This window comes from Chenopodium quinoa, unplaced genomic scaffold, assembly GCF_001683475.1.
Source record: "Chenopodium quinoa cultivar QQ74 unplaced genomic scaffold, ASM168347v1, whole genome shotgun sequence".
Taxonomy (NCBI): Eukaryota; Viridiplantae; Streptophyta; class Magnoliopsida; order Caryophyllales; family Amaranthaceae; genus Chenopodium; species Chenopodium quinoa.
In genome coordinates, this window is record NW_018745540.1 from 180,112 (window position 1) to 324,290 (window position 144,179).

The following is a 144,179-nucleotide window of genomic DNA, read 5'->3' on the forward strand; positions in this document are numbered from 1 at the left end:
CACACCGGGGGCTGCTATTATTGGTGGCGGTAGATGGCTGGTGGGTGGCTGTGGTGGTGGTGGCCAGCCACCGTGTGGTGTGTGTGGGTGGCGTGTTAGGTGAGGGAGAAGGGAATTAAAGGGGGAAAATAAAGAGAGAGGGAGAGAGAGAATTTACCTCTTGGAATTAACACCTTGGGTAAAAATCAGAATTTTTACTTTAGGTGAATATTTATACTCCTCTCTAAAACCCTCATGTACTTGAATTTCCCTTTTTGCCCTTAATGATTCCCACTTCCACTCAAATTGGTATTTTGACTTTAATTAAAATCCCTTTTTACTTTAAAACTCCTTTAATTTTAAATATTCCCCAAAGTTTCCAAATATAAAAATAAAAAATTTCCAAACCATTTAAATAAATAATAAATGGGTTTTTAATTAAAATACGCCTTTTTAAATATTAAAATACCATAAATAATTCATTTCAAATTATTTATATACATCATAAAATAATGCTTTAAATTAATTATACGTATGAAATTACGGGGTATTACAGTCTCAAACTACAAATTAAGCTAAGAAGAATATAAAAGTGGCATTGGGATAAAAGGCATAGCAAATTAGATCTTAACCCAGCCAAGGACAACAGACTAGGGGTGTTAAAAAAAAACCCGACCCGATGACCCACAAACTACTCGACGGGTAATTCTAGAGTTTTATCCAAATTTTCGGGTCGGGTACCCGGCCCGTGAAAATCCTCGGGTCATGGGCCGAATTATGAACTACTCGGGTACCCGTTGACCCGCTAGTTTTTTTTTTTTTTTTTTTAAATTATTCTTTTTATTTTATAAACTAGGTTAAAGGAAGTTGGGCCTTTTAGTGTCCTTTCCAAACTTCAGTGGTTCAGCAAACCTTAGTCCTCTTTCTCTTATACAGCCTTCATATCCTCTTAGTACTCTCCCTCCTTTCCTTGCTTCACTTGGCCTACATGCTTCTCCTTCATCTTCTACGATGATTCCAACTCGATTTATCTCGCTCTCTACTAATTTATTTTCCTTGTGAAATTCGAAGGGTTTTCTTTTGGTTTAGGAAATGGGTATATTACCTTGCTAATCTTTCCATCTTTGTACCCCTCAAATCCATTTACAAACTCTCCTATTTCTCTTCTATTCAGTAGGCGACCATTACGATGTTGCAAGATCGAATTAGGTGGCTTCAAATTTGGGGAAAAGTTGCTTCAAGATATAATCTTGGTTGTATGGGGATTTTATTAATGTATTCTTCAATGATTTTGAAAAGAAGATTCATGGTTATATGTGTATTTGAATTTATTGTAATTAAGGTACTAGTTGTTTGAAGGTTGTGTGGGATTTTGATCGAAGCCTTCTTCAATGGTGTTGGGATTTTGATTAAGGTATAAGTGTTTTAAGGCCCTGTGTGCACTGCTTGCTGCTAATTGTTCTTGTTTTTTTTTTTTTGTTTGGTTGGTTAGTATTTCATTAATAAAGAGAATATTATAGTATAGAGTAATTTTAGTGTAATATGCGTACAACATACTAGTACAATGTTTCCGCTAGCTTTTCTAAATTGACATTTGGCTAATAATTTAACTTTAATCTTAGCATTGATGTATTTCATATTATATATAAACTAGTATCCTTGTTCAAACAAAAAAAAAAATAAAAAATATCGGGTACCCTGTGACCCAACCCGGTAAAAACCTGGTACCCGATTTTATCTGGTCGGGTCATGGGTCGGCTGATGCACTACCCGACAAACTAGGTACCAGCATTTTTGGGAACCCGAAAATCTGGATACACGGTTATGAACACCCGTACAACATACAACAAAGACACAACCACATCAAGGAGTAGGGATGAAGTTGGATGGGGAGGAGTCTCCCTCATCCCTCATCCCTCATCCTCCTTTTATGAAAATCAGAAGCAAGGGACCTCTACTAGATGAGAGGACACGATCATTTCAGCATCAAAACCAATGTCAAAATTGTGATGAATAACCTTCAAAGCTAAGAAAAATATTAGCATCATCCAGATCATCTCCAATATCATTTTCAGAAATATCAATAGAAGTGGAAGGTGGGGGCATCAAAGTAATGAGCTTCCCACTAGTAATTTGAAATTCACCAAGAGTGGCAAAGGCAATAGAGATAGGAACCATAGAATCAAAAGTAGAAGAAGTGTTGTTGCTGATAACATGGGTTGGAGACACATGAGCAGAGCTAGGAACACCAGAGAAGCCTCCTATAGTTGAGGGGTAGTTTTGTTGGGGCCAGAGTACGTAAGGGGAAAAATGAGAGCCACGCCTACCCCTACTCCTACCACCTCGACCAGCAAAGAAGGCTCTACCTCTCCTTTGAGGCTTGACATAAATCCAATCATTCGAATTGGAGGGAGAATGATTAACTGTAGAGTTTAAATTGTTAGCTTCAAATTGAGCAATCACTAAATCCAAGAAAGAAGAAGGTTTTTTAGGACAAGAGCCTAGAGAATGGACCTTCTTACCACACAAGGGACAGACCTCATGCGCTCCCTCATAAGATAAGAAAAGATCTATCTTTTCATCTTCACTATTTAGAGTAAGGGTGCAAGGAACGGGTTTAGAATTCGAAATATCGATGTTCAAATAGACAGGAAAATTGAGCTTTCTCATCATTTTTGGAAGTGAATTTATCAAGCTTAACAAGCCTACCAATACAACTAGTTAACTCAAAGAGATGATTCCAGGACCAATATTCGTTAGGCAAGAAAGGGATTTTAACCCAATGATCAATACGGGTAATATAAGTAAAGTAAGGTCTGAAATTTTGTATCCAGAGAAGCAAAACAAAATTTAACCCCTATACAAACCAAGGTCTGTTGTTCCATATTTCAACTTTATCAATAGGGTTAGTAAACTTTATAAGCTTTAATGAAGTTCCAATCCCTTAGAAAATGAAAGGTGATAGTAGCAAAAGGAACAGGAGAATAGTGGACTTGAGGTGAGCTTTCTCATCCTTGGGGAGGACAAGAGCATAGACCTCTATGCTAGCGTGAACTAATAATTTGGAATTGGCGGTGAAGGATGATGTGCACCATTTGTAGGAGCGGGATCGGGAGGAACATCAGAATTGTTACCTCCTACAGAGATATATTCACCACAAGAAAAATACCTTTTCATAGCGATTATTTTAACATTTCGTATCGATTGTAATTGTTACAAAATAAATCACAACGAATGGTTTTTTGATACAATAGCCGCCATTACCATAGCCTTTAGTAGTGTTTTTCGCTTTCACTGGGGTTGTCCTCATTAATCGATATGAAAAACTATATTCAATCATGGTGATTATATAATCGCTACAAATGTTGAACTCATTTTCTACCAAAAAAAAAAAAACAAAAAAATTCCCTACATATGATCTAGATTCGAACATACAACCTCAAACTCTAATTTTAATGTTTTTCCAATAAGCCATGACATCTTTATGTTCTCTTTGTCAAACAAAATTTAGAATCTAGTGTAAAAAAGGCTTTTCGTATCGATTTTGGGTTTTAGTGGCGATTGTAAACGATACACTTTTTCATAATTTTATAAATGTGCAGAAAAAGGTGAATAATTATTATTATGTTTTTCGTATTGCTTTCATATGGGTTTACTATGTCGATTGTAAAATGATTCATCTACTATTTCACAAGCATATATGCATATTGTAGCGAATGTACAATCGCTACGAAATAATTGCTACGAAAATACAATTTTCTTGTAGTGATTGAGAGGAACGGTTAGAGGCTTGACTATGATAGCTATCCATACCATCACTTCCATATTCATCAACCCCCAGTTGGGGAGGAGAAATGGCACTAGAAGAGTGTTGTTTAGTAAGAACATTGACATAGCTTGAGGAAGGAATTAAGTCCGACATGAAAAAGGAGGAAAGATGAGCCACAGGAAAAACAATAAGAGAAGAGAGGAAATTGTGAGAAATTGGAACAAAATTATACTGAAAAAAAGTAGGGTGAGTGAAGTTTAGGCATACAAAGACTAATATATAGAGTGTTGTAGATAAACTTGCCATGCAAGAGGTGTAAATAAAATAATTAAATCCAGGTAGAGGAAACGCCAATACAGATAAGGGAAGTTCTAAAAGGCAAAATTTAAACAGGATTTAAAAAACTAGTAGAAAGAACCCAATTAATACATACAAATACAACAGCAAAAAATAATTTTGAAACAATCAATTAAAGTACTAATAATGATAAGCCAAGGCAAGGAGTACTTCCCTGAAGCGTGTTGGAGAATTAATTGCTCAGGTGAGATATCGTCATTTCCCAAAGCAATTTGGTGACAAGGGCTTCTTGCCTTGGTTATGACGAAGAGAGCCATCATTACACCTAGGTTTAGCCCAAATCTAATTTAAGATACCAAAAAACCTCGCTTAATCCCTAGTAAGCGCATAGCAAAGTGGATCTGAAATGTTGTTATCTCATAATTAGGGGATCTTGAGCTTTTATTTGTAGGAAAGGAAATTAACTTTTAAAGCAAAAAGAAAACCATTCTTTAATTGACCATTGTGGGAAGGCGATGGAGTAAAATTACCATATGGGATCTCAATATTAGTGGGACACGGCCAGGGGCTGGTTAGGTGGAAGCTTGGTTTAAGCATCTTGGGGAGATTTAGATTTGACAGTAGAGGTATGCTTGGAGAAAAAAGGTGGCTTGGGGTTAGAGATGCAGGGTGTAGGGAATTTTTCAAACTCAACCTTGAGTTCCACTGTGATCATGTCTTTAAGTATGGTGGCGTCCAAAGGGAAAGAAGCTAGAAATAGAAGAATCGCCAACACATTTTAGGAACTTGTAAACCGTTACGGGTATGAAGGTTACACCCCATTCACGATCACGGATATCGCTAACTCCATAGTGGTCCGAAACCATGACTGGATATTCGGGGATGATGGTACAAATCCAACCTAAAAGAGATTAAACCCGCCCTAAATCGACCTCTATTTAATTCTTATGATATTCATAAGCGCTTTTCGATCAACATACATACATCAAATTAATCCTAAGCATATTTAATCTACGTCGGTTGATTATTAATGCACAATCAAATCTATTACTGGTGATCACTTGAATTAAAATCATATTTGCCTAAAACAAATTATCAATTATCTTATTAGGCGTGATTTCAAGTACAAATTCCCTTTAAACCTGCAAGAAGGGGCGTGATCAAGCAATAACAATAAATCATGAATAATCAAGCAATGTAATAATTGATACAACAATCATCATCATAATAATAACATCAAAAACGTTATTAGTAAGATCCTAGGCATGATACTAAACAGATTAATAACAAATCCTAGCATGTCACTAAATAAAAACCATAATCAAAGCATTAGCCTACTAGAAACATGATATTAGAAATATTAGTTAACACCCTAAAAATGATACTAGGAATTAAAATCAACATCCTAACATGATACTAGGAATTGACATAAGATCCTAAGCATGATTTCTATCAAAAGAACGATTAAGTAATCGAATTACTTACTTTGATGTCTCATATCTTTTTCTATCAAAACAATACACATGTTAGTAACTTCAAGAAAGATGAAATCAAATAAACCAAATAAATCAAATAAGAATTGAAATATAGATTTGGGACCAAACCCTCAGAACTATCAACCTTTCACGTCGAGGTCGAAGGAAACTTTGAGATTGGCTAAGAGTACTCGAAGCTCGTGAAGGAGGTATGGTGTTTGCTTAGGAAAAGTATCAAGGATGTGTATTAGAACGTATTTAGGCTAAGGCTGAGAAAAGAATCAAGAGAGAGAGAGAAAGTATTAGAGAGGGGATTAGATGATGATTGTTGGTGATGATCAAGCGTGTTGATGATTGAAAACAGGGTGATACGACCTCTAAATATAATGAAAAAAGGGGGTAGAAGGAACAGAAAAGAGTCAGAATCTGATTCAGAGTAAAACGTCTCCTATCGCGGCGCAACAGCCTTGTCACGGCGCGATAGTACTGTCGCTCGGCGATGGTTTTGGAAAGATAGGATTCGTACGGAATCCGATTTTCGATCGGATTGGGTTAATCAAATTTCCGTACATATTCTAATTTGACCGGGATTAGGATTATTGAAAAACGGATGTTTTATCCGATGTAAAATTCTTAAATCTTTATCTTTTCGAAAACAGGATAAGCTAGAACCTTCTAGAGGATTCTAGAAGCTCACAATAAATCCGAATGGAATTTAGGATCGAAAACAACCTTCTAGAAGATTCTAAAAGCTTGTAATAAATCCTAATTGGTTTAGGAATGGGATTAAGGTAAATGGACCCTCCCCACGGTCATTGGGTCGCAGGTAAGGTTTGGTTCAGGCTCGGTTAGTATTTTGGCCATAACTTCTTTGTTATAAGTCGGATTTGGGCTTATAATATATCGTAGAAAACCTCTTTTCAAACCCCATCCAACTACAAAATAATTGGACCAGGATTATGGACCAAAATAGACTGGTTTGGACGTTTTATATAGAGGACACAAAATGAATGATTTTCAAAGACACGAAATGAATGATTTTAGGTTTAAAACATTTAAGGAAATGTTATAAATGGCCAAGGCTAAAGGGAATTCACGAGATTCTTCAACTCTTCACCTAACTCGATAATCAAAGACATGAAAGGTACTAATCACTGGGTTTGGTTTTTAGGGAGACACAATTAGGTGTCTACAGAAGCCCCCACTTTGACTGAGTTTGGAGAAACGTAAGTTTTTAAAAACTAAAGTCACAGTTGATCGATAGGGGCGGAGAATAATTCAGAATGTTCTGCGATCCCAAATCATTCTTTTTAACACCGATACCTGCAGAAAACGTCAGTTCCACAAATAAAGGAGTTAAAGGAATGAAATGCGTATCTTGCACCGTCGGGTACATTCCTCCGGGTGATATCTTATCGGATCAAATTTGTTTTGTTTGATAACCTCTATAATCTTAGGGAAAGCTGTTGAAGATTGCCACATCTCATGCCATCTTCTCAAATCAAGTGACAACCTCCTCAATATTAGGGAGCGCTGTCAAAAACCGCCACATCTCGTGCCGTCTTCTCAAATCAGGTGACAACCTTCTCAATCTTAGGGAATGATGTCGAAGACCACCTCATCTTGAGTCGTCTTCAAAAATTGGGCAACAACCTCCGCAATCTTAGGGAATGTTATCGAAGACCAGCTCATCTCGAGTCGTCTTCAAAAATCAGGTGACAACCTCCGCAATCTTAGGGAATGCTGTCAAAGACCAGCTCATCTCAAGTCGTCTTCAAAATTCAGGTGACAACCTCCGCAATCTTAGGGAAAGCTGTCGAAGATCGTAGCGCTTAACCATCTTCAAATCAAAGTGACAACCTCCACATCTTAGGGAATGTTGTCGAAGATCGCACTGCTTAGCCATCTTCAAGTCAAAGAAAGACGACCTCCGCATCTTAGGGAATGTTGTCGAAGATCGCAGTGCTTAGCCATCTTCAGATTAAAGGGGGACAACCTCCACATCTTAGGGAATGTTGTCGAAGATTGCAATGCTTAGCCATCTTCAAATATTCTTGCCTTCACTCTTGGAAGTGGTATCTCCTCCATCTTTGGAAAATCTACCGTAAAAACCTCATCTGTCAAGGTCCTACCGAGCTTCAAATTGATTTCCGTAGAAATCTTCCAACTTAGGAATTCTTTGTGATTATGCTCAATCACTACTCAATCAATGTATTCCACCAATTCTTAGGCAGACTCAACCAATGCTTAGGTGTATTGAAATGTGCTCAACCAATGCTTAGGTGTTACTCAAATGTGCTCAGGCAATGCTTAGGCGTTCTCAAATATGCTTTGCTAATGCTTAGGCATTCTCAATCAATACTCAAATGTATTCAGCCAATGCTTAGGCGTACTCAATCAATTAATAAGATGTTCGTCATCATGCTGATTATCAATTAAAATTGTAATTAGGCCGATTACTAATCACAAGTGTGATTTCAAAGGTGTTCACTCAATGTGTAATAAAAATTCGACCGTCATCAGGTCGATCATCAATTAAGTTGTAATCAGGCTGGCTACTACTCAAATCAAATCATTTATTGCTCATCACGATGCTCAAAAGGCTCAAATGCTCATCAAGAGGCTCAAATGCATAATCATCTACTTTGGAAAGAACCGATTGCTCATCACAAGGCTTGAGTAGATAATTGTCATCCAGCAAATTGATCTGCAAGAATTCAAGTCCAACGTGCCATGTCAGGTTTCATCGCGCGGCGACAGTTCTGTCAAGCCGCGTTAGTGTGTATCGCGTCGCGTTGTTTCTGTCGTGCTGCATTGGAATCAAGGTCAGACTCATTCTGCCCGTTCGGCTTTGTTGCTGTTACTTGTGCCTTTTTGCTCAACAAAAGCGCCTCAAATCTCTTGTAAAGGTTACTCGTCCGTCAGGGACTTAATGTACCTGCATCTATATTTTGGACTATAGGACTTCGCTCGTATGTATAGCTTTCTTGAGGTTAACCCAAGGCTTGGTGTACTCAACTCATTGTGGTTGATTGGCTTAAGGTTGACTCAAGGCTTGGTGTGCTTGACTCATTATGTGACTTAATATACTGAACTTGACTCAATGGGTTATGACTTGATGTGTGCAAACTTAACTCAACGTGATGACAACCCAATGTGCATGACTCAACTCGATGTGATGTGACTCTATGTGTATAATCAACTCGATGTGGTGATTGTATAGTGATTGTGCTCGTGCAACTCGAAAATGCAAAAAAGCAAAAATTTTCCGTCATTTTTGTGGAGGGTACCTTTCTCCCGAAAAAGAAAGACGTGAAAAGGAAAAGAGGTAGAAGGTAGGTGAAAATCAAAAGGGGTGAAGTTTTCGAACTTCTGCAAGATGATTCAAGCAAGCGATGGTGCATGTTGAGTGAGATTAATCAAGTGTATGCGTTGATGTTGTATCTCATGGTGCAAGGATTGTAGCATCCTAAACTATTCCTGTTGATGACTCGATAATGAAAGTATTTGGGTAACTTAGGCACGGAGGCTAAGTACTTCATACTTTGTGATTCGATGATGATTATGATAATGAGTGATTCTCATATGACAAGGCATGCTTCAAGGTTGTATCAAGATTTTATGACAAAGGGTTCCTAAGGGAAGGATTATTTGGCTATGTATGTGTGATGTATGTGAAAGTGACACTAAAGTTAGGCTGCAAAGGCTAAGGGTGTGGAAAGAGTCAAATGATAGTGACTCTTAGGCTAGGAAGGCTAATGAAGTAGGGATCACGTATGAATGTGAATATGAGTGAATGCATGTTTATTACGGCCGCACCCCAATGTGAGGTTGTCTACGTATCCGTTAGGAATCAGGCCGAATGTAGCTCTAGCCAAACCTTGCACAAGTGTGTGTATACCTCAAGGAGGTCTTTCAAGGGTTGTAATGGGGTTAGGCTAAAGGTTTGATAAAGAAGGGATAAAGGCTCAAGACCCAAAATAAGCCCCTAAGGTGTGCAACCTTGCATTTGAATCTTGGTGTTTGTATGCTTGAGGTTTTCTCACTTTTGAACTTTCATTTGTTTTTGCATTTGAAATTTATATTTGAATTTTCTTTGGATAAGTGTGGGAAATCCCGATCATGTGGTCTATCACTTACTTGGCATTCATGTTTCTCAGGCACGGTGCCAAACACTCGATAAAAGACACAATCCAAGACATGTTCATATCAAAGACAATGGAACACTTTCCCTTTTGCACACTTTTATTGCTTTTTAAACTTTTTGAAATTTTGGTAAAAATCACTCAAGCTTTTTTACTTGGCTTTGAAAATTGCATAAGTTGCACACCGTCCCATCCCAAGGTTAGGCAGATGAGGGTTGAAAAAAGAAAGGTCAATCGTTAGACGAGGCTCAAAGTGTTTTATCAAGAAAGGATTGTATATTCGAAAGGGGTAAAGGTGATATGATGTGGCTACAAAGGGTGCCTTAAATCATTGGTATACCTTGTGCTTAGCTCGGCGTGGATTTTTTTTTTTTTTTTTGGGAAATGCAATGCAGTGATCATATGCAAAGAAATAAAATGCTTATTTTATTGAAAATGGAGAAGGAAAAAAAAATCAAACTTATGAAATAAATCTAAGGAAGATGAAGGGTGCATATTCTAGACTTATTGGGGAAGAGGAAATCAAAAATAAGAAAGGAATCATGAAATCTTGTCGTTGAAGCCCGCCTCGTGCTTTGTGCTTATCATCACTCGGTCTTCTTGCAGGGAAGCTTGTTATTATCAATCAAATATTGGATGGCCTCCTTTAGTTTCCAAAAACTCTCCGTAGTATGACCCCTACTTTGATGGTACTGACAATGGGCATTAGGATTCTAGTTGGATGATCTATTTTTAGGAGCTGAATCTTGAATAGGTCCAATGGGAGTGATTAGCCCCTTGGCATGGAGATGAGACGATCGAAGGCGGTGTCATTAGGGGTGAGCAAGACCAGGTACCTGGTCATTTTTGCAATACCCGGATCCGGAACCGGTTATGACCGGGTCCCAAGAATTGGAACTGGTTCCGGAATCGGTTAATACCGGATCCAAATTTCTTGGAACTGGTCCCGAAACCGGTAGGAACCGGTTCCAAAACCGGGTACCCGGTGTTATACAAAGTAGTAAAATACTTTTTTTTTTCTTAATAATTGTTATATAATATATATATATATAATGGAATTTTGCACATAATGTTTTTTTGTTTTTTTTTTTTTGGTAAATAGAACAATGTATTACCAAAAATGCTAGCAAAATACAAATATTATAAAATAAAAAAATTACAAACTAATAAGCCAAAAAGTACCAATTCAACAACCTAAAATATCAATACAACAATGCTGCAAACATAATCAAAACAACAAGTACTTAAATAGAAGTTCAGACAGAAAAGGGGAAGAAAAGGAAGGGCAGCAGCAGCAGTTGAGCACACCAGCAACCAGCAATAAGACCAGCAGCAACCATCTAAACAAGCGACCGTCGTCCGGTACCGGAGAAGACCGAGAGAATCAGGGAGTTGCGGAGAACGAAAGAGAGGATGAGATTTTGAGGACAACGAAAGACAGGATGAGATTTTGAGAGGAGAAAGAAAGAGGAGAACAGAGAAGATCGAGAGAATTCATAACACCCTAGAATGAATGGATGAAATGAGGAGGCTGAGCGGCTGACAGAAACCCTAGAAGAAATGAATTGGATGAAATGGGCCTAATGTTGTACTAGACTAGTGGATTGTTGGGTTTTTTTTAAAAAAAAATTAATGTTTTAGGTTCCGGGTACCCGGTTTGTCTGGATCCGGGACCGGGTACCCGAAACTGGAATTGGTTTAAACTGGGTACCTAGTGGGTACCGGGTCCGAAATTTTAATTAGGATCCGATCCCGAAACCGGTTACAACTGGGTCTGACATTTTGGACCCGGTCCCGGAACCGGTGAGACTAGTTCCGGGTCCGGACCCAGCAGATCCTAACCGGTTCCGGGTCCGGTATCGAGTACCCTGGGTCTTTGCTCACCCCTAGGTGTCATAGCTCATCCTAATAGTGGTGAATTCTCTCTTTTGTTATCTTCTTGGTCCTTGTTTGTCTATGGCTAAGACATCATTAAGATCGTAGGTGCCAACATTGTTACTAGAGTAGGTATTTTCGGAAGAAGAAGGATTATCGTTCTTCTTTCCTTTCCAGCCACTGTTGTTACTTTTGTTAGCAGCTTTCAATTTTGCAAGGTCATCTTCGATTTTAATGCCTATACTATAAACAGCTTTGAAAGTATTCAAGTTGCATTGATATTTCAAGTGTTTTTGATATTTCTCTTGGAGATTCTTAATGAACATCCTTACATATTCCTTTTCACTTGGAACTTCAATCATTCTAGCATAAGTTTCCTTCCATCTATTATAAAATGCAGTGAAACCTTCATTCTTTTTTTGTTTAAGAATTTCAAGTTCCCTATGATCGGTATCTATTTGAATATTACATTTGTATCTATCAATGAAAGCATGTGTAATAGCATCCCAAGTAGCAATTTTCTCAGTGCCTATGGAAAAGAGCCATTGTTGGCATACTGGTTCTAAGGAGAGAGAGAAGAGTGAAGGAAAAACCTTCTTGTCAATCCTTTTATCTCCATGATGGTCTCAAAATCCCTTAAGTGGAAGTAAGGGTTGTCAGTAGCTTTAAATTTAGGGATGTCATTGGCAGAGAACTTCTATGGAAGAAGATCTTTGTCCACTAAGACCCCTTTAGAGCTTATACCAAAGTACTTATAGTCATTGGAGATTTGACTCAAGCTATCCTCCATACGCTTGATTGTCTCAATTGGTATTTGCTTGTTAGGGTCTTCGACTCGGGTGGTGAGTCCCTTGAGCATTTCAGCAAGTCCATTCACAGTTTCTTGAAGTTTCTCAAAATCTTCTTGATTGGCTGCCATTCTTATCTTCCTTTTGGTTCGAGCTGGTCTATAAGAAAGGAGTACTTGTACGAAAGTATTATCTTTGATTAAGCGTCCTTCTTTCCTTGACCAAATGTTGTGGTAAGGGAAATCATGGACACTCATTGTTAATTACTTGATTCAACATGCATAGATCGATGGGAAAAGATCATAGTGTATGAGGGGAATGATATGTATGGGGGAAGCATGTAAGAGGAAAGTATGTGAATGTGGAAAGTGTGAGGTATGTAATGTATGGAAAGTATGTGGGAAGGTATATGTGAATGTGGAAGGATATGGAAACATCCGGAAACGTAATGGGCCCTCAACTTAAATGACGGAAAGGACGACTCATGCATAGACCTAAGACATGGTCATGGTGAGAAAAAAGTATGTACAAAGTGTGTGTGATGACTCGTGAGTGAAAGTGATATGTGCTAGACTTATGTGATTACCATGGGACTAAGTATGTGATTAGACTCAAGCAAAGACTAAGTTAAGACTTCGTTTGATTAAACTGGTTAATCACGGCATATTAGACTCGGAAAGGAAAAAACCGAACCATTGCATGGCAATGGAACTGTCGTCAAACGCTGGTTCCATCACGACGCGACAAAATTGCCGCGGCGCGATGGACCTGGCGTTCTGCGGCACAAACCAAATTTTCGCACCAATAAAGGAACGTCAATCTAGTTTGTTTTTCAGTGATCCTTTCGAAGGTTTAAGTCTATGGACTGCGAGGTCGAGTATGTTTAGACTTTATAGGTTGAATTAATTAAGCAAAGTCCTTTTTAGTCTTTGGTTAATTTGTTAAGACTTTGTTTACAAAAACAAGTCAACACAAAAAGTTAGTTTAATCACAAATAAAGTATGCACAAGTAAGAGATGCACAAGTAGTCAAGTAGTCACAACATGATGCAATGAGTTTGCAACCTAACCATGGCTTTAGTTCTCTAAAGGCAAGGATGATGGTGTCAAAGAGGGTCCATGGTTATGATTCCGGATGCACGAGCGGAAGCCTTACCTTAGAAGGGTTGGCACGATGGATGGGACCCCTCAAGTTAAACTTGCTTCCATGGTTTAGTGAATTCACAATCTTGAATGCACACATTATTGCACGGAGCGTTCATTAGGGTGGATGGAGCGTGAATTCTCCTGGGCTAAGACCATATGTAGAACACATATTGTTTCAAAAAAGTCAGAAAAACTCAATCAGGTAGTAAAATCGTCAAAACAATACTAAAACCGGTCAAAAAATGAAAGCAGAAAACTGGGGCAATGTCTCTAGAACTCGGCGCGGAAAACAGATACTGTCGCGCAACGACAGCTCTATCGCGCCGCAATAAAGTTGTCGTTTGGCGATAGTCGTTGTCGTCTCGCGACAGTTCCAGCGTGTCGTGGAAATTTTGGAATTCGACGTTTTTTCTAATTTTTCGCATTGTTTATTCAATTTTAGTTGTGAAAGATATTCAATTTTAGTTGTATAAGATTTTTCCAGCTTTTCCTATGTGTAAAAATCCTATGTTTTTGACGCATTACGGATGATCTTTCCAATACGAACCTTTTTATGCTTATGCCACAATGTTAATCAAAATTACGCACAATGAATATCTAGAATCTTTCAAGTCTCATCCATACATTCTAAATCAATTGCCAAAATAAATTTTAGGAATCAAAATTAGAAGTCTTCCCTAGTGGAGTTGCCTAAAATTGTAGGGAATTTTTCAAACTCAACCTTGATCCCCACTATGATCATGCCTTTAAGCATGGTGGCGTCCAAAGAGAAGGAAGCTAGAAATAGAAGAGTCGTCAACAAGTTTTAGGAACTTGTAAACCGTTCAAGGGTGTGAAGGTTACACCGATCACGAAGATCACTAACTCCATAGTGGTCCAGAACCATGACTGGGGATTATGGTACGAATCCAACCTAAAAGAGATTGAACCCGCCCTAAATCAGCCTCTACTTAATTCTTATGATATTCATGAGCGCTTTTCGATCAACATACATACATCAAATTAATCCTAAGCATATTTAATCTACGTCGGTTGATTATTAATGCACAATCAAATCTATTACTGGTGATCACTTGAATTAAAATCATATTTTCCTAAAACAAATTATCAATTATCTTATTAGGCATGATTTCAAGTACAAATTCCCTTTAAACCTACAAGAAGGGGCGTGATCAAGCAACAATCAATCATGAATAATCAAGCAATATAATAATTGACACAACAATCATCATCATAATAATATCAAAAACGTTATTAGTAAGATCCTAGGCATGATACAAAACAGATTAATAACAAATCCTAGCATGTCACTAAATAAAAACCATAATCAAAACATTATCCTAAACATGATATTGGAAACATGGTATTAGAAATATTAGTTAACACCCTAAACATGATACTAGAAATTAACATAAGATCCTAAGCATGATTTCTATCAAAAGAACAATCAAGTAATCGAATTTCTTACTTTGATGCCTCGGATATTTTTCTATCAAAACAATACACATGTTAGTAACTTCAAGAAAGATGAAATCAAATAAAGCAAATAAATCAAATAAGAATTGAAATATAGATTTGGGACCAAACCCTCAGAATTTTCAACCTTTCACGCCAAGGTATAAGGCAACTTCGAGATTGGCTAAGAGTATTCAAAGCTCGTGAAGAAGATATGGTGTTTGCTTAGGAAAAGTATCAAGGATGTGTATTAGGACGTATTTAGGCTAAGGCTGAGTAAAGAATCAAGAGAGAGAGACAAAGTATTAGAGAGGGGATTAGATGATGATTGTTGGTGATGATCAAGCGTGTTGATGATTGAAAACTGGGTGATACGACCTCTATTTATAAGGAAAAAAGAGGGTAGAAGGATTAGAAAAGAGTCAGAATTCGACTCAGAGTAAAACGTTTCCCATCGCGGCGCGATAGTACTGTCGCTCGGCGATGGTTTTGGAAAGATAGGATTCGTACGGAATCCGATTTTCAATCGGATTTGGTTAATCAAATTTCGGTACATATTCTAATTTGACCGGGATTAGGATTATTGAAAAAAAGATGTTTTATCCGATGTAAAATTCTTAAATCTTTATCTTTTCGAAAACAAGATAAGCTAGAACCTTCTAGAGGATTCTAGAAGCTCACAATAAATCCGAATGGATTTAAGATCGAAAACAACCTTCTAGAAGATTCTAAAAGCTTGTAATAAATCCTAATTGGTTTAGGAATGGGATTAAGGTAAATGGACCCTCCACATGGTCATTGGGTCACAGGTAAGGCTTTGTTCAGGCTCGATTTAGTATTTTGGCCATAACTTCTTCGTTATAAGTCGATGGGCTTATAATAAATTGTTGGAAAGATCTTTTCAAACCCCATCCAACTAAACAATAATTGGATCAGGATTATGGAACAAAATAGACTGTTTTGGACATTTTATAAAGAGGACATAAATTGAAAGACTTTCAAAGACACGAAATAAATGATTTTTGGTTTAAAGCATTTAAGGAAAGGTTATAAATGGTCAAGGCTAAAGGGAATTCACGAGACTCTTCAACTCTTTGCCTAACTCGATAATCAAATATGTGAAAGGTACTCATCACTTGGTTTGGGTTTTGGGGAGACACAATCAGGTGTCTACATAGGGGGTTAGATGTGTAGGGTGGGGCTTTTTTTTCTTCTTTCTCTCTCTAAGAAAGCTAGGAAATCTCATGTTTCCCATATATAAAAGGTAGTGATATGTCTTTCCTTTATTATCCAATATTCCAACGTACCCGTTTTTTTCCTATTTCTCTAATCATTGGCTATGTCTTTTTTTATTTTCATTTGTATTCGGTTTTATACTTGTAAAATTGGTAGTGAGAGCTAATATGGATCTTTTTTTCTTACTGATAAATTAGCATAGTAGATAACACAAAAGTAATAACGCATTTTCCTTCTTTTACAAGGCCCGTGGGGCCAGCCCTTGGACCAGCCCTCAAGGCCCATGGGCACTTGCCATGCTTAGGCCTACTTTTCAAATTTTTAGCCTCTCCTACCCCAGCCCATTAGTGGTGGGTTGGGTTGTGGGCTGGGCTTGGCCAACCCTAAGACTGTGGGCTTGGCCTAGCCTGTCCTAACGCCATGTTTACACATAGGGCATGTTTAGCTTTGTCAAGGTTTTAGATAATAGTTTTCGTTTCTCTGAAATAGTTTTTCAAAAATTATTTTTGGGAATTTTATAAGGGTGTTTGGTTGTGTCACACAGTTTTAATTAGAAGTAGAAATTTTTTTAGCCTATTTGGTTCATTACTTAAATTTTTTATATAACTAGGGTAGCGAACGTGCGAGATGCACGCACCAGACCTAGCTATGTCCGTGGAGTTCTTTCGTTTTGACCTTGCGTCACAAATATACCTGTTGATAGCATCAATTAGGGATAATACATAAACAAATACTTTTAGGGGTACAAATATCCACACACTATTCTTAAGCAAGAGTTCATAAAAGAGAGGCAAATAACATTAATGAGGGCTAATAAGTAAATAAATATAGGGTATAATTGTCCAAACACTGTTTATAAGAAATGATTTAATTTAGGAAACATTTGACTTAAGTTTAAATGATTTAAATTCATCACTTAAACAATTTAGAAAAGAGCTCTTGTCTACTCATATTTATATAACTTCAGTAGAAGTAATATTTTATGTAACAATAATACTGTAATACCCCGTATTTTTAAAACGTATTTTCTAGTTAATTAATTATTATTATTTTCTAAAAAGGGTATTTTAGTAATTTATATTACCATTTAAATTTTGGAGCCAAAATATTTTTGAATTTTGGCGCCAAAAATATTTTAAACTCAATTATTATTATAAATTTTTGGATAAGATTTATCATATATTTATTATTTTAAAAAATCCAAATTTCCCTATCTAATTAATGGAAATTTTTGGCCCTTTTAAATATAATTAAGAAATATAATTTTATTTAAATTAAAATATCCAAAATATATATATAATCCAATTTTTATAAGTGTAGAAAATCTAGTTAATTAAATTGGTTTCAAATTGATATTTTCCTAATTAATTATTTTCTACAAAATATATTATTTATACAATCATTTTTTATCCTTAAAATCTAGCAAGATAATTCCTAAAATCTATCCATGAGGTACGAAAATATGAGCTTAGGAAGGCTCAATATTTTCGGCCACCTTATGATAAATTTGGGACGATTATTTTGGTAGTTTTGTATTTTAATTATCTTTATTAAATTTCCTTTTTTCCTTAATTCCTTTTTCTTATCTCACAAAGATATGATCATACAATTTATTTGCCTAAAACCTTTCTTAATTATTCCTCAAGCAAGCTTACCTACCATTTTATGTTTCATGATCAAGCTACTTATCTTATTTCCTTATTTCTTAATCACTATAAACTAACTAAACTTTCCTTAATTCTTAAACTCTCTTTTCCAAGTAATTTCTTAAGCCAAATTTACAATAATTTTTCCTACAAAATCTTGACTTTATTCTTGCATGCTCAAACCTATAAATACTCCTTGCATCAAAGCTAAAACTCACACCAAAACTCTCTCTTTTCTCTCCTCTTCCCTCTTGGTTTTCTTGCGCCACCACCACCACAAACACCCAAATGCCACTGTCAGCCACCCCTGCCACTACCACCTGCTGGCTGCCACCGTCAACCACCACCTCGGCGCCACTTTCTCCTGCCGTACCTCTTCTCCCTCATTATTATTATTATTATTATTATTATTATTATTATTACTATTATTATTATTATTATTATTATTATTATTATTATTATTATTATTATTATTATTATTATTGTTTTACATTAAATAAAATTAGAAAATTATTCAAGTTTATGAAAAGAAATTTTATAAGGTTCATGTACATAGAATTGGGAGTTTTATTTTAGTTGTTGTGATTATTTGATGATCTTGTATTGATTAAGGTTATATTTAATTTTAGGGTGTTTTTTATTAGAGTGCTTGAGGTTCTTTGTGTTTTGCTAAAGTGAGGATCAATGTACGTTTAGGTGGCTAGATACCTTTGAAAGTGATTGGTTTGAATAGCATGATTCATATGATTTTATTGGTGATTAAATTAAATTGTTTTGAATTATTATTTATGAAATAATAATCTTGAGAATTTGTGTTTCAAAATGAATATATGGATGGTGGATTTTTAATATCAAGTTTTGAATGGTTGAGTTATATATCATGATTAAAAGGCTTGATTTTAAAAGCATGTTGAATTAAATAAAAAAGGACTTTTTGAGTTAACCTATTTTAAAGGTTGAATTATTGATTTATTGAGGAATTATTGAACTATTATTAAAGCTTTACAAGTATGATTATATTAACCCCACTATGCGGATTTGGTTGATAACACTTTGGACTTTGCACAACCGAGTCTTTCCTCAAGGATAGCCTTTCATCATAATGGTACTAACTTGGGGGTGTGCACACTTAGGAGAAGAATTGGTTTTAGAAGAGGAATTGATTTTATAAATCATTATTATTGAATTATTGGAATTGTTTTGAGAATCTTGAGAATTGGTTTTGAATTATGAGGTTTGAGTATTGAAATAAATATTGGAATTTCATGATTGGTTTTAGAAGCATCTTGGAGCTTATCAACTTCTTCTTTAAGATTTGTTGAGTTTCCTCGGTGGCATCTAAGAAAACTTCTTTTTCCTCTTCAATCATGGTCGCTTCCCCAATGGCAGTTATATAGACTTCTTCGATCATGGGCTCTCGATAGATGAAATGAGGAGAGAGGGGTCAAGGATTATTTGATCTTCTGCGACGGCTAGAACCTCAGAAAGTTTGTTATCATCAATCAAGTCTTGGATAGCTTCTTTGAGTTTCCAAAAATCCTCATCATCATGACCTCTTCCTTGGTGGTAATTACAGTTTTTTTTAGGATCCACTTAGGTGGTCTAGCCTCCGGGATTGGATCTTTGATAGGTCCTATGGGCATGACCAGTCGTTTATGGCGTAGCTTATCGAAGGTTGTCTCGTAGCTCATGACAAGAGGAAGAAACACCCTTTTCGACCTTTGTATTCGTCGCTTAGGAGTGTCTGTAGCAAGTACTTCATTAATGGGAGAGGAAGAAGAAGGATGGTCGTTCTTATTTCCTTCCGCATTATTATTGTTAACAGCTGCCGATTTCATAAGGTCGTCCTCAATTTCGATGCCTATATTTAGACAGCCTTGAAAGTGTTTAGAAGTTGATATTTTAAGTGCTTTCGGTACTTATCTTGGAGATTTCTAATGAATATTCGCATTGATTCCTTTTCTTTTGGGACAATGATCATCTTTGCAGAAGTCTCTTTCCACCTATTGTAAAATGCAGTGAAGCCTTCATTTTCCTTTCGCTTAAGGATCTCGAGCTCTCTGTGGTCGGTCTCCACTTGGATATTACACTTGTACCTATCAATGAACACCTGCTTAATACTATCCCAAGTAGAAATTTTCTCAGACCCCGCAGAAAATTACCATTGTTGGCATACTATTTCCAAAGAAAGAGAGAAAAGCGAGGGGAAGATTTTCTTATCAATCCCCTTGATTTCCATGATTGTCTCAAAAGCCTTTCATTGAAAGTAAGGATTGTTAGTGGCTTTGAACCTAGGGATGTCAATGGCTGAGAACTTGTGCGGAAGAATGTCCAGTGAGAGTCCCTTAGAGCTTATATCAAGGTATTTATAGTCGTTGGAGACTTGACTTAGGCTCTCTTGAATGCGTTTGATTGTCTCAGGTGAAACATATTTGTCAGAGTCTTCGACCCCCTCCATTCGAGTGGTGAGTTCTTTGACAAGCTCAACAAGACCATCCACGGTTTTTTGGAGTTTGTTAACATCTTCTTGTTTAGCCAACATATTCCTCTTTCTTCAAACCGTGTTCTGGAAGAAGATCTCTTGTACGTAGGAGTTATATATCTCGAACTAAGCGCCCTTCTTTCCTCGACCAAACACTGCAAAAATCTAACCATGGAATCTTCTTGTCAATCACATGACTCGAACTCGATTCAACATGCATAGATAAGGACAGTGTATGAGGTGAATGGTATATATCACATGACTCATACATGGACCTAAGACATGGTCATGGTGTGGAAAAAGTATGTACAATGTGTGTGAATACTTGTAAGTGTAAGTGATATTTACAAGATTCGTGCCATGACTATGTGACTAGACGCGTGGTTAGACTTAAATAAGACCAGGGAAAGACCATATACTGACGATAAAGTGGTTAATCAACACACTGGGACTCGATGTGAAGGCTCGGAAAGAAATGCCGAACCATCGCACAGCGATGGAACTGTCGCGTGGCAATAGCACCATCACGACGAGTCAGGTCTGACGTGTCACGATGGTTACAATCGTCTCGCACCACAAGTTAAACATGGTGCACCAAAGCTGAAACATCATGATGATTTGTTTTCAGTCGTTCCTTCGTCGAAGTTTTGAGCCTAAAAGTCATATTCATACTTTAGGCGTTCATATTAATTAACCAAATGAATTGAAAAAAGTCCTTTGGGTTAATATGTATAGACATATGTACAAGAAACAAGTCAACACAAAAGGTTATTTCAATAAAAAAACAAAGGGTTAGTTTAATCACAAACAAGGTATGCACAAGTAGTCAAGTAGTCACAACATGATGCAATGGGTTTGCCACCTAACCATGGCTCTAGTTCTCTAAGGTCAAGGATTATGGTGTCCATGGTTAAGAGTCCGGATGCATCGCACGGAATCCTTACCTTAGAAGGGTTGGCGCGATGGACAGGACCCCGCAAATTAAACTCAACTCCATGGTTTGGTGAATTCAACAAACTCGGATGCACCCATTATTGAACGAAGCGTTATTAGGGTGGACAGAACATGAATTCCCAAGGGCTAAAACCATATGTAAAACACATATGGGTTCGAAAAGGTCAAAAAAACTTAACCAGGAAGTAAAATCGTCGAAACGGTGCTAGAACCAGCAAAACACGAAGACAGAAGGCTGGCGCAAAATCACTAAAACCTGTCGCTGGACGGCAGGAACCAACATCCAGCGACAACTCTGTCGCGGTGCGATAAGGCTGTCGTCTAGTGTTGGTTTCTAACGCCATGCGACAAGTATGGCGCTCTACAATAGTTTTGGTTTTCGATGTTTTTTTCGATTTTTCGCAGTGCTTTTTCGATTTAGTTGTGAAAAATATTTTCGGCCTTTCCTACGTGTATGTCCTATGTTTTTTACGCATTACGTATGATCTTTCCAGTGCGTACCTTTTTATGCTTATGCTACAATGTTAATCAAAATTACGCACATGAATATCAAGAATCTTTCAAGTATCTTCCTCTCATTCTAATCAATTGCTAAACGAATAAAGAATTAATTTAGAAATCCTCCCCAGCATAATCGCCAAAAATTGTAGGAAATTTTTGTTGGGTTTCGTGATGTCTAACATCACGCGGAAGGAAACCCGCCCAAAATCTGCACACAAATTAAAGTAACTAAGCATGTATTAAAACCATAATCACATGATTAACAAGAAGAGAGAGAAAGAATCATTACCCTTGAAGCGTGCTTCGCTCTCACTTAAAGCTCGGACTTGAAAGCGTAGAGTGCCGCAAATGCGCGAACCTCCGACGGCTAACACCCTCGCTACCGAACCGAGCCGGCCCCTACCCCAAAACTTAGTCGGGGCTAGGCTAAAAATTACTTAGAGTATTAGAACAAAAGTTTTCTCTCTTTGGAGATCCCTTCAAGTTCACCAACTCAAGAGCTCTTTCCCGATGCCAAATGATTGGTATTTATAGGGAAAGGAGCCCTTAAAATCCCATCTCCCATCAATGTAGGAGAGTTGGAAAAAAGGCAAAATGGAATTTAATTTAATTCTAAATTAAATTAAATAGCCAAATGAATAACCAAACGACAAGTGGCATGAGGAGAGCAAGTGGTCAGGTGAGGACCACAAGGGGGGACCATCCTCCCCTTGCTCCCCAAGAAAACTCTCACAACAAACCAAGCCAATAGGAACACGCTAGCTGGCATCCTCGCTAGCGCCTAGTGCCTTGGCTGGGCCTGCCAGCCAGCCAGCACACACGCACGCACAGCCAGCAAGCCTCACACGCAATGCGGGCTGCTGCGTTGCTTGTGCTAGCTGAGCCCAGCTAGCTGCTACGACCATGCGCGAGGCTCAGCGAGCATTTGCTTGCTGCTGGCCTTGCGATGGTGTGGGGCTGGCTGCTGGCCTGCCTAGCAAGAGCGGCCAGCCATGCTGGCCTTGCGATGCGCGCAAGGCATGCTCGGCCATGCTAGGCATGATGAGCTTGCGGCTGAGCCTTGCCTTGCGGCAATGGCCTTGGCTAGCCATACTAGCCATCTTGCCCTTGCAATGACTTGTCGTTTGGTCGATTTTTCCGTCTCATCGATTCCTAAATTCGACTCGACTTATGAAGCTCGGCTTCAACGCTCTAAGCTCGGAATCCGACGTCTTTGTTCATAAATACTTTATTAACTCATTTAATCCTTCGGATTAATTCACCGTTTCAGTTCGGTTACACGATTGGGTGTGACCCGAAGGGTTCAGTCAAGATTAAGGTGTAATATTAATTATGCATTGATATTACTGATCGAAAGCGGTCTCCAGATAGGCATTTTGATCACTTGACCTCACTAAATAATTAGCTTTCTAATTAATTTCAAACCCTCTATCGGAATAATACACTTATTCGAAGGACACCATTCCTTTCAATTTTTCCACCTTGACCTACATATGGCTCATGTTTTTAAGCATGGCGGCGCCCCAACGAAAAAGACGCTAAAGAAAAAGATTCGCCAACAAGTTTTAGGAACTTATAAACCGTTCACGGGTGTGAAGGTTACACCCCATTCACAATCACAGAGATTGCTAACTACATAGTGGTCCGAAATCATGATTGGATGTTCCGGGATGATGGTACGAATTTAACCTAAGAGAATCCAAACCCGCCCTAAATAGGCCTCTACTTGATTCCTTTGATATTCATGCACGCTTTTTGATCAATATGCATACATCAAATTAATCCTAAACCTACTTAATCTATGTTGGTTAATTATTAATGTACAATCAATCTAATATTGGTGTTCACTTGAATTAAAATCATATTAACCTAAATTAAATTATTAATTACCTTATTAGGTGTATTTATAAATACAAATTCCCTTTAAACTTGCAAAAATGGGCGTGATCAAGCAATGACAGTAAATCATGAATAATCAAGCAACATATGATTAAGACAACAATTATCATTATAAGAACATCATCAAAACATTGTTAGTATTAAGATCCTAGGCATGATAATAAACGAATTAATAACAATCCTAGCATGTTACTAAGTAACAAAATCAAAGCGTTATCCTAAACATGATACTAGAAATCATAATAACATCCTAAACATGATTTCTACTCCAAAATCAAAAGAATGTTAATAAGGGTGATTGGATTACTCACTTTGATGCCTCAACCTTCTTGCTATTAAAACAATACACACGTTAGTAAACTTCACGAAAATGAAATCAATAAAGTAATAAAACAAATATGAAATGAAATAAAGATTTGGGACAAAACTCTCAGAACTATCAACCTTTCACGTCGAAGTCGAAGGCAACGTCAAGTATGGCTTGGAGTATTCAAATATCGTGAATGAGGTATTGTGACTGATTTGGGAGAGTATCAATGATGTGTTTTGGCTAAGGCTAAGAAAATGGGTGTTTAAGAACTTCGAGAATAATGATGACTATTGATTGTAATTGTTGATGATGATTAGAGCTAGGTGGTTGTAGCTTATGATTGATGGTTCTAGCTGATTTTAAGACCGAAAAAACGACCTCTATTTATAAGGAAAAAAGAGAGTATGGACGATCAGAAAAAGATCATAATTTGAATGGATGTAAAATAGACTTTGACGCGCCGCGCTGGGTCTAACGCGCCACGTTAAGGATATTGTCGTGCGTTGGTCATGGCGTTGCGTGCTTGTTCTAAAGGATAGCAGAGTCGTACGGAGTTTGATTTCTAACGGAATTGTTTTCCCGGAAGATATCCGGCCGTCTCCGTATCCGAATAGAACAAGGATTATTTTAGGAGAAGTTTTATTCAATCTCGAACTTCTTTGATCTTTAAAAGATAAATTAGAACCTTCTAGAGACTTCTAGAAGAGTCCTAATTGGTTTAGGATTGGGAATATGATCATGTAGAGCCTAAATAAAATATTTGGACTCCACATAACCATTGGGTCGTAGCTAAGGTGGACCTAGGCACGATTTAGTATTTTGGCCATAACTTATTCTTTTTAAGTCGAATTTGGGCTTATAATATATCGTTGGAAAACTCTTTTCAAGCCTCATTCTACTAAACAATAATTGGACTGTTAATATGGACCAAAATAAACTGGTTTGGACGTTTTTATAACTTGAACACGAAATGAATGATTTCTAAGGACACGAAATGGATGATTTTGGGTTAAAACATTTTAGGAAACATTAGAATATGGCCAAGGCTTAAGGAAAATTTGGGAGACTCTTTATACTTTACCGAACTCGTGAATCAAAGACGTGAAAGGTTCTCATCACTAGGTTTGATTTTTGGGAGACACAATTAGGTGTCTACAATCCCTTAGACGTTTCTCCTTATGTGTTTACATTACCCTTTTATTTCAATAAAATGAGAAGTTATTTTCTTTGCATATAATCATTGCAATGCATTTCAAAAAAAAAAAAAATAAATAATAAAATAAAAAATAAGGAAAAAAAATTCCTTACCGAACTAAGCACAAGGTATAGCAATGATTTGAGGCACCCTTTGTAGCCACATCATATCGCTTTTACCCTTTCAAATATACAATCTCTTTTGATAAACCACTTTGAGCCTCGTCCAACAATTGGCCTTTTTTTTCACCCACATCTACCTAACCTTGGGATAGGATGGTGTGCAAATTATGCAGTTTTCAAAGCCAAGTACAAAAGCTTGAGTAATTTTTACCAAAGTCTCAAAATTTCAAAAGTTCAAAAACCAATAAAAGTGGGCAGAATGGCCAAGTGTTCCAATGTATTTGATATGAACATGTCTCGGATTGCGTCTCTTATCGAGTGCTCGGCACCGTGCATGAGAAACGTGAATGCCAAGTGAGTAATAGACCGCATGATCGGGATTGCCCACTGATAAGTGCTTAGGTTGTTTTTACCTTCCTTTCAAAGCTTTCTTTCTTGATAAATGCTTAGTTTTATTCATTTTCTTCTTAGATTTCTTATTGTCTTTTATTTTGTGTTTTTATGGATTTTCTAGTGTTTTCTCCTATATTTGTTCTCTTTTCGTGGTTATAGGTATTGTACGAGGTTCGGGTGTTGATATTGGTGGTTTAATAAGTTGGAAGATGCCTTTGGAGCAAGATTATAGCATTGGGAAAGCTCAAGAAGTAAGAAAGTGGCATGCTCCAAGTTCTAGCTCTTGCGCTCTCAAGCCGCGCTCTCATGAGATCATGGTGTTGAACCCATTGTCAAGTCCATTTGAATCTGTCATGCTTAGTGACTATCATGAAGACATTACATGCTCACAAAAGGAACTATTTGCAAGCGCATGAAGCTACGAGGAACTCGAAGAAACCCGGAAGAGCGCGGGCGCGTCTCCCTGGTTTCCGAATTTTCTGGATTGCGATTTCCCGCCTCTTATAAATACCTATTATAACCGATTTTCTTAAGAAGTTTTGTGAGACATTATTTTCCTCATAATTTTAGCTTAAGTTTTAGGGTTAGTTTTACGAGTAGATTTAGATAGAGAAAGTGAGAGATTCAATGGTGATTTGAGAGATTGATGATGCAAGGGTGACAATTGTATTGAAGATCTTCTCAATTATCAATGAGCATTTCTAACTCTATCTCATCTTATTGCTTTGTTTAATTTCATGTTTTTTTGAGTTGGTTTTGATGATTGAATCTTTATTAGTGTAGTTGTTCTTCGTATTTTGTTGATTCTTGATTTCATTTACTTGCTTGTTGATTAGATGATGATTCTTGAGTAGTTGTTTTTCTAGGGTTTGGGTTAAACTTGTATGAGTGATTGTTTGTGATGGATTTGGGAATTATGTTGATTGATTGTTGAGATTAAAGTGATTAATGTAAGTTTGCATGTGTGTAGTTTGATTAGGCCTTGAGAACTATGCTAGATTGCATTGTGACTCCTAATGACATGACCACTTGATTTAGGATTTGCAATTGTTGATTGGTTTGAATTGTGTTTCTCCTAATTTGTTATGCATAGAGGAAACCTAGCTTAACAATTATGAGATAACTCTTTGATTCCAATTGATAGCTCTTATCATTAGTCTTCAAAACCGTTGATTAGCTTAACCTTCCCAAGTTGTTGCAATTGTCATGATTACTTTTTGATCCTAGTGTTTCATTTGTTTGCTTCTTTTGTTTGGTAGATGATTAGTATTGGTTACTCTATTCTCACCTTTGACTTCAATCTAGCATAAGCGCACAGTGGAAACACTTAAGCATAACCGTTCCTAGTGGTTCGACCCTTGACTTACCTCTATACTTGTATATAAGTTTGTTAAGTGATTATAAATTTTGTTTGGCTCTAGGGAGGATTAGTCTACGACCTAGTTTTCCTTACGTCAAAATGGCGCCGTTGCCGGGGAACGGTGTCTACGTTTGAGTGTTTTGATTGCTTGAGTCTAGGTCTTTGTATATACTTTTCTTTTATTTGATTTTTGTTTGTTTTGTGAAAAACAAAAAATAGCATGTTTCTCTTTTCCTCAATATGACAATGAGCCTTTTTGTGAATATTTCAATATACTTGAGGGATTTAATGCAAATCTCAAATCTCAAATGCAAAAAACAAGTTGAAGAGTGAGAAATCTCAAGCATACAAGTACCAAGATTCAATTGCAAGGATGCACACCTTGGGGGCTTATTTTGGGTCTTTAGCCTTTGTCCCTTTTTCTTCAACCTTTAGCATAACCCCGTTACAACCCTTAAAAGACCTCCTTGAGGTGTACATACACTTGTGCGAGGTTCGGTTAGAGCTAAGTTCGGCCTGATTCCTAACGGATACGTAGGCAACCTCACATTAGGGTGCGACCATAATGATTATTCATCACATTCATTAACGTTCATGCATGATCATATAAAGTAATCTACAATGTTCATCCCTATCCATTTAGAGCTAGACTTTGGGGCTTGATCCCTACTTCATTAGCCAATCTAGCCTAAGAGTCACCATCATTTGGCTCTTCTCAAAATATTTTTCCATACCATTAGCCTTTGCAGCCTAACCTTAGTGTCACTCCCACACACATCACAAATACGTAGCCGAATAATCCTTCCCTTAGGAACCCTTTGTCACGAAATCTTAATATAACCTCGAGCATGCATTGTCATCCTTAAATCACTCATTATCATAGTCATCATTGCATCACAAAGTGTACGATACTTAGCCTCCGCGCCTAAGTTACCCAAATACTTTCTTCATCAATTGAAATAGTCTTGGATACTACAATCCATGCATAATAAGAGTTCCTTGACCAATGCATACACATGATATGACTTATTCAACATGCGTCATTACTCGATTCATTATTCCCGTCATCACTCTTCCTTTATTATCATCTTTTCTTTTCAAAGATTCAAAAACTTCGTTTTTCACCCATTTTCGCCTTCACCTACACTTCATCCTTTTTCACGTCTTTTTTTCGGGAGAAAGTCGGTACCCTCCACAAAAATGAAGGAAACTTTTGCTTTTCTACATTTTCGAGTTGCACGAGCACAATCACAACACAATACACACACGAGTTGAGCACATTGAGTCATGTCGTGTCACCACATCAAGTCATATCACATCGAGTGGAGTAGAGTACATTGAGTCATGCCAAAATGAGTCAAGTACACCAAGTCTTGTGTCAACCTCAAAAAAACCACCAGCAAAGTCCTTTGGCAATATTTGATTTTACAGGATACACCAACTCATCGAAGCTTTTGTTCGCAGTTAATCAAACACTCTCACCATTCGTCCTTTCAAAGCTCTTTTGTTCAGAGACGCGTGTATATTTCTTTCAAAGCTATTTTATTCAGTGACGCGTGGACATTCCTTTTCAAAGCTCTTTTGTTCAGAGACACGTGGACATTCTTTTCAAAAGCTCTTTTGTTCAAAGACGCGTGGACATTCCTTGCAAAGCTCGTTTGTTCAGAGATGCGTGGACATTCCTTGCAAAGCTCTTTTGTTCAGAGACGCGTGGACATTCCTTGCAAAGCTCTTTTGCTCAGAGCTGCATGGACATTCCTTGCAAAGATCTTTTGTTCAGAAACGCGTGGACATTACTTGCAAGGCTCTTTTGTTCAGTGTCGCGTGGACATTCCTTTCAAAGATTCTTTTATTCAGAGACGCGTGGAAATTCCTTTCAAAGCTCTTTGTTCAGAGACGCGTGGACATTACTTGCAAAGCTATTTTGTTCAGTGTCGCGTGGACATTCCTTTCAAAGATTCTTTTGTTCTGAGACGCGTGGAAATTCCTTTCAAAGCTCTTTGTTCAGAGACGCGTGGACATTCCTCTCAAAGCTCTTTGTTCAGAGATGCGTGGACATTCCTTTCAAAGCTCTTTGTTCAGAGACGCGTGGACAATCCTTTCAAAGCTCTTTGATCAGAGATGCATGGACATTCCTTTCAAAGCTCTTTGTTTAGAGACGCGTGGGCATTTCTTTCAAAACTCTTTGTTCAGAGACGCGTGGACAACTTTCAGATCAACAACGCTCCCTGAGAATGTGGAGGTTGTCACCGATAGCCCTCCCTGAGAATGAGGAGGTTGTCAAAATGAGTTCGAATTGACAATATGTCACTTAGAGACACGTACCCGGCGGTTCTAGATACTCGTTTCTTTCCCTATAACTTCTATATTTTTAGAATTGACGTTTTCTACAGGTATTGGCGTTAAAAGAATGGTATAGGATCGTAGAACGTTTTAGATCATTCTCCGTCCCTATCAACTTACTTTGACTATTGTTTTTGAAACTTACGTTTCTCCAAACTGAGTCAAAGCGAGGGCTTCTGTAGACACCTAATCGTGTCTCCCCAAACACCAAACCCAGTGATGAGTGCTTTCACGTTTTGATTGACGAGTTCCGCAAAGAGTTGAAGGGTCGCGGAAAGTTTCCTTAAGCCTAGACCATCTTTCTAACCTTACCCAAATGTTTTAATCCAAAACATTCATTTCGTGTCTTACTCCCAAAAATCATTTATTTCGTGTCCTTAAAAACATTCATTTCATGCCCAAATTATAAAAACGTCTAATCTGATTATTTTTGGTCCATGTTCCCAGTCTAATTAATGTTTGGTTGGATGGGTTTGAAAAGAGCTTTCCATTGATATATTATAAGCCCAAATCCAACTTAAAACGAATGAGTTATTGCCAAAATACTAAACCGAGCCTAAATCCACCTTTAGTATGACCCAATGTTTATATGGAGTCCAAATATATTATTTAGGCCCTATATGATCATATTCCTAATCCTAAATCATTTAGGATCCTCTAGAAGGTTCTAATCTATCCTTTTCAAAAAGATTAAGATCATAGAAATTCGAGATTGAATAAAACTTCTCTTATGATAATCCTTGTCATATTTGTAGAAAACCCATCAAAAACCAAACTCCGTATGAACTTTGCTATCTTTAAAAACCATCGCATAAACATAAGACCGTTGCGCCACGTCATCTTTGTCGGGCCGCGACAAGGGCCAACACGTCGTGACAGAGACGTTCTATCTCGTTAAGAACTTCTGATCTTTTTCTGATCGATTCGGCTCTCTTTTTTCCTTATAAATAGAGGTCATTTTCCCAGATTTTAGATCATCAACAATCAGCGACAATCATCATCAACCATCACCATCAACAACGAATTTCATCAATAATCATCATCACACCCGAAATTCCTAATGTTCTTAGCCTTAGCCTAAACACATCCTTGATACATCCGAATCATCCACCATATTTCCTTTGCGTGATTCGAATACTCCAAACCATACTCGACGTTGTCTTTGTCCTCGACGTTGTCTTTGTCCTCGACGTGAAAGGTTGATTATTTTGAGGGTTTGGTCCCAAATCTATATTTCTATTCCTAATTAATTTAGTTTATTATTTACTTTATTGATTTCACTTTCTTGAAGTTTACTAACGTGTGTATTGATTTTAGAGCAAGAAGGTCAAGGCATCAAAGTAAGTAATTTAATTATTTAATTACTCTCTTTTGAAATAGAAATCATGTTTAGGATAACGATTTGATTTTGAGCATCATGATTAGGATAATGTGCTGATTTTGTTATTAGTGACATGCTAGGATTGATATTAATCTGTTAAGTATCATGCCTAGGATCTTACTATTAACGATGTTTTTATGATAATGATGATTATTATGATAATTATATGTTGCTTGGTTATCAATGATTTATTGTTATTGCTTTATCACGCCCTTTTCTTACAAGTTTAAAGGGAACTTGTAATTGAAATCACGCCTAATAATGTAATTAATAATTGGATTTAGGTTTAACATGATTTTAATTCAAGTAATCGCCGATCGATATTAGATTTAATTGTGCATTAATAATCTACCAACATAGAATTAAACAGGTTTAGGATTAATTTGATGTATGTATGTTGATCGAAAAGCGCGCATGAATGTCAATAAGAATTAAGTAGAGGCCTATTTTAGGGTGGGTTTGACCTATTTGAAAGTCAAGTTCGTATCATCATCCCCGAATATCCAGTCATGGTTCTAGACCACTATGGAGTTACTAATCTCTGTGATTGTGAATGGGGTGTAACCTTCACAATCGTGAATGGTTTACAAGTTCCTAAAACTTGTTGGCGACTCTCTTTCTCTAGCTTCTTTCCTAGGATCGGTGGCATGCCTAAAAACATGACCCACATGTAGGGTGGAGATTAAAAATTCCCAACAGTAAGGTCACATAGAATCCTTTTTCTCTGATGCGCAAACTTTTTCAGGCCAAGCTTTTGCGTACAAAAAAGATGTCATTAGAACATACTGATCCCCAACCCGAGCTTTGTCAGCAACCACTCAATAACAATCCCTTTAGGTAGCATCCATACCATAGCACTAAATTAGCTAAGGCCTTAGACTATAAAAGCATACAAAAATGAGACACATAAGGTTGATAAAGTTAATTAAACTAGTTTACACCCATGGACAAAATTCAACAACCATGGACAAATTCAGCAACCGCTTGTCAAAAATAGTTTGCCTATTGGTTCGGTGGTTAGGGTCTTCAATGCCCTCAACAAAATTTCCCTTCAATCCACTGTCCTCAAAGCAGCCATTTTGTCTACTGTCATCAGTTTCAGGAGGAGCTGCTAGATCCTCTATCCCTGGTGCCATAGTTACTGGCACCTCCTTAGTCCCTTTATCGGATCTCTAGCGAGTCCGAGGTTGGCTCCCTTTTACAGTGCTTGCGCTGTGTAGATCCTCATCATTTTGGATGCTAGGCGGACCCATATCAGTCAACTATGAACCACCACCTAAGGCTTTCCCCACATACCCTCAACAAGGGAAACTAGTTTAGAGGTGAGTTGTGTTAAAACCTAAAATAAAAAAGGTTTTTTTTTTTAACAAAGATTTCATATAAGGAAACAAAAGTACAATAAGAGAGCTAACTAAAACAAGAAAACACAAAACAACAAAGGAAAATAAAAAATAGAAAACCAAAATAAAACAACAATCAAAAAGACCAAAAAAGAAAATGGCGTTGACGAGCAAGAACTGAAAGGAATGGTGTCCTTCGAACAAGTGTATTATTTCGATAGAGGGTTCGGAATTATTCGAAAGCTAATTATTCAGTGAGGTCAAGTGATCGGAATACCTAGCTAGAGGCCGCTTCCGATCATTAATATTAATGCATAATTAATATTACAGCTTAATCTTGACTGAACCCTTTGGGTCACACCTAATCGAGTAACCGAACCGAAACGACGAATTAATCCGAAGGATTAAATGAGTCATTAGAGTATTACGAACATAAACGTCGGATTTCGAGCTTAGAGCGTCGAATACTGAGCGTCGTAAGTCGATTCGAATTTAGGAATCGACGAGACGAGAAATTAAGCAAACAACAAGTCATCGCACGAGAAAATCCTAGCCTCAAAGTGGACTAGCCAATCGAGGGCTAGCATGGCTAGTCAGAGCCATTGCCGTAAGGCAAAGGCTCGACCGCAAGCTCAACATGCCTAGCATGGCCGAGCATGCTTGCCGAGCCAGCCATGCGTGCAAAGCAAGGCCTGCCAAGGGCCAGCCACACATGCTAGGCATGGCAGCAGCCGGCCCGCACCATCGTAAGCAATGCTAGCAGCACATGCTAGCCGAGCCTTACACGTGAGGTAGTAGCATGCTGGGCTGCGCCTAGCACAAGCATCGCATCAGCAGCAGCACGCTATGCGTGCGTGTGCTAGGGGTGGTGCGTGCTTCGTAGCCTAGCACTAGCATCGAAGCAGCACCAGCTCGCAAACAGTGCTTGCGGTGTGTGCGCCTAGCAGCAGCCCGCATGCATGCGTGGCATGCTTGCTAGGCAGCTCGCGCACGCAGCCATGCTTGCAGCACAGCCAAGCACCAAGACACCAGCTAGGTGTGCCTTGGTGTGCAAGTCCTTGCGCCAGCTGACTTGCATAGGTTGGCTTCTGCGTGTGAGGGGCGGTTTGTGTGGGTTGCTTGGGGAGCAAGGGGAGGGTGGTCCCCCCCTTATGGTCCTGACCTAACCCCTTGCTCTCCACTTGACACTTGTTGTTTGTTGATTCATTTGCATTTTAATTTGATTTTAGAATTAAATTAAATTGAATAAATGCCTTTTTACCAACTCTCCCACATCAATGGGAGATTGGAATTCAAGGGCTCCTTTCCTTATAAATACCAATCATTTGGCATTGGAAAAGGACACTTGAGTTGTGAATTTGAAAGGATCTCTACAAGCGAGAACACTTTCGTTCTAATACTCTAAGTACTTTTGTTCTAGCCCCGATTAAGCTTAGGGGTAGGTTTCGTTCGGGTCGGGTCTCGAGGGTGTGCGCCATCGGAGGCTTACGCATTTACAAAGCTCTACGCTTTCAAGTACGAGCTCTTAGAAAGAGCAAAGCATGCATCAAGGGTAAGGTCGTCTTTTCTTCTTTCTCTTTCCTTGTTAATTAATTATGTGATTGTTAATTAATTAATATGCATGTTTAGTTACTTTAATTTGTGTGCGGATTTGGGAGGGTTTCATTCCGCGTAGTGTCGGACACTACGAAACCCAACACGAATAGCCAACCAATGAGTTGGAGCAAATCGGAGATGAGGAACCTTATGAATCCAGCAAGAATCAAATTGTATTAGAATATCTCTGATAGCCCCTAACAACCAAACACAAGAAATATCCACCGAGCACGAACGACATAACATGGAAACCAGAATTGTGCTATCCATATAGAGGAGAGGACACAAAAAACCTTTTTGTCTAGCAGCTTGAAGAACCCATAAGCAAGCCTGTAATTCCAACTGTAAAGCTGACAAAGTCTGACAGGCTCGGGCACACCCACCTAAAACAGTAAGGGAAAATTCCTCTCTGAAAATACGAAACAGAGCTAGAAAGCCTAGCAGCCTCCAAACTACGCGATACCCATTCTATAGAAATATGAAGAACTTAAGCTGGAGACAAGACCGCCTGTCTAAAAACAATTTGATTACGAGTAAGCCAAATAGCGAACAAAAGAGAGACCAGAGTGGCTAGACTATACCAATTTCGAGACTTCCCATTTATAACCAGATATCAGCCCTGTGAACTAGTGAGTAAACGAGTGTACCCTCAAAGAAGTACTCTAGAGTCCTAAGGGACCAGTGGTCAAGAACAAGAAACAAACGTACAATCTCAAATAAATGCGAGGTCGTCTCAAAGTAATTATGACAGAGAACACAGGCGGGGTTGATTGGAAGTCTTCGGGAATGTAAGGTAGCAGAAAGAGGTAAAGCATCATGAAGTAGTTTCCAGCAAAACATCCTCAACTTGAACATAATCGACATTCCTTAAAAGCATTTCCACCATGAAGCCGAAACTAGATCACTAACCACTAACACCATGGACTGGCGAATCAGCATCACATAAGCCGATTTAGTGGAAAACTGACCATCACGAGTAAATTTCCAATAAAAAAAATCATCCATCGGTTTTTGAGGGCAGTCAGCAGACAACATACGCGAAGCCGTAATATTGTCGAAAACCCGATGGACCTTAGAAGTATTCCTCGTGTAAGAACGCGGATCAATAATAGAAGAAATATAAGTCGGAACATCCGACTCACCCATACCAGATTTGAAGGAACCGGCCCTCCAAGGGCCCAAACATCCTCGAGGAGACGAACCTGAGTCCCGAACCTACTTTCCACGCAATCCCCCGAGCTAAAGTGGACATACCAGCCAAAAGACCTCTACAGCCCCACGAAGACTGTGAAACCCGACTTGGTTGGAAAAAATGAAGGGAGGAATACTTCGCCAATAATACACGCGAAACTAGGAGCTGAGGATGCCGATATATACGCTAACTCTGCTTGGCAAGCAGGGCAGAATTAAAGCTCTATAAACTACGAAGCCCTAGTCCGCCCAAGCCCTTAGGAAGATGAAGTAGAGAAGAAGAGCGAACGGTTATCCCCCGAGACGAAGATGAGGAGCGCCACCAGAAACAAGCAAGCATTCGATCAACATGTTGACAGATCGAGGAGGGGATCTGAAACACAGACAAAATATAGTTGAACGAAGCAACAAGAACTGGATTGATAATCACCAACTTAGCTGCAGAAGAAAGGCGAAGTGAGGCGAAATCAGAAAGACGCTTTGGCACTTTATCCACCAGGAAGCGAAACTCCGAAACCTTACTTCTCCCCAAATCAACCGGCAATCCCAAATAAGAATCCAAAGAATCCCCACATTGAAGCCTTAAACTACGAGCCAGATAATCCCGATAATCTGAAGGAGTGTTCTAGCTGAATTTAACAAAGGACTTCTGCAAATTGATCATCTGACCAGACATACCACAAAAATCCGAAAGAAGGCCCATTAGATTATCACAAGTAGACGGAGAGACCTGGAAGAACAGCAGGGAATCGTCTGCCAAGAACAAATATGAAATAGAAGGCGCTCCCCGCGAAATACAAATGCCTTTGAGCAACGACTGCTTCTCCGCGCTGCGTAATATGGCGGGAAGAACTTCCATACAGGGAACAAACAAGTACGAAGAAAGCGGATCACCTTGCCGAAGACCACACTGTGGGAGAAAGGTGGAAGACGGATCCCCATTGACCAACACCTGATAAGAGACTGTAAAGACGCACTGGTATATAATATGAATCTAGTACGGAAGAAAGCCAAAGACCTGTAAACCATGAAGTAAAAACTCCCAGCGAACCCGATCATAGGCCTTATTCATGTCTAGTTTCAGAGCAACATAATACCGTTTCTTAGCCCTTGAAGCATTCATGAACGAGAGTGGGTAATTAGAGCATTGTCTAACACAAGACGTCCCAGAACAAAAGCATTCTAGCAATCAAAAACCAAAGAAGGTAAGACAAGACGAAGTCAACCAGTAATACATTTGGTGATGCACTTGTAAGGAACATTACAAAGATCAATAGGACGAAACTGCGTAATAAGCTCCGGACTGTCAACCTTGGGAAGGAGAGTTTAGAAAGTACGATTCCACTTCTTTAGCATATAGCCATGAGTAAAGAAATCCTGAACTGCTCCAACTACAGAAGGACCGACCAACTGCCAATGAATCTTGAAACAAGCCAAAGAAAAACCATCCGGTCCTGGAGTCTTATTATCATCAATACTAAACATATTCTTCTTAATTTCAAAAGCTGAAAAGGGAATTAACAACTCCTTTTGTTGCTCGGAGGAAAGAGAAGGTAGATGAATCTAATCTCACCAAGAAGATTCTGTCACCAGAGAGGACCCCTGGACAGTATACAAATGCTGATAGAACGAAAGCACCACTGACTTAATACCTATAGGATCAGTTACCCAAGAACCATCTAAGGACTTCAAACTATGAATCTTATTACGACGGCGACAAGACTGAACCAAAGAGAAAAGGAGATGAGAATGACTCTCTCCATTTACATCCCAATTAACCTTCGCACGCCAACACCAAAACATAAAAGCAGTTTGAGCCTCTGTAACCTTTCCTCCCTCGTAGTGAGAAAAAGACATCGACCAACTCGAGTATGCAAACTAGAGGCAGCCTGACCAATAGACAGGGCTAGATTCTTCCAATCAATACCCCACAATCGTTTATGAGAGGTGCACCAAACTAACAGACGATCTTTAATGAAAGATAAATTCCAAGACAGAGAAAACATCGGAGAACCAGCGACGATCAATGAAACTACAGAGTCAACTATAGTGTGTACGTCCTTTGCCGATAAACACCAATTTTCTATCCTATAAGGTCGACGAACTTTATTATCCTCAGCCGAGTCAGATAGAATAATAGCAGCATGATCCAAGAACAGAATAGGGTGATGAATTACAGCTGTATCCGGATACTCATGAAACCAAGAAGAAGTCGCATAAGCCTTATCCAGGCCCTCAAAAGTTGAGACAAAATCAGAACGATTATATGTCCAAGTAAACTCTGGCTGAAAACGGAATTTCTAATAAACCCGACTGTAGGTGCCAATCCATGAATTAATGACGACCAGGTATAGAAGTAGAGCCACCCACTTTATCCGTTAAGAATTCCACCTGGTTAAAATCTCCTACTAAAACCAAGTTTGAATTTGAACACAAAACATTCGAAAGGGCAGACCAAATATGAGGCCGATCAACGACACATGGGGTGCCCCATCCAAAACACCACATATTTTATTGCAGAATCCACAAGTATTTTACAAAAGATAAAGTTTAAAGTAATCAAAATAGGAACTAGCTGAAGCGAGGAAAACCACGACAAAAACAAAAACCTCCACTCAAACCAACTGCATCTATACCACAAAAGCCTGAAAAAGGAACACCAGATAACTTTTTTGCAACCAAATCTACAGATACCATAGTTTCCATCAAAAACATAACATCTAAACCACAAGAGCGGACTAAAGATCTAATATACGAAACTTTAGGGGAGTCCGCCTGCCCAAGACCCCTACAGTTCCATGATCCAAACTTCATCTCACACCGGGTGGCCCAATAGGGGGAGCCATCGACCACTCAGCAGAGTCATCAACAGAAGAAACACGAGCAATGGCATGCCCTGTTCACTCTTACAAAGAAAAATAGTAGAACCAGTCTGATGACATACTAGCTCTCAAAGTCATCATACAAATTCGTGTCCAAAACAGGCAGAAATTTCACTCTCGGTTTATGTCACTTCCTTTTCACGTTCCTAAACAACATACTAGTCAAACAGGAATTAGAGACACTTCCAATATTGAGGAATGAGAAAAAGGGGGTCACGAGTTTAGCTTTAGAGGCAGTTCTCTTAAAAAGAGGTTTTGGTTCCTTAAGAGGATTTGAACTTTTCGAGAAGAGGGGCACATTAGGCGACTTGGAGTTTCTGCTGCCCAAGATTAGATGAGATTGAGTAGGTGAAAGAAGAGAGTTGGTGGGTGATGGGTGAGAAATACGCTTAGGATGAAGATTGAAATTTAACTTATCAAACCCTCTATTCCTTTTCCGAGGCAAAGATGAGCCAATGAAAAGATGGTTCTTTTTTAGACTGGGTAGAAGTGTTTTGTGGGTTCAGAAATTAGAATGGGTTGGTTTGTGCTTGGGTTCTTTTGGAGCAAGGTTGATATGCTTGGGTGTGAGTGTATTTTCCGTTTTTTAAAAGGAGGGAGCGGTGGAGTAGCAAACATAAGTGGCCTTTTTTTGGACTGACTGCTCTGAGGTTGAGGGGGATCGGTGTTTCGAGGTGCGTGGGTCGATGTTTCTGAAAGTACTCCGGAGGTTCACTCTAGTTGTTCTAAAATTTTCAGATCTTTTCAGCCAATATTTTTGCTTGAGAGATTGTGAGCAAGATGATTAGCGGACATAGTCAACCCAATCTTATCAACCAAATAAGGGGTGGACATATAAGCAGTAAAAAAAAACACGAATTCTTCTTATGTCCAACTCTATTGCACCTAGAGCACAAAATAAATAAATTCTCATATCGAATATTAATCCATTTTAAACCAGAATCACCGAGGTCCAAGTAGAAACTGGTATTAAGTGGTCAAAAACATGAACTTGTAGTTTAACTCTGATCAAACATCTAAAAGATCCTGAACTAGGTTCAGCAGTACAAAGAATGCTTCCAGCCAAGTTAAGCATTGGTTTGACAACATTAATGTCGCATAGGTTCAAAAGTACATCATCAAGATGAACCCATATAGCAGCCTCCTCAAGCTACGGATCCCTGCTCCAACACTCCCTCCGATTTTTATTAAATGCAACTATCATGAGTATTGCGGTTCACGAGGCAAAGTTAAGGGGTATGTGGTGGGGTTAATTAAAGGTGATTAAAGTGTGTAGAGAGAGAAAGTTTGGCCCACCACTTAGAAAAGTAGTGGTAAAGTAGTGGGTAAAATACTTTAAAGTAGTGTGTAGAGAAAGAAAGTTTGACCCACCACTTGGTAAAGTAGTAATTTTAAGGGTTTTTATTTACCTAAAATAGAAATAAAATAGAAAGTTACATTTAATTTGAATCAGACTAAAGTAACAAAAGTAGCAATTAATAAAAATAAGAGGGAGTAGTATTTTTGTCGCGGACATCGTCACATAGAAACAGGAAAATATTGTTGAACTTCTGGAATTTAATTTCCCCAAACTCAATCCACTGTTTTGACACCCACTCTTGGATTCGAATCTCTGAGAATTTTCGGTAGTCCAAGAATTTACCAAGTACAAGATGAATATGGGGACAGGGATTGTAGCTTGAGGATGAGCGGTTAATTTTGGGATGTGTCACCATAAGAATTCCAGCTTGAGTGGTTAAAATATTGTTGTTCCGTCATTTCAAGTGAAGGAGGAAAAGATGAGAGTAGGGTTAATCGAAACCGCGACAAAGACGGCTCACCGATCAGAACAAAGAACTTCGAGTCCACTAACATACACGTTTAAATTCTACAAAAACTATTGATCCTTACTCTATCTTAGAGCGAGGACGGCAAAGTAGAACGGAGTAATCGTTGCCAGAGAGCTGGGTAGTGTCACTGACGAACTTGGAGGCCACCGTTGAACAGAGAGGCGGCAGCGAACAGGGGTATGGCGGTAAGCAAGGTGAAAGCACTACCACTCAGACCAAGAGATCGGACTTTCCGACTGATTTGTTTGTATTATCAACGAAATACCTGATGTAATTGAAACTAGAAAGATTTGTAATTGGTGAGAAGTGGAGGAAAGTGGTGGTGGAGGAGATAAGACAGTGGAAGGGGTAAGGCTCTACTGCTCTAGTATCCCAGGGAGAGGAGGTCTCTTTTAGACTCCGTTTGGTAGGGCGTATAACATTTTCACTGAAAAGTGTTTTTCCATTTTACATTGTTTAGTTTGGTGTAAATCATTAAAATGTAAAACTTGGGGTCATTTTCCACTTTATTGAAAACATTTTCCCCCCAATTTAGAGGAAAACATTTTCCATCACAAGTGGAGGGAAAACATTTTCCCTCACAATTGAATTTTCAGTTTAACCAAACAATGAAAAATGTTTAAAATGGAAAATCATTCAACCAAACAACGAAAAACTTTTTTGAAAATGAGTTTTCTATTGTAAAATGATTTTTATGGAAAACCATTTTACATTGAAAATGTTTTACACCCTACCAAACGGATCCTTAGAGAGAGAAATTTTTTATTTTGAATGGTTCAACTTTCCTAATCTCTAGAACAAATAGTTGAAAAGAATTACAAGTTGAATTTCTATTTTGAAGCTCAACAACTCAAATACGATCGAAATATAGCTGTTCCACCACATTACTAACTAGCTTGTTCTCAACCACAGGGGTGGTTCTAAGCATGTGCAGGGTGGTTGATCGCACAAGGCCCCTTAGTTAAACTACTATAAACGGCCCCAATTTTGAATTTAGTAACTTATTTTTCCTAAAAAAAATGATTTTAAGGTCAATTTAACAAAATTACACCGGACCATTTTCATTATTAGCATTTGTAGCCCCGCCTTTGCTCAACCGAAACTTTAATTTGTTATGTTCCCCCACCATCTTCACTAGTATTGTCCCTTGCAACCAGGAGATGAGGCTCACCATATATCGCCATATCTATGGCCTAAAGTGACTAAAGAGGTGCTTCAACTTCTATTTCAACCGATTACAAGAAGAAATACTTTAAATTAGTGGTCTTCCTTACCAAACAGTCGGGGCCGTAATCATATTTAGAAACTCTTATCTTCAGAAACGGTAGCCCTCACCTCCTCTGTGGTCCACACCTTTAGCCTCAGTAACATAGCCTACATCACATAGGGATGTGCTCCAAATGATCCAAGTAGAATATCAGACAAAAAATGAAAGTAATTAGAGTAACTCAATTTCAATAACATTACATAAGAAACTTACAAGAAGGAACATAACATAACGTTAGATAAGAAGTTTTTGGATGAAAAAAAAAACCCGATGGATTTATGAATTATTTGCTTTATTTTGACGAAATTGATGTAGATCTTTGTGGTACTTATAGAGTTAAGTTGATAGCTCCCTACAACAGAAGTTGTTATGATACATGGTTATATAGTTTTGGTTATATAGATGTGTTTGTAAGAGTTGAACTTAATTAGTTTTCACCTTAATACATGGTGACTCGAGTAGTTGTTATGATAAGTATCTTTGTATGGCCTCCATTTTCTGTTATGTTGTCTGTAATCAAATCTGCTTCGTTACCCCTTAAGGTTAACGCAACCTTGCTAAACCTGCAGTTTTTTTTTTTTTTTTTTTTTTTTGTATTTCAGTTAGTGTACATTTTGTATTTGAAATTTGTTTGTTTTTTTTTTCTTTTCTTATGCTTCATCTTGAATGTGTATTGTTCTTCGTGGATATGCTGAGTCGTCTTAATTCTCTTCTACTTTGCTTTCAACCCCTATAAGTTGTCCAATGACCTCTGCATCCTCAACTTGGTTAGTAAATTGATTTTGGATATCTTTTTTCCCCATGATTAAGGTAGATGTATAAGGTGGTTTTTTTTTTTAACCTATGAGTCTGTCAACCTTGTTCTTGCGCTCTTGTAGTTGGGTTGATAGGGTGTAAGTTGAATTTATGTAATGGAATGGAAGCTACCGTTTCATCTTCTAAAATAACTAGTGTGAATGATGTGAACCATATAATGTACGCATGGTCTACTTGTCTTCGTGTTCTAGTGTTCTTTCCAACATTGAAATGCCTAATTGTATGCATTTTCCCTTCTTATCCTCAAAATGCCTTATGAGTTATGAGTGTCTTTTTTACCACTGCTTGTATTTGAGTCCACTATACATTTGCAACCCCAAATAAGGGCACCTGAATACAGGTGATAGTACTTTAAATAGGCATTGTTGTTTTTAACACTTACTAGTTGTAGGAGTGTCTGTAGACCAGATGCTACTATGCCCCTGTTGTTGTTCTGCTCTATAGCTACTGCTGCTCCGCTACTGTGTTGCTACTATTCTGCTATTTTGGTCTTTCTAAATTTGTAATTTTTCATGAATTAGTTTCGGGTTTGGCTTTTTTTGATGAATTCATTTCGGTTTTGGCCTTAATTATGGATTATTCTTCTGATTTTGATCCAAGTGGTCGATGAATTGTCCCTTTAAATGCATACATTCTTTGAATTTCAAAGATGTGTTGAGTCCTAGTGGTTGATGAATTTTAAAGACGTGTGCTATAGATATCATAATGCGTTGAGTCCCTCGGCAGTAAATAGTTACACTAGGATAATCCAGATGATGAAGGGACTCACTTTCATCGTACAGCTTCTCAATGTGATTTGCTCCAATTTGTCCGTTGAGGTAACACAATTTGAGAAGTTTTTGGATGAAAAAAAAAAACCCCGATGGATTCATAAATTAGTTGCTTTATTTGGATGAAATTTGCGATTTCTGTTGATGAATGTTGTTGAAATTTACGTTTTATGTTGATGAATGAAGTGAGGTTTTTGTTGATGAATTTCGGTTTTTTGATGAGGAATGATGATGAATTTTGTGAATTTTTGAATTAACTTTACTCGTAACACATACGGAGTAGTACATGTCATGCATATAAATTGATAAAATCACAAGTTTTAACCTTTTTTTATGAATTAGTTTCGGGTTTGGCTTTTTTCTTATGAATTCATTTCGGTTTTGGCCTTAATTATGGATTATTCTTCTGATTTTGATCCAAGTGGTTGATGAATTGTCCCTTTAAATGCATACATCCTTTGAATTTCAGTGTTATATTTCGATTGAAACATGAAGACAGAATATATTTTCCGGATTATATGGAACAACACCCTTATCTTCTAATTTTTATTTGGTGGTGTTTATCACTCCTATCTAGTGTGTTTGGTTAGTAATGATGAAAGGATGGAAAAGGGTCAAAAAGTGTGGAAAGGAAAGGGGACTAGAGGTGAGGGAAGGGAAGGAGTTTAAATTTTCCGAGGCCCTATTTACCTGATATGAGCCTTCTCTCCCATCTTGTTTCGAAGTGCTTGGTATCTGATCCTTTGGATGCTTATTTCCTTTTTTTTTGACTGCTTGTATGTTGGCCATTGATGGCTTAAGCATTCTGCTTTGTTGCTCCTGTTGCATGCCCCTGCTGTTGGAGTGTCTGCAGACCAGATGCTGCTATGCCCTTGCTGCATGCCCCTGCTGTTGTTCTGCTCTATAGCTACTGTTGCTCCGCTACTGTGTTGCTGCTGTTCTGCTATTTTGGTCTTTCTAAATTTGTAATTTTTCATTTTTTTTGGGACGAAAATTGTAATATTACAACCTTTTTTAATGAAAATATGTAACTTTATAAATATGTTAGTGTTTCTATATCAATTTAAGTGAAAAAATGCAAAAAAAAAATTATTTTTTTATTTTGGGGCATTTTTTGCACCAGTTTTGAACCGAACCGGTGCCAATTGTTATTAATCCCACAAAAAAAAACGCGGCAATACTCGTTTAGCAACGGTTAACCGGTGTGAAATCTAATAATTGGCACCGATTTTGAACCGGTGCGAATGCTTCTGGTTTTTGGCATCCCTCAAATCTGGACCGATTCAAAATCGGTGCTGAATGCGAGTTTTGAACCGGTGCTAATTTACATTTTTCTCCTAGTGGTTGTTGGGATTTGAATAAGGATCTTAATGGTTCCGACTTGTAAAACTAAATTTGGTTTTTATTATTGGTTTCGAAACTTGTTTATAACTGAGTCAGTTTTTCCGCTGCCAAATTCTGAACTAGCCTTAACGTTTGAACACATGACAATAGCACGTCAGTAATTTTCTTGCAAATTGTTAAAGGTATTTACATGTTTTTAGGAGAGAATTATTGGGGTGTTACATGTAATCATGAAATGTTTTTGTCTATGATAACTAAGTAACGTAGAGGAATGCTGGTGACAGGGCAGTCTGTATTCATCAATAAATAAATATGTTTTAATGCATTCTAAATAACCTATTATATGGTGAGAATTACATAAAAGGGACGTGATGTAGACACATTTTAGCGAGAATAGTAATCAGCTTACATATACGATCAATATACTGATCTTACAAAAGATACGCCAAAACTCAAACATGTACCCTTGCCAAACATGTACTCTTACCTAACAAGAATGTAATAATGATCAATGTACTGATCTTACAAAAATTAATGCGTGTGTTACTCCGCTTATCACCTGACCTAACAGTCTATACAAAAAGCAGCAATTATATTACTTACTTCAGCATTTACGCTTCAAAAGGTTCTACACTTCAACACGACACTCCTTTCTGGACCTACTGCTGATTAGTGAACTGCTGAACAAAATGATTAGATTGATGTTGAGTAGGAGCCTGTTGATTACATCCATAAGTGGACATGGGGGGTTTTAGTGCAATTGGTCTGAACATAGGCCTACCACCAGTTAGGGAAGATGCAGAACGAGGGGTGGGAGGAGAGTGGGATGTTGCTGCCAGTACACCATATGGATACATTGGCCTGTACTGAGTGTACTGGTAAGGAATGAAACCAGCCCTGTACATTGACTGAAGTTCAGTTTCAGACCCTGAAAAATTAGCAGGTACGGTGTGCCCTCCAGACACACCAATGAAGTACCCAATAGAACCATCACCATCAACCATCTGTATCCCCCCAACCGATTGGGGGTTGTAAGGGAAGACAAAACCTTGCGGTGCCTGCAATATGAGGGGCCAGTGTAATCTAAATCAAACACAACCTTAAATATATATGAAATGAGATTATGGGAGAAGGAGAGGTTTAAAACCTGGGTGTTGGACGGAGTGCCACAATGCTTATCGGCTTGTTTTTTTTGGGGTGGCCATCGTCTTTCGACTATTGTTACTCTTACCACCTTTCTTTGTTTTCTCAATACATGACGGATATCTGACATTTGTGGTTCTATGAGCAAGCCTTTTAGGAAGAGGGGGATCTTTGGGTATCTCATAACAACTTCCTTGCCTTTGTGTGGATGGGGTAACAGGAGTTCCTTTTTCCAAGCAAACTGAAGGCGGGATTTGGGTTAAATTCGAACCGTTCTTCTCAGCCTTTTTGTTAATCATCGCAACCATCTCATCTACTTGAATAAGTAACTGAAGCATTTCAAGAACAAGTTTTGTTGTTTCTTTACGCAAGGAGGACTTAGAAGAAACAGAATTAAACTTCACCATCATCTTGTCAAACCTGCAAACCTCCTCCGTCTTACTTGGATCGTGATAAGCGACCTTGACCCGGGTGTACTGCCTTATGACATCTTTCCTCCAACGCCCCAAGATGAACTTGTCTGGAATATCTGCATGATCATCAACTCATATACCTTAATTATGTGACGACAGATAATTCCATGACATTCAAAGTACTTGCATTCACAACAAGCATCCTTACTTACAATGTCAAAGGTCACCACATATCTCCGCTTACGCTTGGACGGTTTCTCTTTCGATGAGTTCTTGGGCTTGAACCAAACTCTATCCTCAATAACATGCTCAACATGTTCAGAAACCTGTCTTTTCTCAATTGCACTGACATACATCATACGACTACATTCACGCTGCACTTCTTTGAATTTCGCATCCGTGTAGATCTTCTGGAATAAAAGCTCAGCAGGAAAATTTGTGTAGGCCTTCCTTACATATCTAGCGTTGTTATCATCAGCCTTCTTTTCACTTGTTGATCTAACCGAGAGCGCTTCTTCATACCTCTCCACAAATTCATGTAACAAAGTGTGTTTGCTCAAATATCCATCAAAGAAGCTATGAATACTCTCAACTCTCTGAGTGGTTTTCATCCCTGCCCAGAACAAATGTTTCAAAAAAGCAGGGACCCACATAGCCCTTTCCTCAAACAACCCTGACATGCAGCCACACAAGCAAACACCAAATTCCAACAAAGGTACAACAATAAAATAGGTTCACCTAGTACCTATTTCAGCAGAATCAATACAATACACTAGAAAGATAACATGTATATGACATCAAAATAACTAAGTCATTATAGGATCAACAAAAACTCAAGATTCCACCACGGTAATATTATATAATAAGAAGGAGCCTTTCCCGAAATAAAAAAAAAAAGAAAAAAAAAAACACAACTACAGATCAAAATATAATAAGAACATGTATACCTTCCAGCCATTGATCATCCTCAGCTTTGTACTTCTTAATAACCTCTGGCCACCGTTGTTCAAATTCCTCACAGTCTAGGCTGTCGTACACGGCTTGGTGTAGTTCCTCCTACAATTCATGATAGTTAACACGCTTGCCTAACTTCTTTGCAAACTTGATAAGAATGTGCCAAATACACCATCTATGGATAGTGCCCTTCATAACCACCTCCAAAGCCTTCCTCGTTGCCGCGTCTTGGTCAGTTAGAATCCCAATAGGAGCTTTGTCACCCATACGTCTCAGCCAATTAGAAAATACCAAATACCCATTCAAAAGTTTCAGCTGTCTCGTGACTAACAAGAGCACATCCAAGCAGAATGGTCTGCCCATCATGGTTCACGCCAACAAAGTTACAAAACGGAAGCTTATATTCATTAGTGAGGTAGGCTGAGTCAAACACAACAATGTCACCAAACTCCTCATAGGCTGCCCTGCTCCTAGCATCAATCCATATCGCATCTTTCAACCGACATTCTTCATCAACTCGATATTTATAAAAGAATTTATCATTGTCCTCCACCATCCTGTTAAAGTAGGCAAACATGGCTTTTGCATCTCCCTGATCAAACACCTGTTCGTTCTGCTTTGCAACTTCATCATGTAAGTCCTTCTGCTCAAACGGCATCTCCTCCAAACCATTCCTCTACCTCGCCATACATCGGTATATATTAGCTATAGGCACCCCAGCCTTCCGATCATTAAAGAGCTGCCGCACAAGATGAGGATTATCCACCAAAAATTTCTTCCGAAACCTACTTATGTTCTTTGATTTTCCGGGAGTAGGATTATGACAAGCATGTTCCATATGCGCCCTCTGAATAACCCATTGGCCTAACTTATTCACATTAGCATATAAATTCGCAGTGCATTCACATTTCTTCGACTTACGTTTAGGGCACATATCCTCATCTTCACTGATCTGAGCATCAGAAACCAACCCTAGTCCGGTCTTTTTCCTCTTCTGAACAGCCCTCCGTAGCATTCACAAGTCCACCTACAATTACGCTTCAAACCTTTTCCAGAATTAGCCCCACTCGCCCTCACAACACCAAACCCCTGCTGCTGCCCATAATTACGAAAATACTCATCAACCTCTAACATTAAACCAAACACCATTCCTACAGCAGGAGCCGGGAGAGGTACATCCAACTCCAATTCCACCGGCTCTTCAATCTCAACACTAACTAAGACATTACTCTTACCTTTCTTTGGATTTCTAAAAGACTCCTCCCCAACAACAACCTACAGAACAGTACACAATTAATACCCCAATAAGCAATCTTATGAAATTTTACCAAACATTAGGTAATTCTTTACAACAAAGTCCAATTATTGAGGTCAGCTAAAAACCGTTTAGCAAATCATTTCCACAAACACCAACAATTGAATTAATATAGATTATCAAACTAGGACAAAACCATTTACCATATTCCCACATACTGGAAATGCGAAAACATTCATACACTACATTTAACCATAATAAAGTTCAAATTCTTTCAAAGAACAAATTGTTCAGCTAGTTTCAGCCATGCACTACCATTAACCATAACAAAGACCCCGTTTCTTTTAAGCCAAAAATTTAACACACAAAATCCTAGGAATTGGAACCCTAGTTTTAAAAAGGGTCAAATTCAAAAGAATTCAAACACGGAAAGATCAGTTAAATAGCTTACCTGGTTTAACAAAGCCTCCAACGCTGCAGCGCAAGACTCGCCGCCGTCACCAGCACCATCTACGGCATCATCTACAACATCATCGGCAATGCTAAGGCCATACTCACCACCATGGTACCATTCAAGGTCTTCAGTTGTTTCCAGGTACTCCATTAGCCACGGAACCAAGTGCTACCTCCAATTCAACATTTACTAGCCGCGACTTCACAGGCAAATATGGCAGGAAGTAAATTGTTTCCAAAATTGAGGAACCCTGGTTGCGAAATTGGGGAGCTAAGTCAACCAAAGACAAATACAAGTGTTTGGTGGGGTTACTCAGTATGTTTTTTTAATTCAGCTAATGGCCCCACACCGCTACAATTTTTGTTGTACAATTATAATTTTCCCTCCATTTCTCAAACCCGTTACACCAAAAGTTGCATTTTATTTGCAATAATGCCATGTTTTGTGGACATTTTAGGAAACTAAGCTTCGTTACGAAAGTAATTACAAAAATGGTTGCGTGGCAAAAGTATTTACAAAAATAAGCTTCTGGGGTAAACCGCTGCCTCGGGCAGCGTTTTACTTTCTATTTTTTTAAAAAAAAAAAATCTGCTACAAAAACGCTGCCCCAGGCAGCATTTTTATAGTTTGACTTTTTTTTTTTTCCTCGTTTATTTTTTTTTAAAATTAATTAAAAAAAAGGCAACAGCATAAAACGCTGCCCCAGGCAGCGTCATAAGACGCTGCCTGGGGCAGCGTTTTGTCTGTATATGTTTACAGGTAAAACGCTGCCCCAGGCAGCGTTTTACCTGGTTGGCAGCACCAAACCAGTTTCTTGCCCCAACCCTCAACATCCTTCCAACACCACCCCCAACCTCCTTCCACCACCTCCAACCCCTTTCCACTACCGCCCTCCACCACCACCGCCTTCCACCACCACTGTTTCGGGGTTTTCTGGTGTCCTGCGGGAGAGTTACAACACCGAGACTGGAACCGGACGCCTGTACCTGCAAAACAACGAAGACTCCTTGTGGTAGGAGCTCTGCCTCCAACGGTCAAGTTAGTACCTGATTAAGGAGTAATAAATGCGGAAATTAAAGTGATTTAGTCTCTCTAGGTGAGAGTGTTTAATGTGTAATCCGTGTGTTGTTTTCGAGTCCTCTCCCTCTTAATGAGGATTAAGAGGGGTATTTATAACCTCGGGAAGCGTGCCACTCTCTAGGTTTAGGGTAAACCTAGGGCTGACTGGGCCTCTAAACAGGATTGGGCCTTGTTGGCCGGTTTTCCCATTTGGCATGGGTGGACACGTGGCGTGTCTCAATTGGTCCGTAGAGGACGTATATGTGATTGACACGTGGCAGGATCTTATTGGCCTACGTGAAGGACACGTGGCGGAACCTGGTTGGTCCACTTGTCAGACGGTGATTGGTGGATAAAAATCCCCTAATCATTTGCCCCTCACAGGTGGCACGTGACTGGTCACGTGTCACCTGTGACAGGTGTCGCATGGTGATAGGCGACGGCCTGCTACAGGTGTCACCTTGCAAATGGCCGAGAGATTTTCCCGCCCAAATTTTGAATTTGGAAGCGACCCTTCGCCTTCTCACTTTGCCTATATAAGGAAGTGCTGACTTCGGTCATTTTCACATTTGAGAACTTTGCGAGAGAACATTCGGACCCCTGAACTTGCTCTGACACTTTGGACTTTTGTTGCCTACCGCCTGCTCTGACAAGCCGTTTGCAAAGGATTTCAGAATTTCATCAGTCGTCACTCGTTCAGGTAACCGTCGGTTCTCTTATTCTTAATTTTTTTTCTTATTATTATTTTTTGAAATGGCACCATGGAAGCACACGACACGACCTAAGTTAGTGATCAGCCGGTCACCGGGGACGGCTGAATCTAGGACTAGGAGTGCCGCCTGCCCTTTTCTGGACCCATCTTTGCCCTTTATACAAAGTCCGACTGTATCTGTGTCTATGCAGAACGTGATGGCCAGAACAAAAAAGACTGCTAGGATCTCAAACTCGGACGGCTCCTCCCAAAGGGTGCCCATTAGTGAAACATCTGACCAGGCGCCAGATGTAGAAGTGAAACAAGGCGGCTGCCAAGCCGACAGTTCTGAGGGAGGGGTCAAGGTGGTCCCTTCCCATTTCACCGTTGATATGTCTAACTTTTCTCCTGCTCCTTCTAAGGGAGAGGAGGCGGGCCCCTCTGGGAGAGGGGAGGAGTCGTCATCTTCGGACTCGTCAGAGGACGAGTCAAAGTCCAGCTCTTCTGGCCACGCTTCTCCAGGCTCAGAAGAAAGAAACAGCCGCCTACAAGAGGCGAGGCTTTCTCATGCAGTTGAGAAGGGGGGCAATTGGGCGGAGCCGTCCGCCTCTTACAGAGAGGAAAACACCCCCTACTACTGCACGGTACCCTGGGGCCGGATCGCAGCCATGCAAGACAAAGTGGAGAGCTTTATAGCTAACCACAGAATGGGCCCCGGATTTTTACTGTTCGTGCCGGATCCAGAAGACACTGTCGTCTGGCCGGCTGGTACCAGCTATGATGACGGCTGCTTTGGCTGCTATGTGGCGGCCATCAAAGCTGGACTGCGCTTCCCATTACATCCGGTTGTTCAGCGGATTTTAGATGGGTATGATTTGGGGTTATGGCAGTTAGCCCCCAACTCTTGGGTAAACGTACTCGGCTATGTGGTCGGGTGCGAAATGTACGGGGTGGAGCCAAGCTTTGAGGCTTTCGCCCACATGAACTATCTCAGCAGGACCCCTAAGTCGGGCGGTACCGGCTGGTATCAATTAACAAGCCATAGGGGCTACCTCATGACGAGAGGTAAGGCGAACAAATGGAAGGATTGGCGGAACACCTTCCTTATCATCGAGGGTTCAGACACGGAGCTGAAAAAACGCTTTAACAAGTGGAATAGGGATCCGTCTCTTCTCGCAGGCGGCCGCAGCATGCCGCCTGTTCCCCCAAAGGCTAAAAAGGAGATCCTAGACAAAGGACTCTTCAAAGTAGAGACTAGGGTGAACTCTACTTCAGGGGTACGAGAGCAAGTACCCCTAAACTGCGTCCCGAGCTTCAAGTGGCTCTATGACGAGTACTTTTTGGCCGCCTGTGGCCTCAGCAGTCGGTGCTCTAGAGGTAGCCGGCCTGACAAATACTCTGTTTTTTCACGCCTTGTTTACTTGGGATTTTTACTAACTTTGCTGTTTATTTTTTTGCAGCTGACGCCATGAGTAAAATAACAGCATCCAAGACTGCGGCGGCCATGTTGCGGGCCTCTCTCATGCAACAATCTTGTACCGACTCCCCCAACAAGGGGGCACCCTTGGTGGGCTTCGAAACTCTTCCTCTTTTAGGAGTTGTTGTCTTATGCATATACTAACTCTTTTTTTTTTTTTTTTTTCAGTCGGGCACTCCAAGAGCTTCTTCCTCGCAACAGCCGGACCCCAAGGCCCGGAGGACGACTGTTGCAAGCTCTCCTGGGTCTTCCAGGAAAACAGTGGCGGCTGAGAAGCAGCCGGCCACTTCTTCTAAAACTCCGGCGGGGCCGCCTAGAAGTATGGACAATTACTTGTAAAAACTTTTACACTTGCTTCCTTCTTGACTAGGTCTAACTTGCTTTTTTACGCTTGATGCAGCCGGCCCTCAGGAGCCTGACTTGGTAGAGGTAGCCAAGTCCATGATCAAAGCAGTTCCTCCATCTGAAAGGGAGGCGGTTAGGGGTGTCGGCACCCTTGACCTTGATGGGATTGCAGGGGTCCTTGCTGAGGTATACTTAGCATTTTTTGAGTATTTAAATTCCAGGACGCCTGTTATCTTTTTGTTTGGAAACTGACGCATGTTTTCTCTTTACTTAGGCCCTGCTCCGAGTGAACGGCCTTCGCAAGCCGCTTGATCGGAGAAACAAAGAGGTAAAGGCTGCAAAAGCTATGGCCGCCTCTGACTGTGATAAGGCAATGTTTCAAATTGCCCAAAATGAAGTTCTGACAATTGATATTCTTTATTATCAGGCGCAGGCTGCCGCCGCTATCCGGGCTCAGTTAGAGGCGGCCCAGAAGAGGAACAGCGAGCTGGAGGCGACCGTCTCCAATCTCAAGGCCAAGCTTAAACCTCTCCGCCAAAAGATGCTCTCATACGAAGCCATGGAGAAATCCTTGGCTAACGTAAAGGAACGCCTGGTGACCCAGGAGAAGAGTCTAACTAAAGAGCTCTCGGAGAAGGCTGAGCAAGAGAAGAGAGAGCTCGTCCGAGAGATGATGGAAGACTCTTCCCAGATCCAGCGCATGACCTGGAGCCGCCTCTTCCCCAGTGCCGACTTTGCCTCGTGGGAAAAAACGTACCGCCAGTGTTCTGAAACATATAATCAAGAGATCCTGGCGGCTGCTGAGGACGAGGCGTTGGAGGAGGCCTTGGATGGGGATGAGCAGCCGATAGTGGCGCTTGTGCCACTTGGGGGCAAGGCATCGAAGAAGGATGCAGCTGAGGCCGAGTCTAACAAGAGGAATGCTGACCAGGCGGACGCTGCTAATGTTGAAGACTTGCCCCCTTCTTAAGCTTTTATGTCTTCTTTCACGGCCTGCGTGCCGTTTGCTTGTATTTACCCGGCCAGGGGGCCGGGGTTCTGAATATTTTAATCTTCTTTAATGCAATTTTATTTTGCTTGAAATTTGTCTAAGTGTTGAATATTTGATATTGAATTGTACACTATATCGACTGTTTTGCATGGCCGATTGTAGACAGGTACGGATGGTCCGCCTATGCCCCTGGACGACTGGTTGTCTGTTTCCAAGCTGGGCGATCAGTCGGCCATTTATTCAATCGGTATTGGTCCCGTTTAAAAGACTGGATTACCTTTAGGCAGGCGGTCCTGTTATTAGTAAAATTAACCAAGTAAGAAAGGGTTTTCTTACTTAGACTTGTAGGCAGTCTATGACTGGATTACCTTTAGGCAGGCGGTCCTGTCATTTGTAAAATTAACCAAGTAAGAAAGGGTTTTCTTACTTGTGTTTTTTTGCTATAGGCAGTCTAGGACGACTATTTCCTATCAGTGTGAATAGGTGTTGTATGAACTTTTTAATTTCATACTAAAATTTTTAAGGGGTGACTAAGTAAATATGGCTCTTACCTAGTCGCCGAGTGATTGAGTAGTAGAGGTATCAAGCGGTGGGTACCGGTTGTTCCCCTTTATTCGCCAATGTTTGTTGGCTATTAACTCGAAGGGAAACCTAGTAGGAATAGTAGTTTGAATGCCCTTGTTTGCCAAAAAACAGGTGGTCTATTCAAACTTTTTAGGTTCCATACCAAGTTTGGGAGAGTGACTATGAGTTAACGTTGGTGTTACTCAGTCGTCCTCATTCTAGATTGAGTAGTAGAGGTACCAGGCGGCAGAGGCCGGCTGGACCCCTTGATTCGCCGATGTTTGTTGGCTATTTACTCAAGAGGTACCCCCTGCATTTATCCCAAGTAATACAGGCGGTAATCCGACTCAGATGTCAACTGTTACCACTAGTTTGGTTAGTGATAAAAGTTATCCTTGTCTCAAAAACGGCTACGTGGTTGCCCTTGGGGACAGTCGTATAGGTGCCGTGTGATTAGTTTATAGAACAATGTTCCACCCAAAAGGGAGCTGCTCTCTGCGACGAATTTCATCCGGATGGATGCCGTCGGACGCCTGCTATAATGTTGGGACAGGTCGAATTGAATTTTTATATTTTGATCAGTTGGCTTAACGCCTGGTCTGATCATGTTTTTTGATAGTTCTTGGTGAACTATATTATGTGAGGGTAGCCGGTCAAGCGGCGTGCCCCTCTTAAATTAAACATAGAGAGTGGCCGACTGTTTGTCAGTTGGCATGCCCCTCTTAAAATAAAAATGAATATAAACATGGAGAGTAGCCGACTGTTGGTCAGTTGGCATGCCCCTCTTAATACAAAATTGAATAGTAATTTGCAACTTTATTCAAGTAGTCCTTGACTTTACATTTTTTTTTTTAAAAGAAATATTTCTTAAGATTATCTATGTTCCAAGTTTGAGGTAACGGCTCGCCGTCTGGTGTTTCCAGACGGTAGGTACCGTCTCTAACCTCTTCATATATTCGGTAGGGGCCTTCCCAGTTGGGAGTTAGCTTTCCAGACTCGTTAGCCCTACCAACAGCTTCCATTTTTCTAAGTACAAAGTCCCCCACCTTGAGTGGACGCCTGTGCACTTTTCTGTTGTATGATCGAGTCATTCTCAGGCGGTAAATCTCATGGCGTAAGACAGCATTGCCTCTCTTTTCAGGGAGTGAGTCTAACACCAGGCGCATGGCTTCCCAGTTTGCGTCTTCGTCATATAGCATTACTCGAAGAGTCAGCTCGTAGTGTTCTATTGGAAGAACAGCTTCCGCACCATAAGTTAGGAGGAATGGAGTTTCTCCAGTCGCCCCTTTTTCAGTCGTCCTAATGGCCCAGAGAACATGTGGTAGTTCATCCGCCCATAGGCCGCCTGCTCGTTCAATCTTTTTCTTCAGACCGTCTGAGATGATTTTATTAAAGGCTTCTACCTGGCCGTTTGCTTGTGGACGGCCGACAGATGCAAAGAAGTGTGCAATTCCTTGGTCACCCAACCAGCTTTTGAGAACAGACGTCTCAAATTGGGGACCATTATCAAAAACCATAGACATGGGAACCCCGAACCGAGTGATGACATTTCTCCAAATGAATGAAATTACATCCTTCGTCTTGATTCCCTTAACAGCCTCCGCCTCTACCCATTTAGTGAAGTAGTCGACGGCAACAAGTATGTATCTTCTTCCGCCTGTAGCAGGCGTATATGGACCCAGAATATCCATGCCCCACTTAGCAAACGGTAGGGGGCTATGAATGGTGGTGAGGTCAGTAGCCGGACGGTGAATTAGTTTGCCAAACCTTTGACACTTGTCACACTTTTTCACCATCTCCATAGCATCAGCTTCTAAGGTAGGCCAGAAGTAGCCCTGGCGCCTTGCCCGTTGAGCAAGCGTCCTTCCACCTATATGTGAAGCACAGTAACCAGAGTGGAGATCGTCTAGTATCTCTCGCCCCTTTTCTGGAGTAACGCACTTTAAGAAGGGTTGTAGGTACCCCCTTTTGTGAAGTTCTCCCTTTATCATTTCAAAATTGGTGGCTCGTTTTTTCAGCACTGCCGCCTGTTGATGATCATCCGGCGGGGTACCGTCTGTCAGATATGCCCTGATTGGATCCATCCAGGTTGAGCTTCTGTCTAGGATTCCAATAGGATCTTCCTCGATACTTCTCTTCTCCATTACTTCCCAAAAAACAGTTCGAGGAGTATCACAAGAGGCTGATGATGCTAATTTTGAAAGCGCATCCGCTTGGTTATTCTCTGATCTCGGCACTTGGACCAGATGGAAATCCTCAAGGGAGCCGACTGCTTGACGGACCGCCTGTAAATACTTGATCATGGCCGGATGGGTTGCTTCGTATTCGCCATTGTACTGACTCACTATTAATTGTGAATCGGAACAGGCGTCTATTTTTCTTGCCCCTGCCGCCTTGCACATGCGGATTCCGGCTAGTACAGCTTCATATTCTGCCTCATTGTTTGAAGCCTGAAAACTGAAGCGTAAAGCATACTCGTACCTGTCGCCCTCTGGCGACTGACATATGACGCCTGCTCCACAACCATTTGAAGTAGAGCTTCCATCCACATATACCTTCCAGACTTGGTCTGGAACTTGAGAGTCAGGGGGACGAGTCATCTCAACAATAAAGTCAGCAAAGGCTTGCCACTTCACTGCTTTTCTAGGCTCGAAGGTAACTTCGAGGCTATGTATTTCTATGGCCCATTGGATCATTTGGCCTGACGACTCCATGGTGGTCAGTGGCCGCTTGATCGGTTGATCTGTATACACGACGACTGCATGCGCCAAAAAGTAGGGCTTTAATTTTTTAACAGCCATGAAGAGTGCAAGGCCAAACTTCTCCACTAAGGGATACCTCAACTCGGCATTTTTCAGCACATGGCTGACAAAGTAGACCGGGAGCTGACAGCCGTCTCTTTCAGCAAGAAGAACAGCGCTTAACGCATGATCAGAGACGGCCAGATACATGTAAAGTACTTCTTTGGGCAAAGGGCTGACTAGCCTCGGCAAGGAATGCAAATGAACTTTCAATTTTTGGAAGGCCGCCTCAGCATCCGGCCCCCATTCAAACCTTGCCTTTTTCTTAATTGCCTGGAAAAAGTATAGGCATTTGTCGCCTGATCGACTTAGAAATCTTCCCAAGGCCGCCAGACAACCTGTTAACTTCTGAACCTCTCGGACGGTACGGGGCGACTGCATGTCAATGACCGCCTGCACCTTCTCAGGGTTCGCCTCTATTCCTCTCTGATTAATGAGAAATCCGAGAAATTTCCCAGACTCAACTCCAAAGACACATTTCTTGGGATTGAGCATGACATGGTGCCGCCTGAGTGTGGCGAAAGTTTCTCGGAGGTCCGACAGATGATCTGTCTGAAGTTTAGACTTGACAATCATATCATCAATATATGCCTCGACGTTTCTCCCAATCTGATCAAAGAACACAGTGTTTATCATTCGTTGGAAGGTGGCCGGGGCATTCTTAAGACCAAACGGCATGACCGTGTAACAGTATAACCCTTGATCAGTGACGAAGGCCGTCTTCTCCTGATCCTTCTTCCATAAAGGTATTTGATGGAAAGCAGAGTAGGCGTCCATAAAACTCATCAAAGCATGGCCGGCTGTTGAGTCGACCAGGTTGTCAATTTTAGGCAGAGGGTAACTGTCTTTTGGGCACGCGTTATTCAAGTCTGTGTAGTCTACACACATTCGCCAGGTACCATTCGGCTTTTTAACAAGCACAACATTTGCAACCCAGTCTGGGAAGTAACATTGCCGAATGAATCCTGCATCAAGTAATTTTTTAACTTCGACGGCTGCCGCCTGACTTCTTTCTTCGCCATGGTTCCGCTTCTTCTGCCTTACCGGCTTCTTTTTTGGATCCACAACCAGTTTATGTACCGCCAGCTCAGGACTAATGCCTGGCATTTCATGGACTTCGAATGCAAAGATGTCCTTGTATTCTTTCAACAGATTGTGAAAGTCATCACCTAGGACCCCTAGAGCAGTCGTCCCAACTTTGACTGTTCTGTCAGGACGCGAGACATCTAAGATTAGGTCCGTATGCTCACCAGCCGGCTGAGGGCGGAATTCATCTGACCGCTCCTCTGCCAATTTGCTATTTTTTATCTTTTCTTGCGGCCCCCATCTGGGATGCCTTTCTTTTTTTGCCGCCTGCTTCTTGAACAGGCGCATTATCCTTGACATTGTCAATCTTTCCTCCACTGGACCCAGCGGCCATAACAGTGGGCTTGACATCCGAGAGATAGCATTCTCGTGCCATCCTCTGATCTCCCCTTAGGGAGCCGACTGTTCCATTGTCCCTCTCAAACTTCAGCAACATAAGAGATGGGATTATTACAGCCTTGGAATTATTTAGGGTTGGTCGTCCTAGAATCATGTTGTAGGCCGAGAGTTCTTCTACCACCAGGAACCGGACTACCATGTGTCGTCCTTCCCCTTTTTCACCCAGGCGGATGGGTAGATCTACTCGTCCTACAGGGTGGACGACTCCTCCTCCAAACCCTACTAAAGGGTGGGAGGCCGGATGTATACAATCAATTTTGTACTTCAATTTTGACAGACATTTGCTACTGATAAGATCTGAGGAGCTTCCGGTATCTATGAGGATTCGGCCAACTCTCTGATTGGCCACTTTACATTCAATGACGATAGGGTCGTCATGCGGCCCCCTGACCCCTCCTAGATCTTCTTCAGTAATGACAATCTCAGGAAATGAATTTTTGGAGGGCCGTTCTGGGTGAACATAATTTACATCTAGCCGCCTGATATTGTCTTTGTTGCCCCTAATAGTGGGACCTCCTCCTGCGAAGCCGCCTGCAATAGTGTAGACGACTGCATCATCTGTATCAGAGCTGTCGGCCTGTTGATTCTTTTTGGCCGACTGTTTTTTCGAGGAAGTGCTCCCCGTGGATTTCTTGACAAAAGAGTCAAGATCACCTTGCTCAGCCAGGCGGTCTAGATACCGCATGAGACTGATGCATTCGTTGGTGTGATGACCAACATCTTCATGATAATCACAGAATTTATCTTGGTTCCGGTTGCTTGCAGAACCCTTCATGGGGAACGGCTTCTCAATAGAGATCCGTCCCTTGATTTCGTTTAGGATAGTTTGGCTATCCTTGCTAAACGCATACTTTGGGGAGTATGGTTTGAATTCTTTTTTCTTCTTCTGGGCCGGCTGTTTAGAGGAATCAGCCGCCCAGACCTCTTTTCTCTTCTTTTCCTTGTTTGACGACTGTATCTGTCGTCCTTCTTTTTTGTCGAACTTTTTCCCGTCCGACTGCTTCACTGTAATACAAAGATCAGTTGCCTGTATATAGGCTTCTGCTTCAATCAAGGCCTCCTGAAGAGTCGCCACCCTCTTTCGAACCAGATCAAATTTGAAGGTCGACCCGTCTTTGAGACCCCTGAAAAAGTCAGTATAAGCTACCTCATCCGGTAACCCTTGAATCTGTATTCTCATCAGGTTAAACCGCCTGATGTAGGATCGAAGCCCCTCCTTCTCACCCTGCTGAATTGTTCCCAAATCAAGGGTCGTCTTCTTCGCAGGAATGTTCATGGCGAAGTTGGAGGTGAACAAGTAAGCAAGCGTCCTGAAGTTGTTTACACAACCAGTCGGCAGGTTGCCGAACCATTGCTGTGCAATTCCTTTGAGAGTCGCTGGAAAACACTTGCACCAAGTGGGATCATCCAACCCTTGAAGGTACATTAGGTTGGAGAATGCCATCAGATGATCTTCTGGGTTAGTAGTGCCATCATAGGCGCCTACTAACACATTTTTCACTTTGGCCGGCTGAGCGGCTTCAGTGATTTCCTTGGAGAAGGCCGACGGCTGTTCACCAAGTCTAAGCAACCGTAGCTGCCAGTCCAAAGGTTGGACATTTTTAGCTGCGTGTCCACCAAACGGAGGTGGCTGCATAAAATACTGTTGCTGTGGTACAAACGGTAAGTTTGGTACCGCCTGGTCGCTAGGAAAGCCTGACTGACGGGAGGTGCCGCCTGACTGACTCTCATGATACGACTGGATATGCCTCATCGAGGTATTTCGCAGACTTTCTTGAAAATTTGAAGTAGAGGCCGACTCTGACAGTCGGTCACTCTTCTTCTGTTCTAACAGCAGACGAGCGTCTGTGTATGTTTTCTTCGACCCGTCCGCCTGAATGTGACGAACAGGTTTCCTATTTCCTGGAGTAGGAAAACGGTATTTTGTGAGGTCAAGGGCAGGCGGCTCCCACTTCCTGGATTTAGGATGAGGAGTTCCCTCTCGCCCTTGAACCGGCTTCCTCTTGCCTGAGGTGGAAGGTTTCTTAGCCGACTGTTCCTTGGCCGGAACAGGCTTCTTATTAAGCAACTTTTGAATTTCTCCCTTGAAGTCCCTCATGAAGGTCATGAGTTCGTTCCTTGTGATGGGAGCAGACCCATCAGTCGCCTGCTGCCAAACAGACGGTGCGCATGTTGGCTCGCTTACAGTTTGAAAATGTTCCCGTTCCCTCCTTTCGGTCTGACGGGTACGTCGGGCCCTTAGGGTCCCGTCTGGAGCTGTGTGAGCTTCAACTTCAAGTTCATTGTCAGTATCATGGTCCGACTGGATTTGAGGGTCGTCTAGGGGACGCCTCTCTTCAAAAGTCGGTACAAACGTGGATGCCATCTCAGAAGTATTCTCCCCACAGACGGCGCCAAAAATGTTTCGGGGTTTTCTGGTGTCCTGCGGGAGAGTTACAACACCGAGACTGGAACCGGACGCCTGTACCTGCAAAACAACGAAGACTCCTTGTGGTAGGAGCTCCGCCTCCAACGGTCAAGTTAGTACCTGATTAAGGAGTAATAAATGCGGAAATTAAAGTGATTTAGTCTCTCTAGGTGAGAGTGTTTAATGTGTAATCCGTGTGTTGTTTTCGAGTCCTCTCCCTCTTAATGAGGATTAAGAGGGGTATTTATAACCTCGGGAAGCGTGCCACTCTCTAGGTTTAGGGTAAACCTAGGGCTGACTGGGCCTCTAAACAGGATTGGGCCTTGTTGGCCGGTTTTCCCATTTGGCATGGGTGGACACGTGGCGTGTCTCAATTGGTCCGTAGAGGACGTATCTGTGATTGACACGTGGCAGGCTCCTATTGGCCTACGTGAAGGACACGTGGCGGAACCTGGTTGGTCCACTTGTCAGACGGTGATTGGTGGATAAAAATCCCCTAATCAACCACCACCACCTTCCACCACCTTCCACCACCTCCAACCCCTTTCCACCACCGCCCTCCACCACCTCCAACCATCACCTCCACCACCTTCCACCTTCCACCACCACCGCCTTCCACCACCACCGCCTTCCACCACCTCCAACCACCACCTTCCACCACCACCTCCAACCATCACCTTCCACCACCGCCTTCCACCACCTTCCTCCACCGCCGTCCACCCCGACCTTCCACCCCGACCTCCCACCACCACAACCACCTTCCAACAACCGTCCACCACCACCTCCAACAACCTTCCACCACCACCACCTCCAACAACCTTCCACCTCACACCACTACCTTCCACCACCACCGTTGACAAGTCAATATATACATAAATCAAAACATATTGGGAAACAAAGAACATAACACACAAATGTTGACCGAAAAACATTTATTATATTAGAAATGTAAATGTTATATACCTAATCTATACAAAAATTTTACTACATGAAATAACTAAGCTAACACTATCCCGATTCATCTATCCGGGGCAATTGATCTAGGTCATGTTGCTCGGCCCTCTGTCTGACACGCCGCCGCCTGTAATGAGTAATGGTGGTGAATGGGTCTAGAGGCGGCGGGGGAGTCAGCTGGCTGGTATCTGGCACCTCCTGGGAGCAGGACGGCGCAGTGCTGTGGAAGGTGTAGTCCTCTGAGAATGTCGGCGTCGTAAAATCACCTCCACAACTACTCTGTCCGAGCTCGAACTGCGAATGCATCGAGTGGCCATCATACGTGTCCCGTTGGGGGACGAGGTAGTCATGTCCATATCGACGCAAGGTGGCCATGCCCATATCCCGAACCCGCTGGACCTCGTTCCCGGTGGGCCCGTCAGCCAGGCTAAGGGACAGCGCGTCAACCATCGATGCCATGTCTGCCGCCTGCAATAATCATTGATCAGTTATGCATAGAAACCTAAAAAGAGATGAAAATTAATCGGTTGGAAGTGAAACTCACATATCCATAAATCACGTCATATGCTGGATGGTAATGGGTGGAGGGAGGTGTGTAGCTGGGGTTGATGAAACGCCGGGTAATCCACTGGTACCAGACCATGTACGGATCGTGAGGCTGGAGGACGCCCTGCATCGGTACACCGCCCACAACGAACTCCAGTCGGCGATGCCAGAGCTCTACGTACGCACGATGCTCCACCGACCAATCCGTCTCTGCCTTTCCTCGTCGGTCAACCCCGTGCAAACGAGTGCTGGTGTCACATGGCTGAGGGACCGGCTGACGTATCCCATATTGCCGCAAGACCCAGTCACAAGCGCTCGGTCGATGGCCCTGAAGGCCATCCGGTGAATTCCTCCAAAACCAGCGAGCTCGATGTACTCTAGGACGCGTGCCTCGACGGCCCACCCCACCATTACTCTGGCTGTGTGGTGTCTGCAAACAAGCGGCTTCGCGGGATCAACCTGCAAATGAAATACATAAACGTAAGTGTAAAACGATAATTTCAAGGAGCATTCTTAAGTATGTTGGCATAGGAAGTAAATGTTACCGATTGATCCCATACGGCAGTGCTCCGGTGCGTGGCCTGGAGTGTAAGCACGGAAGGGTCAAGCGGTCCGGGCAAATGCACCTCTCTGTCCATGGTATCTGTTCACTGACTAAGCATCACTAGGTCACCATTAACAAGCAATAATTCTAGAAATTCAAATACTTAACATCTTCAATATTTCAACACCAACAATTCTACATTATCCAAATTAATATTTAACAATCACAATTCATCAACTCAACCCTAAACCCCTAAATTCAACAAAAACCCCCAAAATTCAACATAAACCCTAGAAATTCAACAATTCAAGAAATTCAACAATAACCAATAATTCAACAACACTAACCAACAATTCAACAACACTAACCAACAATTCATGAATTCAACAACACTAACCAACAATTCAACAACAATATCCAACAATTCAATAATTCAACAACACTAACCAACAATTCAAGAATTCAACAAACATAACGAACAATTTGTAAATACTCAACTAATATTTAACCATACCTTGAATTGGATGTAATACGAAATTGGGTTGAAGAGGATTGAAGAGGAAATTTGGGAAGGGAAGGAAGAGGATTGCGAAGGAGGCGAAGGAATGAAGAGCAAACGTGATTGAAAACGAAGCTCGAGTTTCTGGTTTTACAACCAGACAGAAACGCTGCCTGGGGCAGCGTTTCATTAACAAGATAAGACGCTGCCTGGGGCAGCGTCTTATGTTTAAGCATAAGACGCTGCCTGGGGCAGCGTTTTATGCTGTTGCCTTTTTTTTTAATTAATTTTTAAAAAAAATAAACGAGGAAAAAAAAAGTCAAACTATAAAAACGCTGCCTGGGGCAGCGTTTTTGTAGCAGAATTTTTTTTTTTTAAAAAATAGAGGGTAAAACGCTGCCCGAGGCAGCGGTTTACCCCAGAAGCTTATTTTTGTAAATACTTTTGCCACGCAACCAAATTTGTAATTATTTTCTTCGGGAAGCTTAGTTTCCTAAAACGTCCATGTTTTGTATTTGGCCATACATCACAGGCCTTGTCTAGTACTTCCTCCTCCAAGCTAGTGTGTTACGGAGTACTTTAAAAAAAAAAAACAAATGGAACTTTGGTCAACAATCTAAGGTTATTGGTTGGTTATTTAGGTCTTACTTGAATTGGGGGTAATATATTAAGAGGGTAATAAAAGTCAAACTTGAAAAAACATAAATAATTACAGGTGTTGTTGTAGGAGGCATAATGTTTACAAATGAAATAAAGTAATTCTGCCATGAGGAAAAGAGAGAGATGGAGGAATTATTACCCTCATAATGAGGGTAATAGTTACCCACCCTCCCCCTAGTGTAACTATTACCCCCAAAATGAGGGTATTAGTTCCTCTTTTTTCACCTCATACCACACCATCACTACATAATTTTCCTTACTATCACCATCACTATCTCCTCCTTCCCTATTTTCACTTTCATTTTACTTAGTTTGACTTTTATTACTCTAGTAATACATCTACCCCAATTCAAGCATGTCCTTAGAGTTAGCAAATATTTATGGTCCTAATTAATTAAACTAGAACGTACTTTATATCCAAAGTAATACGTTATATCATACGGGTACTACCACAATTGTACTATACCAAATTGAGTAACATGTAAACCAACTGCCGCCGGACCATAAGGATATCCTACTAAAAACAGTAAAACAGACAGAGATGATGGATTAAGGGATCTCTTGCATCTTAATTCAATGAATCTAATGCATGGTTACCAAAATTTATATACAATTGGAATTTTACAATTAATATAAAGTCCACTTGTATTTCAAAAAGATATAATTAAAAATTTAATTGTCCACTTGATGTATTATTTTAATGCCACTATCTCTGTTTACTTGGTCGTTAGCACATGATTCAATCTAGCAATCTTTTTTTCTTTAATTTATTCAATAGTTTATTTAGTTAATTACTCAATTTATCATTATTCCAAGGATTAAATATGACTTGTATTCACGAATCAAGAAAAAATGAGAGCTTGATAGTTGATGTACCCTAAACTTTTTAATATAATACATGCAAAAACTTAATATGCAGCTGGTTTTCGTTAATGAATCCAACCTTTTTTTCTTTTTTTTCTGTTTTTTTTTTCTCTCTTTTTTTTTTTGGAATAAAAATGAATCCAACTTTATTAGTAGTAAATTTTATTTTACTTTTAAAAGGAACAAAATATCATATTAATAATTGTTGTGTCTCCATTTTCTACTTGATAAGTAATAACAAAAAGGCAACTGCTTTTCAGTAACCTCCCACAATTACAACAATAGAGATTGGAACTTTGGAAGTGGTATATATGAGTGTGTGCCAAATTGTTTAAATAAATTTAAATAAAAAGGATTCATTATTGATGATGACTACCACTCCATTTTTTATTTTTTTTTTAAGTGCATCACTTTTTATATTTGACCATCTTTTACACTTTGTTTGGATAGAAGGAAATGAAAGGAAGAGAAGGGAGGGGGACAAACTCTCTTGTTTGGGTAAAGGATTGGGGGAAGGAAGGAAAAGGAGAGGGAGGGATTCATTTTCCCTCTCTCTTTAATAAGCATAATCTCTCCAAAATTGGAAAGATTTGGAGGGAAAAATGAGCTCACCTCCTCCTCCCTTTCTTCTCTCGTCCCTTCCTCTTCTATCCCTCCCCTTCCTTTCCTACCTTGTTTCCTATCCAAACAAAGCTTAAAGTGCATCATTTTCGTTTCTGGACATTTTATTTAATTTTATTTTTTTTATTAATGTTTTTCTCTCCTCACATGATCCCCTTCTAATAATTATTTGTCTCTATTCACGACCCTTATTTTTAATAAAATATTACCTTAATATATAATTTTTTTTTTTTAGTTTTTATTCCCAACAAACCTACTTAAATAATATTTTAACTTATTCAAATCCCGCTCCAATCTTAAAACTATGTGATACTCAAAGCAATGCACTTAAAAAAACTCAGAGAAAGTAATTATTTACAAAAAAAAAAACTTGTATGGACCTGCTTCACCATAATATCACGGTGAATTTGAGATCCATATATTAATGCGCAACTGATGTTGTGTTATTTTGAATATAGTAATCCTAATTTAATGTACTGACTTTTAATATTATTGTGAACCTGAAGTACACACATGTCAGTCGACGTAATGTTGAACATAGTGACCTTAATTTTGACATAGTGACCTTTATTATTATATTGACCCTTATAATAAAACTTCCATTAAAAAATATAACCTCTTTTGACTTTTGTACTAACACAATGACTTTTATTTATTTTAACATAGTGACCTTTTTTTTTTCTTATTTATTAATAAACGACCATGTCTAGTGTCTCTAATATTCGTGGTCCATAGTAAATTAATGGGTGAACCAGGTCCATTAATTATTTACACCCTATATTAGTTCCTTAGATCTACACTTTTATCCTTTACATGAAATTCAATGCAATGTTTGATCAGTAGTTCTGTCATTTTTTTTTCTTATATCTGTATATACTTGCATGTAGAAGTACAGTGTCAAAATCTGACTCGATTTGACTAAATTGGACATAATCTAAAAATACCCGATTTAAATTTTGATTTATGTGGGCATAATAATTCAGCATTACTCAAACCCGACGAAGTAGATAGACCCAACCTAACCAATCCAACTATTCAAAATACACCTCTAAACTATAGTAGAGGAGTGACTTATGTCGGTTGGGGAGGCCGGTCGGATAGTCTAGTTAAATTGGGTCATTTTAAATTTGATAACACTAAATAATTGTACCCAATTGAATCTAATTTTACATCACATCACTTAGTTTATTTTCGGCTCCAATTAATTTTTAACACTTCTTCTCCATAACACATTTGCTAAAAAATTAATACCAAGTTGTTGAAAAAATATGCACATTAATTTTATCTAAAGACATCCAATTTGAGTATAACTTAATAATTTCATTAATTAAAAACGGAAAAAAAAAAAAAAAAAAAGAAATTGACTTGCGCTCTCAAGTCACGAACCGTACTGTTTAAATAAATCAAACGATACCGCTTTTTTTGTTTTCTCCCATTCTCGTCCTTGCCCATTGTTTTCTTTCTTTCTTCTCTCTCTTTCACAACTCCTAACCTCTTAAGTTGAATTATCCTACAACACCAATGTACTCTTCATCTTCCTCCTCCCAACAACAACAGTCATCCTCCAACACCCAATCTAATAACAATAGCAACCCAAATCTCATGCGCTACGACTCCGCCCCTAGTAACCTCCTCTCCAACACGGTCGACTCCATCGTCGGTAACCACCACCACCACAACCACCAAATACACCAACACCACTTCTTCGAATCCAATCAAACAAAACTTAATTCGACTAACTCATCAAGAGATACCCTCACCTTGCTCCATCAAGGTCCGTACGGTTTGACCAAGTCGTCATCGAATAATAGTAATAGTAATAATAATAATAATAATAATAATAACGGGATGGATTCTACGTCCAAGACAACGTCGTCTTCGAATTTGATTCGACATAGTAGCTCTCCGGCGGGGTTTCTTAGTCATCTTGCTTCTGATATTGGTACTTTTTTTTTTTCTCTTTTGGTTTTTTATTTTTTTTGTTTTATGTTTGTAAAATAATGATCAACTTGCACCTTTTTGTTTTGAATCTTTCTTTTACAACTTTTTTGGGTTGATATTTTATGAACAACTTGCTTAACTAATTTAATGTTTTTATGTCATGTGCAATTTTAATATAATATTAGAAATTACTAGGTTGAGAAATTTCTGAAAAGCTTTACCATGCAACTAGAGACAATTGGAATTTTATTTGACTTATTAGATATGCTTTGGGAAATTCCAAGTTTATCTTCTTAAAATTTACATCTAAGTGACAATTTTACTTTTTTTTGGTGGAACATTTTTGTGATAATAATATAAAAATGTGTACCAATATTGTAGATCTCTCTCATTTTATGCCCTACTTGTTATGTATTTATACAATTGTGCGTGTCTCATCAATATATTTGTGAAACATGAAATGTTTAAATTTTTTTTTTTAGGAATTGAATTGTGGTAGACTCAATATGTTTATGGTAATTTATAATGGAAATTGCTATATATATCCCTTACGGTTACATATAAAGAGCTAAAAATCGAAAAATTAATAAATAAATATTAATTACATTAATTTATACGTGATTTTGTCCTGCATTCCTAAATTAATACCAAATAAGAAAAGATATATAATACTTATTTTTAACCTTAAGGGCTACATATAGCAATAATATCAATATATCATTACTCTTTTATAATTCCCAAAAAATTACTAATGCAACTACTAAATTACGAGATACTAGTATATTCTTTTATATCTAGATGACTTAATTACATCAAAATCTAACATAAAATAATATTATTATTTTTTTTTGGTTTGTTTAGCACTCATTTAACTAGTCATTAAACGGAAATCTACTAGGCTACTATATATTAGTTGTAGAGAACGTGAATTTTCTCATGTATTCAAAATCTTGACTAAGGAAGTATTCCTTTTTTCTATCACTAGACTTTTATTTTTAGGAAATTTCCACAAATAGATTTCAAGTCTTTTGTTTGGTGCTACATTTTGATTTGATGTCATCAACTTATTTAATGTATGCCCAATTGCTATTTGGCATATATTAAATTACAAAAAGAAATAATTATTCGGTAGCTTTGTTGCTAAAATTCCTATAGAAAAAGGATTAAATATAGAAATGGTAAACCTTGGGAGATTTATAAATCGTTCAATTTTGAATCAGGCCATGTTCACTTCAACTTATTTTTGTTGAATTGAAATTATTTTTACTGAGCTGAAATTATCTTTGCTGAACTTAAATAATTTTTATTAAACTGAAATTAATTAAACTGAATTGAAATTATTTTTTGCTGAACTGAAATTATTTTTACTGATCCTCTATTTTATTTCTTCTTTAAGGTTACTGAAATTATTTTTACTGTGTATTATTTTTTTAAGGTGAAGTGAATAAGGCCTTAGTCAATCATAAGACGATTCTCATTTTATTTCTTCAAATAAAATTATTAATAAGGAATCTTTTTTTTTTTTTTGAGTAAATTAATAAGGAATCTTGTACGTCAATGTTATTGTTGAACACAAGTCAATAAAATCTCTTTCAAAATTAATTTTAATAATGGCTTAATTATGCTAATACATATGCAATGGTATATTTATCAGCTTGTTTCTATCTAGTTAATATGTAATTGAATTAGAATCATAAATCGATGCATTAATGCATTTTTAAAGAAAGAGGTAAACCAACTGTATTTATACAGGTAACTACATTGTACAAAAAAAGGTTTTGTTTGTACTCATCATTATGTTGTACTTTTATAAAATCTTTATAGATCCCAATTCACATACAAATTAATACTCTATCGATAAATATATAAAACTTAGGCCTTGTTTGATAAAGTGCTTTTAACTTATTTTGCCCAATTAGATATTTGACCAATTAAAAAAATTAATTTGGGTGTTTGGTAAATAGCTTATTAAAAGAGCTTTTTGGACTCAAAAAGCTCTTTTAGAAAAAGCTCATTATAAGAACTTTATTTTTAAAATTAGCTTATTGAACAATTAGCTTTTTGGCTCTTAAATACACTAAAACAGCTAACAATCAAGAACTATTTACCAAATACTTTTACACAATCAGCTAATTACAACTAGCTAATCAAACCAGCTAGTCAATTCAGCTAATACAATCAGCTACCAGCTAATTACCAAATAGAGCAATAGTTTGAATCGTCTCGATGTCTAATTCCCTGCGTCTCATAATATATGGTTTGTTTAATTTTTTCTATAATATTCTAAATGACATTTAATAATATAAATAATTGGTCAATTATCTTTTTTTTATCTTTCTAACATTTAAACACAACAACCAGTTTATGAAGATTTAAATATAGGTGTTTTTTTTTTTTTTGAAACAATTTTTTTTTAAAAAAAAGAGATATAGGTGTATTTTATATGGCATAGAAAAAATTAAATAACGACGGCAAAAAAAACTTATTGAAAGATAAATAAGGGTTCGTTTGGTATCATTGTGGTTATTTGTTTTTTTTGGTTTTTATTTTTCAAAATCATATGATATATGTCATATAATAATTTAAAAATTAGTCAAACATATTAAAATCATCATAATTTTAAAACGAACAACAAAAAAGTGAAAACACTTTTTTCTTGTTTCCTGGTTTTGGTTTTTTGTTAAAAAAAATGAAACAAAAAAGATGTCAAACAAGCCCTAAATTGGTGTATTATAGTGAAATCTATTAACTATTATTAAAACAAAACATGCTGACATCATTAAGGGACATATGTCAACTTCTCATGAAATTTTTTCCCGCCAAAACTATTTTTGACATCATCCTTTTTTTCTCTCTCTTTTTTTTTTTTTTTTTTCTTCTTCTTCCTAAGTTCAAGACTAAATAATACAAGTACAATATTTCTATCAAAATTAATGAATGAGATTATGATTACGAGTAAACATTTTTCAAATAAAGAATATTGACAACTATTTTAAATAAAGAATATTGACAACTATTTTTCAAATAACGTACGAGACTAAACTAGTTATGTAATATAATAAATAGAAAGATTAGAAACAAGCACACTATTTTGGGTGTTCCCAATATGAAATACAACTATGAAGTATTATATTTTGGGGATGAGGGAGTAAAATACTTCCTTCCTATATTTTATTTTATTTTTATTTTTATTTTTTTATTTTTTTTTGTGGGTTGGTACATACTTTCGCAGTGTATAGCACATACCGTATAGGCCATGGCAAACTATTTAAGGAGGTGATTAAACTAAGTAAATGGACGAATTAATCTATAAAATTTAAACTGTAGCAACTTACTACTTATATTTTCTTATTAGTGGTAAAAGTTTGTCACTTAATTTGTTTGTATATCTAGTCTAATATATCCCTTAAAGTACATGTCAAAATGGTGTGTTGCAAGTAAATGAAACAGAGGAAGTATCTTTTATTACATTTGCTAATGCACAATTTTAATGATTAATACCTCTGATTTTCAACATTGTAACATTTTAAAAAGTCGATAAAATAAAATTTTCATTGAGACGGCTCAAATAAAATCTCACATGATATTATGTTGTATCGTGGTTATAATCTCAAAAACAAGTCAATTTGTGAGTAGTGTCAAAGGTTAAAATGTGTTAACTAAAAAGCGGAGGTAATATTAATTTTGTGATCAGGGGGTAAAATATTAATTTTGGGAAAGGGGGAGTAAAATATTAGCTATTATTAATAAGTATGTAATTATAGGGGGCTTTTAAAGATAAAATGCCTAAATATTTGCATTGAATGATGTTATAAAACTGCCAAAAAAAATACACACACAAGTGGAGGGATACGTATAAGTTAGTTTTTTTGGTCATTAGAATTAGAATCATGATTATTATAAAGATGTAAGAATAAGTAAAATATTCTTAATTAGGCCATATTCTCTTCACTCTATTCTTATAATATTTAGTAAAAAAATAAGTTTTACTCGATAAGAGTGTGTTCTATTTAATTAATTTATCTTATTTTAATTTATTTGAGCTTATGAGAATTAAAATAAGTGAAAATAAGGTGAATATAATAAGGTCTAAAAATCAATAACTTCAAAGAACAAATATAATAAAGAATCAGTAAAAATAAGTTTTAATCAATAAAAAATAATTTAAGTTCAATAAAAGTAATTTAATTTCAGCAAAAATAATTTCAATTCATTAAAAACAATTCACTTAGCTAAAATAAGTTGAAAAGAATAGAGTCTTACATGTGTCATCTCTTATCACTAGATGACAAGGTGCCACGCACATAGTGACCTCCAAGTTGAATAATCTATATCTATATCTATCTATCTTTATCTTTCTTTAACTTTATTATAAAAGCCAAGGGGGCAGGGAGAGTGAAAGAGCTCCCTAAATTGCCCCTAATAATATAAAAATAATAATAAATATAGGCCGTGTTCGGCAAAATGTAGATGTAAAGGTAGCTGTTAGCTGTGATAATAGTTGTTAAATGAATGTGTAGCTGTTAGTTGTGGAAATAGATAATTAAGTATGAGTGTTTGGTAAACTAGCTGTTGACTAGCTATTAGTTGTGAAATTCTAAAAATATAGAAGAAAAACCCCCAACAACTATCTAGCTTTTCACAAAAACTAATAATATCAATTTTTCACAAAAGCTACTCCAATCGCGCACTAACCTCTACTCCCACCACTTCATTGCCAAACACTAATATTTTTTACTAAGTAATGGTTTGAATAAGTCAAACTACTAAAAGCTACTCAAAAGCTATTGTCGAACATGCCCAATATTTTATATAGTAATGTTAGTTTCCTAAATTTAACCACAATTTAGAATCTTCCAAAGATATAAAAATATGTCTTCAAGGGAAACTCAACATATTAAGACAATAACATCAAATAATATACTACTAATATTACACATGTAAAAAATATTAGCCTTTATGCAATCAAGAATTTTCATAAAATATGAAACAAGACCTCAAAAAATTAAATTATAAATAGTTGAGAGGCTTTTTAAACTTCAAAAACAAGTTTGAAAGACATTAAATAAGATGTTGAAAGGCATTAAACAAGATGTCAGAGGTGTAAAAACAATTATATTGTGAAAAACATCAAAACCATAGTACAAATTTGCGAAAAACGCCACCTTTATGCATTGCATGCACATAGCACTATTACTTATATATACTTTTATATTAAAAAGTGTTATTAAAAACGTAAAAATGTCGATGTGTCACATGTACTCTCCTACTCCATTCAACAATCTTTGTTTCATGTTATAGTTAACTAAAAATGTCTTCAAAGAAATTTGAATACTAGACCTCATTAAATAAAGACCACACTTATTACTATCTATTAGCTAGAAATAAGTCATGTTTTATCTAACTACATAAATATATAAATATATTAGAATGTATAATAAACAGAAATAAAAAAAAAATAAAATAAAATAAACCCAAAAGCAATCCAATATAATTTATTGTTGTCCTTGTATTATTATTATACTGACAAAAAAATAAATTAAAAAGAAAAAAAACACAACTAGTCTTTCAAGCTCTTTAAGTAAAAAAAAAAAAAAAAAAAAAAAAAAAAAAAAAAAAAAAAAAACTCATGTAACGTCCAAAAGTAGTCTTCTTTGCTTCTCTACCACCAAGCTATAAATATCACTTCCCTACCTTTTAAAAAGTTCAAGCAAACTCTTATAAATAGTGCATAGACATATATCTAAAACTGTTTGTTTACTTATATGCCCTCATTAATGTTAATTGCCTTTGTTTTTGAACTACTATTAATAATGTGTGGACATTTATTCATTGATGTTTGCTTATAAATTGTTTTTTTTTTAACTACTATGAATAATGTGTGGACATTCATACCTCTAAAGATATTTGTTTACATATTTGGTGTCATTAATGTTCATGTTAATCGCCAACAACTAAATTTATAGCATAAGGCCAAGCTGAAAGAGATCGTCAGATATGGCTAGCTTGCGTGTTAGCTCCCCTAGTCATACAAAAAAAAAAGGTTTTTTTTAAACATTAAATTACAACAAATTTACATGTGGTTGGCCACACTGTGTGGTCGGGATTACTCGGTCATGAGTTACTCGGTCGGTCAGGGATTACTTTATCGGTCAGTGTTTTGGTGTGTGTCAGCTTGCCGTACGATATGACCGACAAAAACTCCTTTAATTAATTTACTAATATTTGGACCTGGACAATATCCCGGGGTCATTACATGGAGCTGAGTTTACCATTATATGGAGTTAACCAACAATATAAATTTAATTTATGGCACAATATTCTTGTGATTAAATTTGTTATTCACATTTTGTTTTCAAAAGAGAACATAAAATTAGATGGCTTGGTGGTAAGGCATATAGTGTTAGAATCGAAGATTATATGTTCAAATCTTATATGAAAATTGAATAATTCTATTTTTAAAATTATTATTATTATAAGTTAAACACATGGAATGTGAGACAAATAAGGGAGAGTGTCACTTGACACATAGCTTTTGTTGAAACGCTTTTTATAATATAGTATAAAGATTTTTAAATTAAATAAATTCATACTTCTATTAATCTCGTATTTGCTTTAATTAAATTGAAAGACCCTATTGAACCGAAATCCCTAATAGGCCGACCTGGTAAAACTAAGAGGAGGGGGTAGAGGAGGAAGTTCCCTCCAAATTATCGATCCCTAATGAGGTTTAAATTTCAGGTTGGAAGGTGTTGGTCTTTGTACGTACTATGCAAAGTTTAAATTGTTGTATGTATGTACACGTATGTCCATGATGAATTGTCCAATATTTTGTGTATATATATTTTTTTGTCGAGAACCAATTTGAAAATATTTACCTATGTAGGATATAATTCTGTTCCAAAAGGATTTGATGTGAATTACAATAATGGACTAGCTGGGAGTTCAATAGGTCATGATCAGCACATGCTATCAAGGTTAGGCTCTCAATTGAGCTTCACAAGAAAAGATCATCATTCTCTCTCTCAAATTTCAGAGGTAAATGAGAATGTTCTTGAAGGCATGAGCTCCCATGGCCACGATGATCATGAGCGTGAGAAATCAGTTGCTTCACAATCTCGCTCACCCTCTGGATTTTCACTGACTGCTTGGGATGACAGCGAAAACAACTTTGTAATTTCGACATCATCAAACAAACGAGGGAAAACTATCAATGACGATATCCTTTATGGTTTAGGGGCCATTGATTCCCAGGTAACTTCTTTTTTCTTGTAGGTTTATTAAGAGCATTAATTAGAGCGAGCAAGATAGATGTATACACTTAACATTATTCATGCATAGTCTGTTGAGTTTCGTAGATATGTGTTGTGCACGAACATGTATTTGTTGTCAAACATTAGAGAAGATGAAATAAAATAATAACCATGTTATAGAGCCATATAAGTATAGAAGTAATATTCTCATTGTCAATTTGTTTTGCAATGAAACTCTATGGAATTCCAAAGAGTCCTAATCTCTTTATTATATTTAAAAGAATTTTTTGCGAGAAACTACCTAATTAAAAAAAAGTTCTAAGAAATTATCTAATAAAAGGTAAAAGGTAAAATGTTGTAAAAGATTACCTTTGGCCGGATTTCAATCTTTGACCGACTTTTTCAGCATTGACCCACCATAAAACACCTCCAAAACCACCCGCTTTTATCCCCAAAACCAACACAACCCGCTTGAAAACTACCTCCACTAGGCTGAAACCACCCTCAAACCCTGAAAACACCCAAAGAGGGTGGTTTCCGAGGGATTTTGTGGTGGGTCAATGTTGGAATAATTGGTCAACATGGAAAATTTGGCTAAGTAGTCTTTACAAACATTGTTCCTTTTATAAGGTAGTTTCTTACAACATTTTTTTATTAGGTGGTTTCTCACAAATTTTGGATTTTATTAGGTATTTTCTTACAAAAAGTCTTATTTAAAAATTGAATGTTGTCATAAAACTGTTGTATATCTATGTTCACAATTGTTTTTAATTCCATTTTTATAGCAAGCATTGGCGTTAGAGATGGCAACAATGGAGAGGCTGATGCAAGTACCTGAAAATTCGGTCCCTTGTAAAATTCGTGCTAAGCGTGGATTTGCAACTCACCCTAGAAGCATTGCTGAAAGGGTCAGTATAACTTTTCCAATAATGCTTCTTTTCATTTCTACTAGTTATTTTTTTTTTTTTTGACAAAAGCAAAGGAAACAAAACGTAAAAAAAAAACTACAACAAAGAAGTGCAATCTATCCGACATTTCCTAGCAATGTCGTTAGCTCGTTGAACCTGATCCCTATTAACTTTTAAGATTGTGCATCTTCGAAACGAAGCTCCGACTATTCTTAACTCTTTTAGCAGCCAATAAATCGAGATTTCCTTCCCCTGGTGATCTTGTAAATTATTCAGGAGGGAGATGGAGTCAGATAAGAGAAGAATTCCCTGTTTCCCTTTAGCCCGAGCCCACTTCATAGCTTCAAGACAAGCCCATACCTCACATTGGATGACTGATGCTGTAGTACCATATTTCCCCCCTTCATCCCTGGCAACACCATGTATATAATCCTTTACTGCCCATCCTACCCCTGATCTCATTGTGTTCTTATCCCAGGAGCCATCGGCTTCCACTATGAAATTGTCAAAACCAAGTTTTTCCTTTCCTAGCTGAACATAGTTGAAACCCGGGGGAATAATGGGATTATCCTTGCTGGCAACCTCCCTCTCGTCTGCTAAACTTCCTTGTTGCCTGAAGAGCTCATGCTCCTCCATTGCAAGCTTTATGGACTCCACTACCAGACTACTTGTTCCTGTGGACCTTATAAAGCATACTGCATTTCTCATTTTCCATATACTCCATAGTGAGGCTATGAACAAAACACTACGATTACTATTCTTTCCATCCTCGCTATTAAAGAGCAGGATATAGTGCTGGATCCATCTCCTCAAAGAAGAAGAAGACCCAGGAATGTCAGGGCAAATGGTGAGAGAGCTATTCTCCCAAACTTCCTTTGCCAGGTTACAAAATCTAAACAGATGTTGGCTATCTTCCAAAGTCATCCCACAGTAGTCACACTCAGTTTCAACTTGTATCCCTCGTCTAGCTAGATTACCTTTCACTGCTATTCCATCATGAAACAGCTTCCACAGGAAAACTTTCCACTTCGGTTGAATGTTCATTCTCCAAACCAGCTTTACAAACTCTAGATCCCTATTCAAAGACGAAGTGCTTTCCATTCCTTCATCCTTTGATAGGTAGTAATACCCAGTTTTAACAGTGTATTTGCCGGAGGGGTGATATTTCCAGTAGAGGAAATCCTCTTCAGTTGAAAGAGGGAGCTCCATTGCCAGGATCGCTTTTGCACTATTCCACTCAAAACACTCCCTTATCCTTCCTGCATTCCAAGTTAAAGTATCACCGTTAATGAAATCACTTACTTTCCAATTCAAAGCTGCCCTTAGAATAATACCATCCTTAACTAGAGGGATTTCCCCCTTAACCCACGGCATGCTGAGAGCCCTGATGCTTTCTCCATTTCCCACTTTCCACGCAAAACCTTCCTTGAAGGAATGAACCATTTTCTGTATACTTGACCTCCCCACTGAAGGATTCCCTTGTCTTCTATAAGGGCTAGCAAAATGGCATATACTACAATGTTGAAAACCTCTATGTACTCTTGCTAACAGAGAGGATTTAGGTGCATCCTCGTCGCTTGCTTGAAAAGAAGAGCGTCGTTAAGATTCGAAATACCCCTTATTCCCAGCCCTCCCATACTCTTCGGAAGTTGGATGAGACTTCTACTCACCCAGTGCAACCCCTTATTCCCATTACCAGCCCACCAGAATCGAGCAATTAGGGAGTCAATTTTGTTTGCGATGCTCTGGGGAAGTTTCATACACTTCATAACATGCGCAGACATGCCTACCAAAACCGTATTAATGAGAATTAACTTTGTTGACTGGGATAGATGTAAGGGGGCCCACGAGATGATTCTTTCCGCCACTTTGTCAACCAGGAACTGGAAGGAGGAGTTCTTTTTCCCCCTAATATCAATAGGGGAACCCAGGTGAATCCCCATATTCTCAGTTTCTGGCATAAAGAGAACCTGTTTTATAGCTAACTTTTCCACAGGGGAAACATCCGGAGAAAACTTTATAACAGACTTCTGGAGACTTAATTGTTGACTAGAAGCTTTCCCAAACCTAGAAAGAATGTCCGCTATACACAAACATGAATCTTTATTTGCTTTGAAGAAAAGCATAACATCATCTGCGAAGAAAAGGTGAGAGATCGATGGGGATCTTCGCGAGACTTTCAGACCCTTAATAAGCTTGATATCTTCTGCCAAAGATAATATTCTTGACAAGATATCCATACAGAAAATAAATAGGTACGGGGAGAGGGGATCCCCTTGTCTCAAACCACACTGCGGAACAAAAGGATTAGTAGCCTTCCTATTAATAATTGTTTTGAAACTCACCGTTGAGACACACTGTGAAATCATCCGTATCCAGTGATTTGAGAACCCAAACGCCTGCAAAACTTTCAGAAGAAAGAGCCAGTCCACTCTATCATAAGCTTTTGACATATCAATCTTAATTGCTGTAAAATTAGAACCCCTCCTTGAATTAATAAGATGCATAAGTTCATGACTCAAGAGAATATTATCTTCCATATACCTTCCTGGTATAAAAGCATGTTGGTTTTCCGAAATAAGGCTTGGGAGAATCGGCTTGAGCCTATTAACCAAGCATTTGGAAATGCATTTGTAGATCGTGTTGCATAAACTAATAGGTCTAAATTGACTTGCCAGCTCTGGGGTCTTAACTTTTGGAATCAAAACTAGCAGAGACTGGTTCCATTCTTTGAGCATATTTCTTGTTCGTAGGAATTGTTTTACACTATCAATCACCAGCTGCCCTACCTCATACCAGTAGGTTTTAAAAAAATCCACGGTAAAACCATCGGGGCCAGGAGATTTGGAACAGTGCATCTTGAACATAGCCTGTTTGATCTCCCCCTCAGAAAAATCCCTATCGAGCCAGATTTTATCCTCATCCCTGAGCACAGGAATATCAAGTTGCCTAAGCAACAAGTCGATATCTTCCCCATGAGAATCATTTAAGACTGGGTTGTAGACTTCCTTTATCGAGGTTAAGATTAACTCTTCCACCTCCTTTTGCCCCTCTACCCACATGTCATTCCCAGTCTTCAGCGTCAAAATCTCGTTGTGTAACTGTCTTTGTTTTACCTTCCTATACATTGTTGGCGTTGGGCAATCCCCTAGTCTCACCCAATTCGCCTTCATTCTTTGCTTCCAAAATCGAAAACACAATTGGCTTTCAGGCAGAAGCATGTTGATATGCTTAACATACCCCTCTCCTTCCTTAAGCGAGGTTATGTTCATCCCTGTGCTTTGAAGATCCTTAGTAATCTTTTTCCAGTTGATCCCCCATACCTTCTTATTTTCCAAGCACCAATGTTGAAGGTTTGACCTTAGTTTACCCAGCTTCCTGGAAAGCTGGAACATGTACGAACCCTGATACTCCTCCTTCCATACACCTTCCACTATTCCTCTGATTTCTGGAAAATTGAGACACCAATTCTCAATTTGATAAGGTCTATTAGAAGTGGTAGAACTAGGCTGATCATGATAAGTGATTGCCGCATGATCGGAGCAAACAATTGGTTCATGAAAAATTCTCCCATTCGGGGAATGAGCAAACCATTCCTCTGTAATGTAGGCACGATCAAGCCTTTCTAGAATAAGGTCTTCTCCCTCCCTTTTATTACTCCAGGTAAACCGTGGCCCCGAAAAAGGAACTTCCGTCACATTGCTGCTGAACCTCCAATCTAGGAAGGCATCGACTCCTCTTATTCGGACCGAGCCCCCTAGCTTATCACTCCCACTTTCAACTTGATTAAAATCTCCTATGACTAGAACATTTTTGTACTCTTCTAAAAACCATTGAAGTTGCTCCCAAATGATTTTTCTATTTTCTACTTGAGGCTCACCATAAAAGAAAAGTACATATTTCATACTTCCATTCATATTGATCATTTTACAAAAGATAAAATTTTTTGAGGAGTACATGCATTCAACTTTATCACTAGACCAACTTAAAACTAAAAGGCCCCCGCTACTACCATCCGAATCCCACCCAAAAGCGGTAGTAGGGTTAATAGCACTTAATCTAGCTACCGCACAAGCAAAATTCATTTTAGTTTCTGAAATAAATAAAAATGTAGGTAACTTCATTTGAAAGATCCATACTAGGTAGGGAATTGTAGGCGAGTATGGATCATTGAGACCCCTACAATTCCACGCCACTACCTTCATCTATCCATTGGGGGCTGACTTGGTGCAGCCTCCTCACCACCCGACGATAACCTCATCAAGTTCATAACAGGTAACTGAAGGTCGATATCCATGTCGTCCCTAACTTCCCTCAAGACCGAAGTCACCTCCTCACTCTTTTGCCGTTTAAAGGACTCAGTTGAAGAAGAAGAATGTCCTTGGGGTCTTTTGTTCTTGCCCCTCCTGCAAAGGTCTCCATCAACCTCCACTCCAAGTTCACGAGCCATATCAGGATCTGAAATTGCCTTGGAAGCAAACTTACTATCTCCTCCTTTATCCTTAAGCCAAATCGAAAAGCCCCCTTTCTCCGACCACCTGTAAAGCCTCCTAGTTCTTTTCCTTTGAACCCATTCGAAATCCGACTCACTATACCTAATAGAATCCCCATCACAAGAATGCGGCAGATGGCCTACTGCCTCCCGTACTCTTTTCTTGTTACACCCTTCTTCATCGTAGTTGAACAATTCCGTAAAATTAAATGAACTAATATGGGTTATTGGGCTGTTCGGAGGGTCAAATTCCGTAAGGGGGAGATTCGGAAGCCCCCCTAAATCAGCAGGTGATAGGCGAAGAAAAGGAGATGTCGTAGCCCGGGAGACACGGTTGAGCTCTTGGATTTCTGCTCTTCTTACCTGTCGAATACCCAAAGATAGTATCGTACTTGCTTCCATAATACTCGCATAATCATTTGCTTCCTGCTGCCCTTCATCATTTCTACTAGTTAAATGTCAATTACTTTTTTTTTTTTTTGAAGAATTAAATGTCAATTACTTCAACATACTAAAGTAGAGATCTATTGAATTGCCTGTTTGATTGAACAAATTTTGCAATAAATTTATGTACAAAGTACAATTTTCGTAATTGATGATCTTATGACTACGTTCATGGTAGTGAAACATTACTCTCAAAATTCAAACTATTGTAAAACAAAAGAATATAAATTTGCATTAATTAGAGTCAATTTCACCTCCAATGTGATTAAAAATTTGTAAAAAGAAAGATATATTTGAGGATCAATATAGATTAAATTCATCATAGATTTTCACTTTCATTTTTTCTTACAAATTGCTATAAATTCACTATTTATAATCTACCATTATTAACACCTTTTATTGTCACATATGGAGTATTAAACATGAATCAAATTATATGATATGATCCAAAATTGTGTATATATATGAAGCTTAGTTAATTAATATAATTGGTTTTTTCTATTTATTATAAATTCCCCTCCCTCAATTGATTCTTTAATATGCTTTCATGCTTTTCATGTAGGGAATTTTTAGATTTTATCTTTTCTTACATTCTTGTTATAATGTTCGTGCTGCAGGAAAGAAGAACTAGGATAAGTGGGAAATTAAAGAAGTTACAAGAGCTTGTTCCCAATATGGACAAGGTAATTTTTCTATTTCAAACTTCAACCCTTTTTTTTTTTTTTTTTTGGTTTCGGGCATCTTCAACTCGTTTCATTTGATTTTGTGATTTATGACTTTGAAAAAATATCATATGTTTTTCTATTGAGTGTCTATGATTCTATGAGGGACGTGTTAACCTAACTCATATTCTATTTTTAAGCAGTTACGATTTATGACACCGTGGTAATACATAAGGAAATAATCTTTCTGTATTAACGTAGCAAAAGTAAAGAAATTAATGAGTAAATAGCTAGGTTTCCCTTTGGGTTCACCATTTTTCTATTTTAACTCTTTTTCATAGGCCTTTTCTTTTGACTTTGGTGACAAAGCTGCCAAAAATACAATATATTTAAAGCTTACCAACTAGTCTTGCGCTCTTTAGAAAGACCGAATTATGATCTCTCCTTCTATCTTAAAAAAATCTAAAGCAACTCATTTTATGTGGAATTGTGGAGTATTTGTTATGGAGTTTAGCTAAAGTACCATAATTTCTTGTCTACTATATTATTAGCTCTACTACTATAATTTTTGCATCTCTACCATACCAACATAATTTTCATCTCACACTTTAGAAGGGTATCAACCCCATGTTTTGGGTTGGTTGAAATATGAAGAATTTTCTTAGTTTTCGTGGTGATCAAGGGTAAAATACCTGGGAAATTGAATTTCTACTTAGAAAGTTAGAATTGAACTAGAAAGTATGTGACCACGTGGTATATTATATTGGGACGAACTAAATAATAAATATGTAACATACGGAGTAATATTTTGGGACTGGGATATCTGCTATAACGATTTTTCCATTTGGTTTGTGCTTTCTGTTTGCAGCAAACAAGCTATTCAGACATGCTAGACTTAGCAGTGCAGCACATCAAAGGACTTCAAGGCCAGATTGAGGTAATCTCTCTAGATCACACGCATTAATATTGAACAAGTGACTACTATCTTTTCCGAAACACTTCTTAGTTCAGTTTTATTTGTCTTGAATTGCCAAATTTTCCGTGGTCTAAACTCAAGCATTTGTTTTGTTTTTAGAAACTGAATGAAGACCTAGATCATTGCACGTGTGGATGCAAGCCAAATAATTGATATGGAGTCCTAACTCTGGAACGAAGTCTTGACTCTCAACAGGTTATGGCCGCCTCAATGGAAGCTTGGTGATCAAAGAATGATCGATTGCCAAAACTAAACAGTGGATTTTTGTTTGTACATAAACATGTAATTTTTCCTTACTAACTAATTAATTGGGGAGGTTTAAGAGAGTTAAATAGATGATCCCTCCCTCTTTTCATTTGGTAGTTTTATGCTGTTCAATTTTTGTAAGCATTGTTCATGCAATTTTACTTTAGTTAATTGAACTAGCTTATCTAAATTCAAAGCATTTAGCAAGACTACAAGAGTGTGCAACAGTTCAAGGCACGGCCTAAGCTGGTTTATGGCGTGATTTTACAGCTTTTTATGTAGTGGTTAATGTTAGCAAAACTTTCCTAAAGCTGGAAGTAAAATTCCATATCAAAGCAATCTGATTTCCCTAATATGGCTTAAATAAATACTGCACATTGACTGCATTTAGTATAACTTGCAGTATTATTTATTTGTGTTATGAGATGCAACTACCATAGTATGATTCACAGCTAAATGGTCTTGACTCTCGTTTTACTCTAGTATGTACACATTCTCATCAACTTGCATTTTACCTATTATGGTGAACGAAAGGATAGTAGCATTTCTAAGGAGATAAAAAGGCCTGGTTAAGGTGGTCACACAATAATTTATTGTGTTTTTGTATTGTTCAGCAACAAAATTACATTATATCTCTCCCGGGCTCTACGAACAAAACTAATGTATTGCACTTGTTCTCAATGTAGTAAACTTAAGCACCAAAAAAGAAACGAATAGTAGACTTAACTCCTAATAAGTAATAACAGCTATAGTAATTATTCTACTGAAGATGCTTAAGATAGAATTTTACCAAGTCTACTTCAAGTTCTATCTGGACATTGGCGCTTTACCCTGGAGCGCAGCTGATCTTTCGAAGACAGGGGAACTTGTATCGCTGTAACCTTCGATGGCTTTTCTTTAGGAGGCTGTGCTTGGCCATCAAAATTACCTTGTATCTCCTTATTGTCTAGGCAGTGTTGATCTTCTGACTGATGATCAGACTGATTATCTGAGGGGGTAGTCAGTGCTCTTGCTTCAGGAAGCTGACCTTCACCCTCCAATTTTTCCCTCTTCGGGCTTTGTTGAATACTATCATCCAAGGGTGACATTGCTTGTCCTGTTTCAGCTGTCTCATGAAATTCACTCAGTAGTTTCTCAGTTTCGGCATCAAGACAATCACCCACTTCCTTTTCTTTATGTGATACCTCTTCGTCCAGCTTATAAGGCAGGTTTAATGAATCTGCTAAATCTTGTACCATTGGTCTTCCTTGGCCATCCTTATTAAGCTGGCTGTTTTCTTGAAGATGCAAATTTATTGAAGCTGCTGGATCTTTATTGGTTCCTTCTTTTTGTTTCCGTGGCCTTCCTCGACCATATTTTTTGCGGATTCCAACTTGCAGCAGAGAAATCTGGTGTTGTTCTGGCTCAGAGGACCCGGCTTGTTGCTGAAGAGGCAAAATTGATGAATCTGCACCAACTCTCTTGGTTGTTTCTATTTGTTTCCTTGGCCTTCCTCGGCCACCCTTTTTCGGTTGTTTAATCTGCTGTTGAGATTGCTCATTAGTTGCTATTTCAGACAGCCCTTCTTGTTGATTGATATGCAAATTTAAAGAATCTGCTGCATCTTGGCTGGTTCCTTCTGAAGTAGCCTTCCTGAGCCATTCGTTTCTATAAGTTTAATTTTCTGCAAAGAATTCGGAATATTTTTGAATTCACATGACCCTTCTTGTGAGTTGAGAAACAAGTTGAAAGAACCAAGTTTGTCTTCCTTGGTTGCTTCTGTTTGCTTTCGTGGCCTTCCCCGGCCTTTCTTCTTCTGGTTGATTAGCAGCTGAGAACGCTGATCAGTTGCTGTCTCAGAGAACCCTTTTTGTTGACAAAGAAGCGAATTCGACACAGCTATTGCATCTTCTTTAGTTGATTCCAATTGTTCCCTTGGCCTTCCTTGGCCACCTTTCTTCAGCCATTTGCTTAGCTGCTGAGGTTGTAAATTCAATGAATCAACCACTCCACTGTCTCCCTTTTCTTTCTTAGGCCTCCCCCGGCCATCTCTTTTCTGCTGCTGCCTTTGCTGCTCCAGTTTCTCGGAAGGTTTTTCCTGCTGCTGAAGATGCTCATTTGATGAGGTTGTTGTATCTTCCTTGCTAATTTCTAATTGTTTTTGTGGTCTTCCTTGGAACTCCCTCATCAACTGATTTATGTCCTGCTCACATTTTTCAAAGATAGTGGGCATATTTTCCTCTTCAAATGTGGCAGCAGGTGCTTCTAGATTATGAAGTTGGACATTATTTTGATTTTGTCCTTGACCTTCTATTTCACACTCGGGATTCTGCAAGAATTGGTCTGATAAAGGTGATGCGGTTATGGGCTGGTCTTGGTGTTTCTTTTGCTCACTTTGTAGATTGTCTGACGTCATATGTCCAGTTACAAGTATTCCTGATGGCTCAACCTCTAGATGAACTGTTTGCCTATCAATCTCCTCCTGACTTTTGATATTAATTTGGGAAAGCATGGAAGTTGTCTCTTTTACAATCAGATTGGTTACTGGTTCAGATGAAGCATCTATCCCTAAAGAAGTATTTACTGTCGGATTTGGCTCTTCATGATCTTCATGGCCTTTGATCTTGTCAAATTGGCGAAGCATGGAGGCCTCTTCTTCAACAATCAAATTAGTTTCTGGTTCAGGAGATATCTCTGTCAGTAAAGGAGACTTTGCTGCTGATTTTTGCACTGCGTCCTTTTTTCGCTTGCCACACTTCTTTAACACTGTTCGAAGAGGCAAATCATCGTCATCATCCACTGGCATAAGCTCTTCAAGGCCATTTGGGTGCAAAGGGTCCAAATTCTTCTGTTTCTCCAACTGTTCAATGGGACCATCTAAGAGCATAGATGATGATATGCAGGCTTCTTCACTTTCCTTGAACTTTGCAGAATCCATCAGTGTTGCAAAATGCCGGAAAATAATCATCACAAATTAGTTAAGAGGAAATTAAAAGTCAATTCATAAGTTATTTTCAACTAAATTTGGGAGAAAGAAGCACAACAAAGGCAACAGATAAAAAGGAAAAAAGTCTCAGAGGATCAGTTACCACTATCATCTAGTAAACAATCCATACCAGATGTAACTATACAGAACTTTTATACATTGTCAAGAAGTTAAGGTAGGAATAAACGCACTATGCAGTATGAAATGAACCATCTAATATCACAAGGTTAATCGAGGAATAACCACATAATGTTTGAAATGCTTTACTCTGAATGGCAACAAATCTGAAAATTCGAACATGAATTTGCCAAAATAACCTGTATTCAAGAAATGAGGGAACCCAGGTTAATCTCTGAGATTAACATTCCACTTTATCTCATCTCACAACTGTATGCATTGATTTTTGTGCCACTTTATTATTTCACTTTAGTTATTTAAAAAATAAAAGAAAAATATTATATTGTGAGAGGAGATATATTTACAGATTTATCTCAGAGATCAACTTGGATTTTCCCGAAATTAAATTGAATAGAAAAAGGAAACATTCAGACGTATAAATACACATCTTTTCATATATTTTTTTATTTGGGATGTTTCAAAATACTTCATATATTCTCCGCTTTGTATGTGGTTTATATATCAGACTTAACTTTCTGTCCTTCAATATTTTCTAACATACATCCAATTCTTTCCTTTACTAGACTATCATAATGTGTTTGGACGTAGAGTGTATATAGCACTCCTGTATGCTTGAATTCATTCCAAAGACGATTTTTTGAGCATCTACTAATGAGCACCGTACACTTACAGCATGCCAAAACCCATGGTGTGCAATAAACTTTCGGAAGTTGTTACTCCACACTTAATTTTATTATCAACTAGAGTCCTCTCAAATGAGCTAGACCTCAACAAAATGTTTTACATGAGAGAAATTCTAGCATGAAACATAAAAGTTGCAGAGCCATTTATGTAAGTCACCCTTATATCTTTTGAAAAGTGGATCATGTTTATAACAGTCAGTCACTCATGACCCGTCTCAGAATTATTCTTATCCTGAACATGACCATCCCATGTAGATTGTATGAGACCCCCATTCAAGTTCCCACCTCATTTTCCATCTGTACAACCCTTCTTTTGGCAATAACATGAGCCAAATTCTGTTTATTACTTTGACAGTTAATCAGTTACAAAATGAGAATTACCCTAAGGCAAATTTTAATATTCAATTATGAAAAGATCCATGTCTAAAAGATATTTATAACATAGCTAACAGAAGATAAATAAAATAATATAAGTACTAGGTTAGCATGATAATATTTACCTAATCAAATGGGTGTTTAGGAGTATAGAGTAATACTTTAAGGGGGTATTTAGGACTATATAATGAAAAATTAAAAACGAAAGCAAATCAAGAAGAATGTAGGAAACACGCTAACTTTTGCACATACCTTGCAACCAAGAGAACAAAATCTGGAGGAATCAAGGAGGCTGCGGCAACAAATTTCACATGTGTGGAAACCCTTGCCTGCAGCTGTCTGAGGACGGGCATTGAGGAACACAATCTTTGCACTATTAATAATGTATGTTTGAATGCCTGATATGTCTAGGTGCCTTTGTATCTCATTCACTCTCACCACATTGTTGTATGATGATCTTCTTACCTGCATCACCCACATTATCACCAATATTAGCCATAGAGTGATCTAAAATAGAAATAATCTGATCATTTAAGACAGGGGTATCAGATTAGAAGTTAAGTATGTTAGTCGACACCAGATTATTAATATTCAGTTAAGGATATGATATGAGTAATAATGATTTGTATACCTGAATGATACGATGATCCTGATTGTAAAGGGACAAACAATTGAGACAAAAGGCATCTCCCATGCAATCTAAACAGAACATGTTGCATTCATTCTTCTTTGAATACGCATGCAGTGAGCAAGAGATGAAGTACAGTGCCTTCAACATAGGCATCATCCATGGTGGCCCCGTTTCACTCTCTATCCCACTTGCCTACATTATCACCACCATGATATTTACATATATAACAAAGGTAAGCAATTGGAAACCATAATTGAGTCAGTATTGTGACTTGTGAGTCATGAATCTAGATCAAATCTAGTCATGCACGTGAATGTGTAAAGTGCACAAACACAAAACACAAAACACAAACCATATTACATGGAATCAGCTATAAGTTTAGACATGGATTAGTATCTGAGAAAGGTTATAGAGATGGAGTGAAGAGTGCTAGAAACATAGCACACACACTTGCAGACGCAGACACCAACCACATGACAGGGTCTGCTTCCCCAAAAAAGGAAAATTCTAAATGACAAAACAATTATTTTTAAATGTAAATTTCTAAAGATTCCAATAAATCAATAAAATCAATCAAAAGAATGATTTACAACAAGAATAACCCAGTGCTTTCCACAACATTTATTCACATAGCCTAGACTCCTTCCTTTCTCCATCACCAGACATTTTATTTCCCATTTTACTCTCCTCTCTGTCATTCTCAACACTCTTTTTGTTAAAGCTAAGTTTTTCAGTAAAGCTACATTACCTACATTTGGAAGTACAGGAGCCTACTTATTCTGTGAATCAGCACTTCAGCAGCAAATATGTGGCAGGAATATCGATGTGCATATGCAGATAGTTTAAGAAATAAGGATGAGTAATTTATGGTTAAAAACAATTACCTTTATTTTTATATCTTTATTCAATCATATTAGAGAAGGAAGTGTCTCCTTTTAACTATCCTAACAAAAACACCAAAGGCATACAACAAGCATTACAGGATTATGAAGTTAACAGTCTTCGAATGAAAAAACAAAAAGAAAACTTTTCCTCAATTCTATATGCTACATTGTGTACATAACCTAACATAATCTACATATGGAAGTATGAGAGCTTACTTATTATACTATTGTGATTGAGCAGCAAAGATGTGGCAGAATAATGTTGAAAAGCATACATAGATAGTTTAGGAAATATGGAAAAGTAATTTATTGAGAATAAAAGTTATCCTTTTCTGTTTTTTTTTTTTTTTTTTTTTTTTTGTGAATCATAGTTGAGAAGCAAGTGTCTCAATTAAACTATCTTAACAAATATACCAAAGGCGTACAGCAAGCATTGCAGGATCATGCAGTTAATAGTCTTTAAATGAAAAAATAATAAGAATTTTTTTTTTCCATGTTCCATATGCTACATTGTCTAGATAGCCTAACATGAGTCATTACTGGAATATCTTGATTGAAGTTTTTATGTTTTTTTTTGTCCTAATATTTCTGATGACTCTACTTTTTCTTCTGTTTCCAGTTTTCCAGGCCTTCAATAAGAAGATAAGAGTAGTCATTGATTTATCAAGTATATACAGAATTACAGCCATAACCACCAACTTATGTTAATTTTAATCAATACAATATAAGAGCAATTACACTAATACATAAAGTAAAGGACTAATCAAATAAGATTTCAGCTAATTCCAAAAATTTCAAACTTCAGAACTGTACCTTGGTTTCAAGACCTCTGTGAGACAAAAGCTCACGTTCCAGGTCGTGGTCAAGCAGATTTCGACCCACAGCTAAAGCTGGTTTAGATGGCATTGAATCCATATAGACTTCCATTTTTTGTTGGCCAACTTTCAATTTTCTTTTCAGGGGATTCTTACGCTCCTGCTGTTTAGGTAAAGCTGGGAGAGATGGCATTGATTCCAAAGAGGCTTCTGTTTTATCTTGGCTAGCTTTTGATTTCTTTTTTGGCTGATGCTTCTTTTCTTTTGGTGTTAGTACCTGTGTCAAACCACAGACAATCATAGGATTCATTCTCTCAGTTGACATTAGAGTATTATCTTCATAAGGAACTATCATAAGTTCGCTATCCTTCAAACTCGACTCTTCTACAGGAAGCTCAGCAGCATCACCTTGAACATTTGATACTGAAGAAGTAAATAAGGTTAATGATGACTTCGGCACGCACTTATCAGGCACAAGCATCAGTTCAGCAGCAATGGTAGCGGTATCATCATGCATATCCATCATTGTCAGACTACTGCTTATATTTCCCATATTCTGCTGTCTTACAGCAGCTGCAACTCCCCCAACTTCAATTTCATCATCTTCTTCAACAATAAATGAACTCCGCCTCCTCGGATTCACCCTGGTCCTCCCAAACATCAAATCATTGTCCTCTTCAGCTCCAACCAGATTATTACTCACTGCAACAACTTCTTCCCCACCTGCATTTCCCTCCTCACCCTTTATCACAAGCTCATTTCTTTCCCTAGGCAAATTCGGCTTAACCAGTTGTCTCCTCGAATTATGATCTTTGAATAAGGCGGCCAGTGCTGGTGTAGTGTAACACTTACTAGTAGAAGAAGTATAACACACAATTTCACCATTTTTACAAAGTTTACTCAAATGATGGCTTAAATATGCACTATGTGCCCATGGTAAACCATCATAATTTGCCTTAATATATTTCGAAATTGACTCCTCATTTGATCCATCTTTCTCATTCAACCCCTTTATTGCATTTTGTATCATCTACATAAAAACATTATGAAAACCTTGTTATATGTTGTAAAATCTAAGACTGTTATACTTTATTTTTATTATTAATAAAAACGCAACATCCTGCCACATGTCACTCTCTTAACGCGAAGAAAATTTTATTTATTTACGAGTATTTAATTACGAATATTTATTTGTCTTTTGTGTGTTCTATTACATTCATATCGACCTATAAATTTCATTTAAATGAGTCCTGTATACGTATTAGTCATTATTAACATTACCTTGTTTACAACCTCTCATCAATTATACTTATTCATTCACTTATAATTGCACCATTTCGTATTTTACGGTCATTAAAACATTCGTTTGACCATGAACATCTTTAATTGTAGATTAGTACAATTAACAAAATTTTAATATTTTGAAATTTTTCATTGAGATAGAAGCCAACAAATATCAAATGATTTGTTTTTCTTTTGTATTAATAAAAATTAACGGTAAAAAATTTAAACTTTGACCTTCGAAAGAGAAATGCAATTACTAGTGAATGGAAGTATTTTATTTCTTCTGAAATCATTAAATCCCAAATAATTTACCATGAAAATGTTCAAAAGCAAAGAATGATTAAAAATCCTAGAATATCCAAGTTACGAAAATCCCAGAAAAAAACAAAGACACAAAATAAAAAATAAACTCACAAAAAATCCAAGTTACAAAAAACCCAAAATAAACAGGAAAAAAAATAATAAATAAAATGAACTTACAGAAGCATAAGTGGGGTGAGTTGGAGTGTGAAGAACAGGGACAGCAAGTAAGAGTTGTTGTTGAATGAGGGCAATTTGGGAAGGAGTTAAAGAGGGTGTATTTGGGTTAGAATTAGCTATTTTAAAGATTGTTTCTTTCAACTTTTCCATTGGTTTTTTTAGGAGAGAGAATTTGAGGATCCTGCAATTTTATTTATTTTGAAGGTGATTGATTGTACAATTACATACATTCTGAGAAAAAGAGGAAACCACAGAATGAATGATCAGTTGGAGGAAGAGCGAGAGTGGCGCTGTTTCGCGTGTTTTATGTTAGAGAAACCAGGGTGAAGTATTTTTTATACCCATGTGCTAATTCCCACGTACTATGTCAACCATTTTTTATTGTAAAACATTTGTGTAAGATCTTCTCATCAACTCGTGTCACATCAACACCACCTTGGTGATCCTATCCCATTTTTTGTACTTTTCCAGCCCAAAATTCATTTATAAAGTATCTTAAATGGTAAGATGAACGTAATTTATGTATATTGCATTACTCCCTTCGTTCCTAAATAATTGTTATAATTAATTAATTATACATGTCAATGTATAAGTGTTGCCTTAGATTTATATGATTAGATTAGGTTAGGTTTTGTGTCATATCATGTGCGATAATTTCATAATATTTGATTTTAAAAATTATTTTTGTTATAAAAATAACATGGATAATACAACTTTAATATATTTATTCTGTTCTTATATTACAATAGATAATGAGATAAATCACTTAATATAACGTTAGAGTCAATAATTAGACAAATGACTGAAATGAGTATATAAAAATTACGTCTTTACACCATCTAAGTGTTCAAAAAGTCCGATGATAACTTAGTATCATTTTCTTTTTACTAACCAAATATTACATAAGTATTTTAAAATTATGTATTACACCCAATAGACAGGAATAATATCCCTAATTTAATGATATTAACCGCGGAGTATGATAATATGAAAATATTATATAAGATATACCAGAAAAATAAATAAATAGATTTTAATTAATCAAATTGACTTACATGATTACATATATAGATTAAGGGAAAAATTGTAAGGAATAATACGACCTTTCACCGATCTTCCAAAAATAAAACGACCTATTGATTATTGCATAATAAAACGACCTTCAAATGCACATGCTCAAAATAGAACAAATATTAAATAGGTTAAACTAGACACGTGTCTCATTGTGAATGGTTAGGATTTTTATTTTTTTAATTTTAACAATTAAATTTATTAATTTATTTTTTGAAAAAAGAAAATACCCACTCACAAGCCCCACCAATGGCACCGTACCCCGGCCCATCCCAGCCTCACCATTAGTATCCCCTGTCCTATCGCCGACCACCCCTTAGCCCGCCATCGATCGCTGAACACCCCCTCCCCACTGGCTGTCACCGAAACTCCCCACCATGACCATTATCCCCTAACCACAACCCCAACCCCAGATCCAACCCCTTTCTGTGTCCCCCTTACAGCTGCGATGGCTTTTAAAAGCCTAAGAAGGTGGGCTTTCGGAATATATAAGTGCGCGTTGGTGTGGTGCTTAATCAGAGCAGGGTTTTGGGTATGGCTAGTCTAAGGTGGGGTTTTGAGATAGTTATGCCGGTGCGGTGGTTTCTAAGAGGGAGCGTGTGCTGTGGGGGTTGGTGCAAACGGGTGATCGACAGAGGGGAAAAGGTTAGGCTTTGGACCGGCCGGCGGGGTAGGGTGGTTTGTGGCCGAGGAAGGAGTCTGGCTAACATGAGAGGGAAACTGGTTGCCAGGGCAGGGTGGCTGGTACGGTGTGGGGAGGGGTTTCTAAACAATATAACACCACATTTCACCAGTCTTCCGTAAATGGAACGAGTTCTGTATTATTTCAAAATGAAACGACCTTTTAACGCACATTTGCCAAAAATAAAACGTGACCAGTTGATAACCTGTTTAATAGGTTAACTGTGACACGTGTCACAATATCACTGGTCATGTTTTTTAATAATTTTTTTATTTAAAAAAAACCTTAAAATAATAAAAATACTTAAAATTAAAACAAAAAACTAAAATTAAAAAAAGGAAAACCCCTCCCCCTCGCCGGCAGCAACCCCACTACCACACGCCACCATCGTCGGCGCCTGAAACCCCTCCCCGTGCTGCCTTAACCATTTTGCCCCGCCGCCGGCGCCTGAAAACAGCTTGAAGATCTTCTTCTTCTCTCATTCAAGCTTTCTCTCTCCTCTAAAAAACCCCCAATTATCTAGCCCTCAAGAAATCGAGGTTTTACATTTTCATCTCAAGATTCGATTCGGTAGTGGGTTAACTCAGAGAGTGAGAATAGTAGCTCAGTGGCGTCGTTGGGATATGAGGTGGAGACGGCCGGCGGAGCAGCTAAATGGGTTCGTCGGCACAAGGGAAGGGGTTTGGGCGTCGGCCAGTGGGGAGAGGAGGATTTTCGAGGGGAAGGAGAGGGGTTTTAGGGTGGGGGAAGGTGGTTTAAGGGAAGGGGAGGTGTTGGGTCAGGAGGAGGTACCACAGGCGCCGGGTAGGGGGCTCTGGCCGCCGCTGCTGGTGGTGGGGTTGCTACCGGCAAGGGGGAGGGGTTTTCCTTTTTTTTAATTTTAGTTTTAAAATTTTTTTTCAAGTTTTTTTAATTTATGTTTTGTTTTTTTTAAAATCATTATTATTAAGGAAAAGTGTTAAAATAAAATAAAGATGTTTTAACCAATCACATATGTGACACATGTTAGATGTAACCTTTAAAACAGGTTAAAGGTTTTTTTGTTCCATTTTGACAGATGTGTATCAAAGGTCGTTTTATTTTGAAATAATTCAAAGGTCGTTCAATTATTAGAATATTGTTGAAAGGTCGTGTTATACCTGACAAATTTTTCAAAATCATTTTAAAAGTTTAATTATAAAAATTAAAAAAACCAACCAACCAACCACAATGTGACATGTGTCCAATTTAACCTATTTCACAGGTTACCAACCGATCATATTTTATTTTGAGTAGATGCATGTCAAAGGTCGTTTTATTCTGTAATAAACAAAGTCATTTTATTTTTGGAAGATCGGTGAAAGGTCGTATTATTCCTGACAATTTGTCATAGATAAATTTTTATTATGTTAAGTTATGTTGTTATACTCCCTTTATTTTTATGTTTTTTGCATTAGAATTGGGCAAGAAACCAAATAATAAAGCATTTATAAAACAAAACAAAATTTCATTTTATAATAATAATAATAATAATAATAATAATAATAATAATAATAAAGTAATAATAATAAAGTAATAATAATAAAGTAATAATAATAATAATAATTGGTTATTATATTAAGAAGCTAAAAATTGCATCGGAACATTAATAATTGTTGTGCGTTTTATACGCTTTGTGCTTTGTGATAGTGCAAAGCATAAATAAATACTTCGTAATGCATAAACAATTGGAAATTAAAAAAAAATAAAATAAAATAAATAAATAAATAAAATATCTTGAAATTTCTTAACGGAAAATATTGGAAGAATAAAATAAACAAATATTATTATATTTATTTAGTACTAATGATTGTACACAGAAGTGAGTTATGAAATAACTTGAGCTAAGCTAAGATGATTCCTTATTTTTTTTCTAGAGATTTCCTATTTAAAATGAGGAGTGTTTATTTTCACACTTGAGATCTCATACTTGAGATGATGATTATTCTCTTGTGTTTATTTTTATTTTCTGTTTGTATGACGAGAATTGAAGAATTAGAGTTTCATAATCTCTATAAGAATTCAGAGGACCACTTTATTATTTTCACTCAAATGACTACGCATGAGTGGATTTCAAACCAAATCAGAGCTAACTCACATATTCTATGGCTTCAGCTGAAGTTTTTATTAAGGCGATTATTGATCGAATCTGAGATGTATTTATTTAGTTTTAAGGTGTTATGTACTTGTGTCGTGACTCTTGAATTCTTAATTAGGAATTATATGTAAGTGTCATTTGGCTATATTTTGTTAATAATGAAATCCCTTTTCTTCTTGTAAAAAAAAATAAAAATAAAAATTTGAGGAGTGTTTATCAAAATCGAATATCTAAATATGATTTGATATTGAAACTAATTTGACTTTTAAAATATTATTGATTCTAAATATATACTGCCTCAGTTCCTGAAAGTTCGACTCACTTGCTATTCATCTGGTCAAAATAAAATAACTTTGACCACATATTATGATTTATATAATAGAAATAAATTAGTAAGAGAGGTCTTATTAGATTCCCCTTAATATAAAATTTTCAAATATCAACTTTTTATAATTTTCACTTATACATAACCGAAGATATTCATGGTCAAAGATGTTCATTAGAGACCGTACAAATGCAAAGTGAGTCAAACTTTCGGGAATGGAGGGAGTATTTATAATTGATTTTAATTTGTTTAATTGTAACCTATTTATGAAAAAAATAATATGTTAAACTTTATATAGGAGGGAATATGTTTAAAATATTTATAATATTTAAAATAAGGGGAAATTTTGTAGGAAAAAACAGCAATAGAAAGTGACTTGTGTCATTTCTGGTGTCTGTTTTAGTATATATATATATATATATATATATATATATATATATAGGGTGGGATCATGTGAGAACCAAGGCTTATGATTAGGGGATTTTTCCCCACCAATCACCATCTGACAAGTGGACCAATCAGGTTCCGCCATGTGTCCGTCACATGGGCCAATAGGAGCCTGCCACGTGTCAAGCAATGATCCGTCCACTATGGACCAATTACGACACAACACGTGTCCTTCCCATGACACCTGGGATAACCGGTCACCTAGGCCCAACTTCCGTGGGAAGCCCAATCAGCCCAAGGTTAACCTAAACCTAGATTGACACGTTTCCCGAGGTTATAAATACCTCCCTTAATCCTCATTAAGGGAGATTACGCAGATTACACACATTAAACTCTCTCACCTAGAGAGACCCAATCACTTTAATTTCCGCATTAATTACTCCTTAATCAAGTACTAACTTGACCGTCGGAGGCGGATCTCCAATCATCCGGAGCATCCGTTTGTTTTGCAGGTACAGGCGCCCGGTTCCAGCCTCGGAATTGTAACTCTCCCGCAGGACATCAGAAAACCCCGAAACATCTTGGCGCCGTCTGTGGGGAGAGTACTTCTGAGATGGCATCCACGTTTGTACCGGCTCCTGAAGAGAGACGTCCCCTGGACGACCCTCTAGTTCAGTCGGACCACGATACTGAGAATGAATTTGAAGTTGAAGCTCACACAGCTTCAGACGGGACCCTAAGGGCCCGACGTACCCGTCATACCGAAAGGAGGGAACGGGAACATCTTCATACAGGAAGCGAGCCAGCAGGCGCACCGCCTGTTCGGCAGCAGCCGACTGATGGGTCTGCTCCCATCACAAGGAACGAACTCATGACCTTCATGAGAGACTTCAAGGGAGAAATTCAAGAGTTGATCAACAAGAAGCCGCCTGCTCTGGACAAGGAGAAGTTGGCTAAGAAACCCTCCACTTCACGGAAGAGGAAGCCAGTTCAAGGGCGAGAGGCGACCCCTCATCCTAAATCTAGGAAGTGGGAGCCACCTGCCCTTGATTTCACAAAATACCGTTTTCCTACTCCAGGAAATAGGAAACCTGTTCGTCATATTCAGGCGGGCGGGTCGAGGAAAACATACACAGACGCTCGGCTACTGCTGGAGCAGAAGAAGAGTAACCGATTGTCAGAGTCGGCCTCTACTTCAAACTTCCAAGACAGTCTGCGAAATACCTCGATGAGGCATACTCAGTCGTATCATGAGAGTCAGTCAGGCGGCACCTCCCGTCAGTCCGGCTATCATAGCGACCAGGCGGTACCAAACTTACCGTTTGTACCGCAACAACAGTATTTTTTACAGCCACCTCCGTTTGGTGGACATGCAGCAAAAAATGTCCAACCTATGGACTGGCAGCTACGGTTGCTTAGACTTGGTGAACAGCCGTCGGCCTTCTCCAAGGAAATTACCGAAGCCGCTCAGCCGGCCAAAATGAAAAATGTATTAGTAGGCGCCTATGACGGCACTACTAACCCAGAAGACCATCTGATGGCATTCACCAACCTGATGTACCTTCAAGGGTTGGATGATCCCACTTGGTGCAAGTGTTTCCCAGCGACTCTCAAAGGAATCGCACAACAATGGTTCGGCAACCTGCCGACTGGTTGTGTAAATAACTTCAAGACGCTTGCTTACTTATTCACCTCCAACTTCGCCATGAACATCCCTGCGAAGAAGACGACCCTTGATTTAGGAACAATTCAGCAGGGCGAGAAGGAGGGGCTTCGTTCTTACATCAGGCGATTTAACCTGATGAGAATACAGATTCAAGGGTTACCGGATGAAGTAGCCTATACTGACTTTTTCAGAGGTCTCAAAGACGGGTCGACCTTCAAATTTGATTTGGTCCGAAAGAGGGTGGCGACTCTTCAAGAGGCCTTGATTGAAGCGGAAGCTTATATACAGGCGACTGATCTTTGTAGTACGGTAAAACAGTCAAACGGGAGAAGGTCCGACAAAAGAAAAGGACGACAGAAACAGTCGTCAAACAAAGACGAGAAGAGAAAAGAGGTCTGGGCGGCTGATTCCTCTAAACAGCCGGCCCAGAAAAAGAAAAAAGAATTCAAACCATACTCCCCAAAGTATGCGTTTAACAAGGATAGCCAATTTATCCTAAAGGAAATCAAGGGACGGATCTCAATTGAGAAGCCGGTCCCCATGAAGGGTTCTGCAAACAACCGGAACCAAGAAAAATTCTGTGATTATTATGAAGATGTTGGTCATCATACCAATGAATGCATCAGTCTCATGCGGTATCTGGACCGCCTGGCTGAGCAAGGTGATCTTGACACTTATGTCAAGAAATCTACGGGGAACACTTCCTCGAAAAAGCAGTCGGCCAAAAAGAATCAACAGGCCGACAGTTCCGATACAGATGATTCAGTCGTCTACACCATTGCAGGCGGCTTCTCAGGAGGCGGCCCCACTATTAGGGGCAACAAAGACAATATCAGACGGTTAGATGTAAATTCCGTTCACCAAGAACGGCCCTCCAAATATTCATTTCCTGAGATTGTCACCACTGAAGAAGATCTAGGAGGGGTAAGAGGGCCGCATGACGGCCCTATCGTTATTGAATGTAAAGTGGCCAACCAAAGAGTTGGCCGAATCCTCATAGATACCGGAAGCTCCTCAGATCTCATCAGTAGCAAATGTCTGTCGAAACTAAAATATCAGACTGATTGCATACATCCGGCATCCCACCCTTTAGTAGGGTTTGGAGGATGAGTCGTCCACCCAGTTGGACGAGTGGATTTACCCATCCGCCTGGGTGAAAAAGGGGTAGGACGACACATGGTAGTCTGGTTCCTGGTAGTAGAAGAACTCTCGGCCTACAACATGATTCTGGGACGACCAACCCTGAATAATTCCAAGGCTGTTATAATCCCATCTCTTATGTTGCTCAAGTTTGAGAGGGATAATGGAACAGTCGGGTCCCTAAGGGGAGATCAGAGGATGGCCCGAGAGTGCTATCTCTCGGATGTCAAGCCCACTGTTATGGCCATTATGTCGAGCGGTGGAAAAATAGACCTTGACAATGTCAAGGAGAGTGCGCCTGTTCAAGAAGCAGGCGGCAAGAAGAGAAAGGCATCCCAGACAGGGGCCGCAAGAAAAGACAGAAAATAGCAATCATTGGCAGAGGAGCGGTCGGATGAATTCCGCCCTCAGCCAGCTGGTGAGCATACGGACCTGATGTTAGATGACTCGCGTCCTGACAGAACAATCAAGGTTGGGACGATTGCTCTAAGGGACCTGGGTGACGACTTTCACAAACTATTGAAAGAATACAAGGACATCTTTGCATTCGAAGTCCATGAAATGCCAGGCATTAGTCCTGATCTGGCGGTACATAAACTGGCCGTGGATCCAAAAAAGAAGTCGGTACGGCAGAAGAAGCGGAACCATGGCGAAGAAAGAAGTCAGGCGGCAGCCGCCGAAGTTAAAAAATTACTTGATGCAGGGTTCATCCGGCAATGTTACTTCCCAGACTGGGTTGCAAATGTGGTGCTTGTTAAAAAGCCGAATGGCACCTGGCGAATGTGTGTAGACTACACAGACTTAAACAAGGCGTGCCCCAAAGACAGTTACCCTCTGCCTAAAATTGATAACCTGGTCGACTCAACAGCCGGCCAAGCTTTGATGAGCTTTATGGACGCCTACTCTGGTTTCCATCAAATTCCTTTATGGGAGAAAGATCAGGAGAAGACGGCCTTCGTCACTGATCAGGGGTTATACTGTTACACGGTCATGCCGTTTGGTCTTAAGAATGCCCCGGCCACTTTCCAGCGAATGATAAACACTGTGTTCTTTGATCAGATTGGGAGAATTGTCGAGGCATATATTGATGATATGATTGTCAAGTCTAAATTTCAGAAAGATCATCTGTCGGACCTCCGAGAAACTTTCGCCACACTCAGGCGGCACCATGTCATGCTCAATCCCAAGAAATGTGTCTTTGGAGTTGAGTCTGGGAAATTTCTCGGATTCCTTATCAATCAGAGAGGAATAGAGGCGAACCTTGAGAAGGTGCAGGCGGTCATCGACATGCAGTCGCCTCGTACCATCCGAGAGGTTCAGAAGTTAACAGGTTGTCTGGCGGCCTTGGGAAGATTTCTAAGCCGATCAGGCGACAAATGCCTATACTTTTTCCAGGCAATTAAGAAAAAGGCAAGGTTTGAATGGGGGCCGGATGCTGAGGCGGCCTTCCAGAAATTGAAAGTTCACTTGCATTCCTTGCCGAGGCTGGTCAGCCCTTTGCCCAAAGAAGTACTCTACATGTACCTGGCCGTCTCTGATCATGCGTTAAGCGCTGTTCTCCTTGCTGAAAGAGACGGCTGTCAGCTCCCGGTCTACTTTGTCAGTCATGTACTGAAAAATGCCGAGTTAAGGTATCCCTTAGTGGAGAAATTTGGTCTTGCACTCTTCATGGCTGTTAAAAAATTGAAGCCCTACTTTTTGGCACATGCAGTCGTCGTGTATACAGACCAACCTATCAAGCGGCCACTGACCATCATGGAGTCGTCAGGCCGAATGATCAAATGGGCCATAGAAATACAGAGCCTCGAAGTTACTTTCGAGCCTAGAAAAGCAGTGAAGGGGCAAGCCTTTGCTGACTTTATTGTTGAGATGACTCGTCCTCCTAACTCTCAAGTTACAGACCAAGTCTGGAAGGTATATGTGGACGGAAGCTCTACTTCAAATGGTTGTGGAGCAGGCGTCATATGTCAGTCGCCAAAGGGCGACAGGTACGAGTATGCTCTACGCTTCAGTTTTCAGGCCTCAAACAATGAGGCAGAATATGAAGCTTTACTAGCCGGAATCCGCATGTGCAAGGCGGCAGGGGCAAGAAAATTAGACGCGTGTTCTGATTCACAATTGATAGTGAGTCATTACAATGGCGAATACGAAGCAACCCATCCGGCCATGATCAAGTATTTACAGGCGGTCCGACAAGCAGTCGGCTCCCTTGAGGATTTCCATCTGACCCAAGTGCCGAGATCAGAAAACAACCAGGCGGATGCACTTTCAAAATTAGCATCATCCGCCTCCTGTGATACTTCTCGAACTGTTTTTTGGGAAGTAATGGAGAGGAGAAGCATTGAGGAAGAACCTATTGGAATCTTAGACAGAAGCTCAACCTGGATGGATCCAATCAGGGCATATCTGACAAATGGAACCCTGCCGGATGATCATCAACAGGCGGCAGCACTGAAAAAACGAGCAACCAGTTTTGAAATAATAAAGGGAGAACTTCACAAAAGGGGGTACCTTCAACCCTTCTTAAAGTGTGTTACTCCAGAAAAGGGACGAGAGATACTAGACGATCTTCACTCTGGTTACTGTGCTTCCCATATAGGCGGTAGGACGCTTGCTCAACGGGCAAGGCGGCAGGGCTACTTTTGGCCTACTTTAGAAGCAGATGCAATGGAGATGGTGAAAAAATGTGACAAGTGCCAAAGGTTTGGCAAGCTAATTCACCGTCCGGCTACTGACCTCACTACCATTCATAGCCCACTACCGTTTGCTAAGTGGGGCATGGATATTCTGGGTCCATATACGCCTGCTACAGGCGGAAGGAGGTACATACTTGTTGCCGTCGACTACTTCACTAAATGGGTAACTATCAACAACACCGTTCCCCGGCAACGGCGCCATTTTGATGGGCGTTAGAACGGTCGTACATTCCACACTCAATCAAACACATTTATTAACAAACACCTTACAAACCAAGCATAATGACAAGTAAGAGTTCGGTCCACAAGGAACGGGATATGATTGCCAAAGATCTTTACACTTAAGCTAACTAGAAGTCAATTGGTGAATTGGGGTTCGTCAAGAAGACAAACAAACTATGGTTCTAAATCAATGAATTAAAGATACTAGGGAATGAGATCCACTCAACCAAGGCAAATAGGCAAACGGGGAGTAAAATAGACAAGATATAGCAAGGACTATATGTAAAATGAACCTCATGCAATTAGAAAACAACTCACACTACTAAACTTAGATTCCTCATTAGTTTAGCAATAGATGATACATAATCAAATTACAATAAGTAATGACGTACTCAATTTACACTTCCATGTCAAATTAGGCATATCATACTATCAAGCTCCTTAGTCAAGGGTAGCTAAACCTATCATGAGGAACTAACAAGCAATCTCATATAATCAATTTAATTGCAATACAAACATCAATGCTTCTCCCACATTTGCATAGTTAACCCAAAAGGTCGAGCTTCACCCAACCCCTAGCAAGAAGACTACTCACAACTCATGTTTATCAACATGCAATCAAGAATTAGGGTTCTAAATACTTCAATAATTGGGAAAAAGTGGTTAACAATTGAAATAACTATCATCCAATAACAAATTACCAAGAACTAAGAAGATTTAAATAATATGCAAATACCAAATAAAATCTGAAATTAAAAGAAAGACAGTAGCCTAGTTTTCAGAAACTTAGAGGCGGAGGCTGTAAAGGGAATCAAGACGAAGGATGTAATTTCATTCATTTGGAAAAATGTCATCACTCGGTTCGGGGTTCCCATGTCTATGGTTTTTGATAATGGTCCCCAATTTGAGACGCCTGTTCTCAAAAGCTGGTTGGGTGACCAAGGAATTGCACACTACTTTGCATCTGTCGGCCGTCCACAAGCAAACGGCCAGGTAGAAGCCTTTAATAAAATCATCTCAGACGGTCTCAAGAAAAATATTGAACGAGCAGGCGGCCTTTGGGCGGATGAATTACCACATGTTCTCTGGGCCATTAGGACGACTGAAAAAGGGGCGACTGGAGAAACTCCATTCCTCCTAACTTATGGTGCGGAAGCTGTTCTTCCAATAGAACACTACGAGCCTACTCTTCGAGTAATGCTATATGACGAAGAGACAAACTGGGAAGCCATGCGCCTGGCATTAGACTCACTTCCTGAAAGGAGGGGCAATGCTGTCTTGCGCCATGAAATTTACCGCCTGAGAATGACTAGATCATACAACAAAAAAGTACACAGGCGTCCACTCAAAGTGGGGGACTTTGTACTTAGAAAAATGGAAGCAGTTGGAAGGGCTAATGAGTCTGGCAAACTAACTCCCAACTGGGAAGGACCCTACCGAATCCGTGAAGAGGTCAGGGACGGTACCTACCGTCTGGAAACACCAGACGGCCAACCGTTGCCTCGAACTTGGAATGCAGATAATCTTAAGAAATATTTCTTTTGAATGATATAAATAGTCAAGGGCTACTTAATAAAAGTTTGCATACTTAATATTCAATTTTGTACTAAGAGGGGCACGCCTACTAACAAACAGTCGGCTACTCTCCATACTCAGTTTTCATTTTTACTTAAGAGGGGCATGCCTACTGACAAACAGTCGGCTGCTCTCCATGTTTAATTTTTATTCTTATCGGCTACCCTCCTCTTACTTAGCACCTACGTTCACCAAGAACTAACCAACTCCACAAGCCGAATGATCAGTCCAGGCGCCAAGCCAACTGATCCAATCTTTAAACTAATACGACCTGTCCCAACATCATAGCAGGCGTCCGGCGGCATCCCTCCGGATGAAATTCGTCGCAGAGAGCAGCTCCCTTTTGGGTGGAACATTGCTCTATAAACTAATTACACGGCACCTATACGACTGTCCCCAAGGGCAACCACGTAGCCGTTTTTGAGACAAGGATAACTCTATCACTAACCAAACCAGTGGTAGCAGTTGGCATCTGAGTCAGATGACCGCCTGTATTACTTGGGATAACTCTATCACTAATCAAAAGGTTCAGTCGGCCTCCGCCGCCTGGTACCTTTACTACTCAAGCAGGAGTGACGGCGACTGAGTAACACCAAAGTTAACTCATAGTCACTCTCTCAAACTTAGTATGGAGCCTAAAAGGTATGAGTTGTTCGCCTGTTTTTAGCAAACAGGGTCTCTCAACCACTACTCCTGCTAGGTTAACAACCTATGAGATAAAAGCCAACAAACATTGGCGAATAAAGGGGAACAACCGGTACCCACCGCTTGATACCTCTACTACTCAGTTACTTGGCGACTAGGTAACAATCATGTTTACTTGGTCACTCCTTAAAAATTTTAGTATGAAACTAAAAAGGTGTTCATACAGCACCTGTTCACACTAGATTTAATATGGCGGGAAACAGTCGGCCTAGACGGCCTAAAGTCTCTAGCCTAAAAGCATGACAAGTAGGAAACAACTTTCCTACTTGGTTAATTTTACAAATGACAGGACCGCCTGCCTAAAGGGGATCCAGTCTTTAAAATGGTTCGAATACCGATTGGATAAATGGCCGACTGATCGTCTAGCCTGGAAACAGACAACCAGTCGTCCAGGGGCATAGGCGGGGTGACTAACTATCCGTACCTGTCTGCAACTATCGGCCATGTAAAACAGTCGGTATAGTGTACAATTGGATATCAGAATAATTCAATACTTGAACAAATTTGAAGCGAAACAAAAAAAATTCATTAAAGAGAAGCCGGTCATTAAAGACCGGCAAAATATTCAGAGCCCCGCCCCCCTGGCCGGGTAAATACAAACAAACGGCACGCAAGCCGTGGAAAGAAGACATAAAGCTTAAGAAGGGGGCAGATCTTCAATATTAGCAGCTGCCGCCTGGTCAGCACTCTTCTTGCTGGACTCGGCTTCAGCTGCATCCTTCTTTGATGCATTACCCCCAAGCGGCACAAGCGCCACTACCGGCTGCTCCTCCTCCTCCAACGCCTCTTCCTCAGCAGCCGCCAGGATCTCTTGATTATATCTATCAGAACACTGGCGGTACGTTTTTTCCCATGAGGCAAAGCCGGCATTGGGGAGAGGCGGCCCCAAGTCATGCACTGGATTTGAGCAGAGTCTTCCATCATCTCCCGGACCAGCTCTTTCTTTTCTTGCTCGGCCTTTTCCGAGAGCTCCTGAGTAAGACTCTTCTCCTGGGTCACCAGGCGTACCTTTACGCTCGCCAAGGATTTCTCCAAGGTTTCGTATGAGGACATCTTTTGGCGAAGAGGTCTCAGCTCGGCCTTGAGGTTGTTGATGGTCGCCTCCAGCTCGTTATTCCTCTTCTGGGCCGCCTCTAACTGAGCCCGGATAGCGGTGGTAGCCTGCGCCTGATAATAAAGAATATCAATGGTCAGAACTTCATTTTGGGCAATTTGAAACATTGCCTTATCACAGTCAGAGGCGGCCATAGCTTTTGCAGCCTTTACCTCTTTGTTCTTCCGGTCAAGCGGCTTGCGAAGGCCGTTCACTCGGAGCAAGGCCTAAGTAAAAAGGGGAACAGGCGTCAGTTTCCAAACAAAAAAGAAAACAGGCGTCCTGGAATTCAAATACTCAAAAATATGCTAAGTATACCTCAGCAAGGACCCCTGCAATCCCGTCTAGGTCAAGGGTGCCGACACCCCTGACCGCCTCCTTTTCAGCTAGAGGAACGACCTTGATCATAGACTTGGCCACCTCGACCAAGTCAGGCTCCTGAGGGCCGGCTGCATCAAGCATAAACAAACGGATTAGACCTAGTAAAGAAGGGAGCAAGTCTAAAATTTACAAGGATAATTTCATACTTCTAGGTGGCCCAGCTGGAGTTTTAGAAGAAGTGGCCGGCTGCTTCTCAGCCGCCACATGTTTCCTGGCAGAACCAGGAGAGCTCGCAACAGTCGTCCTCCGGGCCTTGGGGTCCGGCTGTTGGGAAGAAGAAGCTCTTGGAGCGCCCGTCTAAAATAGAAGAAAAGAGTCAGTATATGCATAAACACAACTCCAAAAAGAGGGTGAAAGGTTCGAAGCCCACCAAGGGTGCCCCCTTGTTGGGGGAGTCGGTTGAAGACTGTTGCATGATGGAGGCCCGCAACATGGCCACCGCAGTCTTGGTGGCGGTAATTTTGCTCATGGCGTCCGCTGCAAAAACAAATAGCAAAGTTAATAAAAGTCATAACAAGAAGTGCATGGAACAACAGAGTATTCGACAGGCCAGCTACCTCTTGAGCACTGACTGCTGAGGCCACAGGCGGCCAAAAAGTACTCGTCGTAGAGCCATTTGAAGCTCGGGACGCAGTGCAGGGGTACTTGCTCTCGTACCCCTGAAGTAGAGTTCACCTTCGACTCTACTTTGAAGAGTCCTTTATCTAGGATCTCTTTCTTAGCCTTGGGGGGAACAGGCGGCATGCTGCGGCCGCCTGCAAGAAGGGGCGGATTCCTGTTCCACCTGTTGAAGCGCTTGTTCAGCTCAGTGTCTGAACTCTCAATGATAAGGAAGGTGCTCCGCCAGTCCTTCCATTTGTTTGCTTTACCTCTCGTCATGAGGTAGCCCCTGTGGCTCGTCAATTGATACCAGCCGGTACCGCCTGCCTTAGGGGTCCGGCTGAGGTAGTTCATGTGGGCGAAAGCCTCGAAGTTCGGCTCCACCCCGTGCAGTTCGCACCCGACCACATAGCCGAGTACGTTGACCCAGGAGTTCGGGGCTAACTGCCATAACCCCAACTCATACCCATCCAAGATCCGCTAAACAGCCGGATGTAGTGGGAAGCGCAGCCCAGCCTTGATGGCCGCCTCGTAGCAGCCATAGCAGGCGCCATCATAACTGGTACCAGCCGGCCAGACGACTGTGTCTTCTGGATCCGGCAGGAACACTAAAAAGCCGGGGCCCATTGTGTGGTTTGCGATAAAGCTCTCCACTTTCTCTTCCATGGCTGTCATCCGGCCCCCGAGGTACCGTGCAGTAGTAGGGGGTATTTTGCTCTCGGTGAGAGGCGGATGGCTCCGCCCAATCGTCCCCCTTCTCAACTGCGTGAGAAAGCCTCGCCTCTTGTAGGCGACTGTTTTCTCTTCTGTGTCCAGAGAAGCATGGCCAGAAGAGCTAGACTCGGAATCGTCCTCTGTCGAGTCCGAAGAGGACGACTCCTCCCTTCTCCCGGAGGGGCCCGCCTCCTCTCCTTTAAAAGGAGCAGGAGAGAATGTAGAATTGTCAACTGTAAAATGGGAAGGGGTCACTTTGACTCCTCCCTCAGAACTGCCGGCTTTGAAGCCGCTTTGTTTCACTTCCATATCTGGCGCCTGGTCAGATGTTTCACTAATCGGCACCTTGTGGGAGGAGCCGTCTGATTTTGAGATCCTGGCAGTCTTTTTTGTTCTGGCCATCATGCTCTGCATAGACACAGATACAGTCGAACTTTGTATAAAGGGCAAAGATGGGTCCAGAAAAGGGCAGGCGGCACTCCTAGTCCTAGATTCAGCCGTCCCCGGTGACCGGCTGATCACTAACCTAGGTCGTGTCGTGTGCTTCCGTGGTGCCATTTCAAAAAAAGAATAAAGTAAAGAGAAAATTAAGAGTAAGAGAACCGACGGTTACCTGAACGAGTGACGATTGATGAAGTTCTGAAAATCCTTTGCAGTCGGCTTGTCAGAGCAGGCGGTAGGCAGAAAGGGTCCAAAATGTCAGAGCAAGTTCAGGGGTCCGAATGTTCTCTCACAAAGTTTTCAAGTGTGAAAATGACCGAAGTCAACACTCCTTTATATAGGGAAGTGAGAAGGCGAAGGGTCACTTCCAGAATTCAAAATTTTGGCGGGAGAATCTCTCGGCCTCTCGCCGAGAGACACCTGTAGCAGGTCGTCGCCTGTTACAGGGCGATACCTGTCACAGGTAACACGTGATCAGTCACGTGCCACCTGTGAGGGGCAAATGATTAGGGGATTTTTCCCCACCAATCACCATCTGACAAGTGGACCAATCAGGTTCCGCCATGTGTCCGTCACATGGGCCAATAGGAGCCTGCCACGTGTCAAGCAATGATCCGTCCACTATGGACCAATTACGACACAACACGTGTCCTTCCCATGACACCTGGGATAACCGGTCACCTGGGCCCAACTTCCGTGGGAAGCCCAATCAGCCCAAGGTTAACCTAAACCTAGATTGACACGTTTCCCGAGGTTATAAATACCTCCCTTAATCCTCATTAAGGGAGATTACGCAGATTACACACATTAAACTCTCTCACCTAGAGAGACCCAATCACTTTAATTTCCGCATTAATTACTCCTTAATCAAGTACTAACTTGACCGTCGGAGGCGGATCTCCAATCATCCGGAGCATCCGTTTGTTTTGCAGGTACAGGCGCCCGGTTCCAGTCTCGGAATTGTAACTCTCCCGCAGGACATCAGAAAACCCCGAAATAGCTTATATGAGAACCCTCTTAAAATAAGAACCAATCTTACACCTTCAATTTTGAGATTATGGATGGCTGAGATTAATTATCACTTTCCCATGCATTTTCTTGGGAACACACATTTCAGTCATTGGTATATGCTTTTTAATTTTCTTGGGAACACGCATTTCAGTCATTGGTACATTTCACACATATGGTATGGAACAATGTATAATATTTATGGGACAATAGTTCATATTTCTGGAACAATATAAATAATATTCGAATGAAATATTATATGAAACATCAATGATTTTTATGTATAAAACAATATCATTAGTATATGAAACAATACATATATTTTATGGAACATAAGTAGTATAAAATGAAACATAAGGTATGTTTTTTGAAACATCAATAAGGTATAAGAAATCACAGTAAACCTAGTTCATATAGAGCCCAACTATATGAAACAAGCAATAATATATATGAAACATTAATATTATAAATTGAAACACTTAATATATTTTATGAAACATCATTAACGTACACCAACTACATTTTAACATAACACTGACAACACAATTCAATGTAACATTACATTACATTTTTTATTTGAAACAGCGACAAGTCTTTTTGAAACAACATCTTTTGAAACATCTCTAAATTATATGATACAATAGACTATGTCAAATAGTATTTACATTGTTCCAGAAATATGAACTATTGTCCCATAAATATTATATATTGTTCCATACTATATGTGTGAAATGTACCAATGATTGAAATGCGTGTTCCCAAAAAAATTAAAAAGCATGTACGAATGACTGAAATGCGTGTTCCCAAGAAAATGCATGGGAAAGTGATAATTAATCTCAGCCATCCATAATCTCAAAATTGATGGTGTAAGATTGGTTCTTATTTTAATAGGGTTCTCACCTAAGGGGTGGGTTCTCACATGATCCCATTTCTATATATATATATATATATTTTGATGTTAGTTTGTACCAAAAAAAACACATGATTAAATGTTAGTTAAAAATATAAAAGTTGATACTATAAAACTTTACAAGTATATTAAGATCTATTTAACGGCTGTTTTATTATGGTCATCCAAAAAATCCTATTGGTTGATTTTTCCTCTATTTTAAATACTTGGTCAAACATCTTTTTTAAGTTTTTCTTTTATTAATTCATTTTCTTTTTTCTGAAAATTAATTTATGAGTTTTCGAATTTTTTTTCTTTTAATTTCATAATTATTTTATTAAAATTACTTTTTAATAAAATCCAAAAATAAGATTACAAAAGTCCTAATAAGAGCTTTTGGTATGATTACAAAACTCTTTATGGTCGTAGACGAATAAAGAATAAAATTGTTTGTTATAGCTAATGTCTTATTAACATATTGGTGAATACCTCATACAAAAATAAGATTTAAACTTCATCTTCGTTTTTTTTTTAAATCAAACAGGGTTTTGAAGAAAATATTACAGTTTCTTACAAGATTTGCCTCACAAACCCAGATTATCGAAAAAGTTAAAATTAAGATTTTCGAATACATATAATCGCCGATTTCACTTCCCTTGATTGAGATTGTCCAATTAAAATGTATTATTCTAGGATTAAGAAACAACCCAAATTTGCACGAACCCTGAATTTTGAAAAACAAAAAAATTTCCCAGATGGTGTTGATCTGGGCATGTGTTCATTCTCTGTTGATGTGTGAGTACAGTGAATTTAAGGGACAAAGGTCATGAATTGGTGGTTAATTTCATCCATGGATGAAGAACATTGAAGAACAATATTTTAATTTTAATATTTTAATTTTTTCTTATTTTTTTATTATATAAAAAAGTGATTTTAATAAATAAATATGAAAATAATTTTTTTTTTTTCGAAAAATCCGAAATTATTTTTCAATAAAAAGAAAAAGAATTAAAAATAAAAAAGAGGTTTTACCAAGTATTAAAAAAAAAGCCAATCACATTTAAGAATAGTGATGGTCATTTCTAAGGATGACCATTATAGAATTTATACTATTTAACAATTTCATGATTATAAAACTTGTTTTTTATACGGTACCTAAAAACGATAGTCAAAGTTAGTATGCATACCTAATCATGTCTCCTAGACCTAAACTCAGTGATGAATGTCCTTTTATCACCAAGTGGTTAGGTTGCGTATTGGAATTAAGAGTTACTTGAATTTCTACCCTTAGCCCAATCCATTTTTCCTTAATTCAATTAATTATTTCTTATTAACTCAAACATCAAACGAACCTTTCCTTCAGCTTACACCCAAACTCGCTTAAACCCACCTAAATAATAAACAAGCCCTTGCCTAACCTTGATTCGCAAAGATCGAAAAACGCGTTTAAAGTGGTCGTCAAGGCTAATTATCTTCATAATCCTACAAAATTAGCAAAAGTCATTACCACAACATAGGGAAACATAACGTATAATACAAAACTGTCAAGTTAGATAGGCGATCTCTAGAATTCTATAGAACGCCTAGGTAAGATGAGTGCTTTGTATGTTGAAACCTATAGGGCGCCTCTCCTACTTAATCATTCTATTTGATTTTTTTATATTTTATATAAAATTGTGACTTTAGATATAGATCGATTTTCTTTTTTAATCGTTCTATATGATTTTAGCATAATTAAAAAGAAAAAAAAGAAAAAAAGAAAAAACTAACCCAATGCCTTTCCTCAACTGCTGGCTTCCTCCCCTCTTTCTCTTTACCTCATCTCAAACCCTAGAAGGCCAGGAAACCTATCTTTATTTTCCAGTTTCAAAATCAAAACCGACGCATGTCAAATGAATCATTTCCCTTCTCAAAGTTTCGGATATTAATTTCGATTGCATTCATTTTAGAGGTGAGAAGAAGAAATGTAGAGGGTTTGGAGTAGCAGCAATGGCGGAGGAGAAATTGGGGAGGTTGCTATAATACCCCGTATTTTTATACGTATATTAAATAAAAGTATTATTTTATGGCGTATTTAAATTATTTTTAAATGAATTTTTTATGGTATTTTAATAATTCAAAAAAGTTTATTTTAATCAAACATCCATTTTTATTTATTTATTTATTTATTTTGGAAATATTTTATTTTATCATCTAAAAACTTTGGGGCACATTTAATTTATAAAAGGAAGTTTTAAAGTCAATGGGGTTTTAAAGAAAGTCAAATACTAATTGGAATATGAGTAGGAATCATTAAGGGTAAAAAAGGGAAATCAAGTTAGGAGGATTTTGAGAGAGAGTATAAATATACCCATCTTATGAGCAAATTATACTTTACCCAAGGTGGAGAATACTCAAAGGTAAACTCTCTTTCTCTCTCTTATTTTTCTTTCCCCTTGATTTTTCCCCCTCCCCTCTTTTTACCTCACACGCACACCACCACCACCACCACCACAGTCGGCCGCCGCCGGAGTGGCAGCAGTAGCAACAGCTGTGGAAGGTGGCACACCGGCCACTCTCCTTTCCCTCTTTGCGTGCGTGTGGTTGTGCTTAAAAAAAAACCTTCTTTTGTTTTAAATCAATTTAGCTTTGATTAATTATTGTTTTTGGGTGTGTGTGATGATTTTATGATGTTTTAATAATGATTAATATGTATATAATTTTAAAATTTGGTTTTTGAATTAAAAAGCCCCAAATTGTTAACCCTAGGTTTCTAAATTGATTTGGTTGATTAAAACTATTAAAATTAAAGTTTTTAAACTAAATTACAGCAAGTTTAAGAGTTTTTAAAATGTTTGAATTTTTATATAGAGGCTAGAATTAAGTTATCTTGAAAGGATTTTTTTAAACCCATTAATTGAGAATAAAATCAGGTGGTTTTAATTAATTTTCAGCATGTTTGAGAAGGTTTAAAAGTATTTTAAAGAGTGTATATATTGCTGAAAATTTATTATGAATAGGTATTAATGTCTTTTTGTAATTTTGGGTTGTAGGAGCTTCTAAGTAGACCTGGAAAACGGGTCTTGTCGTGTTCATTTCTGTGTCACATATAAATGGGTTGAAAACCCCTAAACACGAACACAACCCGTTTAATAAACGGGTCGATAATTCCTAACACGAACACGACCTATTTACTAAACGGGTAACATGAAACTAACACGTGTAACCCGTTTAGTTAACGGGTCGTGTTCGTGTTGAAAACTTCCAACACGGCTAATTCATCTTGTTTATATACATTCATAATAATTTCCAGAAATTTTAACATAAAACAGGTTAGTAACAACGCCCAATTATCGATTAATGAGTTTAATACATACAACACTATTAAAAATTCTCTAATATATTACAACCCTTCAAATATAGGATTAAAAATGGTACAAATTAGCTAATTATTGTTCTCTAGAAAATCAAAATCATCCAGCTTCATGCTATAAGTGAACCTCTTGCAAATAACAGATCTACAAATACAAATTTTGGTTAACAGATCTACTAAAAAAATAAGTCAAAAACCATAAATAGATGTTAGAAATTGATGTTCAAAGGATGAAAACTTACAAATAATCAATTATCTTAAGAGAGAAGAAATCAATGGTGTAGATGAATGGTGAGAAAATCTTACCAACTTTACTGCTAGAGATTACCTTAAATAGATGAAAACTACGACTATGCGAAACATATCAACAAAAAAAAAAACAATCGAAAATAATAGTTATTAATGATATTAAAGTGAGAGTGAAAGACTAAAATACCTTAACAATGTTGATCTCTACTATGTGTCCTATGAGAGAGAGGGAAAAATGACCAAAGGAAGCTTTATTGAGAAACAATACTCCATAGTAGATGCGTGGCAAAATTATTTACCAAACTAAGCTTTTAGGGTAAAACACCATATAGGGTGGAGTTTTTAGCCTGACTGAAATTTTTAAAAATTTGGCCAAGGTAAAAACGCCAGCCTGGTTGGCGTTTTACCCTGGAACTAAAAACTCCACCCTGGTGGCATTTATCCTGCAACACCCTGCAAACTGCAGGCACCACACTAGCCATAAACACAGCAACAACACCACACCAGCCACAAACACAGCAACAACATCAACAACATCAACAACATCAACATCAACAACAAAAGCAACAATCACAACAACAACAACAACAACAGCAACAACCACAACAATAACAACAACCACAACAACAACAACATCATCAACAACAGCAACAACAACAACAACAACAACAACAACGACAACAACAACAACAACCAGTTCAATGAAAGGAATGAATGCGTATGGTGAAGTTGATAATGGATAAAAAATCAATTAAAAAAGTCAGTAATATTGATAATATTTGTTTGGATACAACGTACTAGAGAATTCGATTACAACAAACTAATAAAAGATATTCTAAGATCCTGATTCATCTATTCGACATAATTGTTGTTTATCAACTCGCGGTCTCCGACGGCGATAGTAATGAGATACCGTTGTGAAAGGATCTGGGGCAGAAGTCTGGGCAGGAGTCTGTTGGCTGGATGATTGTCCCTCCTGTGATGAGTATGGCGCAGACAAGGGTATGTCGAAATCCTCCTCACTGTCAAAAAACTGCTAGGACGCTGTAGGGGACGTGTGAGTCTGTCCCCTACTACTCTCACCTACTTCACGGTGTGAACGTTGCTGTGATTGGTCCCGCCCATGGATAAGATGACCATGACCATGTCTTTGTAAGCTACTCACAGTCATTGCCTGAATTTCATCTATCTACGGTATGGTGGGGTATGATATGTTCAAGACTCCAAGTGCATCATGTATAGCGAGCATATCAAACGCCTGCATAAGTTAACAATCAGTCAATTTAATAATATCAGAAATTATAAATTGATAAAATAAAAATCCACGTAAAACTCACATATCCACTGATGTCTCCAAAAGCTGGTTGATAATGAGTTGGGGGTGGGGTGTAGTTAGGGTTGATGAAGCGTCGGGTAATGCTCATGTACCATACCATGTATGGATCGTGATACTCCATCCGGCCATGGAAAGGCGCACCATCCACGACGTGCTGCAACCGCTGATCCCACATGTCAATGAAAGGGGCATGCTGAACTGCCCAGCTCACGTCCCCCTTTCCTCGTCGGTCTGTCCTGTGCAAGTGGACACTCGTGTCACACGTGGCGGGGACGGCCTGGCGAAGGCTGAACTGTCACATGACTCTATTGGGGAGGTAAGCCTCCACTACCTCAAAGCAGATGACGACTGTCATGGCATGCCACTCCATCTAATGATCACGTAGATATAGGGGCATGGCATCGACTTAGTCAGCGACGTACGGATCCCACGTCATCTGCATTAACACGCCGTTAGTAACATCATAATTAACTTATTGAAACAATGAAAAGATTGAAAGGGCTGGCGGTCTGTGGGCAGATGAGTTGCCTCATGTCCTATGGGCCATTAGAACAACTAAAAAAGGGGAAACCGGTGAAACCTCGTTTCTCATGACATATAGAGCAGAAGCCGTCCTACCAATTGAACATTATGAACCAACTCTTCGAGTCATGCTCTATGATGAAGAGGCTAACTGGGAGGCCACGCGGCTGGCATTGGACTTACTCCCAGAGCGCAGGGGTAATGCCGCCTAGCGTCATGAGATGTACCGTCCGAGAATCACAAGAGCCTACAACAAAAGAGTACACAAACGACCCTTAAAAGTTGGGGACTTTGTGTTACGAAAAATGGAGGCAATTGGTAGGGCCAATGAGCAAGGAAAGTTGACTCCCAATTGGGAAGGCCCCTACCGGATTTATGAAGAAGTTAGAGGCAGAACCTACCGCTTGGAAACTTCAGACGGCAGGCAGCTAGCCAGAACTTGGAATGTAGACAACTTGAAAAAGTACTACTTCTAAGATTTGTAAATTTTTTGTAAATAGAGTTTATCAATGAAAAGATGTTTTATTTCCACATATTTATTGTTTTTTTGTACAAGTACCGACTGTGCAATGTACAAACGGGCATGTAAAATTTTACGTCTGCTCCAACATGAGTAGATATAAGTTAATTCCAAAAGCTTAACAGCTATTTATGAGGCCAATGGCCAGATAACCTTCAATCCGCCGCCTGCTCCAACATGAGCTGGCAACTGGCGACGTCCATTCGGGTGAATTCGTCGAAGAGAGCATCTCCCATTTGGGTGGTACATTGTTCTATAAATTATAACTCAAACGACTTTAACCGATTGACTAGGTAAAAGATAACTCACAGCCGTTTGAATGATCAATTGAGACCTGGATATAACCGATCGTTGCTAAAAAGCAATACAAACGGTAACTGGTATCTTAGTTGGATATAACCGGTCATTGCTCAGAATTAATACAAACGGTTACAATTGAAGATTTAAGCTAAGTCAAAACTTGGTTATGGCACCTACACACGGCCAATGACCGCTTGCTATTAAACAATTGGCAAAGACCGAATATCCCAAGGGTTTATTCGCAGCCGGTTGAACGAATAATCCAGGTTGGAACCTGGTTAAAACCGTCTGTTATTTTAAAAATTTATTTAGATGCGGTCAATGACCATCTGACTTTCCGTCCGGATGCCTATTAGACGATTCCCCGCTTAGGTTTGGGCAATTACCAAGCGCACACCCGTCCAGGGGCATATAAACCCGGTACATCCGGTGAGCTGCATATATTAGGTTAGTTAGCAAAATATACGTGCTACATGCATATTAAAGAATTGCAAAAGTTGAAAAATTGAAGCAAATAGGCTAGCAAAACCGTCACAGTCGGCAAATTGTATTAGAAACTGGCGAAAAGACCAAAATAATTTTCAACCGAATCAACATTTGGGGAAAGAAGAAAATACATTCACATACACGACACGCAGGCTAGAGGCAAACAAGTTTACTTCTGTTGCTGCTGAGAAGGTGCAGTTACCGTCTGGCCTTGACCGGATGGGAGTTCGCTTTCAGATTTCCCTAGTTGAACTTGGACTGTAACAACCGGCGCTTGATCTTCTTGCACATTGAGTTCCTTATCCTCATGCTCCTTAATGCCGTCCCACTCTTCAAACGGAGCCGGTGCCTCAAGACCGAGGGACTTGGCATCGTATACCTCAGTGGCATACTGATACCTTAAGTTGAAAAAGTCCCAATCGTAGTCTGGGTGGATGAGATTCCATGCTATCTTCATGCGTGCTTCGCAATCACGCTCATTCTCACCCACCAACCGGTCTTGTTCGGCAGCCAGCTCCGCCTTGTGGTCAGCCTGCACCTGGGCTAGCTCGTTCTTCAACCGGGAGACGTTTGCTCTAAGTTGGGTATTCTCCTTATCAGCATCCTCCAGTGCCTTCAGATCTGACTGGAGATTTTTTACTTGAAGCTCAAAGTCAGACGCCTTTTTGTTGGCAGTCTCCCCAGCAGTAGTGAGCTCCTTGATCAACTCCTCCTGTTTCATCTCCTAGGCTTTAGTCCTTATTTCATGCATAGTACATTTGTATTGAGCAACATCAAGGGTATCAGCCGCCCGTTTATTGGCGTCTTTTACCTCCTCTTGCTTCTTTCTGAAAGGGACTTTGAGCTCTTCCACCCTAAGCATTACCTGCAAAACCTCAGCCGGCAAAGTGTTAATTTCTCTATGATAGCACATCCGGCAAAAAGATTAAATTATATCAAATACACCAGCCGGTGGAAAGCTAATTTAGCTTCGTTATCCCAACCGGCAAATTACCTCAGCAAGTAAGGCATTGATGCGGTCAACATTGACCTGATGCACACCCGGGACAACCTCCTTCTCAGACCGGGTGAGGGTCCTCAGCATCCTCTTGGCATATGGCTGGAGGTCAGGCCATCTTGGTGAGGCATCTGCACCAATAAAGTGATTTTGTTAGAATCCAGCATGGGCGGCACCTTTATTTTTCCGGCTGCTAGAGGAATCCCCTGATTGGTAGCTTGGGACTTGACTCGCATAGGCCCAAGCATCTAGGGGGGATCAAAGTTGAAGGCCATACCTTGGTTTTTAGACTGAGGGGCCACCCTACCCCCAGTCGCATTAGAACCGGTTGCAGCAGCAAGTGGCCGGCTCGTAGACGTCTCAGGTACGCCCAGCTCTAGGTCCACCGTCTCGGTGTTCAGACTGAGATCTTTCAAGCTTTTGCCTGCTGAGGTTGGCCGGTCAGATACAGGCGGCCTTGAGGAAGCTGCCTGGGCAGGCGGAACCTTCCTTGCTTTGGAAAGAGCCTGGGAAGGTTCCTCAGCCCTCCATTTCAGCATTTTGGATATGGAGCGAGGAACATTCTTGCTTCCAGCCTGAAAAAGAAACAAAATGACCACAACCGGTTATTAGTAGCCTGAAGGCACAAATCCTGCAAGTAAAAGGCACAGCCGGAGCTTACTCCATCATCCTTGGCCGCCAGTTGGGCCCTCTACTTTTCCAGTTGATCCTTCCGTATCTAGGCTGCTGACCTAGCCAGAGTCTTCTCAGGGGGCACCATCTCTAGACCTTTTTCTGCAAAAGAACAATTAACAAGTCAAATACAAGATCTGAACCAAAGAGACGGCATCAGAGAGCCGGTTAAATAGTTCTACATACGTTTGCTAAAAAGGGTGCTAAGGCCGCTGGCGGAGAGGAAAGCCTCATCCTTGAGCCAGTCCCGATGGGGTACCCAGTTCTTTGGTACAATTATTTCTGATCCATCATCTAAGGGCATGGTGGTTCTTTTGAAGAACCCCGTCTCTATTATTTGTGTCCAGGCCTCCTCCGGGACATGGGGAAGGGCACACTTTTTCCCCAGGAGAGCCGGCTCCTTACTATAATGATGGAGTTGACTATTCAAATGTCTGGATGGAGAGGAAACTAAGTAAAACTTGCTCTTCTAGCTGCTCCACTTTGACGGTTTGTCAAGGGTCATCATATACCCTGGGTGTTGGTCAGTGTGTATCATGCCTTCCAGCCGCCTGGGGCACGGCTGAGGTAATGCATATGTGCAAACGCCTCCCGGCTAGGCGTTATGTCTTGCATCTCATAGGTGGCGACGTAACCTATTATGTTCACCCAAGAATTGGGTGTTAATTGCCTGACGCCAAGGTCATAGCCTCTTAAAATGGCCTTAATCACGTTATGGAGGGGGAATCGGAGGCCGGCCTTAAACGCCGCCTCATAGCAGCCGAAATAGTTGTCGGCATGATCAATGTCATCATCCGAGACGACTATTGCCTCTGCAGTCGACACTATGATTACCCACCTATCCCTAACCGGGCATCTCTTTATAAACGAGGCAAAGGTGGCATTTAGGGTAACAATATCCCTGGTGGACATGTGCGCTTCAGTAGGATTGGTTATGGACGACCATTTGTACGCCTCCTCATCCTCATTGAAGGAATCCGCTTGCAGTGAAGTTAACTCCTCTGAGTCAGATTGTTGGATGATCTCAGCGCCGTCTCCATCCTCAGACTCCTCCAATATATTATCACTTGGTGTGCTTGGTGCACCCAGAGGATTGTAATATTCTATGTCAGCCGGCACCTCAGCTGAGCTGTTTCATCTGTAGTTAGGGTCAATAGCTGTTCGCTTTGTGCGAGCCATCCTGTCCTACACATGCACAAAGACGGTCGGATTCGAGGAAGAGAAAGGGTGGTCCAAACACCCCCAGACGACATCCCCAGTCCTAGACTCAGCTGTACTTGGCCAGCTAACAACTGTCCTAGGCCGTGCCGTGTGTGCGTTGGGTGAGTCCATTATTCCTTACAAAGTATACAGACGGAAAAGCTCAAAAGAGATGCAAAGGGTAGAGACAGTACCTCAAAGATGTTTTAAACGTGAAGAAGGTTGACCGGCTGAATCAGCAAACGAAGATCAGTTAATTGCTTGCAAGATACCCAGAAGGTTGCCCGGATGTACCCACTTGGAAAGCAAGAGAAAATTGCTGAGGATGTACCCAGGCGGTGCTTTGAGGCTCTGCTTGATGATACCACAGACGATTGACCGGCTGTAGGTGGTTTGAAAGCAGGGGAATCAGCTGAAGTATACCCAGACAGTTTTGATGCGCCTTGAGTGATGATAGCACAGGCGGTAACCGGTTGAGTCAGGAAGTAGCAAGTGGTTTTGAAAGTAATGGCAGCCGGTCTCAGAGCTCCACTTTTACTCTCTCTCTAAAATTTTCTCAAGGATGTAAAATGAGGAGAAGGAGGGGGGAGGTCTTACTTATAGAGGAAACTCCCCCAGAAGGCAAACCGTGGCTTAAAAAAAAAAGAGAGATGATCTGTCGCCTTCTCAGCTTGTGACACCTGTCACAAGTGCTACGTGGCCTGCCACGTCACACCTATGAGGGGCAAATGTTTAGGGTAAAATACCCAGGTCCACGTGGCCCTATTAGATGGTGACACGTGTCACCCTTAGAGAGGTTCGAAATGAACCAATCCTCTGCTGACACGTGACACCCCCTGTCCAAAGGAAGAAGATGGCCTTCTTATCCCAATCCATGAATCAGCCCACCAGCCTTTCGGTTCCATAACCTAGAAAAGGGGGGCTGACCTCCAGACCCTATATATAGGGAGATATCCTCATTTATGAGGGGTATTCTGAAATATTCACAAAACAGAGCAATATTAATTGCAGATTCTCTCTCTCGGAATCCGAAAAGACTCTTTACTTTCCACACTCTAAACTCCGTCCGTACACATACTAACCTTATCGTCGGAGGCAGAACTCCACCCGATCGGAGTCTCTGTTGTTTTGCAGGTACAGACGTTCGACATCCAGTTTTGGAATTGTAACTCTCCAGAGGGACTCCGAAAACCCCGAAACATGTATCTAAACGCAGAACCATTCAAAGATGGTTTGTGTCCAAAGTATAGAATAAAGCACATACATGTAGAAATAGTAAGCAAATAGTCTAAAGCAATCAAGCAACATTAACATCATAAAAACAAACTGATGTTCCCCCAAACATCAAAATCCAAAAGAAAACACCTTGTTTAATGTTTACAAACCCAAAATAAGAAAAATAAAAAGAAGTTTAATATAGACCAAGTTCAAAGAGCAAATATTCATAGGCTAGGCAGAAAGAAAAGAAAATTAGGCTACAGGGGCAGAGGACTGATGTTCTTCTCCTACATCATCAACTGGAACTTCTTCAATGACCAAGTCCTTAAGCTTCTTCAGTAAATCAGCTTGTGTAGGGTTTCGTAGTGACGCGACACTACGCGGAAGGAAACCCACCAAGACCCGCCCAATTAAAGCAATTAACAAGCATAATAAACTTAACCAAACAAGATTAAGAACAAGAATTATACCTTTGACGCGTGCTTCGCTCCCAAAGAGCTCTTACTTCAAAATCCCGAAAAGACGAGATCTCCGACGGATCGTACCCTCGACCCGACCCGAGCGTCCTAAGTCTTGAACGTTAGTCAAGACCCGGACAAAATAACTATGAGTTTTACGAACTAAAGGTTTACTCTTTTTTAGAGTTGCCTTTTTTATTCCACTCAAGGTTGTTCATTTCCCAATACCCAAGCTTGGTATTTATAGGGAAATGAACCCTTGTATTTCATTCCCCAACCAATATGGGAGAATGTATAATTTCCTAATTAATTTATTTCTAAAATAAATTAATAAATAAATCTAATCACAATGCAACAAGTGTCAAAGGGAGAGAGAAGGTTAGGTGAGGAACCAAGGCTTGGGGGGACCATTGCCTTGATCCCCAAGGCCATGAATTTGTCCCCACACACAATGCCTAAAACCGGTTTAAGGTGGGCTAGCTAGCTGCCAGCTAGCGTGCCAGCTAGGGCTGCCAGCTAGGATCACCTTGCTGCCCAGCACCCAGCCAGCCAGCCAGTGCATGCTGCTGTTGGGCTGTGCTGGTGCTACATGCTAGCGCTGGGCGCTGCTAGCACCTAGTGCTGGCACTGGCCCCAGCAGCCCAAGCATACCTCCTTGCGCGCCATTGCTAGCACAGCCAGCATGCGTGCTGCTAGCGAGCCACACATGCTGGCCCCCTTATGCCTCGCACCATACGCACACACCTCGCAGATTCCCTCGCACTAGCCACGCACCATGTGCAGCGTGCATTAGCCTTGCACCACACGCACGCCCACACATCACACAGCAGTCTTGGTGCGTGGTGATGCTGGGCTGCTGTGCGTGGCCTAGCACCATGCTAGCGCCCAGGCCCTTGCATGTGCTGTGATGCTTGGTGCTGCCATGCGAAGGCTAGCACACAAGCCATCACACACATGGTGCGCCAATGCTAGGCAGGCATCCATGCTAGCACTTGGTGACTGCGATGGTGCTGCCATGCTAGGCACGCACGCACGCAGCACCCAGTGCCTGCGATGGTGCGCCAGGTGACTGCGATGGTGCTGCCATGCAAAGCACGCACGCACGCAGCACCAGGGCCTGCGATGGTGCGCCTGGTGCACCTATTGCTTGCGATAGGTACCATGCGCACCCAGGCACCCATGCTAGCATGCGATGGGTTGCCATGGCACGCCTAGGCTGCGATAGTGCCTAGCAGACCATGGTGCGCCTAGCACACACATAGTGCCCCTAGGCTTGCGATGAGCTAGCCTAGCCTAGCTACGGCTACGCTCATACTTGTTGCTTGTGATTTTGCGACGCTCGGTCTCGACGCCCTTGGCTCGATATCCGGCGTCTATATTCGTAAAACTCTGCTGACTCATTGAATCCTTTCAAATTAATTCGTCGTCTTGGATCGGTGATTCGATTGGGTTCGACCCGAAGGGTTCAGTTAAGATTAAGCTGTAATGTTAATTGTACCTCGATATTACTGATCGGAAGCAGCCTCCACCTAGGCATTCCGATCACTTAACCTTACTGAAGAATTAGCTCCGTAATAATTTTGAACCATCTATCGGAAGAATACACTTGTTGGATGGACACCATTCCTTTCAATCTCCCACTTGTCCCTCCGGACAAATGTGCATACAATGTATAGCTCATTTCCTATGTCACTTAATGTTTCTTCGTGAACTATAAGGTAAGATTCTTTATCATCCTTATTACGTTCAGAAGTGTTTCTCGATCTCCGAGTTCGACTGTCAATAAGCAGATGATTTCTAAAATCCATCTGAGCACGACCATGCATTTTCACAGTCTCACTCTTCGAGCGGCCTTGTAAACAACAAAACATTTTCCCTATTGTTAGTAGGGGGACAATCCCAGTCTTGTATTGTAAGTTCTTCTTACTAAGAGGACATAGTCTCCTGAGTGTTCCCGTTATAATCCCAAGTTTTGGCAGACGTTTGGAAACATCAAAGAGTCTAGTACTCAAACAAGAAAACTTCACAGTACTCATGGTCGGAGAAAACAAGTTCCGATAGTCATAATGAGAAATGTACTTATGACAAAATTTAAATTTTCTTAAAGTACTCTCATAGGTCTTATCCAGTACAGTTCCAAACTGTGCTTGTGCAAATGATTTATGACTGTCACGTCCTCGCAACACAAGAAACGGTGCTGTAAATCATACTACACACTAATCTATGGCGGTCATCAATCGTCCATCTGTTAGATGACCTCGATTAGGGACACTTTTCAATTTAATTTTCAATGTTCACTTAACAGGTGTTTCTTTATCCAAGACATGGTCTTGATACCCTGTTTTGAATATTTCCGTAAATCGAATGGACTCATTATTTAATTCTAAACCACAATTAAATAGTAATGGAGTGAATGATAATTTTGCACAAAAATTAATTACTCTATTAATGAATGGTTTTAATACAGTGTCTTACATTAAATATCCTATTTAATTAAAACACATGTACAAGGAATTTCAAAGCCAATCTCCAACATGCTTGATTCCCATTGCCTCAATGTGCTTGTTGTGTTTCACTTGAGGCAAAGGTTTAGTCAAAGGATCGGCTACATTATCATCCGTGCCGATCTTACAAATTCTGATTTCACCTTCGGATTTCCATTCCCTTATCATGTGAAATCGCCTTTGCACGTGTTTGACCTTCTGGTGTTCTCTTGGCTCTCTGGCCTGAGCGATAGCTCCATTATTATCACAATAGAGGTCTATCGGCCCCTTGATTGAGAGTACAACACCAAGTTCGCTAATGAACTTGCGAATCCAAACAGCTTCCTTGGCAGCTTCTGAAGCGGCCAAGTACTCGGCTTCAGTTGTAGAGTCTGCAGTGGTACTCTGCTTGGCACTCTTCCAGCTAAACGCTCCTCCATTCAGACAGAATATGTACCCCGACTGTGACTTGAAGTCGTCTCTGTCAGTTTGGAAGCTAGCGTCGGTGTAACCTTGAACAACCAGTTCTTTGTGGCCTCCATACACCAAGAATTTATCCTTGTTCCTTTTCAGGTACTTAAGGATGTTCTTGGCCGCAGTCCAATGCGCCTCTCCTGGGTTCGATTGGTATCGACTCGTTGCACTCATGGCATACGATACATCTGGCCTTGTACATATCATGGCATACATGATCGATCCGATTAGCAAATCATATGGGATCTGATTCATTCTTTCTCGCTCAACAGGTGTCTGTGGACACTATTTCTTGCTAAGAGTTATGCCATGGGACATGGGTAAATGCCCTCTTTTGGCATTTTCCATGTTAAATCGAGCTAGTACCTTATCAATGTAAGTACTCTGGCTTAATCCAATCATCCTCTTAGATCTATCCCTGTAGATCTTGATGCCCAATATGTACTGTGCCTCTCCTAAGTCCTTCATTGAAAAGAACTTTCCCAACCAGCCCTTTACGGACTCCATCAATTTTGTGCTGTTTCCAACGAGCAGTATGTCATCGACATACAGGACTAGGAATGCAATATCACTCCCACTAACCTTCTTGTATACAAAAGACTCATCTGGATTCTTGATAAAACCAAACTTGCAAATGGCTTCATCAAATCGCAGATTCCAACTTCTGCTGGCTTGCTTTAGTCCATAAATGGACTTCTTCAGCTTGCAAACCTTTCCAGCGTTGCCTGGATCGACAAAACCTTCTGGTTGTGTCATATACACAGTTTCTTCCAAAATTCCATTAAGGAAGGCGGTTTTGACATCCATTTTCCATATTTCGTAATCGTAATATGCAGCAATCGCTAGGATGATCCGGACGGATTTCAGCATTGCAACTGGTGATAAAGTTTCATCATAGTCAATCCCGTGGACTTGTCTATAACCTTTTGCCACCAGTCTAGCTTTGTATAATGATACATTTCCATCCTTTTCTGTCTTCACTTTGAAGATCCATTTGCAACCAATGGGTGTATAACCCTCGGGCAAATTCACCAAGTCCCAGACTTGATTTTCAGACATGGAGTCCATCTCGGATTTCATGGCCTCTTGCCATTTTGCAGAGTTGGGGCTCGTCATAGCTTGCTTGTATGTCGCCGGCTTATCTCCATCCATAACTAGGATGTCCTAATCATCGGTTAAGACGATACCGAGGTATCTGTCTGGTTGAGATCTTTGCCGTTGCGACCTACGTAGGGTAATTGGTTGAGCATTTACATTGTCTGTTTGATTCTGACCAATCTTCTTAGATACTTCCAAAGTATCTAGATTGTCAGTTTTGTCAGGTTGACATTGTTGCTCGTCCTCTCGAACTTCGTCGAGTTCGATTTTCCTCCCACTTGTCATTTTGGAAAGGTGATCCTTCTCCAAAAAGACACCATCACGAGCAACTAATACTTTGTTCTCAGATTTATTGTAGAAGTAATACCCTTTGGTTTCTTTTGGATATCCCACAAAGAAACACTTATCCGATTTGGGGTGAAGTTTGTCCGAAATTAATCGCTTGACATATGCTTCGCATCCCCAAATCTTGAGAAAAGACAACCTAGGGGGTTTCTTAGTCCATAAATCATATGGAGTCTTTTCAACAGCTTTTGACGGAGCTCTATTCAGTGTTAGTGCTGCTGTTTGTAGCGCATGTCCCCAGAAAGAGATAGGGAGTTCACTAAGACCCATCATTGATCGAACCATGTCTAACAAGGTCCGATTCCTCCGTTCGGACACACCGTTCCATTGAGGAGTTCCGAGAGGTGTCAAATCTAAAAGAATGCCATTTTCTTTCAAGTGATCGTCGAATTCATGGCTCAAATATTCGCCACCTCGATCCAATCGAAGTGCTTTAATTTTCTTGCTAAGTTGATTTTCAACTTCTTTCTGAAATTCTTTGAACTTCTCAAAGGATTCAGATTTATTCGACATTAAGTATAGCCATATCTACTATAATCGTCGGTGAAAGTGATGTAATATCGGTAACCTTGTCTTGCGGGTGTGCTCATTGGTCCACATACATCCGTGTGTATTAGACCTAATAAGTCACTTGCCCTTTCTCCTAACATGGAGAATGGCTGTTTTATCATCTTGCCTAATAAGCATCCTTCGCAATTTTCAAACGATTCTAAGTCGAATGAGTCAAGAACACCTTCTTGAAGAAGTTTCTTGATGCGTTTGATGTTAATATGGCCAAGACGACAATGCCACAAGTAGGTTTGATTCGACTCGATGGTCTTAGCTAGTGGTATCAACTTTTGTCTAATTATATGTAAAACATGCAATTTAATTGAACATAAATTTGTAAGACAAACTTGAAACAACTGTTGTCAAAGTCTTACATTCAAAACTCCTAGGTGTCCAACACCGTGGATCATAATATGTTCAAAGCATGATGAAAAACTAGAATTAGTTTAATTACATGTCATAGACAAAATAGTGCATGCAAGCATGACCGAAAAACCATCTTCGTCGTCTTCTTGTCCATGCACCAACACTTGATAAGCTTCTTCACTTGGTCCCTGAAAAGGCAACATTAAGTGAGTTATAATTGGTATCTAATACCTATGATAAGCTTAATCCACAAGTGTTAAGGAAGATACCTAAGGCGGATGCTCCATTCCTCTCCTCCTCTTACCGAAAGAGCTTGCATTCTCTCTTGAAATGGCCTTGCCCGCCACAGTAGAAGCAACGCATCTTAGCCTTAAACTTGAGATCCCTCCTTCTTGATGGTCTTTTGGTTTCCCCAAATGAGTTGGCCCGGTGAAGTAGCTCCACCACATTTTTCAAGGAATGTGTCTCCTTTGATTCAGAAATATATGCCTTTAGTGCATCATATCCTGAGTGGAGTGAAGTGAGCAAAATATGACCAGCCATTCCATCTTCTAGTGGAATTACAAGGAGTTCCATGTGCTTGAAGAGCTTAGTCATTCTTGCCACATTGGGTCGGAGGGGCATACCCGGTCTTAACTTAGTGTTGCAGACCGTAGACCAAAGATGGTACCTCTGTTTCGCAAGACAACCTTGATCCGATGGCTTCACATTCATGTCCGTAAGTGACCTAGTCACTTCAAACAAGAGTCCATCATTGTTGTCATTGAAACTCTTAGAGAATCTCACACCGACAACATCCCTTAGTCCTCCAAGGAACAAGTCCGGGAAAGAGAATGGAGGTTTTTCTTTCCATTCTTCCAGGATGGAGTTAGCCATGAGTTGTGACACTAATTTGCAGTCTTTCGACCATGCACAATAAGTTTCGTCACTCAAGAGGGTCTTGGAACAGAGGGTTGGGAGGGAAGTATCCAGAACATACTCTTTGGAACAACTCCGGAGAGTTCTCCTGAGTTCTTCTTCCCATTCATCAAGGTTTGTTAAGTTAAGCTTGATAGCTAACTTTTCGGGGAGTGTCGGGCACATATGGTTGTTGTTTGAGTTCCTTGTAGACATTGTTCTACAATTGAAAGAATTTGAAGTGAAAAAACATTCATACATAAATAAGTTGAAATTTAAAACGTTCATGCATATATTCAAACTTATTGAGCATTTTATCCACGCATTTAAAATTGTCCCGGTATGGGCGAGAATAAAATGATTCCGAGATCCCAAAGATCAAGAAATGGTTAAGCATGCTTTGGCTTGTCTTAATCATTAAATATCTTAAGGTAAGCAATCCAATTGCTAATAGCTCCAAGCTACTCTCGGTTTGATAAAATGTCACATCTAATGCATTCTTGATATTTTATCTCTTTTGCCACGACATTAAGGACTCCTTACTGATATCGTTGAGCTTAACCAAGACAACTTGTATACCTAGTATACCTTACGTTCCTAGGAAAGTAGTGATGCCTCGCTTTGGTGTAATCCATCACATACGCGCATTAGTTCGGTAAGTGTTGTTCTTGGAACGACAAATTTTAGCTCAATATTATTAAGGGACCTAGGGTTTCTATGTTGGTTGATTTAAGTGAACTTAACTAATCGTCGCAACATAATAGAAATCCTAGACATGCATCTAACAATCATATATAATAACAATATATAAGGCTTAAAAATAGATGCATTTGGAAACTAGCATGACCCCTTGAAATCTTCAATTTCCATGGGTCTTCATCTTGGCTCGTCTTCGTCGAAACGCCGTCTTGAGACATCTTGGCCAAAATGAAATAAAAGAAGCTAGCTAGAACGACTAAGATTAATCTAATAGTACAAAAATACTTAACGGTTCGTAGACCGTATTTAGTTTTACAAAAATACATAACGGAACGCAGTCCGTATTTTCTATCCTAGTTGGGCCCCACTAGTTGCCATTTTCAAAGAACCTGTTTTGAAAAACAATCTTCCATTCACCCATTCACTATTTGTGAATGGCCCATGCAATTTTACGAAATACATAATTAAACACGCAAAACTAGTAACTAACTTAGGTGGTTCCAATTAACGCCTAATTAAAACTAGTCAAAGTGGTTTAATCCATTATTTCTAAACGCAAAATGCAACGCACTTAATTAAGCTCCCACTAAATTCCGCATTCGTACTTAATTAATCCGATTAATTAAGTCGGCATAACCCATAATTTGTCAAAATTTTGCAAAATCAAAAATCGAGGTTTTCAGCCTCGTTAAAATAATTATTTAAAATTATTAAAACGACTAGATTTTGGCAAAATTCATAGCCCAAACATTAAGCAAAACCACCCAAATAAACCCTTGGTGGGTGCGCACCATGGCTGCTAGGCAGCCCATGGCATGGCGCCATGGTGCGTGGGTGAGGCTTGCTGTGCCTAGCAAGCACTACTGCTAGCGCCAGCTGCCTGCTAGCATGCTGCGCATGCTTGCTAGCATGCTGGTGCCTGCGAGCATCTGGCCTGCTGGGCAGGCGCCTCTTGATGCTCGTGGTGCGCTGGGCTGGTGCTTGCTGCCTTGCTGCCCAGCAGCATCCCTCGCAAGCCAGCCCCAGCCACTGCCCACGCACATCAGCCATGCCTCCCCGCCACACAACAACGCACAGCCGCATCATGGCTCACCCTTGTGCGCACCACAGGCAGCCACATGTGGGCTGCTAGGCAGCCCGGCTAGCCTTCGTGGCACTTGGGTGTTTTGCCTTGATTTGCGTGCTATAACTCGAGATTTTAATCCCGATTTACGTGTGACATGAATTAATTCTAAATTACATTTTAGAATTAATTTGAGGGAAAATAAAATAAAATAAAATTAATTCTAACTTAAATAAATTTATTTTATTGGTGCACAAGCCTAAATTTATCCAAAATTTCAATTGTGAACAAAAATAGGTCAAACTTTATGCTTAAAATAAAATGAGCTATGTCCAAAATTAATCTTGCCTATATGCAAATTAATAATGGATTTGACAAAAGGGAGTTGGAAAAATAAATTAACCATCCAATGATAAAATTTTCCAACTTGCATACTTGTGTAAAATACCAAGATTACATCTTCTAATATGAAGATTAATCAAATTTTACTCACAAGTAATTGAACTTGATGGATTTTAATCAACCAAAACATGAATCCAAACTTTGTTCAACATGGATTTTAGGGTTAGGGTTCCAATCATTTAAACCTTTAAAGATTAGAACTTTAACATTATTTGGGAACTTAAAATACAAAATCACAACAAGTTTTCAAACTTTATTCCAATTTATTTGCAAAATTGTGAAAAACAAGTTTATGTGAAAAATTGGTATATCAACTTAAGCACTAATAAAAAAAAACCATTATTATGCTCAAGGATATTTTAAAACCAGTAGATTAGTGATGCAAATGTGCATTTAATCTAACCTTGTAATGCTTGCATTAATCAAGGCTTAAAAAGAATTAAAATTTTCGTTGAAAAACGAAAAAACCCCAGAAAAATTGGGTTTCTGGTTCGAATTTGGCTTCTGGACAACTCTAAAAGGGTTGAAACAGTTCCAGAATGTCGATTTCACCCAAAAATCACTATTTTTGAGCCAAAATCTGGGTTCGACAGCCAAATCGAAAATAAAATCGAGTTTTAAAAAATTAACTAAAACGAGCATCTAATCTAATTAGATGAACATGAACCAGAAAATTTAATTCTTTTAAAACACCTTAATTAAAAAAAAATTGCAAAAATTAAAAGGAGCGTGGCTCCGATACCGCTGTAGGGTTTCGTAGTGACCTGACACTACGCGGAAGGAAATTTACCAAGACCCGCCCCTTCATTAAAGCAGTTAACAAGCATAATAAACTTAACCAAACAAGATTAAGAACAAGAATTATACCTTTGACGCGTGCTTCGCTCCCAAAGAGCTCTTACTTCAAAATCCCGAAAAGACGAGATCTCCGACGAATCGTACCCTCGACCCGACCCGAGCGTCTTAAGTCTTGAAGGTTAGTCAAGACCCGGACAAAATAACTATGAGTTTTACGAATCAAAGATTTAATCTTTTTTAGAGTTGCCTTTTTAATTCCACTCAAGGTTGTTCATTTCCCAATACCCAAGCTTGGTATTTATAGGGAAATGAACCCTTGTATTTCATTCCCCAACCAATGTGGGAGAATGTATAATTTGCTAATTAATTTATTTCTAAAATAAATTAATAAATAAATCTAATCACAATGCAACAAGTGTCAAAGGGAGAGAGAAGGTTAGGTGAGGACCAAGGCTTGGGGGGACCATTGCCTTGATCCCCAAGGCCATGAATTTGTCCCCACACACAATGCCCAAAACCGGGTTAAGGTGGGCTAGCTAGCTGCTAGCTAGCGTTCCAGCTAGGGCTGCCAGCTAGCATCACCTTGCTGCCCAACACCCACCCAGCCAGCTAGTGCATGCTGCTGCTGGGCTGTGCTGGTGCTACATGCTGGCGCTGGGCGCTGCTAGCACCTAGTGCTGGCACTGGCCCCAACAGCCTACGCATACCTCGTTGCGCGCTAGCGAGCCACGCATGCTGGCGGGATGGAACCGCAACCCTTTTTCGTGGGAATCCTGCTTACACTGAAACCAGATGCCATAAGGAGTGAAAGAGAGGTTGTAATAGCTAAAGCTATGCTTTTGGAGGAGCTGGAGTCTGTTTTCGACGATGAGGAAAGAATAATAAAAAAAGATATTACCTCAAAAGGCCTTCCCATTAGGTTAGGAATCATCGGAATCCGCTTCAAGCCCCAGTTTCGTCAAAGGGTCTTCTTCGTTTTCGATGAAAAACAAAGAAAATCTCGATCTCCGAAAGCCCTTTCCTTCCTTCGTCGAGCCTTTCCCTTAATGGTTAGAGAAAGCATTCTTTTATCTGAACTTGGCGGGCTTCCAGCCTTACTCAAATAGGGAGTGGGTTTGGTTTGAACATAGGCTCAAACATGATTTGAAGGGTCCGGAAGCTCGTAGCATAGGGCCCGATAAACCCCAATTTTTTGCTTCTTCGCCACCAATAATGCCCACATTCTCAACTCGTTCTAAAAAAATGGGTCCTGGGTTCTTTCCTGATCAGGCTGGTCAGTGAGCTTAGCTCAGTAACTCTCCTTCATTCAGTTCTTCTTCTTCCATGGCTTCCCGTTTGATCTTCTTGTAGACCTTCTGAATAGTTTTTTGGTTGTGAAAACCAAAGGGAATAATGACTTTGTGTTGTACCAAGTCTGAAACACCGTTATTGGATTGGACTTTCCGGATCCCTTTTCTTCGGGCCTTCCTTTCAGGGATACCCATTCAAAAAGCAGAAAAGTGATGTCTGTTGTCGAACTTGCTACCATAGCAACCACTTTCGTAAGCCGAGGCCCACTTATGCCTCGCACCATACGCACACACCTCGCAGCTTCCCTCGCACTAGCCACGCACTATGCGCAGCGTGCATTGGCCTTGCACCACAGCATGCCCACGCATCACACAGCAGTCTTGGTGCGTGGTGATGCTGGGCTGCTGTGCATGGCCTAGCACCATGCTGGCGCCCAGGCCCTCGCATGTGGTGTGATGCTTGGTGCTGCCATGCGAAGGCTAGCACACAAGCCAACACACACATGGTGCGCCAATGCTAGGCAGGCATCCATGCTAGCACTTGGTGCCTGTGATGGTGCTGCCATGCCAGGCACGCACGCACGCAACACCCAATGCCTGCGATGGTGCGCCTTGTGCCTGCGATGGTGCTGCCATGCCAGGCACGCACGCACGCAGCACCAGGGCCTGCGATGGTGCGCCTGGTGCGCCTATTGCTTGCGATAGGTACCATACGCACCCAGGCACCCATGCTAGCATGCGATGGGCTGCCATGGCATGCCTAGGCTGTGATAGTGCCTAGCACACCATGGTGCGCCTAGCACACACATGGTGCGACTATGCATGCGATGAGCTAGCCTAGCCTAGCTACGGCTACGGTCATACTTGTTGCTTGTGATTTTGCGACGCTCGGTCTCGACACCCTAGGCTCGATTTTCGACGTCTGTATTCGTAAAACTCTATCGACTCATCAAATCCTTTCGGATTAATTCGTCGTCTCGGATCGGTGATTCGATTGGGTTCGACCCGAAGGGTTCAGTTAAGATTAAGTTGTAATATCAATTGTACCTCGATATTACTGATCGAAAGCGGCCTCCACCTAGGCATTCCGATCACTTAACCTTACTGAATAATTAGCTCCGTAATAATTCTAAACCCTCTATCGGAAGAATATACTTGTTGGAAGGATACCATTCCTTTCAGCTTGCCCTTGAGAGAGAGTTAAGGTGCTCTGCTACATTGTTGAGGTTTGCTCCTTAGAGGCCTGCACAAGATCTGTCACCACCTTCTCAAGAGCCCCTATCCTCAAAAGGAGTGCTGGCTGAGCATCTGACAATTTCTTCACAAATTCCTTGAGCTCTTTGAGTTCTTGTGAGGAACTTGGAGAGCTAAAGGCAGCAAAACCTGCACCTGCTGGAATGGAACGCACCACAGAGCCCTACTCAAAAGTGCCCTGTTCCTCCTGAACAAATACTTTCTCTTCACTCAGATTAACAAAGGAAGGAGACTCAACCTTCACTTTTGGCTTGACAGCCAACCTCACACTCTTCCTCTTCCCGATACTTGGAGCGTTGGTTTTCTTTTCTTTCTCTTCAGATTCTTCTTCTTTTGCTTCCATTTTTTCTTTCTTTTCTCCTTCTCCTTCATTCTTTGCTTCTTCCTCCTACCACTTTTCCAACTCATCCTCCTCAGCCAATTTCTTACCATCTCCCTGCTTTGGGTTGGGAAGGGGTTTGGGAAGAAACTGAGTAACACCATCAACAACATGCAAGTTTCTGATTTCAAGGGTTTTGGGTTGGAAAAAATGATTTTTTTTTAGCTTGAGATGCTCATAGTTTGCAACAGATATGCCAAACCTCTCTATAAGAGTTATGATCAAGTTTGCATGTCCAACCTTCAAGTGATTTGTAATGCAATGAGTGAGATGTTTTATCATGAGTGAGAGAAAGTTAATTTGGATTTTGTTTTCAAGGTAGTACATGAGCATAACATCAAGGTGGTTTGCCTCGTGCCTATGCTGGGTTCTAAGAACAATGGCTAGGTGAACCAAAATAAACAACAATTTTTGAATGGGAGAGAACATATTATGATTGGTTTGCACCTTAGAGATTTTCCCACCAATTGACTCAACAATACTTTTAATCGACACTCCTCCGATACTTAAATCAGTTTCACCTTTAAAATACTCATCAAAACCCTCATTTAGGGTTCCAAAAATAGCACATAGTTAATCAACATTAAAACTAATTTTGCGATTTCTAACTTTAGAGGAACACACACCATTTGCATTCTCTAAATTCGTACAAAATTCTTTCAAGGGAGCATGAGCAAGAGCATTATTGTAACATTCACTAAATAATTTCACCCAATTTTGAGCCTCAAGAATTTCAAGTAATTCAGAGTACTTGCTTACTTCGCACCAATATAAATTGATGCAAAATCCATGGATGAATCGATCAGAGCTTGCCTCAATTTTCTTAATTGCTGGAGATTTTTCCCCCTGAATTGGTTCACCCAGTTCCTCCAAGCCAGGTTTCTCTTCCTTTGGTTCCTCCTCCTCAAGCTTTCGTTTCTTTGATTCACTTCGAGCAACTGACAACTTCTTCGGTTTTTCAGCAATGGCTTGAGTGTTGGTTTCTTGCTCGATGTCCATGGGTGAGTCTTTTTGTGGTGTAGGTTGAATTTTTGGAGAGATATCCATAGGTGAGAAAGGTGAATCGGTGAAATGGAGTAAGTATTTAATGGAGTGAGGAGGTGAGGAGTAGTGTTTAGGGTTAGACTCCATTTATAACGGTGGAACTTTGAGGGGTAAAAGAAGTTGGTAGAAGTTTGTGGAAGGTTAATTGAATGGCTGAGGTGTCATTTAATGAAGGAAGATAAAAATGCTTCTCCTTTGGTCTAGATGAAAACTTCAATTAACGTGATTTGAAGTTAAAGGGTCTAGGGCATTTATACAAAGGTATTATTGACTATTCAGAATTTTAAAATTTTAAAAAAAATCAGAAGATATTTTGAAATCAGAGTTTTGAGATAAAGATTCATCGGATAAAATTAATTAACTGACCAGCTAATTAATTTGAAGGATAAGAACAAATCTTTTTGTGATAAAATTTTGCGGAGGAACTTGGAACAAATCAACATAGTTTATACATAACATTGACATGCTTAATGCAATTTGATCTCTTCACATACAGCCACAATCCCATATGTAATGCCATACATTCTAAAACTTAGGACTATGTTTTCACATATTCATGTTGTGCAAGACACATATTAAGCATACAAGATTGACTTATACCTTGGGGGGGAACTTGAGGTCTTCTCAACTCAGTTATATCATGCCAAGTTCCATACGCATCTTTTCAAATTTAACCCTGCTCAAAGGCTTAGTACGATTGTCAGTAATTTGAATTTTAGTGACACAAAAATCTAGTTTAATTAAGCCTTTTTCCACATTATCCTTAAGAAAGTGATGCCTTATGTGAATATGTTTCACACGAGAATGATGAACTGGATCCTTTGAAATGCATACGGCACTAGTATTATCACAATAAATAGGAATGCAATCATACTTGATACCATAGTCCCTTAATTGTTGTATCCAAAGCACTTGAGAACAACAAGCTGCAACAACAACATACTCAGCTTCAACAGTCTGTATTTTGTTTCTTAGAACCCCAAGAAACTAGGCATGGCTCGAGGAACTGGATCATTCCTAAATTACTTTTTCTATTCACCATATCTCCTGCATAGTTAGCATCTGCAAAACATTTTAAGTCAAAAGTATCACTTCTAGGATAGAATAGACAGAGATTGTCAATTCCTTTGAGGTATCTTAGGATCCTTTTAACTGCAGTAAGGTGTGACTCCTTAGGATTTGATTGAAACCTAGCACACAAGCCAACACTGAGAGCAATATCAGGTCTACTAGAAGTTAGGTAGAGAAGAGATCCGATCATACATCTATATCTGGTTTGATCTACTCTAGTTCCTTGTAGATCTTCATCCAATCTTGTGCCATTGCCCATAGGTGTATGGTTTATTTTTTCTTGGTCAAGGTTATATTTCTTCAGTAGTTCCTTGACATATTTTTGTTGGTGAATTACAATTCCTCTTTCTGTTTGTTTGATTTGTAGTCCAAGAAAGAAATTTAGTTCCCCCATCATACTCATCTCAAACTCACCACTCATCAATTTGCAAAGTACTTGCACTAGATTTCGTTAGTTGCTGCAAAAATAATATCATCAACATATATTTGAACAACTAATAAGTCAGTTCCTTCAGATTTTAAAAACAAAGTTTTATCCACTTTTCCTCTCTTAAAATCATTTTGAAGAAGGAACTTGGAGAGCCTTTCATACCAAGCTCTTGGTGCTTGTTTCAACCCGTAGAGAGCTTTATCAAGCTTAAAGAAATGATTAGGAAATTGGGAGTTTTTGAAACCAGGTGGTTGTTCCACAAGACATCTTCTTCAAGAAAACCATTTAAGAAGGCGCATTTAACATCCATTTGGTATAATTTAAAACCCATAAAGGAAGAAAAAACAATGAATATTCAAATAGCTTCTAATCTAGTAACAGGAGAAAAAAGTTTCTTCAAAATTAATACCTTCTTGCTGATTGTAGCCTTTCATAACAAGTTTGGCCTTGTTTCTCACGATTGTTCCATATTCATCCAGCTTGTTTCTGAATACCCACTTGAGCCCTATCACCTTTTTGTTCTTGGGTTTCTCCTTAAGATGCCATAACTTGTTCCTTTCGAAATCATTAAGTTCATCTTGCATAGCAATTATTCAGTCATCATCTTTTAAAGCTTCTTCATGATTTCTTGGCTCGATTATGGATAGAAAGGCTTGAAAGGTACAAAAGTTCCTCATTTGTGATCTGATTGGAGTTCCTTTACCAATGTACTTATTATGAGATCAGCAGGATGAGAGCTTTGATATTTGAATGGCTTTGGTTGAAACTCTCTAGCTGGAACTCCAATTTAAGGTACTTTTGAGTCAGTTTCCCCTACATCCTCTTCGTTGCCAATTCCTTCATTTTCTTATTCCTCCTGAATTTCAGGCTGAGGAACTTCAGCATTTTCTTGTTGTTCCTGTACTAGTTCCTTTTCTCCTTCCTTGGTTTGCTTAGAAATTTCCTCATCTTCACCCCTGGATCTAATCATTCCAATTTCATAATCATTACAGTCTTGTTCCTGCACATTCATGAACAAATTAGATTCATAAAAATAACATGAATGCTTTCTTCGACACACATAAAATTCTTATTGTAAACTCTGTAAGCCTTGCTATGTGATGCATAGCCAAGGAACACAACTTCATCACTTTTTTCATCAAATTTTCCAATTTTCCTTTTTCCATTTTATGCACAAAGCACTTGCATCCAAAAGCTCTAAAGTGAGAAATATTGGGTTTTCTGCCCTTAAACAGTTCATATGGAGTTTTGTTGATGATGGGTCTTATCATAACTCGATTAATAATGTAACAAGCAGTATTTATAGCTTCAGCCTAGAAGTTCCTTGGTAGACCACTAGCTATGAGCATAGTTCTTTCCATGTCTTCTAGGGTCCTGTTCTTCCTTTCAACAACCCTATTCCGTTGAGGGGTTCTTGGAGCTGAAAAGTTATGATCCATGCCATTCTCTTTGCAAAAATCATCAAAACTCGAATTTCCAAACTTAGTTCCATGATCTGATCGAATGTGAATGATTTGATTTCCACTTGATTTTTGTACTCTCTTGGCAAAAGACACAAATTCGGTTTCATCCTTGTTAGACAGAAAAATCACCCTGGTAAATCTAGAAAAATCATCAACAATAACTAGAACATATTTCTTTCCACTTCTACTTTGAACACGCATGGGGCCACACAAATCCATGTGAATAAGTTTTAATGGCTTTATGGTGCTGACCATGTTTTTGCTTTTGAAAGAAGATCTGACTTGCTTGCCTATCACATGCTTCACAAATATGTTGCACAAGGAATTTGACTGAGTGTAATCCTATGACCAAGTTCCTCGTGCGAAGTTTATCCATGAGTAAGAAGCTCTCATGTCCAAATCGTCTATGTCACAATAGAGGATCATCATTAATGGCACTTAGGCGTGTAAGGTTGTTCCTTGGAACAGAATTGAGATCCATAATGTATGTGTTCCCTTTTCTAGTTCCTTCAAGAACAACCCTTCCTGTTTTATCATTAATGATTTTGCATTTATCATAAGTAAAACTTACAGAGTTCTCTTTATCACAGAATTGTGATATACTCAGCAAATTGTGCATCAATCCCTTGACCAAAAGTACATTTTTAATTGAATGAGAACTGGACCATCCTACTTTTCCTTTCGCCACAATTTCACTTTTCTTGTTGTCTCCAAATGTCACAATTCCTCCTGGATAGGCCTCAAGTGAGAGGAATTTTGATTTGTCTCATGTCATATGCTTTGAACAACCGCTGTCGAGGTACCACATGTTGTTCCCCCTCACTTATTGATTAGTTTCAGGAACCCAGGTTTCCTTGGGTTCCTTAGACGTTGAAGCAATATCAGATTTTCTAACCCAAACTTGCCTAACATTATTACTAACAGATGCTTCCTTCTTTTTACAAGTATTCACTAGGTGACCAGTTTTCCATGGAAGGAACATACTATGTAACTAGGCAAATCAACATAATTTTTCTGTTTGCCTTTATGCTTAGTTCAAATGTATCCTAATCCTTCAGTTCTTTTGGTTTGAGCATTCTCAATCCACTTAGGAATACCAAGCTGACTAATGCTTCTTTCTTTTCTACTAGCAAGTTCCTTTTCCAAATTTGCCTTTTCAATCCTCAACTCATAAAGATTGATTTTTAATTTTTCAAAATCCTCATTAAAATTTGGCAAGGATTCAGAAGAGGAACTTGGCGATAAATCTGCACTAGCTAGTTTGTATTGAGTCAATTCTACATTGACCATAATGTTTTCATACTTGAGTTTCTCATTCATTTCTTTTAGAAGAAGATTTTTGTCAAAGAGATTAAAGAACCTGCTTTGAACATCGATGCGTTGGTTTTCAATCCAAGTACTGTGTTCTTTGCAAACTTTGAGAGCTTTTTCACATTCATTTAGATGTATTATATCAGTTCTCCAATCATCTTCCATTTCTAAAAGAAAATCAATAAGTACTTCTTTAGAGAGAGTTCTAAGTTGTTTAGGATCAAGGAATACCTCTTTTGCAAGCTCATTATTGTAAGCCTTTTCATCTTGTTTAGCCATCAAACCTAGATTGGTTGTTTCTTCTTTAGGTTGTTCCTCTTCATCTTCACTCTCAGAATCTCCCCAAGCAGCTATCACAGCTTTCCTGATGTCTATTTTAGAGAATGTATTCTTGTTCCTCTTGCTTTTTTCCTTGGCCTTTCCTTTTACTTTCTCAATATCCCAAAGTGGACACTCTCAAATAAAGTGTTCTAGAGATCCACATTTGTGACATCCAGAATCAATTTTTGAAGTAGAGGGTTTCTTGGTGAAGTTCCTTGCACGATTGTTTCGATTGAACATTCTCTTGAACCTTCTCACTAACATGGAAACCTCTTCTTCATCTACCTCTGAATCCTCTTATCTCCTGCTTTAAGAGCCAAACCTTTTCCTCTGTTCCCTTCACTATTGCTAGTTCCCAAGTGTAACTCGTGAGTCATGAGGGAACTAGCAAGTTGCTCAATGTTGAACTTTGTGAAGTCTTTAGTTTCCTGTAAGGCAGTCACCTTGGCTCTCCATCTCTCGTCTTGAGGGAGGCTTCTCAGAACTTTCCTAACCTACTCATCAATCAGGATTTTCTTTCCAAGAGAAACTAACTCGTTAATAATGTTAGTAAATCTAGTTAACATTTTCTGGATGGTTTCTTTTGCCTGCATTTCAAAACGTTCATAATTAGACATAAGAAAATCAATTTTAGAACATTTTAATTCATTGGTTCCTTCATGAGTGACTTGAAGAAAATCCCAAATTTCTTTAGTGTTCTTGCAACCCATAACACGATTGTGTTCATGGGGTCCAAGACCATAGTGAAGCAGTTTAACATCAAGTGCATTAATTTCAATTTTTTCAAAATCCTCCTTTTCAAATTCAGACATGGGTTTAGGAACTACCTCATTTTGAGCATTCGTTTTGGTGATTTCGAAGTCACCAACCTCAATAACTCTCCAGACTTGGTAGTTTTCAGCTTTGATAAAAATCTCCATCCTGTTCTTCCAATAGGGGTAGAACTTTCCATTGAACATAGGTGGACGTTGTGTAGAGTAACCTTCTTCCAACTTCTTGTTTATCTTGACTCCAGGTACTTAACTCGTCAGGGTTTCTTGATCTCTTCGAGGAATAGGCTCTAATACCAATTGTTGACTTGAATGAACAATACAAGAGAGGGGGGTGAATTGTATTGTAGAGGAACTAGGATAACTTTTACGGAAATTATAAAATAAGACTTAGAGAAACTTAAAGTGCGAAGAGAGATTTTACGTGGAAAACTTCTTGGCCCTATTCAAGAAGAAAAACCACGACCACAAGGGATTTTAAAACTCAACTCTTAATTATAATAGGGCAAACAATCTATTACAATCTAAGACTCTAACAATCTATTACAAACTGTGTATATGACACAGTCAGAAGGTTTTGTCGATCCAGGCAACGCTGGAAAGGTTTGCAAGCTGAAGAAGTCCATTTATGTACTAAAGCAAGCCAGCAGAAGTTGGAATCTGCGATTTGCTGAAGCCATTAGCAAGTTTGGTTTTATCAAGAATCCAGATGAATCTTGTGTATACAAGAAGGTCAGTGGGAGTGATATTGCATTCCTAGTCCTGTATGTCGATGACATACTTCTCATTGGAAACAACACAAAATTACTGGAGTCCGTAAAGGGCTGGTTGGGAACGTGTTTTCAATGAAGGACTTTGGAGAGGCACAGTACAAATTGGGCATTAAGATCTACAGAGATAGATCTAAAAGGATGATTGGATTAAGCCAGAGTACTTACATTGATAAGGTACTGGCTCGATTCAACACGGAGAATGCCAAGAGAGGGCATTTACCCATGTCCCATGGCATAACTCTCAGCAAGAAACAGTGTCCACATACACTTGTTGAGCGAGAAAGAATGAATCAGATCCCATATGCTTCGCTGATCGGATCAATCATGTATGCCATGATATGTACAAGGCCAGATGTATCGTATGCCCTGAGTGCAACGAGCCGATACCAATCGAACCTAGGAAAGGCGCATTGGACTGCGGCCAAGAATATCCTAAAGTACCTGAAAAGGAACAAGGATAAGTTCCTGGTGTATGGCCACAAAGAACTGGTTGTTGAAGGTTACACCGACGCTAGCTTCCAGACTGATAAAGATGACTTCAAGTCACAGTCGGGGTATATATTCTGTCTGAATGGAGGAGCTTTTAGCTGGAAGAGTGCCAAGAGGAGCACCACTGCAGACTCTACAACTGAAGCCGAGTACTTGGCCGCTTCAGAAGCTGCCAAGGAAGCTGTTTGGATTCGTAAGTTCATCAGCGAACTTGGTGTTGTACCCTCAATCAAGGGACTGATAGACCTCTATTGTGATAACAATGGAGCTATCACTCAGGCCAGGGAGCCGAGAGAACGCCAGAAGGTCAAACACGTGCAAAGGCGATTTCACATGATAAGGGAATGGAAATCCGAAGGTGAAATCAGAATTTGTAAGATTGGCACAGATGATAACGTGGCCGATCCTTTAACTAAACCGCTGCCTCAAGTGAAACACAACAAGCACATTGAGGCGATGGGAATCAAGCATGTTGGAGACTGGCTTTGAAAATTCCCTGTACATGTGTTTTTATTAAACTGATTGATTTAATGTAAGACACTGTATTGAAACCATTCATTAATGGAGTAATTAATTTTTGTGCAAAATTATCGTTCACTCCATTACTATTTAATTGTGGTTTAGAATTAAATAATGAGTCCATTCGATTCACGGAAATATTCAAAACAGGGTATCAAGACCATGTCTTGGATAAAGAAACACATGTTAAGTGAAAATTGAGTATTTAAATCGAAAATTGTCCCTAATCGAGGTTATCTAACAGATGGACGATTGATGACCGCCATAGATTAATGTGTAGAATGATTTACAGCACCGTTTCTTGTGCTGCGAGGACGTGACAGTCATAAATCATTTGCACAGGTACAGTTTGGAACCGTACTGGATAAGACCTATGAGAGTACTTCAAGAAATTTCAAATTGTCATAAGTACATTTCTCATTATGACTATCGGAACCTGTTTCCTCCGACCATGAGTATTGTGAAGTTTTGTTGTTTGAGTACTAGACTCTTTGATGTTTCCTAACGTCTGCCGTAACTGGGGATCATAACGGGAACACTCGGGAGACTAAGTTCTCTTAGTAAGATGAGCTTACAATGCAAGACTGAGATTGTCCCCCTATTAACAATAGGGAAAATGTTTTGTTGTTTACAAGGCCGCTTTAAGAGCGAGATTGTGAAAATGCATGGCCGTGCTCAGATGGATTTTAGAAATCATCTGCATATTGACAGTCAAACTCGGAGATCGAGAAACACTTCTGAACGTAATAAGGATGACAATGAATCTTACCTTATAGTTCACAAAGAAACATTAAGAGACATAGGAAATGGGCTATACACTGTATGCACAATTGTCCGGAAGGACAAGTGGGAGATTGAAAGGAATGGTGTCCTTCCAACAAGTGTATTCTTCCGATAGAGGGTTCAGAATTATTACAGAGTTAATTCTTCAAGAAGATCAAGTGATCGGAATGCCTAGGTGGAGGCCGCTTCCGATCAGTAATATCGAGGTACAATTGATATTACAGCTTAATCTTAACTGAACCCTTCGGGTCGAACCCAATCGAATCACCGATCCGAGACGACAAATTAATTCGAAAGGATTTAACGAGTCGACAGAGTTTTACGAATACAGACGTCGGATATTCGAGCCTAGGGCGTCGAGACCCCGAGCGTCGAAAAATCGCAGAGCGACAAGTATAAAAATAGCCCTAGCACCACACTGGCCTAGCCATGTGGATGCTAGGCTAGTTCGAGCTAGCATGCACCTAGCATGGCTAGGCGCAAGCCTAAGCACACTAGGTGTGCTAGGCGCACCATCGCAGCCTAGGCGCACTATCGTAGCCTAGGCACCCCATCGCTGACCATCGCAACCCTAGCACCATGCCTAGGCGCTGACGTAGCCCTGGCATGATGCCTAGGCACCATCGCGCACCATCGCAACACAACAGGGCCACACACGAACCAAGCACAGCCATCGTAGTGCTAGGCACTAGCGCATGTGCATGTGCGTGTGTGCGTGCCTCGCACCAAGCATAGCAGTGCTAGGCACTGGCTGATGCGTGCTAGTGCGAGGATGCCTGGCAGCATCGCCCAGCACGCATGCTAGGCCTTGCGTGCGTGGCTCGCTGGCTGGGCTAGCAATGGCGCGAGGCTGGTGCGTGGTGCGATGCGTGCTGTGCGTGACTAGTGCGCATGGTGCGAGGCTAGTGCATGTGCTGCGAGGCTGATGCGCATGGTGCGAGGCAAAGGGGGCCAACATGCATGGCTCGCTAGCAGCACGCATGCTGGCTATGCTAGCAATGGTGTGCGAGAGGTGCTGAGAGAGATGCGAAGGCCAGCACCAGCGCCAGCACGCACCAGCGCCTAGTACTTGGCAGCACCAGCGCCTAGCATCGCCCAGCACCAAGCGTGCGAGGCTGCTTGGCAGGCTGGTGCTAGCTGGCAACAGCCCAGCAGCCCTTGTTTGAGCCGGTTTTGCATGTGGGGACCATTGCTTGGAGCAATGGCTTGGGGATCAAGGCAATGGTCCCCCCCAAGCCTTTGGTCCTCACTTGGCTTTCTCTATTATTGTGCCATGTGTCGATTTGTGATTGAATTGATTAATCATTTAATTTTGGAATTAAATAATTATCATTTCACCAACTCTCCCACATTGATGGGAGATTGAAAACCAAGGATTCATTTCCTTATAAATACCCATCAAGGGTGTTGGGAAATGAACAACCTTGAGTGGAATTAAAAAGGCAACTCTTATAATTAGAGTAAACCTTTGATCCGTAAAACTCAGAGTTTTTTTTTGTCCGGGTCATGACTAACCTTCAAGGCTTAGGACGCTCGGGTCGGGTCGAGGGTACGATCCGTCGGAGATCTCGTAGTTTCGGGATTTTGATGTAAGAGCTCTTCGGGAGCGAAGCACGCAACAAAGGTATAATTCTTGTTCTTAGTCTTGTTTGATTAAGTTTATTATGCTTGTTAATTGCTTTAATTAAGGGGCGGGTCTTGAAGGGTTTACTTCCGCGTAGTGTCGGGTCCCTACGAAACCCTACAGTAACCGATCCGAGACAACAAATCAATCCGAATGATTAGAGGAGTCATTAGAGTATTACGAACAAAGACGTCGGATATTGAGCTTAGAGCGTCGAAAACGAGCATCGTAAGTTGAGTCGAATTTAGAATTCGACGAGACGAGAAATCAAGCAAATGACAAGTTTAAGCTAAGCCGTAGCTTCGCATTGGCCTAGCCATCCGAAGGCTAGGCTAGCATAGGGCACCAACCGTATACATGGAAATGCCGCAAGCCGAGCATGCTTGCGGGGCTACTGCGCCTAATCGTATGCTAGCTAGCACCAACACGCATGGCTGGGCTAGCAGGGGTGTGGCAGCAGGTGCCTTATGGGCAGCGAGGACGTAGCAAGCATGCTAGGCCATGCGAGCAGAAATGCCGCACAACACAACTCCCAGCACGCAAGCTGGCATGTGCGCGTGCTGGCTGTGCCGCACAGCAAGGCTGGCAGCCATCCAAGCCTTGCGTTAATGCCCATCATGCGCGTATGCTGTGGGCTGTGCGAGCTGAGCAATGCATAGCACAAGCAGTAGCTAGCTGGCGAAAGCTAGCAATGCTTGCATAGCGTGTGCGTGTACCGCACAGTGAGGCTGACAGCCAGCCACGCATTGCGCCTATGCCCAGCCACACCATATGCGTGAGCTAGCGTATGCGTGTAGCACATGTGCGTATGGCTGATCTTACATTTGGTTGGATATGCATGTGAGAGGCATGTGAGTGTGGGTTTGCTTCGAGCAAGGGGAGAATGGTCCCCCCTTGTGGTCCTCACCTAACCCTTTGCTCACCTCTTTACACTTGTCATTTGTAGATTCACTTGCATTTTAATTTGATTTTTGAATTAAAAATAAATTGGATAAAATGCATTTTACCAACTCTCCCACATGGATGGGAGATTGAAGTTCAAGAGTTCCCTTCCCTGTAAATTCCCATCATTTGGGATTGGGAAGGGACACTTGAGTTGAACTCAATAAGGCATCTCCCTTTAGGTGAGAAAACCTTTAAGTTCGTAATAATTTGTCTTTTCTTGGTCTAGCCTCGACTAACCTTCGGGGTAGAGGCCGTTCGGATCGGGTCTCGAGGGTGGAATCCGTCGGAGGCCCTCGTGCTTGCGGAGCTAAGGCTTTGAAGTCTGAGCTCTATAGGAGCGAAGCATGCATCGAGGGTATATGTCATTCCCTTTTCTCTTTCTTTTGTTGTTTGATTATGTGATTGGATGCTTAGTTGCTTTAATTAGTGGGCGGGTCTTGGGCGGGTTTCTCTTTCGCGTAGTGTTGGACGCTACGAAACCCAACAGCTATATCGAAGCCGCGCTCATTTTAATTATTGTAACTAATAATTAATTGAGGTGATTTAAAATGGATTTAAATTGGGGTTTTGCTTTCTAATCAGATTAGAAACTCGTTTTAATCTCGTATTTATACTAAATCGTTTTTGACCCTCTTTGAGAACTGTCCAGAAGCCAAAATCCACCCAAAAACATGTTTTTCGAGGGGTTTTTCGTTTTTAACGAAATTTTTTAAATCTTTCAACCTTGATTAATTATGGCATGTTAAAGGTAGATTAAATGTATGGTTGCATCACTAATCTACTGCAATTATAAACCTTATTAAGCATGTTTATGAAGTAATAATTGGTGCTTGATTTGGTAAGCTCATTTTTACATAAACTTGACATTTCACATTTCACAAATTAATTGCTTCAAGTGTGAATGTTTATGGTGAATGTGTAATTTTGAAGTCCCTAATATGTTAAAGATCCAATCTTTAATTATTTATTTGGTTGGAACTTTAATTGCTAAATTCCATGTTGAACTAATTTTTGGATTTAATCATTTTAGGGTTGATTAAAGTCCTAAAAGTTCAAAACTAGTGATTGAAATTTAATTAATCTTCATATTGGAAGATGTAACTAATCAATTATACACAAGTTAGTGTTGGAAATTTTTTCATTAGATGAATGGGTTTATTTTTCCAACCTCTTTAATTTTGTCAAATCTCATTATTAATTTATGTATGGTTAAATTAATTATGAGTATTGCCCTTGAATTTTGTAGCATCAAGATGGACCTAAATTGATTTAAAGAATGGTTCTTAAATAATTTAGGCTTGTGCACTACTAAAATTGAATTTATTTAAGTTAGACTTGTTATATTTTCATTCTTGCTCAATGTTGGTTCTAAAATAAATTTAAAATCAATTTTATGTCAGACACATATCGGGATTAAAATCCTGAGATTAAAGCACGCAAATCGAGGCAATAGTCGCCAAATCACACCACATGGCTAGCCAGGCTGTTCTCGCAGCCTACATGTGGCTGTCGTGGTGTGCATGGGCTACTTATGCCTCGAAGTGATGCTAATGTGTGACGGTTTTGGGCTTGGTGCACGCATGTTTCTCCACGCATAGTGCGGTTTGTGCATGTTTGGTGCATCGAGGATGCAAGGGTGACGCGCACAAGGTGCTACGATAAGGGTGCCTTGGTTTTGGGCTTGTTGCACGCATGTTGCTAAACGCATAATGCGGTATGTGCATGTTTGGTGCATCGAGGATGCAAGGGTGATGATGCGCACAAGGTGCTACGATAAGGGTGCCTTGGTGCTGCGATATGTTGCTAGGCAACATAAGCTTGCAAAATTAG

General features: G+C 39.7%; 5 protein-coding genes across 5 annotated transcripts; 1 reads left to right on the top strand and 4 right to left on the bottom strand.

Annotated features, from left to right (window-relative positions):
• Nucleotides 1-35,100: 35,100 nt before the first annotated feature.
• LOC110716070 lies at nucleotides 35,101-43,418 on the bottom strand. The gene is made up of 10 exons (XM_021894705.1): nucleotides 43,132-43,418; nucleotides 40,924-40,982; nucleotides 37,699-37,773; nucleotides 37,503-37,561; nucleotides 36,743-37,111; nucleotides 36,451-36,599; nucleotides 36,215-36,354; nucleotides 35,896-36,059; nucleotides 35,556-35,829; nucleotides 35,101-35,489 (listed from the first exon to the last, which is right to left on the bottom strand). Exons 1-10 carry the CDS (start codon nucleotides 43,416-43,418, stop codon nucleotides 35,101-35,103), a joined length of 1,965 nt encoding a protein of 654 aa, XP_021750397.1.
• A 749-nt stretch (nucleotides 43,419-44,167) lies between these two features.
• Nucleotides 44,168-45,187, bottom strand: LOC110716023. Its single transcript, XM_021894656.1, has 2 exons — nucleotides 44,933-45,187; nucleotides 44,168-44,843 (listed from the first exon to the last, which is right to left on the bottom strand). The coding sequence occupies exons 1-2, from the start codon at nucleotides 45,110-45,112 to the stop codon at nucleotides 44,445-44,447; spliced, it is 579 nt and encodes a 192-aa protein (XP_021750348.1). The 5' UTR covers nucleotides 45,113-45,187; the 3' UTR covers nucleotides 44,168-44,444.
• Nucleotides 45,188-45,409: 222 nt separating this feature from the next.
• On the bottom strand, nucleotides 45,410-46,953 carry LOC110716071 (protein FAR-RED ELONGATED HYPOCOTYL 3-like). The gene is made up of 3 exons (XM_021894706.1): nucleotides 46,594-46,953; nucleotides 46,289-46,397; nucleotides 45,410-46,014 (listed from the first exon to the last, which is right to left on the bottom strand). Exons 1-3 carry the CDS (start codon nucleotides 46,951-46,953, stop codon nucleotides 45,410-45,412), a joined length of 1,074 nt encoding a protein of 357 aa, XP_021750398.1.
• An 18,798-nt stretch (nucleotides 46,954-65,751) lies between these two features.
• LOC110716034 (transcription factor bHLH128-like) lies at nucleotides 65,752-81,644 on the top strand. The gene is made up of 6 exons (XM_021894669.1): nucleotides 65,752-66,454; nucleotides 73,340-73,707; nucleotides 74,492-74,614; nucleotides 80,168-80,233; nucleotides 81,081-81,149; nucleotides 81,288-81,644. Exons 1-6 carry the CDS (start codon nucleotides 66,034-66,036, stop codon nucleotides 81,339-81,341), a joined length of 1,101 nt encoding a protein of 366 aa, XP_021750361.1. The 5' UTR covers nucleotides 65,752-66,033; the 3' UTR covers nucleotides 81,342-81,644.
• A 1,351-nt stretch (nucleotides 81,645-82,995) lies between these two features.
• On the bottom strand, nucleotides 82,996-90,151 carry LOC110716054. Its single transcript, XM_021894689.1, has 5 exons — nucleotides 89,690-90,151; nucleotides 87,924-88,955; nucleotides 86,227-86,418; nucleotides 85,848-86,060; nucleotides 82,996-84,336 (listed from the first exon to the last, which is right to left on the bottom strand). The coding sequence occupies exons 1-5, from the start codon at nucleotides 89,837-89,839 to the stop codon at nucleotides 83,020-83,022; spliced, it is 2,904 nt and encodes a 967-aa protein (XP_021750381.1). The 5' UTR covers nucleotides 89,840-90,151; the 3' UTR covers nucleotides 82,996-83,019.
• Nucleotides 90,152-144,179: the final 54,028 nt, after the last annotated feature.

Excerpts from the sequence above, each read along its gene's own strand:
- LOC110716070 (XM_021894705.1), bottom strand. The coding sequence starts at position 43,418 with ATGAAAAATTACAAATTTAGAAAGACCAAAATAGCAGAACAGCAGCAA. Across the intron at positions 37,562-37,698 it reads TCCCCCTATTGGGCCACCCG|ATTTGGTTGCAAAAAAGTTA; the intron begins GTGTGAGATGAA and ends TGGTATCTGTAG. Across the intron at positions 37,112-37,502 it reads GCTTTTGTGGTATAGATGCA|GGCCTGGATAAGGCTTATGC; the intron begins GTTGGTTTGAGT and ends TCAACTTTTGAG.
- LOC110716023 (XM_021894656.1), bottom strand. The coding sequence starts at position 45,112 with ATGAGATACCCAAAGATCCCCCTCTTCCTAAAAGGCTTGCTCATAGAA. Across the intron at positions 44,844-44,932 it reads GCACTCCGTCCAACACCCAG|GCACCGCAAGGTTTTGTCTT; the intron begins GTTTTAAACCTC and ends CTCATATTGCAG.
- LOC110716071 (XM_021894706.1), bottom strand. The coding sequence starts at position 46,953 with ATGCCGTTTGAGCAGAAGGACTTACATGATGAAGTTGCAAAGCAGAAC. Across the intron at positions 46,398-46,593 it reads CAGCTGAAACTTTTGAATGG|GAGGAACTACACCAAGCCGT; the intron begins GTATTTGGTATT and ends CATGAATTGTAG. Across the intron at positions 46,015-46,288 it reads GGATGATCAATGGCTGGAAG|GGTTGTTTGAGGAAAGGGCT; the intron begins GTATACATGTTC and ends GCTGCATGTCAG.
- LOC110716034 (XM_021894669.1), top strand. The coding sequence starts at position 66,034 with ATGTACTCTTCATCTTCCTCCTCCCAACAACAACAGTCATCCTCCAAC. Across the intron at positions 66,455-73,339 it reads TCATCTTGCTTCTGATATTG|GATATAATTCTGTTCCAAAA; the intron begins GTACTTTTTTTT and ends TTACCTATGTAG. Across the intron at positions 74,615-80,167 it reads CTAGAAGCATTGCTGAAAGG|GAAAGAAGAACTAGGATAAG; the intron begins GTCAGTATAACT and ends TTCGTGCTGCAG.
- LOC110716054 (XM_021894689.1), bottom strand. The coding sequence starts at position 89,839 with ATGGAAAAGTTGAAAGAAACAATCTTTAAAATAGCTAATTCTAACCCA. Across the intron at positions 86,419-87,923 it reads ACAGAGGTCTTGAAACCAAG|GCAAGTGGGATAGAGAGTGA; the intron begins GTACAGTTCTGA and ends GTGATAATGTAG. Across the intron at positions 84,337-85,847 it reads TTTGTTCTCTTGGTTGCAAG|TTCAAGGAAAGTGAAGAAGC; the intron begins GTATGTGCAAAA and ends GATTCTGCAAAG.